Below are 117,084 nucleotides of genomic sequence, written 5' to 3'. Positions count from 1 at the left end.
CTAAATATTAAATCGTCATATTTATATATGCATATATACGAAAGTGAACGTATACATACATAAACAAATACACTATACAAAATGAGAAACAAGAGAAACAAAATTTGACACTTTAGTGATGTTGAAACAATCAAAAAACACCAGGTAAGAAAATAGCTGAGCGGAAGCAGAAGAACTGCAAACAGAAAATAACAAAACAAGGAAGAATCAGGGTATAAATAGTGGTTTAAGTTGATGTTCTTAGTATGGATCAGCTGAGTGCGGTGGAGTAATTTTGGACTGGTAGGATCATGAGTGGAGAAGGTGGTGTTTCAGGTGCTTTCTAAAAGCAACCTGTGAAGATATGGATCGAATATGGATTGGTAGCTCATTCCAGAGTGAGGGCCCTCTAAAATGGATATTGTATTGATGGCGTGATGTTCGACAGGACGGTGGGTGGAGATTGTCCCCCTGTCTTGTAGGATAAGAATGTAATTCCGATACAAATGCGAAGAAATTATGAAAAGTGGCTGGAAGACAGTGTTTCCTGTATATATATTTATGGGTGAGTAGACAGGTTTGATGAATATTTACTTTATCAATTGGCAGTAATGAATAGTTTCTAAACAATGGTGCCGATGGTTCATATCTATTTGAAAAAGAGATCATTTTTAGGAACTTCTTTTGTATGATGAGTAATTTGCTGAGGTATGTTGGATATGTAGCTGCCCAGACTATGTTGCAGTAATTGAGTAAAGGAAAGAGGAAACTATAATACAGAGTGAGATGAGCAGACGGATGGACCAAGGGACAAACTTTTCGTAAGATACCTAGCGTTTTCATGGATCTTTTGCAAACCAAATCAATGTGTTCAGACCAGTTTAAGTGTTTATCTACTATAACTCCTAGGAATTTAGTGCTAGTAACTTGATGGATTTCGTTATTATTTATGTAAATTTTGGCCTGTTCTTTGGGGTAAGATTTATTTATATTGCAGAAGATCATGAAGTTACATTTGTTTATATTGAGTGACAACTTATTTATTTTGAACCATTTTGTAACAGCGTGCAACTCAGTATTCACACGTGCAATGAGGAAATTAAAATCCTCGTGGGTGGCAATGAGATTGGTATCATCCGCAAATAACAAAGGAAGAAAATTTGAACAAGACATGGAAAAATCATTTATGTACACCAAAAATAATAGAGGACCCAATATTGAGCCCTGCGGGACCCCAAATAGTATTTTAGATCTGTTGGAAGAACAACCATTTATATATACATATTGTTCTCTGTTGGCGAGATAGTTTGTGAACCATTTCAGGGCAGAATCGTTCACTCCATATCTCTCTAGCTTAGCGATGAGGATCTTATGGTCGACAGTATCAAATGCTTTGCTTAAATCTAGAAAGACACCAAGAGCGAATTTCTTATTGTCAAGAGCCGTTGAGATGTGGTTGGCAAGCTGAAGCAGTGCATGCTCAGTAGAAAACTTTTTGCGGAAACCGTATTGATGTTTATAGAGAATATTGTTTGTTTCTAGGTGCTTTGCCAATCTTGAGTAAACCAGTTTTTCTAGAATCTTGGAGAAGCAAGGAAGTACGGATATAGGTCGATAATTACCATATTCATTAGTCTCACCAGCTTTGAAGATAGGAATGACTTTAGCAATTTTTAATTCTTGGGGTACAATGCCAAATTTTAAAGATAAGGAGAAAAAGTGTGTTAGTGGAATTATTATTGAATGAATAATTTTCTTAATAAGTATGCTTCTGATCTCATCATGGCCAGGGGCCGAGTTTTTCAAGCTCATGACGATGTTGTAAACTTCCTCAACACTAGGAGGGTCAAGAATGGAGAGTGAAGGAAACTGCCCTTTAATAAGGCAACAGGGGCTTGTATCAGAGGTTGAGAAGCTAGATGCCAAGGTAGCGCCAACATTTACAAAGAAATCATTGAAACCATTAGAAATATCTATTGGGTTTGAATGAGCTCTATTCTTCCCCAGCATCTCATTTGGGGTCGATGTTTTTGATTTCTTGCGATGTAATAAATGGTTGATAAGATTCCACGTTGTTTTGATGTCACCGGAGGCTTGTGTAAATTTATCAGCATAGTAAGTTTGTTTGGTTTTCCTTAGTAAAGCTGTAAATCTGTTTTTATATTTCTTGTATGTTTCTATATTTATAGGGATGGGATTTGCAATAGATTTTCTATATAGTTTATTTTTTTTACGTGAAGATTTTTTTAGTTCATCCGTTATCCATGGTTTCCCCTTAGAGTTATTTTTACGACTAGAAGTTAAAGGAAAGGAGAACTCTAATGCATTTGTGAGTATTGTTAGAAGGGAGTGATAGGCTTTGTTGACATCTTGCAACAGGATAACCTCATCCCATGACACAGAGCTGATGATAGATATAAAAGATACCATGTTTTTCTCAGTAAATTTGCGGAATTTCATTTGATCTCCAATATGATCTTTGATTTCAGGACTACTATCATTGTGGATGAGATGGAAGACAGGTAGATGGTCGGATACATCACAGATCAAAAGGCCAGATGTTATCTTGTAGTCTAGAGAATTAAATAGGATATTGTCTATGAGAGTGGCCGTTGAGCTTGTGATCCTGGAGGGTTTGTTGATAAGAGGGAAAAAGTTTCTGGAATATAATGTATTAAGGAAGTCTGCTGTATGTGACTGCTTAGATTCAAGCAAATTAATATTATAGTCACCAAGTAAGACACATAATTTGTTTTCTTTGTTTATAATTTCTAGAGTAGAGTCGAGGGCTTCATTGAAGGTGATTTTATCAGAGTCTGGTGGTCTATATATACATCCAATTATCACATTTTTGTTGTTTATAAGTGAGCAAGAGGAGAGTTCTATAAACACAGATTCTACTACAGTCATGTCAAAATTGACACTTAAATCCTTTCTGGGAGAGAAATTTAAGTTATCAATCACATACAGTGAGACTCCTCCACCTTGCTTGTTTGGTCTACAGGAATGTATAGGAGTGTAGTGAGAGAGAGGATAGCTAGATGTATTATCAACCATCCAAGTTTCAGTAAGAGCTATTACTGAAAAAGAATGTGTTAAGGTTGATAAATAGGTTTTTAGACCATCATAATTTTTAGAGATACTCCGTACATTGAAGTGGACAGTGGAGAATACATTTGTTTGGCAGTGGCCAGGAGGAGTATTGCACAGTTTGTTAAACATATCTTCAGAAAAATATTCACATGACATTTCAACAGATTTTAAGGGAGTGTAATTTGTATCTGGGTTAAGGAAGGACTCATAGATACCAGCATTAGCATTCTCTAGGTCAAATGAATTAAATAGTAAAGAGTCAAGATTCGGTGGGACAGAAATTCCTGCATTTGTGAGAATGTCACTGGATGGCATGAAAAGTGTAGGGGAACTGTCTACCTGAGATGGATGTCCTCCCTGCCAGTCTCTGTTTGCCTTGTTGTACTTCGCTGTAATCCATTATTTTCGTCCGGAGGGTCCATAGGTACCAGTTAATGGTCATTAGTTCAGCCATTGTAAATGTTTGGTTCCCCCACCACCAGGCCACATTTCTTCAGTTCCTCCAGTTCACTCACAACGAGAGTTTTGACATCTTCTGGTGTTGCTCCGTTTGTTTTAATCCATATTTTACAGTTCCTGACCCACGTTGCGAGAATCTTGTTTTCCTTCTTCAGTTTGCGTGCGTTCCAGGCTATCTCAGCATTCTTCTTAGTGAGGTGCTCATTTAGGTAAACACCCGTTCCTTGTAGCTTCCTCCCTTGCTTCAAAAGATCCACTTTATGTTTCCTATTTGCGAACCGAATGATAATTTTCGGAGGATCCAGTGGTCGTTTTCGGTTTCTTGGGAGTGTGTGACAAGCGGCAATGATTCCTTTCTGGAGTTCCATGTGCTTACTCTCGAAAAACTGTACTACCTGATCTTCGAGCGTTGACAGCTCGTCCGATGGAGAGTCATCTGTCGAGGGATCCGAAGGACCCGCCGCCCTGGCGTAGGAGCGGTGAGATGTTTTTAGACCCGTGATTATGAGGTCTTCTTGTCGGGAGTACTGCTCCAGTGCATCTACTCTCCGTTCAAGCGACAGGATTTTCTCGTCTTTCTCCTTCGATAAGTTCTTAAGCTCCGTTAGCTCAGACGTTAGCTGGAGCAGGGTGGCTTGCTGCTCTAAAAGTGTGGTAATGTCTTGCCGTATCAGGTCAATGGATGATTTAAGTTCATCGTAACCCTCATTTTTTTTGGAGGGCGGCATAGCGTAAAGTTCGAAAAAGTTAGGCTCTATAAAGTTCAGTTATCAAAACAATTCGGTCACCCGAAGTAGTGCAAAAGTTTCCCTCGTTTGCTAACCGTTTGCTAACTTACGGCCCCCTTTTTTCCACTCTGTCAGCAGATGTGTGCAGAAACATCACCACTTGGCGTGTGCCGTGCAATGTAAGCTGAAAAGTGCTGAGCCTCAACTCATGTGGGATGCATCCACACTTGCCACATTTCTTCTCCTGTTTTTCCAGCCAATCTAATTTAACTCCTACTTTGTGTTTGGGACTAAATGAACAGCAGTTTTTTTCCTGTCAATATTTTGATTGCAATTCCCAGTTTTCACATTTTTGATCGACTTTAAGGCAAATGAATACATGTTTAATTCTCTTCATTTGACGTTTGCTTTGACCGTCATGTTTTACATGTGCCAAACTGCTGCTTGAGCTGACTTCACTCGTATCTCAAGGCATCATTGTAGTATTTGACAGAGCATTGTTGTGAGCATATTCTTGGCCCAGGTCAAAAATGAACAGTAGCCTATGTAAATGCAAAAGACGTCAACCAGCTCCTCTCAGTGAAAAGAGCTTGAGGCCCTGGATTTTTATGAAAGCCACTAGGGGGGAGGCTTCGCTGTTTTTACTGCCTGCTACTTGACGGAGCCCATACAGAGAAGGCCGCACTCTCTGCCTCAAAGGTTTTTATCTGGGGGAAAAAAAGTCACCGCTACTGCATTCCAAGCATTGAATACTTTTTATTGTAATTGGAATCATAATTGTTATGTGGCTCGCACAGAGATGTACGATATAGCCAGCAAACTTCCAGGAAGTAGCCGCATGTGTTTTACTGTCGTCTCACTGGGACACGACGAGCTTGCGTCCTCTCCACATTCAGCGGATGGAAGTCATTCAGAGGGATAACAGTGTTGAAGAGCTAAAAGGCTCTGCTAGCTTCATGCTAATTAGCATCTAAGACTAGATTGAATAGATTTAAGATGGAAAAAGCGAGAAGACTCTGCTAGCTAAGACTGGATACATGGATAGATTTAAGATGGAAAGAGTTAAAAGACTCTGCTAGCTTAATACTAATTAGCATCCAAGACTGGATAGATGGATAGATTTGGTTCAAGTTAAAATAGCATTGATTTAGCCCTTCAACATGCTCGAACAAACTGATCGAATGACATAAAGGGGACGATTTTCTCATGAACCAAAAAGCTTTGCAGCGTTCTAATCTTCTGATGTTGCTAACACTTTGTGAGACGACGTGACCTTTCCATAAAACCACCGCAGATTTTCTCATGACCAAGCAAAACAAAAGCATTCCCAGCAGTAAAAGCAGCGCCAATGCCAACTCTGAGAGATCTCTGAGACTTTCCAAAAGCTTCGAGCTTTGCGGTCTAAGAATAGCAAGAGAGATCTTATTCATCGCAACGGCGCCCACCTGCTGTCTCCCTCGAGCCAGGACTTTCCTGTGCACCCACAACAGAAGAACCAGCATCCAATATTAGAATGTCATCATCTGAGCAGCACTGGAGAGTCAAGGTACGCATCAAAGGGGCCAAAAGTCGAGGCGTGGGAATCAGGTGAGAAAAAAAAGGGTTGAATGATTAACTCTGACAGCTGAGTGATGTTATTTTAATGAATTGTCGGCATCATGGCCAGGGCTTTTCCAACATGAAAAGTATTTTAATCAATAAATGATGTTCTCTTTCCAGTACACTCGCTGTGTGTTAAGCCCGTGAATCTGTAATCAGAGCAATATGCTTCAATAAATCCTCACAAAAGTGAATTTCTTTCACGTTCGTCTGCTTTGAACGCACCACGGGATGTTGCTTTCATCCAATAGCAAATCGGATCCATTTGTTCTCCTTTCCCTTGTTCTTTTATTTGGTTGGCATTTGGAAACAGACATTTTCTATACAGGTTTATTCACTTTAGGGGAAGCCGGTTGGTTTTTGCCTCCAGCTGTACTCAACTATGACCGAGCCAAATTGAAATAGGCAATATATGCAAGGCACTTTGATCATTATTGTTTGATTTAATGTTACATAAGGTTCCTACAGGAATATGAAATGTTTCAGCCAAAAAGTAACTGAGCCAGCATGGTGCACGTGTAAATAAATGGTCAGAATGGTAACACCTCAGCTGTCGCAATTTGAGCCAGGAAAAAACCCTGCCCATGGACAATTTAGTCTTCAATGAACCAAACGTATGATTCGAAATGTGGGAGGAAACACGGAGAAACACACATTTTACACAGGGAGGCCGTAGCCGAGATTCATTCTCAGAACCTCAGAACTGTGAGGCGCACGTGGTAACCACGAGAGCTAGCGCGGCAAATGACACCAAACAATAGTGAAGCTTTTTATCAAGGTATCAAAGTAAAATTCTTTCTTCCAAAGTTTCCAGAGAATACTCATATTTACTCTCAGAACTCTTGATTCGATGCCAAATTGTCTTCAAAGCTAATCAAGCTTTATTACTGAGAGCGTACATACAAGAGTCACTACTACATGGAAGTTTGTGTGTTTCTTGACACGTCATTCTCTTGAGAAAATGAAGATCAGCACTGAAATCCTGTCAAAGAAAAAAAGCAGTGAAATCCTGCAAAGAGGTCCCGCAAAGGGGAAACGGTGTCCCGAGAGCGTTCTCGCGGATGGGCTGCAGTGACACTCTGTGGTCAAAAGCTGTAATTGAACCCACCATTGAGGTCTTTGAGGGTCAGAGGGCAGTCAAAAAGACTGGCTGAAAGGTCAAGAGATTAAAAATCATCTATTTTCATTCATCATTCAATTATTAATCATTCAATTAGTAATCATAATTTTCTGAGTGGGGACTTGTATAATTGTTGTAATAGGTGCTAGAATGAGTCCTTTCATTTACCCAAAAATGGCTGCTTCTAACTACAATGGCCTTTGAATCACAATTGTTTTTTTGTTTTTTTTAAATAAGTCAGCCCTTTAAAAGAGAAACCGCTGTGGGGGGAAGTGTCTGTCTGAGTTGTTCCTGTTTCTTGAGCAGAAGTCTAACTGGTCCATTCTCTCTGTGACTCTGCTGTCATCAGGTTCCACAAGCAAAGCTACCACCTGGCTCCTGTCTGTCAAGATGTGGCTAGTGTGCTGCAAATCTCACACAAGCGCTCCACGGTCCTCCACAAGTACCCTTCGACCTATGAACTCTGTGAACGCCCAGCCTTGGTGCTCATATTGCACTTTACCAAAACCACCACACTAAGGTGGGGCCAATGGAAAATCTCGAACCACCTTTGCTCATTTTTAAAGAACAGAAATCACTAGTTAATCCCAGAACATGTTTTTAATCGGATAAAATAGTTTTCTATAATATTGTACTTTAAAAAAAAAAAAACTAAGTATATATATATATATATATATATATATATATATATATATTAGGCCATAGAGGTGAGTTCCAGTTCAAATTGTTTTTCGGTTTTATCATGACTGCTGACTTTTTGGGTAAACGCAACGAGAATGTTACGGCGTCATTTCCGGAGCGACCCGACCGCACATCACGTGACATACGAACGCAGCCTTGAAACTGTCCGGAAATGACGTCACGGCTCCGCCATATTGACGCTACCTGCGGATTCGGACAACACTGGTGTCACTAGTTTGTTATTCACCTTATTTGACTAAATGGGCGCCTATTACTGCGCCATATGTAGGCAAACGGCGTTCAACGGGAAAGGACATATCTTCGGGAAACACCACCAAAGCAGACTTAGGCTTGTGTTAATGAAATTCATTGAAAAGGTGAGTAATTAATGTCGTGGAAATGAACGCCCCTTCAACAAGACCGATTGTAATGGGAAGGGAACAAAACGATGTTTGCATTTTGTCACTATGTTAAGAATGACGGATTTTATGACATTTTAAAGGCTTCGGAAAGACCAAGAGTCAAAATGTGAAATATTCAGTTGTTTCTAACGTTACAAAGGCGCTGTTCCTCATGTCTTCCAGGTAAAAGAAGCACGGCGCACACTTAACAAACCCGAAGTTGACAAATTTGAGAGCGCTCAACACGAGAAAACCTTTTGGTGTTACTGCTGCGGGCGGGAAGTGGAACGAAATGTCACTGACGGCAACATGACCGTCCGACACGGAGGATTGTTGGAGCACATGGCCACGTGAGTGACATTTTTGTCGTAAAGGTTCAAAGTTAGCTGTTAGCTGACCTATTAAATGGATCCGATTTCAGGCCAGAACACAGAAAGAGTACCCACAAGTTCTGGTGGGAAAACAAGGCAGACCCCAAGTTAAAAGACAAAGTCATCATCACGCAGGAAGAGACTCAACGGTGAGCTTGGCCAACTTTGCAGAAACATGAAGACAGATGTTGGACTTTTGCAACCGTTCTCACAGTTACCAGTAAAAATGATCTTTCCTGTAGGTTCAAAGCTGAAGTGGCCAAAGTGTTGGAAACATTTGTGGAGAAGGAGGATGAATTCATCAAACAGGTAATACTACTTTTTATCCGGTCTCACTTGGTCTGAGGCCAGTTCTCAGAAAGTATGGTTCTGCTCAGGGCTGCCATTTGTGTCCCAGTCTGACAGTCAAGACTTTTTTCTTTTTTAAATCAATCACCAGATATGACTGTTTACAATATTGCATATATATATATTTTTTTTTAGCTGGTTTTGGTCACGTCCAGTTCTGGGCTCAGATATTACAAGACTGGACCACGTTGTCCGAGTACCGCCCCTTACTTTTATTGACTAAATCCATATTGATTCAACCACAACTTCCAGATTTCAAATTAGCTGTTCTGTTTGTCGTCCTCAGCAAGCCGAGTTGATCCGGGCCCAGGAGAAAGGGCGCCAAGAGCTCCTCGAGTCTCGTCTAGAGGTTTGTTTCCAAGGATGCAGTGGCGGTATCCATAACCGTGGCCTTGACTGTCAACTGTCGTAGTGTTCAGGCGCGTAGCAGATAAGTAGAGTAGATAATAGCTAGACTGGCAACTACAAAAGAAAGTGAGCAAAAAATCAAGAAAATCGGTCTTTGGAAATAATTGCCAAATCGGAGAACACTTGTTTGTGAGACTTCCTCTGTGAACCACTGTTGGCTTTTCCTGAATCAAAATCAGCATGAAGCAGCGCCAGAGTCAAGCAACGGACCAAACGCAGCAGAAACTGTCACAGGGGCCGGTGTCAGGTAACGGCGTATCCCTCAAATGTCTTCAAGTGTCTTTTAATACGGTTTGGGCTCATCTTCTTACCTGGGGGTGCGAAATAGCTTTCGGGGGATGACGACGTGGGGAGCCCGCCAGCGCACGGCGAGAAGCCTCGTCGATTCGACGCTCAACGCGCAGGAGCGGGGCCTGACTTTTATTGGTCATCAGGTAGATGAAATGCCTTCCGGCCCATCACGCACATACATGCCATTCATTCACTAATGTCGTTTTTTCTGTCATAGGATTCGTCAAACAGTGGAAATGTACACACAGGTACAGAAAAGAACTGCAGCCATAAGGAACGAAGCAAATTTAGACATACTTTGGCTTACAAGTGCTTTGGGTCCGATTTTTCAAGATCAAGATGATCTATTTAAAAAAAAAAAAAAAAAAAAAAGGCGGGGGGGGGGGGGGTTCTTTCTACGTGTTGATGGATGTCATTCTGCCTGTACTTGTAATATCGCTAACTCTCTTTGTGCATTACAGGTGCCGTGCCTCCTTGGCTCCAGAATGATGATCCGCTCGAGGGGACGTCTTCAAACACGGCACCTCCCGAGATTGGCCCGTCGGCCCAGGAGTTCCTCAGGCAGAGTAGCGTGTTTTTTTGGTTTTAATTTGGGGGTTGCCTTCAGCCTTGGCAATGTTTTTGATGCTGCTCGCTGGGAGGACGTTAAGTGTTGGAAGGTCTCACGGGAAATCTATTTTTCTCAGAGGAGCAAGAGAAGCTGAGGAAGCTCCCCCCAAACCGAGTCGGGGCCAACTTTGACCATAGCTCACACACGGACGCCAACTGGTTGCCCTCCTTCGGCCGCGTGTGGAACAGCGGCAGACGTTGGCAGTCCAGGTGAGACTTCGGCACGCTGTGCTTCAGCCAGAGACGAACTTTAGTATCTCTTCTAATGTCCGGGTTGGACGTGTATCATTTTTGAACAGGCACCAGTTCAGACAGGAGGAAGGCCAGAAGAATAAAGCAAAGAGGAAAATGAAGCAAGGTGGGGAAAGGTCTAAGAAAGCAAAGATGACAGCAAATGACTAATATCTGAGTTGGTGGACCGAGGTTGCGTCCTCGGTTTACGACAGAGTTCCAATTCCTGTCGTAATCTGAAAGCAGCATTCAAGTCTATTATGGTGAATATTTGTTTGAGAGAAACACCTACGCGATAAAGTAAAAAAATAAATAAAATTGAAAAACTGTAAATATGAAGATAACCAAGCGTTTTCTTGAGTGAGTGATGGCTGATTATTCTGCCTTTGTACATACAATACTAACCCCCCCCTCAAATATATAGGTATAACATTTCCGACAAGTTAATTCATATTGTAAAATAAGACCCATTCAAACACCCTCTTGAACTCGCCCCTATATGGAATTGTATTCCCACTGAATGGAACGGTTCCACTCCTTGAATCTCATCACATAGCGAGATATGCATCCAATTGTCTTTTATTGGAGAGACGACAATTCAAATGTATCCGCTTAATGTCCTTCAAAATGAGCCAACTAACACATTTAGCTGGCAATCAAGTCTCAAGTGCCTCCTCAAGAGAACTCTGGGCCGCGTGCACTCTCCTCCTGTGGATGCTCAAGTTGCTGTTGGCACGGAACCTTTGCCCGCACACGTGGCACGAGTATGGCTTCTCTCCCGTATGCACCATCACATGCCTTTTCAGCACGGACAGGTCGCTGAAACCTCTTCCGCACGTGTTGCAGAGGAACGGCTTCTCCCCGGTGCGGACCATGATGTGTCTCTTGAGGATGGACAGCTCCGTGAAGCTCTTCCCGCACGTGTCGCAGGGGTACGCCTTCTCGCCCGTGATGACTTTGTGTGTGTTTCTGAGCTGCTTCCCGCACGTTTTACAGTCCGTGTGGATCATCATGTGTCTTTTTAGGTTGGACGTCTAGTTGAATCCTTTGCCGCACGTCTTGCAAAAGAACGGCTTCCCTCCCGTGTGGGTTTGTGCATTGATTATTTGAAGACTTATGTTTTTGGCGAGATAAAATGTCCTCAAATTTACTGTGGCTTCGTATTCGCTGTTTTGTTAACATAACAGCAGATGGCGCCATACACTGCACTTTTAAAGTTAAGAACTCGTTGAGGGCGTTAGTCAAAATGAAATTGATGGTTTTCTGCTCCCTGTGCTCGAACAGGCATAAATCTGGGCTTTATTTTTGTGTTTTCTTTTAGACAAATGTATAATTTTACCTGAAGAAAAAAAATATCTAAAATTGAATTTTATTGCTCGATGTTTTGTATACGTTTGTAAGTACAACTATAAGTGAACCAACAATACCTTACGATGCATCCATCCATTTATTGTACCGCAATACACATAATTAGGCATGCAATTGGACCTCTGCTCTTATCGTTTTGTGTCATTCATTTGAGGTTCTGAAAATAGGAGTGTATCATTATATCTGCACAGTACAAAACAAATAGGTCTTCTACAATAATCAACCAGTCTAGAGTGCACTCGCACGCCCTTATGTTATCTGCACGTCTTTTCCACTGCACCGTTCGTTATCAGCTTGGTAAGGTGCAGTGCACACTACAGCTGCGAATGGGGATATAACGTCTATTTTTAGCTCAGTGACAACATGGCTATGGTCTGCTATTCAGTCCAAAATGAGGAAAGGAAGAGCGTCACCACCTTCCTGTGACGAAGGATTTAATGATGACGTAGGTCTTTTGACCGCATCTTAAAATCAGACCTGTTCAAATGTGACGCTTCACGTTTTACCAAAACGCGGATGATTATTCTTCTGTCATATCTTTTGTTGCTCTTCATGGATTTTATTGACCACCGATACGATGAAGCGAAGACTTGAGGCTGGGACGCGAGAACAAACGCACGTGTACTGGGCGGTTCTTTAGTGAATCAAAGGTCCAATCACAGAGCAGTGTTTCTGAATAAATCTGCATATCTTGAACCAGGCGTGCACCCGAAATCTGATTGGCTACGAGGGCTAGAACTAACCAATCGAGTAAATGACAAGCGCTCAGCTGGCAGTGAAGCCCCGCCTTTTATGTATTAAGTAGTAAACCCCGGAAACGTCGTCGTTTAAAGGCACAGGGGAGAGACAACTCAGAGGGAGGCAAAAGGTTGGAACAACGAAAACAGCTACGAGCGCTCGAAAAGCACACAGCACAAGAGAAGACCAGTATCGTGCTAGAAAAGAGTCGGACACAGACCCGAACATCCTCCCGAGAAAGTGAGAAGACTCATATTTCGGGCATTTGAGGGTCATTTTCTATCTTGTAACTCGATTTTGGCCTTGTACGGTTCTCGAACCTACCTGGATTCCGTCAAAGCGAGCAAAACGACAAAAATCTATCCAAAGGGCCAAACGACACGTCAGTGAAGGTCGCCAGGCTGTGATTTTCCTTTCCGAGTGGACATTTATCTCGGTAAGAACCTTTATGAATTTTTTTCACCAGCTCATTGCCTCATCTTTGTGTGTGTGTGTGCCAACTTTAAGTATAGCATTGTGTGGTGGAAACAGACTGGCGTTCTTGGATGGTTGGGTTTTTTTTGGGGGGGGGGTGTTCTTGACATGCTGCTCATCGGTTTGCCATGTACATGGTCGATGAATTGATATGTTAAGTATAAGAATGCCTGGAATCCAGCCTGAACCAGTTGATGGCCCTGACAGCCGCTTGCTGGGCGGAGGGGGCGTTCCCCTGCTTTGTCTGCCTCACTGTGAGCAGTCTGCGGTGGATTGGGATCATAATCCCACTGTATTCAACATTTGGTTCCAACTGCACATATGGAATTTACATCAAACAGTGCAGGCACCTGCTATTTTTACACATTTTCTTTACTAAGACGGATGGACGGATGGATGGATGGATGGATGGATGGATGGATGGATGGATGGATGGATGGATGGATGGATGGATGGATGGATGGATGGAGCAATGATCCCTGGCATAGACCTCAGTGGGTAGATTGATAGTGATGAGGATATTGCACATGGGGATTACATGCAGTGCTCTGATGCATTGGTGCAATAGAGTCTCGGTGGTGATATAATGCTCACATGCTCTGTGGGGTCATCCCTTGTCCTGACAAGCAGGGCATGATGGCATTGACGGCTCAGCGCCGTGCCACTCACCTCTCTGCATCGAGACATACAATGCACACACATTCACCAAGTGGGCGGATTTCATCTGCGAGTCGACATCTTTTCCACCCTCCCTTCTTTCTTCCTTTAAAGCCCCCTCCCCACCTTTCTGTCTGGCAGAAACCAGTGGGCTTTGTCCTCAGCTGAGTGTGACGTCATGGGCGTCTTAGCCATCAGCCTGAAGGCGAGGTAAATGTTCCTCAGCAGGGTTAAGGGGCTTCTGGCCTGCGGACATATATGTATTTAGTAAGCTTGTTCAAAGAAGAGTCCATTGTTACATCCACTTGTCCTGTCACCTCATTATGCTGGAGGCTGTGGTTAAAAAAAAAAAAAAAAAAAAAGGAGGGGTAGACCCTGGACTGAGACCACATTGACCATCTTTGACTCACATTCACACCTGTGGAAAACTTAGGACCCTTTTGTGGCAGGAGGTGGAGAAAACCCAGAGTAGCACATAAAGACTATGCAACATGAAGATTCAAACCCTCAACCTCAGCTTTGAGGTTGATGCTTACAAAAAAAAAAGTCTTAACCATCAGGATCTCGTTTACGCATTCCCGCACATCGTGAGCCACGTGAAACTGATTACCAGGCAAGCTTGTTCCGGGTCCTCTGGCTCTCTATGAAGGCAAAGGACGCCTTGCCCGCAAAGAAGCTGCGGCGGCACGTTCATCCACGTGCACGTCAGATGCGCTCTCTGCTGAGGGCCGTTATTCGTCAACGGTACAGAACACACTGGTAGCAACGAATGTACAACTTATTGCATGTGTGGAATTCTATTCAATCTCTCTGTGACGATGAGGGTTTGTCGTCGTCCGATTTGATATTCGAGATTATACGGGTCAACGCTGCCGTGGAGATTTATTGATCCCCTCAGAATGTGTATGAAAGAGAGCGATGTGTGCGCATTGTACTTGTGCTGTAATTAGTGTTTTAATACCTCAGACAATAAAGACATATTGATCTCTAAAGGGTCATTGTAACGCTTAGAGAAGGGAATGTCTAGCCTGTGACTTTTCCTCTATCACTCACGAGTCTTTGTTGATCAATGGATTGATTTCACTCCAATGCCATTTTGCCTACCGCTAGAATTGGCTTGCTTGCGTCGACTGTAAAATGGTCAAACCAGCAAAAGCAACCAATGTTAAACATCGGCTGCAATTTCCAGCATATGATATGCATTGAGGGTTTTGAATTTTGGGTCAAAATTTGGAATGGCTGTTCAGCCATTTCATGGCTAGGTGGCTGCCCATGGCTGCCAATGGGCCTGTATTTTTTATTTTTTTTTGATGATGATGATGATAGGAGTAGCATGAATTCTGAAGTGCTTGGGGTAATATTTTCTGCTCATATTCAGCCAAATGCTTTTGGATGGCGCTTCACAGTGCAGATGGACAACGACCCAAAGTAAATGGTACCGGTTCCTTGCTGTTTTCAGTCAGTCCTATTCATTTGGAGCGATGGTTTCCAAGAAGCCTCCACTCAACCGTTTCTCCTCATCAATCATCCTTTACTTTGACTTGATAAATCCTGATACTGATGCCTATGACCTTAAAACTGTGTCACGGTAACAAAATAGCCGCCTAGATCACAGATTAACAACGCCCATCCAATCTCCCTAGATGGATTTTGTTCTCCATTGTCACCCAACGCGAAACGTGTTGGTGGAGATGAAAATCTATGCATTATATAGGTCACCGTGGAGCTTATCGAGCTTCGACCTGTTCGCTCTAGCCCACTCCCACTCATCCTGTGCCTTATTCACAGTCCTCCATCTTGGTTGGATGTCACGAAGCACTTTTTGAGTATTTTCAATCATCTTTTTAAACTGCTCTTAACATGAAAGGGGAAGTTTTACAAGAAGATGTTGTACGTGCCCGCATTAGTCTCAAGCCGGCATTCTGATTACTATTGCATTGGTGGAATATGAGCAATGCAGCTAAATTCACCCAATCGCAGATGGCGGCCATTTTGCCACTTACTGTCTGAAAATGAGATCAGAGTTATCAGGGCTCTGGTTTCAACCAATCACGGTGAGCTGTGATTGGTTGTGACCTGTGACCTGGCAACTGATGTCATTTTCAAAATGGCCGCCCCCCGAGGTGGCTTCAAAACAGGTGGAATTTGCCTGTTGAATTCGTATTGCACAAACGAAACGTGAATGAGAATACCGCCTTTTGACAACATGAAATGCTCTGAAAAAAATTCTTCTTTAGACTAAGATGAGTCCTGCCATTGCTCAATGAATCCTTTTGTCGACAAGGTCTAACCAAAGCTCTTGTCCAAACCAAACGGTGTTGGTGTATGCGGGTTTCTTTTCCACACTTAAAGCCAAAGTGAAGTGAGTTCTGCGTCGAAAAAAAAAAGAAAAGCTCAGCCTCAAAGCTGTTTGTTTATCTTGAGGGAATATCTCCGGCCATTATTTGTAGTCGCTGTATTAGTGTATTTTTGTATAAATGTTTGTATTTGTGTCCTTTGCCGGTCCGTCACCATTTGGATTCTGGAAGCAACTCGGCTGCGACGTTGCTCTCTGAACTGCTGCTATTTATCAGTTCTTGGCAGGTTCCTTTGCATTTTTTGGGAACAACAACCAAGGGACATCTGCATTTTGAATCAAATCTTTTCGTCGGACAATTATGGATTGTCATACATAACCATGACTTTAAAAAACGCATTTGTATTCTTTTTCTTGCAACAGTAAGTTAGAAAAAGGTTTGGGTACTATCTGTTTGTATAAATGTACCTTTTAATGTCCAGTACTGTGAATTCTTATTGAATAGTTGGCTTGATGGCTTTAAGACACCCAGTTTCAGTCACACGAGCGACCAGATGTGCTCTCGCTAACTTGTCCTCGGTTCATTTTCGTAGCTCCAAGGCACAAAACAAAGCTGCAAGTCCAGCAACATTAAATCTTCCAAGTGCTGCTTAAGGACTGTGGTTGTTTTTGTGTGTTGCACTGATCTCAGGATTAACCCTTGCATGGCCTCTCCCTGCACTTCCCCTCCTCCCCCCACCCCCATGTGTCTCCCATTGTTTGTTCGCATTCAGATTACAGAGGCTATGAAGTTGTTTTATCAATAATTCTCTTTGTTTCGTAACCTTCAGTTTTGAGTGATAATCATGTTTGGAAATAATATTTACAAACGTTATCTTCTCACCTGCCACCACCATACAGCACTTGTATCTCAAGTTTGCGTTAGCAAGAGAAAGCAGAAAACAAATGGGCCAACTCTTATCTCGCAAGACTTTCAAATGGGCTTACTCGTATCTCAAGACCCAGCTGGAGTCGCTTGATTCTCCATCTCTGTGAGAAGTGAGTCAACACAACAACTGACACTCTATCGCAACTTTTCTGGTGAATGTGACTCATTTCTCACCCTGTGACCCGTCCGTGTCCACGCCACTGAAGAAAGTTCATTTTTAAACACTTGATTAGTGAGTGAGCCACAAATAAACGTTGGCAGAAGATTTAAGGGCCTAAAAAGGGTGAAGAGGCGGCTTTATTTTCTGTCCTTTATGCATATTTTCCGTGGAACATTCCATCCTCTGAACTGGGCCGGCCTGTCACTAAAAATTCTGGGTGCCACACTCCTTCCTCCCTATCGCAGCGTTTCCTCCCTTGACTGCTGCATATCAGTCATGTGGGTTTGTTTTTCTTCTCCGCTCTTGTTTTTTCTGCCTCACATTTCTTTTGTAATGTGAGCAAGTATTTGAACTATTTGTCTCCTGTGGGTGGAAGAATTTCATTGTGGAACTGGATCTGTTCCGAGGAATAATGGGATTTAATTTGTTTCGGGTCAAACTGTGGGCATCGCTTATTCTTGTCCAGGTTATGGTTTAACGAATGATAAAGATGTGTAAGAACTTATTACTTGGCCCGTCTTTGGCTAGCTAGCTAGCGAGCTAGCCCCCTTCATCGGTTACTAATGAGTGACAGACAACTTGCATAAAGACATCGCTTTTTAACATTCCTATCAAACAAGAAGTTGACAACAGTTTAAAAAAAAAAAACAATAACAATGTGGATGCGGTGACAAAAATACTGATGAGTCTTGTTTTAGATCTCACTGGTGGGCCTACTGTTTAACTGTGTGCACTGCCAATGTTTGTTTGTTGAGAAAGGGCAAGCCCGCTCGCTGTAAAGGACCTTCACCACAGTCCAATTATAAGCGCGTGGTCCAAATAATAGCTTTTGGTTTTCATGTTTGTTTACTAAGGGCTTTCGAATTTCACTCGTTTGCGGTGGGAGTAGATGAACTCATTCACTGCCATTGACTCATATCGACGTCAAAGGTCTATTAACTGGGCTGGCATTTCACGCGATGTTGTTTTTTTTGTTACATGTAGAATCTTTGCTGTGTTCAGCACGAGAAATAAAAGCACTTAAAGATTCAGCCGGGGACGCGACACGGCCATTTTCTGGGACAATACAATCCATGCTAATGCTACGTAAACCTGTGTGGTTCCCACTTTGTGAGCTTCTGCATCCACACCCAGCTGCTCAAACATGCCACAGAGACTTCAAATCACCCAACTGTGACAGAGGACTCAAGAATATGAAAAACAAAACAGTGTGGGTGGGGCACAACCTGGAATTGAACTTGTGGGGGTATCACTCCAAAACAATTGAGCATTGTACCCAAACATATTGCTAACGCTATGACGTAACAATATTGATGCTACACTAGCGCTGGCTCTGTCAAGATAATGACACCTAATCTTACATTTGAGAGCTATTTCTACATAGTTGACCGTAAAACCAAATTGCTTCTGATTCATTAGTCGTGGAAAGGTCCAAACATTGCAGAGTTCCTGCAGTCGACCGGATGCCTTTGGCTGCTTCAACATGCAAACACTCCCAACCTTTAAGCTCATAAATAAGAACACATGCCTGTATACACTTAAAAAGTGAACGGGAGGTCCATGCCTCTTCAACTATAACAACAAGCAACCAGTGCAACTACCCCCTCCCAACCTCTTCACATACACCCTCCCTCGACTTTGCTTCTTCCGCCCCTTGTCTGAGCTTGTCATTCTGCCTTAAATTTCAATGAAATGATCTTTATTAAGAAAAAGAACGATGCTAAGAAAATGAAAACAAATTGCCATGCGCCCTCTGGGCCTTCCATACATGCTTGCAATGGAATGTCGGTGTTGTTTTCAATGCTTGCTGACTTCTCGGCTGCACTCAGCCTGCAGGGGAGGGGTTGGCTTCATGTACATGACGCGCCTCTTTTCACCATATATGGATGGATGGATGGCAACGTGTGCTCTTTAAAGGACACAAGATATGAGCTGGTGGGTGGAAATGCAAATGTGTCTCATGCAACAAATTGCAATTCCTTTTCTTGGCCAGGCAGTTTAGTGACAGTACACGTGACCAACGAAGCAGATTGTTGAAACGGGACGAGAAGGCGAGTCGATGAAGGGAGTTAAAAGTCTGTCAGTCGCACGGCGCTATCAATAGCTTGCGCAGGCTCACATGTCAACACCAGCACGCGTCTGATAACAATCCACAAGTTTGCTAAATAAAGATAAAGCGCAAGCGGGCAATGTCTGTTTGCGTCTGTAACAAAGTCGTGCGGTGCGCCGTTGCTTTTCATGACAGCTTCGGGCATGTTTGTTTCTTAATCTCCACCCACCGGCAGCGCCGTGCGGTTGCTTCGAAATAGTTCTTGCCTCGTCAACAACGTAGCACGCAGATGGCACAATGCGCACGTACGTCCCCTGCCTGCACGCTGCTCCTGGTGCTCAGCTGCTCAACTTTCTCCTTTGCCGCAGCAGATAAGCTCTCAGCTGGTACACGCCGGACGGAGGCAGGCGCCGTGCACCTCACATGCGAAACTCACGTATGTCATGGAGGGGAGAAAGTATTGATTGTGGAATTTGCGCGAAACTGCCTTTTTCATTTTGATTGTCTGTGTGAACGGGGATAAACAATTGGAGACTACATGTAGTTGTTCACTTTAAGGGTGCCCTTTTTCTACTTTAACATAAAACAAGCATGAGCAGGTGGGCGGAGCTTCAGGTGCCCCCCCCCCCCCGACCTGACCTATCAGAATGCCGACTACTCGAGCTGGCCCACCTTTTCTCTGGCCAATCAGCTGATAGCATAGCACCAACCCCCCCCCCCCCCCCCCATAGTCTGCGTATGTCCTCTCTTGCTGAGTGAGCAAAGCAGGCCTCGCTCTGCTAACAGCTGAGAGGAAGGAAGGAAGGAAGGAAGGAAGGAAGGAAGGAAGGAAGGAAGGAAGGAAGGAAGGAAGGAAGGAAGGAAGGAAGGAAGGAAGGAAGGAAGGAAGGAAACAGTCAGAGTGCAATCCTGAGAGACGCTTTTAAAGGAGCTGCTGAGGGCAGTATGCAAGGACGAGATGAGGGGGTGAGGACGAGAGGACCAAGCATGTGAGGGGGCTTTTGTGCGCGAGATGGTGCGCAGAGGCACCAATGAGAGAAAGGCAGAGGCAAGGGGGGGTGAGAGAGAGAGAGAGACTGTGTGGGGGGGGGCTGAGAGTTGTTGATGATGGCTTTAAGTTTTGTGTGTGTGTGTTACTCAGGGAGGAAAACCAAGGCTCAAAACAAGCAAGCAAGGCGACTCTCAACACTTGTGGAGGAAGTTGAGCCAAGAGGGACAAGACGACCTGGAATACAGCCACATCCCACTAAAGAGAGGAAACCGACCAGAAACTTCGAGGGTGAGCGTCACAAGTTCTCCCGACGTCAACATTGCTAAACTGGCAGCCTGTTAATTGGCATCATGTAGCTCGCTCGACTCTCCTAAAATGGCCACACGACAGACAGGGACTGAGCCGGCCGGGTCAAATGGCCTTCTCGGCAACTATTTCCTCACTGAGCCAGTTTCGCCGGCCGGCCAGCTTTTGTTTGCATGTGGGTCGCCGCCGCCGCCGCCGCGTCCCTCAGAGCTTGACAAGTTTTCAGTCACTCTCGCTCCTTTCTTTTTCATCCATAAACACGCGCAGCCAGCTGTCATTCCATCCCCTTGTCCACGAGGTGACGTCAGATTTCCAAACCGTACACGGTTCCTGCAATCTAATCGCCGGCTCGATGGCTAAACTCAGACAACAGTCTCCTCTCGTGTTACGTTTAAAGGTATGCGCAAGTTAAAGATCTATTTGGGAAGCTGACTGTGGACTTGCCCTACTGATGCAATCACACCTCCGCTTGGTGAAACTGTGCAGTGAGGACACCCAAAAAACAAAATGGTGGGACTCCAGTCAAAGTGTGTTTGTTTAGTAGGGATGTAACAAAAAATGACTGTGACCTTTGACCCACTCCTCTCCTCCATACATCTTCCTGGTCACTTAGCATAGCTGCTAAAATCAAGTTTCTCTACCGGAAAGCCTTTTTTTTGCCACAATCAACCAAAACATCTGCACTGGTCGGCGTTTTATCTCATGGGTCTAAAAAGTATTTCTAGGGAGTGCGTCAAGTCCTCTTGTCCAAATCCCCAAGGTGGCTCTTCCAATCATATAATTGTGAAATGACCACCTTTTGGTTTTGTAGCCTTGATTCCTCATGAGAAGCAGAGCGTTGGGATTTTTTTCAGTCGTTTCTGCGTCAACTGTTTTTTAATTTTTTTATTTCAGTCATAATTCACTCCATTTTCAACCACTCCTATTGTGCTTCCCCTTCCTTTGCGGTTGCCAAAAAACAAAGTGAGCCACCACCCGTGTGACTTATTAACAATAAGTCTGCCAGATAGTGTTTTCTAGCTCATGTCCCATCCCATATTCAAAGAGTCCAATTCGATCAGCGTTGCATTTCTGGGGCTATAATGCAAGTTTTATTTAGAATTTGAGTTTTGAACCAAGTGACAATTTTGCCTCCGGTGTTTTGTTTCCTTCTCAGCTGGCGGGCCAAAAGGCGACAGCTGCCCAAGTGGCTTCTTTATCAAGTTTAAAATAGGGTCAGAAATCAAGTGGGACCCAGCACCGACCGAACCTTTGGGTGCTCCGATGAGCTCCGACACAGACCGACGACTATAAATACTCTTGCTTGTCTATCGCTCGCCTTGAACGTGACAAAACGTGGTGATTCACCTGCTACTACTGTATGTTTGCCAGACATTTTCATCCCTTTGAGGAATTCACATTTACACCTTTTGACAGCAAATTGGGATCTATTAACTTCTTCTGTATTGCTCCTATCTTTCATCTTTGTGGCATTTTTTTCCATCAAGATGGTTGGACATCCACAATGTCTGTTGACATATTTGACTACATACCAAATTCATGACAGTTGCTATTTTACTCACGTTTGTAAATATTTTCTTGGCACAGCATCTTTCCAAAACAAAGTCCCAGTCCTGGTCCCAAATGCCCCCCTCCAACACCTCCACTACTCCCTCTGCTTTTCTTCTTCCTCTTTGTGGGCAAGTACAAAGGAACCGTTATCCTTGGGCTACTTGTTGCCAGGGCAACATTTCACTGCGACATCCCCCCAGTACATTCCCAAGTTCTGGTCCAAGTGGGTCAGGCATGCCTCGCTAGGCTTCTATCTCCCTTTAGCAGCACAGATCACTTTTCATCAGATGCTCTTCTTGTTTTGGAACATTCTAATGCAGCAGTTGAAATGTAATCTGACCAAGCAAAATATGATCATTTCTACGTTGGTGCTTTTTGTGTCTTCAGGTATTCCGGGTGTTATGACCCCGTCATGATGTCAGAGTTCTTCTGCAAAGCACGCCCAGGTGACAAAGGCGGCCGCGTGTGGCTGTCGGCCAATCACAGATGGAGTCCCACTAGAGTCACCTCTGGTTCAGAAGGACCTTCGCTCGGGAGCCTGACACAACACTGACGTGTCACTTTGGTAGGTGCGCAAGTCGAGATGATTGAGAAACATCCGGAAAGAAATGTGCACTGTTTGGTGGCAAGGCATTTGTTGCGGTCGATGCTTCTGCTTCTGCTTCTTCTCCTGTAGACTCATTTCTAAACTTGGAAATGTCTTCCCTTGGCAGATGCTTTGGTGGTAGACATGTTGCTTTTGTAGAGCCTTTTCTTTCCCGGACAGACACAACTTCCAGATGCTGTGTGTCTGCGTCGGCCCAATTACAGAAGGACAGGCACAGAGGTGAGTTGAACTTTGAGAGGAGCCAATGTACTCTAAATCCAATCACTTGAGCCCCCAAATATATCGATACTATTTGAGTCGATATTACTACCGTTGATACTATTTTAATCTAAAATGAAAAACAACGACGTATATGCAAAATAACAATGATGGCTGTTTCGTTAGCAAAATCTATGCAGCTTGCATCATCACGTCCTGTATTGTGCTCTTCTTTTGAAGGCCAAGCTTTGAGATCATTCCCAGAATAATGCTTTGCTTTAATATTTATGCCATTTTCTTCAGGGGCTGTGCGACTCATCTCGCTGATTCACGCTGGGTGACAGTCACCAAACAGGAAGTGTAGGAGTTCCCAGTTCTGTGGAACCTCCTTTCCTGGCTTGCGAGGGAGGACCCTTCTGTCATCTTGCAAGCTAGGCAATCATGCGGCACATTCATGTGGAGCTTTCTCACAAAAAAGCTCAACTGGAGCTTCCAGCCCAGGAGGGGGACCTGCCTCCTCCCACGGCACCTGCACTGGGCCCGGACTCTGCCGCCGTCAGACCGGGGGCTGCCCGGCACTTTGACCAAGAGGATTTGCGCCATCAAAAGGTCTATCAACTCTCCATTTTCTCACAGTTAGGTGGTTTTGCTACCTCCACTGAGTCCCACAGTGATAGCCAACCCAGGCCTGTTCGTTTGGGCGTGAAAAGAGGGCTGGAGGAGCCTCCGTTGACTCACAAGCGCCCCCATGTGGCGGATTGCCCTGACATCGATGGACTCGAGGGAGGAGTGCTGTGTGGGCCGGCTCCGATGCCAGCGGTGTTGATGGGGCTAGTGAAGAGCTCCGGTGGTTGTGGTTCGCTCTATTCTTGCGCACAAACGGAGCACAGAGACTCTGAGGGCGGGGGGTTGCCCAGATCCCCCCCGCTGTCCCCGAGCCACAACCCCTCCCGTCGTCCGGCTCAGCACAATCACGACAGGCCCGTTCCCGACGTGTTCTCTCCCCTCTCGCCAAAATCCCCCCCAATGTGCGACCCTTCTCTGGGAAGCTCAGCCAGACCCGAAGCGCCAAACGGGGGCGGGCGCGCACCCGCTTATTCCGTCGGAAGCCCCGCAAATGAGAGTTGTGGCAATGGCGCGGCCGGAGGCCAGCCCAGCCCTCATTTGTACGACACGCCCGCATACGAGCCCGCCAGTCCCGCCAGCCCCCCGGGCCCCTTCTCTCCCCCGCACCACACAGAACTCCAAGAACCAGGAGAGGCCACGCAATGGGACGTGGGGCTGGAATCTTCCCCACCTGAGAGGAGTGCCACCCAGACTGCTGCTTCTTCCTCAAACGGGCTGCTGGCTTCGTGGGAAAAGACCCCCGGCGCCAACGGACACCGTTTGTCAGCGGCGGGCCACTGGCCGGCCAAGAAGAGGTTGCTGTCGCCCAGCGAAACGGCCGAGTCGTGCTCGGAGGACGAGGGCCCGTCCACCTCCAAGAGGAGCAGGCTTTCCTTGCTGGCTCCGGGGCTGGGATCGTGCCGTAGCACTGACGCTAAAGCTGCCCCGTACTGGAACCACCTTCTTCCTTCTAAGGTCAGCGGACACTCCGACACGCACGTTTTGCTAGAGGCGGGATTTGGAATTTCTATATTTTCCATCAAATGGAAATATCTGTCATTCCGTTTCTTATCTGAGAGGTCACTTTTAATCGAGTAGAACTTTATATCACAGGCGTCAAACTCGAGGCCCAGAGGCCAGGTGATTTTAAATGAATTTAGTCCATTAATTATTTTATTGTATTTTCTAGGGGGGGGGGGGGGGACAATAAGCAAACGTGAAAGATTACCACGCCTGTCCGGAACAACACGAGTATCTCCAGAACGAAGCCGAACGGCGGCATGTTGGGCGATCATTGTTCCGGCTCGAGTGGGCGTACAGAAAGACAAACAATGGCACGTGCACATGCATCCTCTCGCGCAACAGTTCTGGAAGTGAACACAAGGAAGACCAGAAAGAGCTTTGAATGGAGGCTGCGGCTAGTGGGGTGATGGGATGACAATAGACTTCTAGAAGTAAAGGCCAGGGGCAAAGCTGCCTGCAGATAGGTTAAAAGTGATGACATCGTCGTCGTCGTCATCGTCGGCCGTTTGGATCTTTGACTTTGAATACTCACGATGCGCTGGCGAAACGAAGTGACGAGGCCACGATGACAAAGAGCGGCCATCGGGAGGAGAAGGAGCCGACGGCTGGCCAGGGGCGGGGTCACCTGACGAGCGGGTGACCTTAACGATGAATGGCCTTGTGGTAAGCCTTTGTTAATGTTACGCGGCCAGTCAGGAAGAGAGCTCAATGACTGTTACAAGGTACTGGCACAGGATAACGTTGTTAACTTTGCATGGACAAGCTTCTGTTCACATGAGGTACACTGAGATTCGATAGTCCTCTTTCTACTAAATGAAGTACAGCAGAGACAAATGGAACAGTCAATTACGCTCATCCCTCTCGCACTTTTTGTTGCTTTGCTGCATTGCTATATATATATCGATTTATTTTTTATTGTATTTATATTGCATTTTGGACTCTGTCATGAGATTTTTGCTGTGATTATTTTTTCCAAGCGGACTGAGCCAGGAACAAAGTGCATATAGGAAGCCAAAGTGCAATGTACCGATTGCCAAAGTATAGCAGCAGGCTTCAGTAACACAAGCGCACGTCTACGGTTAAGTTAGCCAAATTAAGATAGCTGAATTAAGGTGCGAATTAGAAAATGGTTCAAATCTTTATTGAACTAACTGTAACAAAACAGTGAAGAACATTGGCGACTCTCACTCAACGCACAAAGTGACTAACGGTTTAGCCGGCCGGCTAACAGCTAGCCAAATCTACAGTGTCCTGTGAATTTGACATCTGTGATGTACATCCAGTATATTAGGAAGGTTGATGCAATACACCCGTTTCTTTCAAATGTATATTTTCCAAAAAGAGCCCAATTTGGTCAGTTTGTGTTGAGTTGAATTGCCTGAGTAACAGACAATTTTTTAAATTTTTTTATTGATCTTTCGAGCAGTCACACAACGATTGCAACAATTACCAAAACTGTAACCATTTTTGCTTTTAGTGTGCCACAGACTGTACGAGGTCAGGGAGACGACTGAAAAGCAGTCCGCGTGTAAAAAGGTCAGTCCGCGCAAATGTACAAACTCATTGAGAGCCAGCAATTGAATAGGAGTGAAGTGGAGATTGTTTGCGCCGCTACTTAGTGTTTGTGTGCTCGTTTTCAGCCGCCAGTTACGCAGCGGTCGACATGCGGACAGCAGAACCTTGGCCCGTTCCAGCTGGCCCTCTTCTTCCATCAGCAGATCACTTTTAGGAAACTTTGAGGTATTAAGAAGAAGAAGAAAAAAAAATCGGAGCCTTTGATAAGGTCACGGCGGCTGTGACCACGTTCCTTCTCTTGTCTAGGAGTCAATGCTAAAGGGACGCTTCTCGCCATCGGGCCGCATCGAAGGCTTCACGGCGGAGATCGGCGCCAGCGGCTCCTACTGCCCGCAGCACGTCACGTTGCCCGTGCAGGTTACGTACTACGACATCTCCGAGCACAGCGCCCCCTCGCCCTTCCTGGTCAGTGGTTAAGTGTGTTCCTTGTGTGCTCTTATTTATCGCATAAGAAAAAGAATTAGGTGAGATCATGCGAGATGATTCTTTAAGCTTTTATCTGTTCCTAGGATAGATCTTTGGAATTAGAAGCCCACAGCCTCTGTTACTTTTATTTGTTCTGTTTTTTTTGGTGTAATTTTATTTTAGACCACTAGATGGCAGCACACTACTTTTTGTTTTTCCCTTCGGCGTGTTTGTGTAATTGTATTTTAGACCACTAGATGGCAGCAGACTCGTTTATTTGGAAAAAGTATTTTACCCAGTCTATTTTTTGCCAACTGATGTTGGTTCTAAGATGGTAAATTAGGTTTATTAGTTTGAGGAAAACTGGATTTGTTTACCATAAACACACATTCTACTCCTTTTAACTATATTAATGACAAATGGCGCAAAAGTTTGGCATCAACAAAAATAAATAAACAAATTTGTAAAGGAGCAAATTTACTGATTGCACATGTGCGAGTAGATGATAGATTTACTTGCTCTGTCTCAAATTTCACCATTTCGGGGCAGTCTGGAGCCTGTGGACACATGCTGATGTTGGCAGCTAAAATATCTGCGTAGTGCCGCACAGTGGGACATGTGCTGAACATGTTTGCCCTACAGTTGCGATGTTCTGCCTTGCAATCTTGGCCCGGGGCCTTCTGTGTACAATTTGCATGTCACTCCTCGTAGCAAAAGGAGTCCGAAGCGTTGCGGAAAATGAATGCTAAATTGTTTTTGTGTGTCACAATGATCGATGGGCTCGCTGGTTGTGTGTCACAGGGTTTGATATCCCTGGAGAAGCTTGGAAAGAAAGGCTACAGCATACCCAAAGCAGGGACCATTCAAGTGGTAAGATCTTTATCCACACAAAACACATGAAAAAAAACAATTTCAAGTACTTGAATGAATGGACCTAGATCAGTGATTTCCAACTATGCGATTTTTTTTTTTTGGGTCAGTTAGCAGCTTGTGCATTATGATTAATTAAGTTCCTTGGCCATCAGGGGGCAGTATAATAGTCATGCTAACACTAACAAAGACTTTTACTACCACTGTGACTCAGTGGGATGCAGTCATTCATGTTAGTTGTCTCGTTGTGTGTATATTTATATATATATGTCCATGAGTATTGTTAAATTGTCTGTCCACATGATCTGCTGCACCTATTTTGTTCAAATAGCCATTGCTTCAAGCGCGATAACAACCGCCACTTGATGCTATTTCTTAACGCCTTGATGGCAGTTTGCATTTTTGGTTAGCATGAAGCCAACCTATTCTAAGGCAAGGCAGTGTGGTTGTTTTCAAAGCACAGCATGCGTTTCTCTTTGTGTTGTGTTTTATTGGACAGTTAACTTCAGCAGAATTAGGTCGAAGCCTAAAACCTGAACCCGCTGTGTGATTATCTTCCCTCCCCTCCAGACCTTATTTAATCCCAACAAAACTGTGGTAAAGATGTTCCTGGTGACGTACAACTTTGACGACATGCCTACCAATCACATGACCTTCCTGCGCCATCGCATCTTCCTGATGCCCGTCGAGGAGGACGGAGACGGGAAGAAACAGGGCTCGGCAGGGAGCGTGCCGCTAGACTGCAGGAAGATTCTCTGCTACCTGATACATCTCAGGTAGGAGTGGAGCGTTCACCTTAAAAAAATGGACACATTGTTCAATTCAATTCCATCCCATCATTTGGATTGTAAATCTCTTAATACAAAAGGTTTTTTTTTTTTTAGATTCCACAGCTCCAAATCTGGGAAGATCTACTTGCACAACGATATCCGGCTGCTATTCTCCCGCAAGCCCGTGGAAGTGGACACGGGGATCCCTTACGAGCTGAAATCTTTCACCGAGGTGCCAAGTAACCCCAAATACTCCCCCCGCGTGTGACCTGACTGTGCTTCCTAAAGAAGAGGGAGCCAAAGAGACTGCATTTTACAAGGACGGACGGACGGACCGGATGAGGAAAGCCAAAATGCCGACAGGGCTCGCTCTTGATCCAACATGGGTCAAAAGTCTGTACAAAGAAATGCACAAACACTGACACACCGCTGACTGAATACGGACTTCACACATCTGGAGGTGACTCACGTTTAACTTGCATGCCTTGTGACTTCAACACCTGAGTTTTCCTCGAGTGCCGTACGTATCACGCTGTCCTTCACTCTGGCTGCACGCGGAACTTCAAAAGTGTGATTTTATTACAATGGAAACACACGTTGTGGTCGACCGACACGAAAGAAGACCTCAACGTTATTTGACGATTCAAGCCAAGATGGCCGTCCCTTGTGGTGACGACGACAACAAAAAGGTAAAAAACCCAAATCAACTTCCTGTTATGTAGCCAGACTGAGGGACAATGTGCTATTTCTTTTGTAAAGATTTTATTTTTTTAGATTCTGTTCAAAGCAATCTGATGCCAGAGCAGAATGAAAATATGTGTAGTATTTTTTAATTTATGGATTTTTTGTTTTTCGCAAATGTCTTAAGAAGCAATATGCTGCACAAAAGTAGAGTGTGTCCTTTAAGCCAGACGACCTTTCTCTCTCTGAAAGGGGATGGGATTTGAGGGAGGGAGGGAGGGAGGAAGGAAATAGGAGGGGTGGGGGGGTATTTAAATCCAGGGGGGGAAAGTATATGTACATATAAATAAAATTTTCAGCTGGCAAGAAAAACCCGTTCGTTGAGCCTGTTCTTTTTAGAAATGCAGCGGTACCTTAAAAGATTGCTTCCAAGTAGCCCTCAATGGCCTGGCCCGTGGCCGACACGAGGAGATGCGCTTGGGCGCGGGGCCGGGGTGTTCCCGACGACTTGGCTCTGAAGTAGGGGAAGGTCCACGTGGTGATTTTGTGCGGCGGCGCCCAGACGACGTGTCGGTAGCAACCATGAGAATACATTTGAACAATGCTTCACACAAAGTCATGATGTTCTAAATCATCATCTCATTTATGGATGTTTGGGGACCAATGTGCAAATAAACAAAAATATCTGCTTTAGTACTTTTATATAGCACCACATTTCAAAAACAAAAGTAGAGACACTTCCTCACAAATTCCCAAAACATGCATGTTGGGTTCATTGAAAACTCATGAGAAAATCATGGTTCCTTAATAACCAAGTCGCCGCCTTCCTTCTTACCCAAATTTACTGTTCAACAAAACTGCAGGGTTAAAAATTGCACTGACCCAGGAAGTTGGCTCAATTTGACTCAACTTTGGGTTGGATTGCAAAGCACAAGCCTTTTGGATTTTTTTTTTTTTTTTAAACAGAAAACTTGGTCGTTTTAGCAGTTTAGAAAAATCATGTCGGATCTTATTTGACTTTGAGAAAGGATCGCTACTTCCTTATAAATAGAGCAGTGCTTCCCCCTTCTGGCTACTAATGGCGTTGCACAACTAACCAAACCAAACAAACACCCCTTGTACCCAAGGAGCGACACAGTATGGGTTTAAAATAAATAAATATTATATTAGAAAAAACAACATTATACAACTTTAAAGTTTGGTACCCAAGGAGCGACGCTGTATGTAACTTTAAATTTGGGGGCTGCTCTGAGACGAGTTGCGCTGCGCTGCACTGCGCGGTGATATTTGATGAGAAGGGGAGTCGCTGATTGTAGGGTTACACTTGCTTGTTTTGTGTGAGTTCGATTCCCGCATGTGAATGTGGGTGTGTGACGAAACCCAAATATTTGATGAGAAGGAAGTTGCAATCTCCCGGCATGCATTTGCTTTTGCCAGCTTTCACTTGCGCTCCTTCCTCTGTCTGCTGAGCGCGTCCGAATCGAAACGGTAAATACAATTCTTTTGACACTGTATGATTTAAAAATGTAAGCATGTATCGCGACATTATGAGAAATACGGAGTCTGTGTTATAGAACGGCTTTCGTGTATTTTGATAAGGGGACTCAAATTTGCCTCAAGGAAGGAACAGAATTGCACATTCGTAGTTGTCGGTCCAATAACGTAATACCTCAGGATCATTCAAACAAATAATGCTTCTTTCTAACCACGGTAGTGTCGCCAACGAGCTACAAGATGTTATGAGTTGATTTTTAATCCACTTTTCATTGGAGCGAGGAATGAAGGAAGAGCCGACGCGGAGACGGTGCGCAGAGACCGTCAACAAGTAACAACTGTAAAGTTTCGAGACGAAATTAACAAGAATTGACACGGATAAAAACGAGGTTTAATCCTGTCAAGTGATGTACGGTAAATTGTTGTTTCAATAATTATCATTATTATTATTTTAAATAACAACAAATACAAACATTGTTAAATGATACGTATAAACATTTTCTGCGAGCTCCCGATTTCGGATTGTATTTTGTTGACGGTCCCTGCGCACCCACCGTCCTCGCGTCGGCTGATGTCATATTCCTTGCTCCAATGACAAACGTGGATTACAAATCAGCCATAACAGCGTGTAGCTCTTTGGCTACATTAAGGTTATTATTATTATGATTTGACAGAACAAGGTGACCTGAATTCACTGACCGTGAGATTGTCGGGTTGTTCTAAAATTAGCCGCACATTTCTAATTGTTTGATTTAGTGGCTCGAACAATGGGGAAGCGATGTAACAGGGAACAAAAGTGCATTCTTTATATTTATCCATAAACATGGCATTTTTTAATTCCCAGTCGTCCAGATTAAAACCATTGAATGCTTCTTGTTTGGAGAGATCTTTTTCCCCCCGCTAAAACGTTAATAAATGACTTTATGCTATAGCTACAGGTTATTTCGAGGAAATGAAATTGATTTGGATTCATATGATGTTTTGAATCCTATTCATTCTTCTTCGCTAATCCTTTGAAGAACCTACTGCAGGGCGCAGGGTCAACTGTGACAACTATCATTTTGGCCCACTATCATTCCTGAACCCGCCATCCTCGTTTCAAAGTCAGGTAAATCATTTCAAGCTCAGAGCAATTTAAAAAAGCAATACTGTCTGGCACGTGCTCATTTTAAATACCTCGACAATTACCATTGTAAATATAGTTTGTGTGTTTTTTGCGCAGATTTTGATTCCAACAGGTGGTTTCAGTAGCCACCATGTTCGTGGCTGCTCTTCGCTTGGTGGTCTTTCTTCACCTGGGCCAAGCGTTTGGGGCACAGCTCCCACACTTAAGTCTGCATGACGTCACCGGCGCTCAGCCGTTCCCCTGGCATCAGATGAGACTCCCGCAAACCGTCATCCCCGTCCATTACGACCTGACCATTCACCCCAATCTGACCACTCTGACCTTCACCGGCGTGGTTCGCATCCAGTTGGATGTGCAAGAAGACACCAAAGCTATCATTTTGCACGCCAAGCAGTTGAAGACCTTCAACGCCAGGCTCAAGACGCCCGAGGGGATGAAGTCTCTTCAGATTTTGGAGAACTCCATTTACCAGCAGCTTGCTCTGATGTCAGATGAAGTGATCCCTCAAGGGGAGGACTACGAGGTCCATTTGGAATTTTCCGCAAATCTCTCAGACAGCTACCATGGTTTTTATAAGAGCAGCTACCGCACCAGCAGTGGGGAGCGCCGGTAAGTGTTTTTGTATTTTTTTGTTTTATTTTTTGCTATCAAGGGCCGATCCAATCTAAATGAATTGAGGTCAATGCTGATTGTGATATTTGTTACGATAAAACTGGGGGGTGGGATAAAGAAGCTTGCTGTGTATGTGGCAGTTGGCCCCAGCATTGTAGTAGTTGTTACTGCCCCCTGTTGGATTGGAGAGGAATGACATGTGTGACCATGTGTCTTGTGTTCATGTTATTAGGATCATGGCCTGCACGCAGTTTGAAGCCACCTTTGCCCGAGCAGCCTTCCCTTGTTTCGATGAGCCCGCCTTTAAAGCCAACTTCACCATCGCCATCATTCGGGAACCGCAACACATAGCCCTTTCCAATATGCCCAAGGTACTCTACAATATATGCGGACGGACGGACTGCACTTGTTTCTCCAGTTCTGGCGCTATACCGATTGTTGTTGCTCTGTATCTCTTACGTCACAGACAAAATCGGTCGCATTGCCAGGAGATATGTTTGAGGATCACTTTGCCACCACAGTGAAGATGAGCACATACTTGGTAGCCTTCATCGTGTCTGACTTTCACTCTGTGAGCAAGACGAGCCAACATGGCGTCAAGGTGAGGGAGAGCCTCACTCCCAGATTCATTCACGTGTGTCACATATCTTGATTATCTTGATTTTTTTTTTTTTTGGCATCGCAATCCGAGTCTTTCATTTGAATTTCAAACTGTAAAACTGTTCTGTGAAAAAGGTTGGAGGTTTTTTCTGACGCAAAATGTTTTCACGGAAAAATGATTTGAGTCTTTGGATTTTATTCGCGCAAAATAAAATTGGATCCATGAATGGACAGAATGTTCGATTCTAAAAATATTCCATTTGATTGAAACCTAAATCGCAAGGCACCACACGTTAGCGTTATGGAGGAGCACATAAATGATGCATTCTTAATCGCCGTCAGATTTCCGTCTACGCCGTCGCTGAGAAAATCAACCAGACGGACTTCGCGCTGGACGCCGCTGTGAAGCTGCTCGACTTTTACGACGACTACTTCGATATTCCTTACCCGCTCCCCAAACAGGGTGAGCATGTTTTGAGGCATTTGACGGCAGCCAGAATGCGAGATGTCGCAACAGTTACCACTGGGGTGGAAACCAACCTGACTTCTTCAAACCTTTTCAGTCAAATACATTTAGCTTCTTTGCAATCAACAAAAGTTTTCACTAACAAAAACACAGGCAATCTTTGTCTCTCTTTCTTTGGACTCTGGATTAGTCTAGGCAAGGTTGTGGTTATCATGAATTACAGGTAACCCCAGTTAACCAGCTCAGTGACCTTGTGGTATGAGTGTCCGCCCTGAGACTGGCAAGTCGTGGCTCCGATCCCCGGCCGAGTCATACCAAAAAAGTCTGTGCAAGCAGAGGCGTAGCCAAGCCGGGGCGAGCCAGGGCGGCGCCCCGGTTGAAAAAAAAGAAGAAAAAAAAAATCGAGCTTTTTCGAATCTTCATTTTCATGCCGTTTTTTTCTTTCGGTCTTGCGCGAATGTGCTTGCGCTATTCTATGTGCGCGATGTTATCCATTCACCGTTTGCCTCCCGGACGTTGTTTTAGCGATCAGCGAACGGCGTGGGTGATGTTCGATTTTTTTTTCCTGTGGGCGTGCGCCCCTACTGGAAAAATTCCTGGCTACGCCTCTGTGTGAAAGGTTGTGCTTATCATGAATAACAGGGAACCCCAGTTGCACACTGGTACATTGCATTGCAGGTGTGCATATGACCTCGGGTGCTGTGCCCATTCTTATATACAAGGTGCCAGTCAGCATGAATAAGGGGGACAGTAGTTGAATGACATGTCTCCGTTTCACATTTCACCTGACGGGTGATAAATGATGTTGACTGGCAGTGATGAAGCCTTATGTGTGTTCTCACGCGTCTCAACAAGTCAGTAAACACACGGGCGGAAGGAAATACAAGCACACCGATATTTTTTTCCGAGTCTTATTTATGACTGGCTGTTTGGTCTTTCCTTTTGGTTCCCGCAGACCTGGCCGCCATCCCCGATTTCCAGTCGGGGGCGATGGAGAACTGGGGTCTGACCACCTACAGAGAGGCCGCCCTTCTCTTCCACCCGGAAAAATCCTCCATTTCGGACAAAGTGCAAATCGCCAAGATTATCGCTCACGAGCTTGCGCACCAGGCAAGAGCACCGCAATGCATCATCGGGAAGGATTTCGCAGTGGCTGTAAAAAGTCTACACGCCCCTATTTAAATGCCAGGTATTTGTAAGAATAAAAGAAAACCAAGATAAATCAATCCGAAAAAGAAATTCGCAATATGATCTGGTAAGCCCCAAGGGACACCATGGGCTCCGTTCTAAAAATAGCTCACCAGCGATGGGACACTGTGACTTACTAAGAATTCAAACAAAAGAGGAACGAGACAAACACAAAAGGAAGTGAACACAATCTCACAAAAAGGGTGTGTGGACTTTTGCTACGCACTATATTCGAATATTTGTCCATTGTCTTGTCTGTTGCAGTGGTTTGGCAACTTGGTGACGATGGAGTGGTGGAATGACCTGTGGCTCAACGAGGGTTTTGCCAAGTTTATGGAGTTGATCGCCGTGGACGTCACCTACCCGGAGCTCCAAGCGGTGAGAGCTTCAGCCGCCGTGCGCGAGGGATTCATTCAGCACGTACAAAAGCCACCTACAAGTCTCTTACCTCTTAGAGTGACTTATTCTTGGGGAAGTGCTACAACGCCATGGAGGTGGACAGTCTCACCTCATCACACCCCGTTTCCACCCGGGTGGAAAACCCCACTGAGATCCAGGAAATGTTTGATGAAATGTCTTACGATAAGGTCTGGTTTTTGTTTTGTCAATGTTTCCTTGTTCAGGGTGTGTCTTTCTTTGTTTGACACTTTCTATTTTTCAGGGAGCGTGCGTTCTGAATATGCTGAAAGGCTTCCTGACACCTGAAGTGTTCGAGGTGGGGATCGTTCGCTACTTGAAGCGCTACAGCTACAGAAACACCGTCAACAGCCACCTGTGGGAGAGCTTGACCAACGTGAGTGATTGATGTGCATAAGCAAAAGGCTATTGGACCAAATCATTTTTGCAATCTTCTTTATCCTCTGTGGAAAACAAATATTATGACTGCAGCTCACTGAGGAGTTGTGATTATCTCTTATTATGGTGGCAAAGGCGACGTTCCATTTAATGATGTCTTTGCCACATGTTTCGCCATATTGTTTACAATATGATAGTGATTTTTTTTCCATGAAAAAAATAAGCACCTATTAAATCACAATTACCATATTGAGCTCAAATCAATCACTATTACTCTATATTATTTTTCCAAAATCATTTCACAGTATTTGTAAAGTGCACAAAAAACAATACATTTAATAAACAAAACAAATACAATTTTACAATAAAATAAATAAATAAAATTGAACAAGACAGAAACATTTTCTATGTAGCATGCCACTTCTTATATTCTATTTAGCAATAAATAAATATATAAACCAATAACCTTTAACAAGACAGAAACAATTTCTATGTAGCATGCCACTTCTTATATTCTATATAGCAATCAATCAATCAAATTAAACAAGACAGAAACATTTTCTATATAGCATGCCACTCTTTCTGTCTCGTTTCATATCTTGAACAGGTTTGCGATCTGAATGATCTACCAGGCGCGCCATCAAAGCAAAAACAATTCTGCTCCAAGCTCACCCTGCCATCTGGAGCATTAGTAAGTTTCTATGCATGAAAATATCACCAAATGTTTTGGACATGTTGAGGTTGATTTGTGTGGTCACAAAACAGTACGATGGGGAGAAGTTTGACATCAAGAGCATCATGGAAACGTGGACGCTACAGACGGGATTTCCGCTAGTCAACATTGAATTAAAATCTCGCAAGCTCCTGCTCACCCAGCAGCGTTACCTGAAGATGGAGCCTCCGCCCGCCTCCTCCTCTACCTCCACCGACGACACCGACGACCCCACCCATGACGAGAAGTAAAAAAAAAAAAATGCCGCTTGTCCTCATTAGACGGAAGACTCAAATTTGAAAACAAAGTGCACATTTTAACCCATGGTATGCTACGTGCTACGTGGTGTTGGCGAAATAGCTCCAAATCCATGAAGACTCTCCTAAAAGCCATGCTTATGACGAGGCCCACTTGCAATGTTTTGTTTTTTTCTTTCTATAAATGCAATTTTAATAGCGCTGATGTGTTCAGGTCCATTTGGAAAATTCCACTGACATACAAGACAAGCGACTCTGCCACAACATACCATCACCTGATGAAATCCCCAGTAGGTAAGAAGTTGATTTAAAAAAAAAAAAAAAAAAAATCTTGACTTTCTCATGTTTTGCATGCAGTATTTATTTATTTATTTATTTAACATAATGAAACATTTTTGCCGTTTTATGCCTGTTCAGTACTTTAATTGCATGTAGTGTAACTTCCTTCCTTGTCCACAGATCTCCTGCGCCTCCCAAACAATGTGGACTGGGTTAAGTTCAACGTGGACATGAACGGCTACTACATCGTTCACTACGGCAAAGACGGGTGGAAGAATCTGATTAAACTGCTGCACTACAACCACACGGCGCTCAGCAGCAAGGACCGTGTCAGCCTCATGCATGACGTCTTCCGGCTAGCCAGGTCAGGATTAGCATTTCTTTCAGTCAAAAGTTCGGAACGTATCGAGCTATCGACCTATATTCTGTGTGCGTTGTGTGTATATTCTATGTCTGTCTGTCCGTATTATATATATGTATATATCATGTGTATATGTAATGTGTGTGTTGCAGCATCAAGAAGGTTAGCTTGGAAACAGCCCTGGAGCTCGCCTCATATCTGCCCAAAGAGACCGACATCATGACCGTGACTCAGGGCTTCCAAGAGCTCATCCCGATCTATAAACTGATAGAAAGAAGGGAAATTGGACCTCTGGAAGACGGCATGAAGGTTGGCAAAGTCTGCCTGTTGTTTTTGTGGTTTGGAGACAGACACTGGTGTGACAGAGCATATCAAACGATAATGAAGTCCCCAAAAATTGCAGTTGAAATGCTGTCTGTAAGAGTGGTGCTCACTCTAACTTAGCTTGCAAGAACCACACGGGAGACAGTATGCCCTTTTTAAGCATTTGCAAATGGAGAGCCATTCGTCGCCGTGCGTACAGCGATGATCCAATGAGGTCTGACTCTGGCCTCTTGCAAGAGCATTTTTATTAATAAGAAACAGGGTGGACTGGATGGAGTTGAAGCCCTTGACTTCTAGTCAAAGCATAGCAGGGGGTGTTTTACGACGTTGTGTAGGATGGGACAAGCGAGGTTATTTATTACAGGTTACATTCCAACATAATCATACGATCAAGATCATCTGGAAAACCCTGACACTGTCTGACTGGTTTCATTTGGCGTATGAATGAGATGCGTGTGAAGGCTTTTGTCACATGACTTGCTTACCGAATTTGTTATGTCACAGCCTGATGTCGAGTCAGATATTTGGCAAGTCAAATACAGATTAATTAGAAAGAAGTGATCATAAAATCACTTTTTTGGCTTACACAAAGATGCAGAGACAGAACATTTTTGACAGTTTCGTATTTTTTTAAACTTGACTAAATTGACGGGCCCCAGTTGAAAGCCCTGGCAACAAAAGTGAGCACACCACTAAAAGAAATGTAGCTTTGGGTCCATTCGACTGAATGTGAGATTGAATCAAAAGAGAGCATAGCAACTCTGCTCAATAAGTGAAAATGGATGAATTAATTGAACAATGAATTCCACCCGACGATCATGTTTTGCGCACAGACTTTTATGCTGGACCTGTTCAAGAATTTGATCGACACTCAGAAGTGGGACGACTCCGGTTCGTCGTCCGAGCGGACGATGCGTAGCTACCTGCTGCTGTTTGCCTGTGTCAGGAACTACACTCCTTGCGTGACCAAAGCCAAGCACATATTCAACCTTTGGAAGGACTCGGACGGCCAAATAAGGTCAGAGGCGCCATTCCCTCAGGACCTTTGAGTCACCACGATGACCAATGAAGACATCTGCTTTCAGCCTCCCCGTCGACATCACCTTGGCCGTGTACGTTGTCGGGGCTCAAACAGAGGAAGGCTGGGACTTCCTCTTTGACTTCTACCGCCGGACTTTGCAAATGTCCGTCCAGGACCGCATCAGGATTGCCTTGACCATCAGCCCGTTGTATAAAAAGCTCAAGTGGTACGTATTCATTTGGCATTTTTGCCATGATTTTGGAACGATTATCAACATTGGACTCGGGACACCCCTGATTATTATCATCATTTTTTGGGGCCCATACATAAACGAGAACTCACCAAATTGGTTGAGAGAAAAAAAATGCAATCATCTAAACATACTACGCAAGTATAAAAAGATGGGTCTGTAGCGCCCCCTGCAGCACACTGCTCTCGTTATTCTCTATCGATCTTTGAGTATTCATATTTCATTTTGGATTGATTGAATCATTTTTCAAACAGTGGGTCTCTTCTTTCATCTGCAGGCTTCTGGAGCAGAGTCTTCTGGGTGAAGTGGTGAAAACTCAAGAGCTCCCACATGTGGTGGTCTCGATCAGCAGGAACCCCCGAGGCCACAGACTAGCGTGGGACTTCCTCCGAGCGAACTGGGCGACCCTGATCAAAAAGTCAGTCGTAAGCCGCACCGCAAATTATTTTTATGGCTCAAGATACTACTTATTATGACAAAATGGGACAACATGTGGACTACTTTCTTACCTGTGCCTGTCTGATTTCCAAAGTCTCAGCCAGGGTCTATTAGGTAAGAAGTGTTATCATTTTTGGAATGATAGCCAACCCTAGATTGCAGAGTGAACTGAAATGGGGTCAGGTCTTGAGGCATCAAATCGCATAATCCTTGGTGGTCGTAACAATTTGAACCGTTTCGAAAAATAATCGAATCGAAACCGATGTTTGGATTGAAATCTCTTTTGCAGGTTTGAAGTTGGCTCCTCCTCCATAGCGCACATGGTGACGGGAGTGACCAGCCTGTATTCCACAAAAACGATGCTCATATCGGTGAGCGCGCATAGCGTCGCCGTTTTATTCATCTCCATACGTCACATTGTGAATTGTTCATCTCTTGATCTTTCTCATCTACCCACTGGTTTCCGTTCTTGTGCTCAGGTGGGAAAATTCTTCAGCTCTCTGGAGGTGGAGACGGGCTCAGAGATGCGATGTATCCAGCAGGCCTACGACACCATCACCGATAACATACAATGGGCCGAGACCAACTTGCCCTTACTGCAGTCCTGGCTGAGAAAACGCCAGAGAGTTACTCACGAGGACTTGTGATAGGCACACAGACGCTTTTTCAATTTCTTACCCAAATTGTCCTATTTTGGGGGTGACAGGTAGGTCGTACTTTTCGAGGAACTTCTCAAGTGGACACAGTTTCACTGAAACATCTTTTTAATGTCAAATTGTTGTTTTAGGGCTTTTGTGTTGACCCCAGAAGTTTGTCATTATGAAGTTCATGTTGGAACTTGAAATGTTTCATGGGCGGAACATTGAACCTTGGGGTTCTCCCCAACCCCCCCCCCCCCCTTTTTTCATTGTACTCTGTTGTTGCCCTACCCCCAAATCTTGACAGTGAGGTTAATTACAGATTCCAAATTGTCCATAGGCGTGAATATGATTTTCGACTCCTTTTTTCCATCGTCATCCAAAATCATCTGGAATACGCCTTCCGATACTGCACAGGAAACGTAGTTGTGGACTTCACCTGTTGTACCTGTTGACAATGCATTTCTTTGTGTAACTTTCCAACTATCCCTTTAATATTATGATTTGAATGAAGACTGACACTGTTTTGTGCCAATGTTTTGCTAATGCACTGAGATTGTTGTTCATCGCTAGAGATGCTGCGATACGAGACGTCACTTTTTGAAGCTGTCGCCTTGCTTTCAAGGTTTTATTGAAGCTGAACATTATTGTCCATTGCTGCTGACTTGCTTCATGTATGGTATTGCAACCGTGACTTTATAAATTTGGAGTGAACGTCCCATGACAGCAACTCTCTTCTAAATGAAACGTTGATCTGCTTGAATATTGCAATGCCTGAAGAAACACGGATGTCCTTGCCATGAGTGTACCACATGCTGACTTGATATACGGTGTCAATGCAGAGTGGCATCGGATTAAAACAAGTGATGATACAGTTCCTCCAAATTGTTTCTGCACATAATTACAGTGAAGCAATTTAGACAATGGGGTGGGACTTGCCCCTCGAGTAAAATGGCTCTAAAAGCGCCCCGGCCGGCTTTGTGTGGACTTTTTACATCCACTGTAACATACACTGTGAAGCTTCTCCCTCAGATCTGCCCATTGTAGAAATCATTTGAAATGTAACAATTTGTTGTCGACAGGATCTTAACCACCTCACCTGTGTCCAAAGTGGGCTCAGGTGAGGGGGCGTGGCCTGGCCTGCCGGCAGTAGCGTTTACTTTAAAACCTCTGCAGCCACCATAAATTCTTGAGGTGGACCTTTGGCACATACCAATAAAAGGCAGCATGTACTATCATAGAAAACAGCTTGGGCTCGCATGAGAAACTCCTTTGTATTCATTCTTTTTCCGTGCTTAACACAGACCGGGCGGGCCGCGGTCCGCTCCCTGGCAGCAGCACACCGTCATCTGAACGCAACCTTGGTTCTGCTGAGCCCATACCTCAGAAGAGCCGTCACTGCGACTCAAGGTAAGAATCTTTACATCTCCTTTTGGCTCACATGGAAGAATATGAGCATGGAACTGAAAGAGTTGGCATGGAGACGCTGGGACTCACTCCTGAACATAAAGAGTTAACACTTATTGAAACACGAGTAGCCATATTTAACATTATTGTGCCTCACATATTAAAAGGAAATTAACACACGAGATTTCTCCCAGCCACTGTGTAAAGAAAGTTAATTAAAAACCAAAGGTAAAGATAATAAAAAAGATTTTTTATTGACGTTGCTGCTGCTTTATCACTTCGTATTCCTCATCCCTCTATAAAGTGTAAGAAATGAAGTCCCTTGTGATATTTCCAACACTTTATGGCTCATAGTATTGTGCATGGTCAACTTTTAGGCAATTTGAAGAACACAGCAACTGACTAAATAGTGAGCCAACACCCACTATTGAAATTTACAACGGTTTATGAATGATTTACAAAGCACATACCGTCAATCATTACTTTACAAAGGTGCGTTAAATTGTCAAATAGTACCAAAGCTTTTACATACTGACAACATTTCCTACGGGATCTATAGATTGTCTTCCTCCTTATTTAGCGACCAACTGCAGCTCTGTTGACATTGGGTGGGTGCCTTTCCAGGATGCAGTAGTACAGTCCAGTCAGTAATCGATGCGATGATTCAGACGCTTGTGAGTGTCATGTGTCTTACCTAAGCATTACGTCGTGCTCTATTTTCATTTCTTTATGACTGACAAAATAGTTTGTTAAATGATCAGAAACGTCACTGAAATAACTTGAAAGTAGAGTTGATTTGAGATTTTTTTAAAAATATTTATTTATTGAAATGAATTGTCAAATGATCAAGACAAATTAAAATCCTGAGAATATGATGTCATCAGAAATCTGATCATGGTTTGGGTCGAAAAAAAAAAAAATCCTTTTGTTTTTTGTCTTTTTCTGTTGTGTTCTGGAAGCGATGCGCCTGTAACATAAGTCAAAATTAAAAACACAGAAGACATTTAAACCAAGGCTAAAAATCTCATGCTGTGTCACATACCTACCGAGGAATAAAAAAATGACCCAAGGCATCGAGCAGTAGGGATGGAATGAACTCTAAAGGGACTCGGTGTCTTGACAATAATCGAGTTCTACATGACATCATTACGCAACAAATCTGAACCAGCAACAACCAGTGTGGTTGGACTGTAAAAGCAGACCGTAAAGCAAATTGTGTGACATGTTGCATGCTAGGGACACTTATCTCGACACGTATTGGTTGTAAAAAAAACTCAGATCATGGTGACTGACAAATTATTGTGGTTCAAAGTGTACCGTGCAGTGGTTGCATGGTTTCGTCCAGTATATATTGTGAAATCGCAATGATGTCATCTAAAATAGCGATTTGACTTGAAATAAAATCTACCGCAAATGACTCTTCCAGGTCTGACTGTTCTTCTCTTTTGATCCTCATTCGTTCACGCTCCCCAAAAGGATGTCTTTAGGCGACATCCCCGCCCTGGAGTAAGTACATTTGCACGTAATGATTGAAGAAGTGTCAAGCTCCAAATACAACACGTGAGTGACACCACATTGGTTTTCCTCCCAAGGATCTTCCTGGCCGTCCTGGGCTTCGGCCTCCTCATCATGTTCTGCGCCACATTCTGCAGGGCGTGCAGCCGCCTGAGGGAGGAAGAGATCGAGAGGGAGGCGTGGAGGCGGACTGAGCACGACGGTCGCCCGCCACCCATATATTTCATCCCCTTTCATGGGAGACTAGCGCAGCAGGAGCAACAGCTGCAGGAGCAACAGCTGCAGGAGCAACAGCTGCAGGAGCAAGACGAACACCACGGAGTGCCTCCCTACAGCCAAGAAGCCTTTACGCTGCCCCAGTACAACACTGCCGGAGGCCACAGTGGACCCCCACCTTCCTATACTGAGGTGATTTTGGGCTAAATTGATGTCCCTATTTAAATCTTTCCCAGGCACATCTTTAAACACACTTAAAATGTTACAACCACATTTAAAAAACATTGAGTCAACAAATCTCCAACAATCCTGCCCAAAGAGGTACATATATAATACATATGGAAATATTCCCTGTTTTCACTCTTCATAAATGTGTCGCCGTATAACAGCCAAAATAAACAAGCAGCAGAAGACGCAGTACTTTCCCTGATTTTCAAACCGTACGGTTTATGCGTCACGATTGCAACCTGCCTGTAGATCAGAGATTGCGTCTTTCTGTGTGGAGTGACTGTGGTCTTGTCCTTCTATCGTGTTCCAGCTGGATTTTAAGCCCGACGACCTGCCGCCAGCGTACACGGAATACAACGTGAGCACCGTCACAGCGTCAGCTCGCACGGACACGGCCCAATCTTGAACGCAGTCATAAAAAAGAGACTGCAGCCGTGACAAGCTAATGGACATACTTGCCGTCTGATTACTGCACTGAGGCCACTGGACTTTATCTTGAACATGTGTGATCATGAAGATAATGGATGCTGGTGAGTTGGCATCATCAATGACCCGGAAAATTAACACACTTTGCTGAAACCCACCTTTTTTCAGAGCACATGATGGTATGAATATATATTAATATCATTTCAAGTCAAGTAGCTGGTCTACTTACTTACAGAGTGTATAGCAATCATTTTTTATGCTCCAAACCAAAAATGCCTTTATATTTGGTTTGAGAAGTATTGTCATACGTGCATGGTATACAATAAAATATTGTTAAGATCACTTGTAAATGTATGATTAATCAGTTTTTAACATTACACCCCCCCATGGAAAAAAATAAATAATAAAAATACATAGATGAGCAATTCTAGAGGAATGTTTGAAGGGAACATTTAGGTCAAATATAATCAGACAAAGTAGCAGTGAGTTCATACTGGCTGGCTGGACTGAACTGGACTGGAATTGCTTGACAGTTTGTAGTGGAAAACTGATAGTAGTCCTTTATCGGGCGAGGAACCATAATTGGTTGCTTAAGAGGGTGTTCATTCCAAATGAACCCTGCACGTCACACATCCCCAACACTTGAATTTGCGCTGCTTCTTCTCCTGCATCTTCTTCGTCATCTTCTTTTTCCTGACTGGATTAGGCCCATCAAGTACATTGTTGTTCTTCGCTGGGCAGATGATGACCACTTAGAGCAGGGGTGTCAAAGTCATTTTTTTCGCGGGCCGCATTGTAGTCATAGCTTCTTTCGGAGGGCCATTATGACTGTCAACCCAAATATCTGTATGAGCACCTCATATTATATACAGTAAAAGCTACAAACTAAACTGACAAATAAATCGTTTTCAAATCAAACTGGTCAAATATTTAAAAAAAAAAAAAATTAATATTAAAAGTATTAAAAGTGAAGACAATTTGCAATTCTAGTAATGTCACACGAATTTGATGCACAATTTGTCTTCGCGGGCCACATCAAATGATGTGGCGGGCCGTATCTGGCCCCGGGCCTTGAGTTTGACACCTGACTTAGAGCAAACAAACCCTAATACGGGGTCTCTTAAAATTGCAAAACCACTCAGCATTCCACATTGTTACCATCAGCATTGATAAAAAATCAGTGCAATTCAAAACATTTGAACAATTAATTTTTTACCCCCCAGCGTGCCAAAAGAATCCCAATCAACTACGCCGTAAAGATACAAACGGCAACAGGAAGTCATAATAACATAATTCAAGGCCAATTGTTATGAAAGGACATACCTTGTTTTTCTCGAGCAGAGTAGAGATTGCTGTACGTATTTTGAAAATACAAAAAGAGTTTCAAGATTAAAGTCGTATTATTATGACAATAAATCCTCATGTATTATTTGTTCTCTTATCATTGCAACAACAACAGCAACAACATAACAACAATAACAACGATACCAACAATAACAACAATAATAACAACAATAATAATAGAGTGGAATCATTTATTGCCTCACGTGCACCATCGGAACCGAGCAGCAAAACACAACTACCGGAAGTTAAACAACCCGAAGCCTAAAGGTAGGTTAGCATCTTCTCGTTCTTGAGGCTAAACAACATGTCGGTGACGCAATCGAGCTCGTCCAAATTCCATCACTTGAGGACGTTCGTCAACGAGCGACTCACTGCCGCGGCTGAAGAAATATTTGGTGTCTTTGAGAAAACCATCGCCGCCTACGAAGAAGAGATGGACCGTCAGCGCAGACTTCTGGACGTCGTCTGCAAACCTAGCGGACCTTCACACATTACAGGTTTGTTCTACATTGACATGTATCAACGTAAGCTTTTATACACATTTACTAGCAATCTGCTATTCATTGCTAGCTAATGAATTGATTTGCATTTCGCATTTTTGCCCATTTGTTTCCCTTCTGTTGTAAAGTTGAATAGGAAAAGACCAGGATGGGCATAACCCAAAAAATGTTTGAGGCGTAGCCACGAAATGAAGCTTTTGAGTCAAGGCCTTCCTTACTAAAATGGTCATTTATTCCTTTATAGACTTCATTGTTTCTCCCCCAATATATTGTCATTGACGACGTCGAACTATGTTCCTCAGAGTCCCCAGAGAGGGGTTTGTGTTCCCAAGACAGCATCACCAGTGTGGAGCAGGAGCTCCTTGAACCTTCGCACATTAAAGTGGAACAAGAGGAACACTTTTCCAACTGTGCAGTTTGGCCGCTGGCTTTGACAGGTGACCACAACGAAGGCCAAGCGGACAAAGAAGCCATCGACTTCACGGAACACGACGACTTTGACGTCTCCGAACCGAGCAGCGATAATCAAATCGTCTTCCGTGACTTTTATCCAGATAATACCAAAGATTATCTAATTAGCGACAACCTGGCTTCTACATCCACCTGCAGTATCAAAATGGAACGTCGCAACCAGGAGGACAGGACGTCGAACTTGGAGAACGCCTCGTCAGCCGTCAACAATCAGGCGGCGATGTTTGAGCAGCCTTTTCACGGCGGCGGCGGCGGCCTCCACATGGATTCGGACGCGTATGCGCAGGCCAAGCCTTTCGTTTGCGACATCTGCGGGAAGGGCTTCGGATTCAAGCGCTACCTGGCGCAGCACATGATCACCCACTCGACGGAGAAGCCGTACTCGTGCGGCAGGTGTCGCAAGACCTTCCGGCGGATGCAGGGCTTGCAGATACACATGCGGTGTCACACGGGTGAGAAGCCGTATTTCTGCAAAACCTGCGGCAAGAGATTCTGCCAGAGCTCCTCGCTCAGGGTTCACCTGAGAGTCCACACGGGGGAGAAGCCGTACTCGTGCACCACGTGCGGGACCGGGTTCAGTAGCCTGCCGGTGTTGAGGAACCACATGGTGAGGGTCCACGACGGCAACATGCTGTACGTTGCCTCGTCTGGGGAGAGGAACTCGGTTCTGTGGCCCAACTGAAGTGTTGGAACGCTTGATGTGACCTTTGAGTGTTTTGCTGTATTTTTAGGGAGGTGAATTTGTTGCAGAAGTAACCTTTGCTTGTAGAAAACACATTTGCAGTTGTAGCTACTGTGAAATAAAACAAGCTCCAAATGATCCTGCGTAGGGCCAACAAACAACTTGTAACTACTAATGACAGTTTGTACGCTAAGTTCTTTTTGTTAAAACTCCAAATTTGTTATTGCACAAGTTACTTTTGTACCAAATTTAGCGCAATAGTCTCAAATCAGAAATTGTCTGTGCCCACACTAGTCTAAACTTTGTGGAATAAGAATGGAGCTGAAAAAAGATGAGCTCCAGTTTACCTGTCAACCAACCGGACATGGATAGTAGGAATTATTGGAAGACTTTCAGCACATTTTCACCACATGAACCAAACTACATCTCTGTAAATAGTTGAATTGTAAATATATTTATTATTGAGTACCAACTACTGTTGTCTGATTGTTTTTGGTTCTGGCTTTATTTTTTCTGTTTGAATAAACTACCTCAGTGATTTTTTTTTTTTTTTTAAACTTTCTGTGATTAAATTGCAAGTGACTGAAGTATCCAAGCCACTAGGCTTCTGTGTCTGATGTCTACTGGTTAATCTGGATTTAAATAGAAATAAACACAATTAATTTAGTTCTAATCAATACCTGAAGATGTCAAAGTTAGAAGAAATAAAATACAGAATCAAAATAGTATGTTCTTGTTTGGACATGTTAAACCAATAGAGTTAAATAAATGACTTTAATTCATTTAATGGATTTCAAAACAATACCTGGTTTTGATAAAACATTTTCTCCTCCAGTTTTTGTACTATAGTAATGAATTCCCAATTTGTGACTGTTTTATTTGAATAATAGTTGGAATTGTTGAAATAGGGGCTTCTTTTTCTAATCTGAAGTTCAACAGAGGTCTAGAAGTAATTACGCTATTTATTTATATCGCATTATTACAACTGTCGAATTGTCAATGATGAAAGCATCGCTCTTAACTGTTCTCGTGCTTCGCTTCAAATTCAGATTAAATGTCTCCATCTAGCGGACATTCAAAACCGTTACAACCATTTGTGTTTATATTTAATGATCAACATTTTATGTGACATGAAACTTGCTTTGAAAAATATATCTCAGGCGTGCGTAACAGTTTTTGAATCAAATCTGCTCGAAGCTCTTTCACCTGTGGCCGCTAATTAGACACATGATTAAACCTCGAGGTGTAATTGGTCCAGATGTCCTTTTCGTTGATGGCACCTTTCAACTCGGAAATGTTATTTACGCGACCCCGTGTGCCAAGTTAGAAGTTTAACATTTAACAAGTGATCAACTAAACTTGAGTTGATCTCTTGAACGTCTTAGGTGAACGTTTTGCGCGGTGGTCATCGATGATTGACGTCATGTTTGAGGCTCCGTTCTGCTGTAAGGTAAGGAATTTGCTAGTATCGTTGATTTGCATTGGCTGCCATTTTGTCAGCTCGACAACGTGTTTGTGCTCTGTTCAATTCTCTCGTTCGTTGTCTTCCGTTTATGAGTTGTATTTTGTCCCTCTTGTTTTAATGATTGCCCCAGAGTATTATGTGACTGAATTTGGGATGATTTTACGAATGTCGATCATTCTGACCCATTAGGTTGGCCAACAGTTGCACAATCTAATGCAGTAAACATTTAGCATATAATAGTAATAGGAAAAAATACTCAGGACTCTAAATACCATCAAATTACAGTAGTCTTCGTGGAAAAACGAGGTAGACATTTTAGTAGCAAACAAAACCACCGCACGTCTTAACGGTTTGCATCATTTTCAGCAGTTTTTGCACCAATGATTGCTAACCTTAGATGTAAAATCTCAGCAGGAAGTCTGACCCCAATAGCCCGGGCACGTCAACGTTTTTTAGATGCAAACATTTTACAATGGTAATAGATCACAACACTGAAGATGTTGGAATTAGTGCAGTTCATTATGTGAGTTTAAGGGTTCCCAGTGACACCACCGCTGACATGAATATCTGAGGTAGCAGGTGAGTGGCCCCGCCCCGATTGCTTTAATCTGCCGCCCTGTGCATGTTAACCACATTTGGCATGAAGACCGTCAACAGTAATGTGTTTACAAGTTGTCCAAAAAATGGAGCTGGCCATATGTGCCCCATCTCATTTTTTAGACTCTAATAACGTTTGTAATAGTACATTGTTTTCTTTGTGTGACCTTTAACCCCCTCAATGCAAAAGGTTTGTAAAAAATGTTTGCTTTTCTGTCATTTTTTTCTCTACCTTCTATCTAAATGATTAACAGTACAGTTTAAAAGAATTCAAATGTCAGTTGAGAGGAATTTTCTTAATAGAATGCAAGCAGTGATTAATGCGTTTACCTCAAGGTCATCGCTTGAATTTACAATTGAAAAGATGAGTTTTGTGGCCGAAGCTGATCAAGGTGAGACAGGCTGTAGAACTTAATGGCTCTTCCAGCTCCCTTGACGGACAAAGATGGATGTTGTGCTCTCGGCAGAGCAGCAGAAATGTGGCAATAATTGACTTGGCCTGCAGTGAGAATATGTCTCCAGGAGGGAACGGTGGCTGGCTGGCTGGCCTTAAAGCTGCGACGGCCCGGGGAGGAAGCATTCATCAGCTAGCTGTTAATGTGAAATATTGACCAGAAAGAAAGGATCCGTTTATGGTTTTAAAAAATCTTACTTAGCAGGGAGGGGAAAATAGCGTGATGAAGCATTTCTTCCCTTTTATTTCTCTTGCAAAAAATACACCACTGGTGTACAGATTTGACTGATTTTCTTTTTTCCCCTGGAGCTCATTTGATAATGGATGGATGGTTCAATTCTATGTGGTAACAAAAGTGGAAAACAATGTGTGGTGTCACATTTACTCGTTTAACCATTTTTAAAAAATCACTTGTTTCATTTATCTTATTAAATAGTTTAATCGATTGACTTGAAATAATAAAATGAAAATCAAATTTCAATCAATCCATCATGAACTCAAACTCATTTTGACATCTTGTCTCTGCCATCTTGTGGTCGTTGATGCGTAAGTAGCTGCTTTAGCCAGCAGGGGGCGCCAAGTATCTGAAACTGTAACTATGTCTCAATTTCAACATGAAGCAGTTGTCTCCTCTCCTACGGTGCAGAGGCAGGCAGCTGCGAGGAAGATGAGCTCAGCTCGTCAGTCTTCCTCCGCCAGTTGCGCCGTTGCCTCACTGCCACCGCTTCAAAAGAGACCCCCCCCCCCCCGCCCCCTTCCAGCCCTCCCCAATCCCCTCTACCTCACCCCTAACCCCTCCCCTCCCTGTCTTCAAATGAACTTTACAGAGACAATCCCAGCTGGGCCAAATGCACGTGTGCTTTTCACCAAAAATAGGTCCATTATATGAGAAAAAGGTGCCGCGGTGTCACTGTGACGTTAGCGCGTGTGTTTTTGTTTCACGGTAGTTTTCTCAATACGAACTCGAATAATAGGTATTGTTACAACCCTTTGTAGCTTGGGAAAACCCGATCCAAGCCATTAACCAGAATGAGTACGTTTCAGCCCACTTCCATCTCTTCTTCCGGTGGCTTTCCGTGTCACAGACTAAGCAAACAGAGTCGTGTGCGCGAGTAACCTCGTAACTTTGAGTCAAGAGACGTACTTGGGCCAATCCCACAGCGGAGGAGGCGGCCATTTTGCAGCCTCCGTTCCCATCGTTGTCTTTAGCCGCCGTCTCCTTGAACCCCGCGCTCCCTCACCTTGCAGCCGTCAACGTGTCTGTCTTTATCCACGTTCCTCCCCCACTCATTGCTTTTCCAGTTGTCTCCTCGCGGTTAGAATTCAGGATGTCTCATAAGTGTGTGTGTGTGTGTGTGTGTGTACATTTGGCCTACATGAGGCGTGCAAAGACAACAGACAAGTAATGGGAGAAGTGTGTAGGCGTGTGGGGGCCGTGCACATGAACGTGCACGTGCGCAGACGACAAAGGCAGCTGGATGCCTTCGTCAGCTAAATCCCATCTGAATGCATTTTCATCTGAACTTTTGCTTCTCAGCCACAAAAACCACACGCGTCTCCAAGCCGTCTGGAAAAAAAGGCTGCTGAAATAATGTAGCAATAACTTTATGACATAAGAATTAGGGTTGCTATTCTAAGATCTGTGTTTGATAGATGCTTGGGACAATTATTTTATGCTAGGGCGTAACCGACTAATGGGCCAAATTTGACTCTTAAAATCTTCAGAATCGGTCAAAATAATAACAAATTCTTTTTTAAACCCAAAACAATTTGGAGTCCAAAAAACATTTGAATCAGTCGGTAAGTAACTACGTATCGTTTGCCGCTGCGCAACCTCACCTGTAAGCACCAAATGGCGTGCAGTGAGAGACGGACGACACGTATTGTTATCTTGACTTCTACTCTTGCAAAACTTGTTAGCCGAAGCATCTGTCGGACCATATTGCGTCTCCGCGCATAGTAATCTCCTCACTGCAGACGCTGCAAGGTGGAGCTAAAATACATGTAAGCATCTGTCCGCCTCTCGTTTGAAGTACGAGCGGCGGACGAAGGTCGCTCGGGTTCTTCTCGGAAGCATTTTGGCGGTTGCCTGAGGTTTCCTCCTCATTACCTTTGCTTGCACCTTGCAAGCCGCAAAACACCAAGCGACTTGGGCAAGTGACAAATTGAGGGCTTTTGGCACTCAGCTGGCGGTAAAACATGCCTGTTTACATGGGAGGATCCCGCAGAACCGCATGAGGTGCCGCTGGCAGCCAATAAAAGGCCAGCACGGGAGGAGGAGGAGGAGGAAGGCGCACAGTCGAAGGAGGCAGGAAATGAATGGCAAGGAATGCGCAGACGTTGCGGGCGAGGCGGCCTCTTCTATATGGATTTCTCAAATACGCAACACTCTATGATAATAATTTGGCGCCTGGACTCCCTTCTCGTGCATTCTTGAGTAGACGTTGGAAGCCTCAAATGATGGTGGGGGGGGACTAAATGCCAGTATCATCATACTTAAAGCATTTTATGGATTTTACACTACCTCATTAAATCACCAAAGGAGCCATCAGTCAGTGTGCTGGGCCTCATGTTAAGGGCCCAGAGCAAACGCTTTAAGACTCTCTGACAGAAAGGTCTGAAAGGGGAAACCCTATCCTGCACTTGTCATTGTGATTCGGGAATATTCCATGATTCAGAGGGCGGGAGAGCGCAGAAATGTGGCCACAGAATTCAATGGGAGAGCACACAAAGGATATCTGTTTTTTTTTTCTCTCACAATGAAAACCTTGTTGGCCCTTTGCTTTAGTGCCCTGGAGAAAAGTAAAGGCAGGAATAAATCAGTAAATACATGTAAATAAATAAATTATATAAATTATAAATACATTTTTTATATATATATATATATATATATATATATATATATATATATATATATATATATACATACATATATATATATATATATATATACATACATATATATATATATATATATATATATACATATATATATATATATATATACATATATATACACACCCCCGGCGAGCCGCAGAAGATTTATGACCTCTTGCTGCCACCTCTGCAGATGATGTGACACATTTGTGTTAATCGGTCTTTTTGCAGCTTAAGTGAGAAATGAGCTCATGGCATCAAGGTCTGTCGTAAAATAAACGGTTGATTCTTCTAGGAAAAGTCACGTGACTTCGCTGTGGTATATTTCATAAGGCATTATTTGAGAAATTGTCGCACTCTTCTGAATTAACAGACAGGTTTTTTTTTATCGTATTCATTTGAGTTGCCCGGGACGATAACTCCATACCTGAAGAGGCTTAACATGACTTACCATGTTCACTCAATCATCTTTTGGTCATTCTTTTCCATTTGGATAAGTCTGCAAAAAAGTTTTAGATGTTATAAGTGTAAAGCATTGAAGCTATTTTGACAATCTTTTATTGATACGAGTCGAATTATTTCTGCCATTCGTCAGGCTTTGTTCAAGTTTTTTGCCGAAGGTCAGAAGGTGTCCACTTGCTCGAATCGCCACCCGGTTTTGATCGCGCGTGACGTTTGACCTATTAGTTTGCTTTTTCGTTCCAAAGGCAAATACATGATTCAAGTTTGTGATTGACTCTCGACTGCTATCTCGTCTTCTATGTAGTGAGGCCAAAAATGTTCACAGATGGGAGAGGACTAATGGTCCAGATGGCTGCGGTGGGGAAAAAAAAAAAAAAAAAAAATCGTTTTCAAGTGAGAACATCCGACGATTACGCTCTCCTGCTTTGACAAAATCAAACATGTTTCCGAGCGAACAATAGAGAGACGGCGCAATTTCATATCGTCATTATCTTCCGACATGAGAATTGCGTACAAAAGTTGACTGTTGTGTTAAAACGCTGTCGTCAAAAAACAAGGATGAGGTCACTACAATTTCAAGCAGTTGCCTTTTCATAATGACACAAAATATTAGCGAGTTACTCAACCCGATTTTTGCAAGTCAACGAAAACATCATGTTCCAATCAAGTTTTGGTGCGGTCCGTTTCCTGTATGGATTTAGCCTGAACATATTTACTTGGAGTGATTTTTCTGCAGCGACCTCAACACTAAAATCCATATGGATAATAAATCTAGCGGTGTTGAGTCAAAATTCTAAAAAGAAAATCGCTCGGTGTCATAAAATGTCAGTGGGTAAAATTCCAAATTTGAGTTAAAAAACAAAATGTCGCGTAAAAAAAAAAAGAAAGAAAATAAATCTAACCTTTAGAAAGGAATCCATGGCTCCAATCTAGTGAATCACTGTACTTCACATTCTGCTCACATGGACCTCGCGACAGATGAACCCAAAGATAGAACGACAGATTTATTGCCCCCCAGATGCTCCTGATTTACAAGCATTGTTTAATCTCCAAATTCCAGCCACATGAAGGCTTCTCCCCCCCCCCCTTCTGTATTTTCGAGCACTAATTTATAGAACCCCAAAGAATGCACGTTTAATGTGTTTTGTCTTTGTGGAAGAGCAGCCAAAGAAGCCATTTCGGTGCTCGCAGTATCCTGAAACCAGATGTGGAGGATGGTTTGTCTTTGAAACTGGTTTTTTTGTTTGTGTGTGTGTGTAAAATAGAGAAACCTTCACATTGCTTCGACAGGTTTTTATTAAGAGCTTACTGTTGTTGGAAGATGCCATGCAAAATATAGAGAGTGAGTGCAGCCTTTGGTGTCTTTTAGGCAAGTTCTGCTTGAGTTGAGAATCCCAAGTGGCGTTTTTCTCCCCCCCCCCCCCCCCCCCCCCCCCCCCCCCCCCCGGCTCTTTCCAGCTCCCGGCAAGTGTTCCTGTGTTGTGGTGGGAGGGTCGACGTGGGCCAGTGTTGCTGTTTATTTCCATTCTGTCATGTGAGTGAATCTGATTACAGGTCGTTAAGTCAATATTTAGCTTCTGCGGACAGCATCATCTTGGCCCAGTTTATTTATTCTGCAACCCGGCACACATCTGCTGCCAGTGTCGTGCGCGGTAGCAGACGTGTGCCGCCGCTAGCAGGAAGCAGACGTGTGCCGCTGGCAGGAAGCAAAGCAAACAATGAGCGTGCGATCTCACTTGAGGAACCAAAAATTGGGGCGGCGAGAGGTCAGCCGTATTTAGGATGCTCTTTTTGTATTTTGAGGGAGCGTCAATTCATGCTAATTGCGTCTTTTATTAGCATAAAATGAAAACCGAGTGCACGCTAGCTCACACGAGCAGGACGATTTGCAAAATCTTTCAGCATCTTTCCACACTGGGGAGGCAGTCAGGAAATAATTGCGTCTCGTGCATTTTTGCGTTTGATTCCCCTCGTGCGAGTATCTGGAGGGTGGGACTGCCGCTTCATTGGCCGCCAAGAGGAACGAGGCCTCTTTTCATCTGGCCCTCGAGCAAGGAGGATTTGATATTTATTAAAAATAGAGATCAGTGTATTTCCTGCAGTCGTGGCTCCAAATCCTCGGGTTGTGTCAGCGAGGCGGACCTCACACGGCGACTGGATGTGAAACGCCTCCGCAGAATGTTTACCTGACCTACTATTTGAATTTTTGCTTCCTAAGATGTGCAAGTTGGGACTTCATCAGTCTCGGAATCCGTCCGCTTGGTCTTTGTCACGAGCATTTGAACTGTATATATATTTGCTTTTCATCTGTTGGGCTTCGGCCCACCACTAATGGCTTTAAGAGTATTTCCATGCGATCCTGGACAGCCGCCATTCTTTCAAGCATGCATGCATACATACATGAAACATACACGCCATAGAAAAAGAACAACTGCCAGCAACCCTCCCCCTAAAATTCACTTTCGTCTGCAAAACATCTGGAATTCATTGGGAGGAGAAGGTTTTCGGAGGAGGGGGGGGAAATGAACTCCAAAAGCAGTCTGTAGATTTGGGCCCAGCCCCTGACTTTAGGTTCCCTCGAAAGGATTGGTTAGCCTTACAATCAAAAGAGTTTTACTCACTCCCTTGGTGGAACAAACCTGCTTTTGTCCAACACAGACTCCAAATGTATTATTTATCATTTCTCTAAGATGAATAAAACATTTTGGGGACTGGTTTGAACCACCTGCAATCTGCCCACAACATGGCTCAAAGCCTTCAGATAGCTAGATAGATAGATAGATTCCACATGATTCCTTGACTGTAGTTTTTTAGTCACTTTGCATCAGTGCATCAGCGTATTTTTACTGGCAAAGTATGAGAGAAACATGAATGCAGAGGCGCTCGTTAAAGGAAATCAAAAAGTGCAGCGCTGCCTAAAGCAAATAGTTGTGCAGTAATACCTGGATGCACGCTGCTGCATGGTGGCCTCCATGAAGAGAATTACATCTGGTTTTTGTTGGTCTGAGACATTAATTATAAGCTGCCGCAATGATCTTTACAGTCTGCATGTGTAACTACAAAGACAATACTCACTTTGTCTTGTTTTTTTTTTTTTGTTTTTTTTAAACGCAAACGTGTTATATGTAGGTGTCACTTTTGTCTGTAATTATGACTAAAAACACCACAAAGCAATGTTTCATTGCCATACTGAGCCAAAGAATGCTGCCCTGAGGAATTGTGCTGTATAACTTACGCCATTTAAACATCCAAAGTATGACAAAACAGTCAAGTCACGGATTCGATTAAAGTTGTTCTTTTATTTGAAACGTGAAGAGCATGAAAGTTGAAATTTGTTTCTGTCTCTAGAAGAAGCTTCCCAACGTTAATGAGCGCTCTCCAGTAGCTTGGAGGGCGAAACTTTTCGGATTATCATCTAAAGCCTCAAACAAAGTTGATAGCTGCGTAAATAAACTCCCTGTTCGTTCTATCTGCTACACATTTTGGCAACGAAAACAAAAATAAACACCTCGGCGACGGCCGTTTCTTTGCCGCGGATTTGCGATTTATCCATCCATAAACGTTTGGCTGGCCCGACTCGAAAATAGTAAACACGAAGCAATTTTCGGTTGGTTGTCTGCCAAGGCAAGGCGCATGGCTGTATTATGATAACAGGCCTATTTCCTGTACTTAAGATTTTTGTTGAACATTAGGCCTCATTCTCAGGCTGCGAATGGCAGAGATCCGTGGCCCAGTTTCAATCATCTCAACCTCTCTTGCCTCAGACGTCCGACCAGATGTGTGTTGCAATTTATTTCTGGTTCCTAGTACAGGTTCTTCGCTAAATGCTTCCAGCTCAGCTTTGGCAGTACACAACGGAGGCATTCCGATCTTGCAACATCACATTTTCCCTCCTATCGCAAATAATTATTCATCCTGAACAAACTTCATCTTGAAACCCGATGTGTCCGCTCTTTGTCTTGAAGGTCAGACTGGAGTAAGTGAATGATGTTAAAAACAACCTTTGCTTCCATCGTTTCATTTCTCGTTCTTTCCATACAGCATCGTCCACGGTTGATAGTCATGGTAAAAACGTTACCTAAAAAAGCGGAAATGCTGAATAGCATTGTTGTACCAGGCCAACATGCTAAACGAGCTAGCTAGCTAGCAGCGCTACGAGCATTTGTAAACCCATTCGTTCACATTCAGAATCAAATAGACGAAACTAAAGTAGGTCTACATCAAACGTTACTCAGCAGTGAAAAGCGGAAGAAAAAATATCTTACATTAGCTGCATCGCTATTTTAGCCCCCGCTGTCTTGCCGAAGCTAACGTGAGTACAACGCTAAGGAATTCACCATAGCTGTCTTTGTCAACATGTCATGTTTTCTAGACATCAATTGCAGCTGTCTAAGTGGTGTCCAAATTCGCACCTTCTTAAAAGGCCGCCCGACAAATGCCCAGCTGAGAAAATATTTACAGTAAGGGTCACACTCGTGTGTGTGTGTGTGTGTGTGGGGTGGTTGTCTCTCTCTGGCTGAAGCTGACGTCGCTCGAAGGAGGTCCCCGAAATGAGAATAAACAATGCGCTCTCTCTCTCTCTCTCGCAGGAGCCCACCTGGCCCTGATGTGCAAACGGCGCTTTGCCTGGTGGCCCTTACGTAACAATTGTCCCCACACACCAGGACGTCCATAAATCGAACATTTGTTGTTTATGCACAATTCACCTCGGCACTCGGCTGAACTCTGTTTTCCAACGCAAGGTCACACGAGTGTCCTCGCCAATGCATCCCTGAAGCTTCTGGTCCAAGGCGTCATTGAAGAACACCCACACTGACAGCGCGGAGTTAACACAGACACGGTAAAGCAAGATAAACAGAGCGGACCACCCCTCGCTCGCTCGGTGGGTGCTCACTGTTTGCAAACAGCATCTCTGTCATTCCTCCAACGGAACTCTATTTAGACGTTGCAGGTGGATTTATGAGTAGAACGGTGGAACAACCAGTGTGTTCCAACTACTTCAATCGTAATCATGTCAAGTAGATTTTAAAAAAGTAGATACATCCCTGTTTAAATGCGATTTCTAAAAGAAACTGAAACAAAAACTAGATGCTTTTTTTTTAAATGCACTATTAATGTGACTCAGCAGCTCAAGTGAATTCAAAAAAATCAACTGAAGTATTGTGCTTGCACAAGTGTGCACACCCTTTTCTAAGTGGGTGTTGAATGAGTTCAGAATTAGCCAATCGCATTCAAAGTCGTGTTAAGTGGGAGCCAGCCTCGAATGCACCCCAGATAAAGTTCAGATGTTCTAGTAGGCTTTTCCTGACACTTGATTTTTTGCAGCTTTAAGGTTTTGTGTCAACATTGATTATTATTTGGAACTGTTCAAAACATCACGAAAGGCTTACTAGACCATATCCGTCACCATCTTTTGCGCTTCCTTGTCAGCCTGGAATTCATTTTCTGTTTTAAGGCTGAGCAATGATATCCGTATAAAAGGCCCAACTCTGACTTTTTGTTAGTGGGGGGGGGGCACCATGCGTCTATGAATCCACGCTGGGTCTGTAAGTCGTTGAGGTGTCGAAGCTTCTTATTTATCTGACCTCTCTCGCTCGGCCCGTTTTTTTTCCCCGCTTTGACATTGCGAAGACACCAAAAGAAGCCCGGACCACCCGAGTCCTGACTCCCCCTCGCAGGTGGGACTCCGGACTTGGATCGCAAGTTAAAAGTGATTATTGTGTCTTGAAACAAGCCTGTCTCCACGCCAGCATGTCCAATCAAGAGGGTGAAAATAGCCAGTCACGTACCGTAGCCGTGGCGCGGATCCCGAGGCCGCAGCAGATCCACGCTTGATGTTTAACAAGCCGGCCTTTTAAACAGCGCTAATAAAACATCTCCTGGTGGGGGGGATGGCTCTTCATGGACCTTTTTCACTTCTCAATGCCAAGTGCACGTTATTCCGTCTCTCCCCCTTTGGCCGTTTAAACGGGCTCTATGCGGGCGTCGTATTTTTAACTATAATTGGAGTGATAAAATGGTAACAGCCTCCGCATTAGAGCTGCCCGAACTCGTGCCCGGGGTTGGAGATCATAGGTGCTTGGACACGCTCTTGTGTAGGAGAGTTATGTGTGTGACTTGGCCACCAGGTGGCAGTATAATGTTCATGCCAATGAAGTATTGTTAAATTGTTTGTCTACATCTGTTGCTGCGCCGTTTGTGTTCAAATATCTGGTGCTAAAAGTTTTATGACTGACACATCGATGCTAGTTGTTAGCCCATCTATGGCGTTTTCCATTATGTGTTAGCAGTAAGCTAATGGACTAAAGGCACATGTGGTGGTGGTTTTCAATACACAAGCAATTACTCAATAGTAGTCTTTGTTTTGTGTTTTGTTTCCACAATGTCAACCGAGTAAAACTCTTATCTTAAATGTTTTACTTGCAAGTCAAAGCAAAAAATCGTCGGCTCATTTTGCAAAACTTGGGTCACTCTTATCTGTAGGCACTGCTCTAAGTCTCTGATTTCTCTGCAATTGAAGTGTTAGTTTAATCAACATTATTAATGGGAAGCAAATGATGTTGGTGCTTGGCGTCATGATCAGTCATCTGGCTGCTGAATAATGTCATCCTGGCTTTTGGCGGAGTCTGGGTTATTTTTATTTTTCCCAGAGCTGTCACGCGAGATAAACATGAGAGAGAGCTAGGAGCAATCTCAGAGATTCTGGCAGAAGACTGATGACATTCCAGTGAGCTTCTGGGGCCTCGGCCTCATGGGCTCCAAGTCCTCTTTACTGGGACTTTTACGATCCATTATTAGGATCAGCGAGGTCTTGCTAGAACTGCTCAGTTGTTGAAATTGGACTCGGGGAAAGATTCAATCAGTGTTTATTTTTACGGCCAATCTACCATTTCTATGACATTGACAGTCAAACCGTCACTACCGTCAAGCGAGCCATGTTTCATACGGGTGGGAGCACTCAATGCCAGGTGGATGAATTTAGTACGTACTATTTTCCGACCAAACAGTTCTATGAAAACCAGGACAACATTTCTCAGAATAAATTGAAACCCAAATCTCGGGGCATACAAAAACGAGTTCTAGCGTATCTATTTTGTGCAATCACGGTTTGCTAGCCATTCCACCTTTGAAATATAAATGATCTCTGACTCTATTTGACTCACCAGTTGACTCCCAGTTTACAATTTTCCCCTCCTCCTTCTTCTCACAATGTCCCCATGCACATTTCATACATTGTTGTGAAGCTAATTTACCGGCATCATTAGCCCATGTACTTAGAGGTTACAAACTGAAAGCCACAATTGCAGAGCGGGGGGGGGGGGAGCATTCCGAATATTAGGTTTCCATTAGTTCAGATGCCAAAGCGCATGAGTCATTTCAAGCCTGTTGTCTTTGGACTAAAATCTGAATTCCAAACCTCGAGCTGCTTCATAATCAGCTGGCGCCTTGAGCCACGTGAACTGTGCTGATGTGGCATAAATCCTCGTGATTGGAAATGTTACCAGCTTGTCAAGACTACTTTTGCCGTGATATGAAAGAGAAGACATTTCCAATCATGTAAAAACATGACGGTGGAATTTTTGTTCTTGAATATACCTTATGTGGGTCATTCCTAATGGCTATCAAGTTGCTGTGCACTGCGAAGGCCTCGACTGGTGGCACCATCATGTCGCCTGGCTGCAGCTGCATTCTCAAACACACACACACACACACACACACACACTGCACATTAGCTCTCTGACCAGCTGTCACCATTAGATGAAAAGGGATCTCCTTTCACTTCAACTATAGTCACTTTAAAACAATATAACAAAATGCAAAAAAAACCCCAACAATTTCAAAACATTTCTTCCCAAACTCGACGATAAGTGATGTGTTCCAGGTTCTACTCTTTGGAATCATGAAACTTTGAGCTAACTTTTTTTGGTGAACCTTTTGTGCTAGTTAGCACATAAAGCTAGCTAGCTAGCAATATAGTATTGAAATGATCAAGTAGTGTTTGCGGCGTGTTTTAAGTGTCAGTATCTGTTGTCTCCTTGCCATGTGAAGATGAAACCTAAGCTGTCTCTTCATTCTGCGGCGGATGCAGGCGGCGGGCCGTCTCATCGAGGTAGCTTGCTGCGGGTGCGCAGCTGCTGCTGGTGTACTGAACTTAGCGCTTGAAAGATTTCAGACCTGCTTCACATTTCAAAGAGTACGACTTGTTGAACCGATGGAGACCCTTGACCCTCTCACACTCTGCTCTGGTCTGATACACTCCACAATACAAACATGATGTAACCTTTAATCTCATTTCATCTTCTGTATTATTTTTTTCCCTAACTTGCAAATAAGCGACGCTTTTCCTCGGCAATGGGCAAAAACTGCCGCTTGCTCAACAAATCCCAGCATTCAGGCTCAGGTTTCCAGCGAAAAGCACAAGATTTCGCTCAGTTTGCCAAGAAAGCACTTAAGGTAGCTCTGACCGGCTGAGGTTCCGCTTTCAGCTGGGGGGGGGGGACCCAAAAACTGCACTGTAACGTTGACTGTTGAGTTTCCCCGATTACTACCCGAAAACGACAGAATGCAAGGAGTGTTCTGAGTCAATGCTAGCAAATGAGGTCGCTTTGGCATCACGCATCTGCGTTTGACTGTAGCGCGTGTGTTTGGTGAGAGCAAAGCCAACCAACGGTGTTGTCAGATTGGAATCACAGCGCTGAATTGATTGCCGTCGTCAAGGAGCAGCATTATGTGAACGGTTACCCAAACGACCAGCCATCTATCGTAATTACTTTTGCCCTTGCTTTTTGGGTATTTATTTGTGGGGGGAATTAACATTTATAGGTTTACTCTTAAAGTCAGTTGCACTTGTAAGCATTGCGGTGCTTAAAGTCCTCCCTGGAAAGGTCCGTTTTCATCTAAACTGGACTGAAACGCCAATTGCCTGTTAAACATTTCACAGAAAAACTGCAATTTTACAGGCACAAATATTCAGTTACTGGCTGTATTCTTGTTTTGTTTTTTTACAAAACAGATTGGACTAGAGGTGCAGAATTTTCCTCACCATTATGGCGACAGGGCCACAATTATCTCGGAGCAGTTTTGATGGCAGCCGTGCCTATCAGGAACATCAAAACCATGCCTGGAATCGATGCCAGACGTTCCCTTGCAAATGAGTCCCATATGGTTTCAAGCAAAACAACTCGCCTGAATTTATACAGCACGGCCGCATCGTTGCTCACCGCACAGTAGTCTGACTCGATGCTTGTGTTGTTTGTCTTAGCGTTTAACGCATCCTAACAAAGCCGTCAGTCACTGCAATTTTTTTTCTCAACTTGCTGTAATGCTCACGTAAGTTGTTTGTGTCAAGGGAGGAAAAAAATGTTTCATTCAAGGATGGCCTTTTACTGTAACACAGTTGAGTAGTAAAATAATGCAATGCAGAACCAGAAGAAAAACGAGAACTTTATCGGTTGCCCAAGACGTGCAACCTATTCCATTTGTAGGCCACGAAACCATGGCAAACATTTAACCTCCGTTGACATTTGTGCTGTGTAAAACCGGCTAGCTGCATTTCATAGGAGTTGACACTAACACGGGCGACGTAATAGCAAGCTACTTTAGCGTCCGTGCGGTTTACCGAGCTCTCGTTTAGCCCAACGTATGATTACATGTCCAAGTTATAATTGACTCAGTTGAGCAAACGTTCTCAGGCTCATGTTTTACGCATCAGTGCTCGCTCGCTCGCTCGCCGTCTCTCCCTGCTTTTGTCATCCGTACGGCCGGCCAACGGAGCTACTACTGCTGTTGCGGCATTTTGCCCGGAATGCCGAGACGGCTCGGGTTTCCCCTCAGCGCATCCCCACACCGTTACCCAGAAGGCTGTGCTGCTCATTCGACGCCTTAACAAAACCTCGTCAAGCTCGTACGCGATTACGGATGCTCATTTAAGTGAGATCAAATGTCACATTTGCCAGGTGAATCATTTTGTTTTCATGACTTCATCGGTTTTGGTTTGCTTATTCTCACTTGTGATTAGAGATTATTGACTTAATGCATGTGTGTGCGTGCGCGTGCGCACAGGGCTCTCGGCCTTAGTAAAATTAGAACATCACTCCGAGTGCTGACAGGAAAAAAAATGTAGAGGAGGGCAGCGCTGGTGGAATTTTTGGAGATGACATGGCCTATCTGTCATGAGGTGCAGCTGCTCCTGTCAGGTAAGGGTGGGGGAAGCAGCGGAGCAACTCAATGATGTGTATATCAGACTTGAGGGAAGCCGATGGTGAAATCCGACCACTGATGGAATTCTTTTTTTTTTTTTATTAGAAAACTTTGACATCTTGATGCTTTAAATCACTTACCTGCGCCCGTCTGTCTTTAATGACTCCTCCAAAGCTTTAGTTTGGGCCAATTAAAATCTGTGATATGATTAGAACGTATCATCATATAAATCTGCATGTATAGTTTAGGGTTTTACCCCTCTTCTTTGACTTTGATTTCAGAAAGGCAAATGGGCACACACAAACACACACACACACACACACACACACACACACACACACACACACACACACACACACACACACACACACATTGGCACAAACCCATTTCCCTAACACAGTTTGTGCTGAGACTTATCTGGAGTTCAAAGCCAAGCCCGGGTGTCTTGCTTCTTCAGTGAAGAGGCTTAGCCAACCCTTGGAAAATGCTTTAATGATAAGAGCTAATTGTCTTGGTGTGATTGATATCAGACATTTAAGAGCTAATCACACTGACCTTTTCCCGTTGCCGGGAAGCGTAGCTCTATTTTTAAGAGCTGAATCGTCTGGGCTTCCAGTTATCGAGACAATAACAAATGAGGATCTTTCTGATCGTCTTCTAATAATAAAGAAGAAACAAAGGGCAGAAAATGTCACGTTTACTTGCGACATAATGGAGCAGAAAGTATGAATGGATGCAACTAAAACACAACCACCCAACATGCCATCGAAATATGAATGAGATGCCGCGACTTGAGTAGGTGTGAAAAGCAAACAAAAATAGTGATATGAAATTCTGGCAGCAGACTTTCGAACAAGAGCACAACAAATCTGAAACGTTTGTTTTGAAAGATTTCAAAGTGGCTCATTATAACACCTCCACACAAAAGAGAGCGCCGGTTAGCGCTCAAGGTTTTCATCACCTCTTTGGAATGAGATTCGTTGACAGAGGCGTCAAGTGATGAAGCTTAATGTGGTCAACTGCACTTCAAGTTGGTGTTTATCCTTGAATTAGAGTCTTAGCTTTTTAATAGGTCATGTTTGACGACACAAAAACCTTGTCAAAACACTCAAGTCCGTGTGGGATATTTTGAATTGAGTCGATGGAATAAGTTAGGCTTAACTATTGGGTTAAGGCTAGGCGCTAAGCTAATTTGCGCTACAAGCTGCACCTGGCTGGCTTAAAAACTACCCTTCTTGTTATCTAGCTTTGTTGAGGGACTACCTAACCAATCCAGAACCTTGATTTGACCGACTCCAGCGGTCAAAGGACGGCAAATACTAAAAAGTGCATCAATGTGGCGGCCATGTTGGCGTGAATCTTTCCCATCCAAACAATGTGGAAGAGGAGAGAGTCTGTTTCAAAGTCATGGAGGAGTTGATTGATCAAAAGCTACATTCAAATTGCTAAACATAAAAAAGTCCACTAAATCCCACCTTTTTGACATTTATGATCTTACCTTTTACTAGCTGCTGTAATGCTAAACTAGCACCAGACAAACGCATAGCATAAACTTCTGCGATTAGCGTCATTGGCTGTGACAAGCTGCCTTTGAAACGATCGCGTTGACAAAAGCCAGACTTGCACGCCACAGCGCACGTGACTTTACGACGTAAAGGCCAAGGCAGCAGCTGTCGCCTTCTCCATCCTTTCCTAATTTTCTCAGCTCCACTTTGTGAGGGGGGCGGCCATTTTAAATCCAAACGTCACCACAGGCTTCTAATGAGAGGAAACTGCCCGCTTACTTTAACGGCTACTCTCGCGACTTCTTGTCTCTGCCAGTTGTGTCCATTTGCGGCTGCAGTCAGATGCAGAAGGCCTTTTTCTTAATCCCTGACATCGAAGTTTGAAGCTAAAAGTGTAGCAGTAGGGCTCTCGAGTATTCTGTCTGGAGGAGCTTGATGGAGGGAATCGTCAGGGGAGGAGAAAGGTCTTTGAGTTGATATTATCCGGCCATCTTTGTATTTCGGGTAGCCCCGTGCTGACTGATGGCCTGCTCCTTTATCTTCATTCACGGTGGGACAGGTTTTGACACAAAGTATGTCTGGACAGAAGAAGGGCTAGATTGTTGGCTCGTAGACGGATCAGAGGTCTGCCTTGTGCTGGATGGATGGATGGATGGATGGATGGATGGATGGATGGATGAGTGTGTTTGCTGGGAGTTTGTCCAGACCGCTGGGCTCCATACATGCATAGACAACCCGAGTCCAGGCAATTACTGCCATTATGCCCAGATGTCCACTTTTTTTTTTTTTTTTTTCCACCACCCTGCTGATTGATACGGTATCAAGTCGAGGCTTAAGCCGCCATTTTGTTGTAACGTGAGGGGGGCCACCGCTATTAACTGAAACCAAATATATGGCATGCCATCATTTGAAATGTGAATATCCAAATTAAATAGGCTGTTAAAAAAAGTAAATAATCATTTCTTAGTGTTCCACAATAGATGGCTGTCGTGCAACACACATTTTCTTTTTGGCCTTTATTTTTTTTTTTGCCATCTCCAAACCAGATTCACTAGTCTGTGTTTGAACAGGATTCAAAATGGCATTTTTGTTTTTATTTTTTTGCAAGTAATTCTTAAACATTGGACAAAAAAAAACATTAAAACTTAATTTTACCATTAAACTTGATTACCCGTCTCCCTAAAAACGATTGTCTACCTAGATATTTCTCTTCTCTTAAAAACTGTTTTTGATGCGAGTGTAGTCTAAAGTATTCACAAAAGCCAAAAAGGAAGTCAAATAATTTTGTCACTGAGCTGAGGTCTCACAAATAGTGCTGACAAAGTTTTATTCTACTTTCGAACCATATTTTCAAATTGTCCCAGAGGCGTTTGACTTTCCGTATGTTGATTTCGGTGGATCAGTACTGGAATTCAGTTGAGTACTGCCAAAAGGCTTCAAGTCAAGTTTGGGAAGGTGAACGAGTTAGCAGGCCCTTGAAGCATCATAAAAAGAAAATCTCAAAGCAAGCCAGTGCACATCCGCACCTGCATTCCTATCAGCTGAGACGACGGCCAGAGGGTGAGCCATCGGAAGTAACCAGAAAACTGGGAATGAACTCAACATTTGGCCATGGACCTCACAAGCTCACCGTGTCATCCCAGAGTCCCGACTATTAAAATCCACTATTATCCAAGAATTAGTCCTGAATTCCGCTTGACCCATTCCGACATAAAGTTGAGAAATAGAAGTCAACTTGTTTCCTCAGAGTCCCTGCAAGCTGTTGCGACCGTCCGACACGGCGTCATCCTCGCCGAGTCCCGCTGCCATGTTAGGAGTGGAACAGGCCGAGTCGGCCGCGGCGAGGGAGTCCACTTGTTTATTTTTGGCGCTTGTTCCTGCGTTCTGAGCATCACGTCATTTAAGGCACAGTGAGAACTTTTCCTGCCGGGGGTTTACAGAAGAATGGCTCACTCCTAATCAAATCGCTATCTTTACGAAGCGAGGGATATCATCTTCTCATTTTGTTTACACAGTGTGCTGGGGCTCAAACTTAGCGATGTGGCAACCCGCTGGGAAGAAGCTATAAATTCCAGCCCAGGAGTCGTAACCTCGTGACTGCAAGTGACTTCTTTTGCTCCTACCTGACATTGCTGAGTTAGCTCGGCGCCCTGATGGATTACCTGCGTTTGACCTCGGGTGCTAACCGCCATGAATCTGTCCAAAGTCATCTGGGGCCCCAGCAGAATTATTGGCCGGGTTGAAAACAAGTTGTCGTGGGCAAAACTTTAGCATTTAACTTTGCCAAGCTGACAGAAAAGAAAAAAATGGAAACGTTTTTGAGAGACACATCAAGCACAGCCGTGGTACCGTATCGGATTGTTACGTTCCTCGCAAAAATGATTTGTGTCTGGAGTGTGTAACATGTGGATTGGTCACAGTCATCCACCTCAAGGAGATGATGCATCTCTGTTATGTTAGACATGTGCTTTTGATTTAGTCGCCAGGCAGTCTTATCAGCACTTCTGGGAACGCAAAAAGTCTGCCCCCGGGACTTTGGTGACGTGCGGCTGACTTTTAAAGGCATTCTCTCTCTCTCTTATCGTAACAAATGCTCGCGTTTAGCTTCAGTAACAATAGATTCTCCAACTTTCTCAGACGATTGTGATCGGTGACCGATTGATCGGCGCGCGCGCGCGCACAGAACGGAAAGTTCTCAATCCAAGTGAGTGAGATTTTTTGCAAAATCGAGCTAACTGACAAACAGACTTGCGAAACAACACCTTCGCATTTCCACACTTTGTGGCGCTACGCAAACAATGCAACAGTGTTTGGATCGCAAGCTTGTGTGCCATTCCCGACGCCTCGGATACAATTCGCCTCTTTTGAATATAAGGGACGCCCTATGATTCATGAATAGCTGGCCCCCCGGGGAAGGGGGGTCACCGCCTTATGATATGGCGGATCCAAGCCAACCATTGTGAAACGCTTTTCCGACTTTAAGACTTCCTAATCCAATGCTTATACCAACCTCATTTCCGCCGTAAGACAGCGTTTTTAACAACAGAGGCCATGAGCAGTTGGTGTGTGTGGGTGTCTGTAAATGGACAGTGGTCTTGGAAGATGGGAAAAAAAATCATTTAATGGGCCTGAGAAGATGACTGGAATTGGTGCGCTAGGGAGGCTGGAATAGACGTCTGTCCGTCTGTCTGTTCGGAACAGCTGCGGGAAGAAGAGCGGCCCTTTGCCTTTCTTAGACATGTCGACAGAGGCTGGAAGCAAGCAAGTGTGTGTGTGTGTGTGCGTGTGTGTGTGCACGAGGCCACTTACAGATGGGATGGAGGAGGGGAGAAGGAACCAAGGGGAAACTGATGCTTTGAACAGCCTACCCACATCTGTTTATTTAGAAAAGCAAGCATTGTGTCATTGAGTTATTCCAACAAGCTCCTCGAGGGCCAGTGTTAGTCCCACAATGACGGCTTTTTAAATACACAGTTTACACTCGGATGAAGTGCTCTCATAACCGCATCCAACGTGCCAAATGGGGGGACGTGCTTGAGTTTCACATTCCCCGCCCGCCCGCACTACTTGACGTCTCTATAATCGACCGGCATGCCAAAGGTTGGCAGGGGGGGGGTTCTACTGGGGGTTGTTTTGGGCCCATTTGTTTTGCACTTCTGATGTCTTCCACTGGTACTTTTGCTGCGCCCATAAGGACGCATGCACGCACGCCTGTGGGATTTATTGTGTTGAATTCCTTTCAAGTGAATGTATGGTGGTTGCATTGCATCATGGAAAGATTGGAGATTCTTGAGTCCAGTCCAAGATTCGATGTTGTCGAATTGAAGCTTTTCCAGCATTCTCATCGTTTTGATAGCCAGAGTTTCTTTTTGCAAGCGCTCACGTGTGCATTGAGGTCACAGAGGCTAATAGTCACGACAGCCGGTCGGCCCGAAAGCAGATCGGAGAGGTCTTTAGGTGTGGACGTTACCTGGATCGGAAAGTCGTCCTTCTATTCTTTTGTACACCTGGCACTCAAACAGTGGAAAGAAATCCACGAGCCAAAACATTTCAGCCTCGAGTTTAAAAAAACAACAAAAAAAACCGTTATGACGTTTTGTTGGATGTTTGCTCGGACGCTCACCAGGATGCTCAACTCGTGGAAAGACGATCAAGCGTTTCCAAGAAACGTTAAACACAATTTCAGAGATAGATAAAGATAAAACTTTTCCAAACTTTTTTTTTTTCCAACCATTATGGTGGCCTATAACCTATGCACTTAAAAAAAAGGTACATATGTTCAATGGACTGTATTAATAAGGGTCAGCAGGATTGAGGCCTATTTGACATGATGGATGACTTTAATCATACTGATTAAAGACAACACACACACACACACACGCACACAGTCCTTATAACACTTGATTTAACACTCCCCTCATTTAGTAGGATTATGAAGAAAGGACACTTTAAATTTAAGGTTCGTAATAGCCTCAGGAAATAATCACAGATGGCATCATGCCTATTCTGTTACATGCAAAAAGTCCAGTAACCAAGGTTTAGGATCATGATTGGGACTCTCCCTCTGTCACTTGTAGCCTCTCCGGCGTCATCCACCACGTCCAAACGTTTAATCTCTCGGGCAGAGTTATGCAGTTCCGAGCCGAGCAGATCGGCCAAAATCCCAGGAAGAGGACGGAACACGCAGGGGCAAATGAACAGGCAGACACGAGGAAGGAAATGAATGTTTAATCTCGCTTGGTTCTGTTCCAAATCACTTATCACTTGCCATTATCGCTGCTTTGAAATCCCTTCGAGGAAGCAATTTGAATGGATGATTCCTGCAAAGTCATTTCCTGTATTTGTATATTTCCGCATGGTGATACGCCGCCGTTCCATGATAGATAAGCTCCTCACGACACGGGCGATCCTTGAAGTGAAGCGGTCAAGTGTACTTATTTGAAAGGTTTCATCCGAATCGGAATACATGAAAACCCTGCTGTTGCTATTGCTTAGCTTTAGCATTTAGCTAGCAGACTGAAAGGCTAAGCTCTTGCGTTCATGGTTGTTTCCTAATCGGAATACATGAAAACCCTGCTGTTGCTATTACTTAGCATTAGCATTTAGCTAGTGCACTGAAAGGCTAAGCTACTGCGTTCGTGGTTGTTTCCTAATCGGAATACTTGAAAACCCTGCTGTTGCTAGCTTTAGCATTTAGCGAGCAGACTGATAGGCTGAGCTATTGCGTTTGTGGTTGTTTCAAATAATATTTGTGGTTTGAAACTGACGCCATCTCTTTTTGTACTGGCCATTGTGTACCCCTTCCAATCGATTTTCACAATATGCTCCATAAAGTCGCCTGGACCGTTAAAGGAAAATAACAATAAGAAATGATCGGATGCTTTAAGTTCATTTGACCGGCGCCTTGAAACGGCCACCGTGTTGATGTTTGGAAATCTTCTTCCTTCCGAGGTTGCGTTCTTTGCGCTGGAGGGACTGGCGAGGTATTGGGTTCCCGGTATCCATCATTTCGGCCGAGTGGGGACCTGGGAGGAGCGCCAGCGGCGTCTCCGCTAGCCAGCCGTAACTGACATTGAGTGCATTGTTTGCGGCGGGAAGCTCGGCGCTGTGGCCTAAAGGTACATTCCAGAGATCAGAAACACAAACAGTCTTTGTGCCCTCGCTGCTCTCTTTGCCCGACTCCCTCATCCACATCAAGCCACGGCGGCTAAACGGCCTCCTCCGGTTCGTGTGTCAACATGTGGGCTATCGTTTTACTCGCATCCCAGAGACACACACACACACGCACACATGCTTACGCAGCGCACGCTCGTTTGTCATGTGGATGGTGACAATGGCGGCCTCTTTGAGAGAGACTGTGAAATCAAGGCAGTTTCTAAAACAAATAGCATTTGGCTTTTATTGATGTTTTGTCAAGGGGAAGGAACATAGACAGACTCCTTTGAATTGAAAGTCATCACTCGTTAAGGTTGGGAAAGTTGCCGGTTAATTCCACTCAATCATTTCTATTTCGATGAAATGATGACGATTCAAAATGCATGCCCCTCGGGGGAATGTTATTGGGATTAGCAAGGGGACGAAAGGCTGATTTGTGGTTTTGAAGTACTGAGAAACCAAACTGTCTTTGCTCGTCTCCCTCGACTTATTCGTTCATCTTCTGTACCGCTTATCCTGATGAGGGTCGATGGATACTGAAGATTTTAAGAATAGAGCAATAAGTCATGAAAGGCAGAGGGCGCTATGCAAAACAAACAAAAGGGAACTTAGATTCGCGTTTGGCAGTTTTAATAGTCGACATAGTGTGAAATGAAAAATGTATCGAATGTGCAAAGATGTCGGGATTCTGCTATTCAAGTGAGCAAGATTACAAATGAAATATGACATTGAATGGAATAATGAATTGTTTTTACAATTATTTTGGGGATCCCCAAGTGAGGAAACACTGGCAAAGACAATCAGTTTATAGAGTAGTAACCTCGCGCCCGAAGTTGTGTTGTTCTTCACCCTCACTCCTCCCCCTGGGCCGAACTCCCGCCCTCCACACGTCAAAGCCACAACAAGAGGGGGGTGGCGGGGGGCAACCAATGAGCTGCTGAGGGCTCCAGAGTCGAGTGGGACCGGGGAACTCTCGCACAAAATGCGCTGGACCACTTTGCGACCTACAAGTCTTGTTGTTTTCACCTCCTCCTTTGCACAAGTTTGTTTGCGCGCACGGACTCGCAAAGGACCCACTTGGAAGACTTTTGGGGGGGACTTGAGCCGTTCTTTTTCCGTGTTGCTGTTTGCCGAGATCCGGGCGGGGGTGGTGGAAAGGAAAGGAGAGGAAAGCAAAGCAAAGGGGGTGCAATGGAGCGCTGAGATGGAATGATTTGTCCATGAAAAGTACCGCTAACAACTTTGGTGCTTTGGATAAATGGGCACGCGGAGTGTTGACGGAGCCGGGATTCCACGGCAGCCTGTTGAACGGACTCAACGTTTCGGATTAATGTCCTTGGAAGTGGCGTTGAAGTTTGCCTTATGACTCCGCTGTGAGTTTTGCCGTCCACCACCGCAGCAACCGCCAGCACCATGGCAAGCTTTGGCGCGCTGGCACGGAGCCTCTGCGGCTCACTCGGCCCACTAACCTGCGTGCTTTTGCTCGCGGCGCTGTCCGCAGCCTCGCCACCCCACGGCCGGAGACTTATCTGCTGGCAGGCCATCCTCAACTGCCAAAGGGAGCCCGAGTGCAATTACGCGTACGATCACTACATGCGCGCCTGCGCGCCGGTGTTGAACGGGGACAGGAAGAAGTGTCCCAGCCATTGCATCTCGTCGCTGGTGCAGCTCAATCTCACCCGAAACGGACCGGCGCTGGAGGACTGCAGCTGCGGCCACGACTCCTTTTGCACGCGCACCAAAGTGGCCATCGAGCCCTGCTTGCCTCGGACTACCAGCTCGGGCTGCACGGCGGCACGGATGCAATGCTTGGACGACCAGCAGTGCAGCTCGACCTTGAGCGACTATATGAAACACTGCGGCAAACTTTTCAGCAGCTCCGTGTGCACCGACGCGTGTCGCAACGTGATCGCCGCCATGCGGAGGATCCCCAAGGGCCAGCAGCTGGACACTTGCATGTGCGACGGTGACGAAAGGCCCATCTGCGAGTTTGTCAAGAGCAACATGAAGCTCCGCTGCTTCGGCGCACCGGTGACGGAAGAGAGCAGCGGCTTCCGCGAGGACTACGACGCGGAGGACGACGAGGACTACGCGGACTCGGACTACAGGGATGCCCCGTTGAATGGAGCCTCTTTCCCGTCGCTCCACTCGCTTTTGACCCTGCTGCTGCTGCTGCCGCCGCCATTCATTTTGGCTCTATCGCCCCTCTTTTGATCGCCGACCGGACGTTTGAACTCAGACTTTAGTGGATTATATTTTCTATGCAAATGCCACCAGAGGGAAACTTTAGTAGCTCCAAACTCACCAGATGCTCAGCTCATACATTGAAATTGTTTGATTTTTCAGCAGCAGTGTTTAAATCTTCATATCCACTGTGAACTGTCTTTTTACAGTTTTTTTTTTTTTTTCTCTCAAGAAGATATGAGCTATTTTTTATACGACCGTTGTCTTATTGGGCATCTGATCGACAAGTATTTAATGCTGGAATCGTGGAAATAAGAAAGTGTAAATAGCAGAAGGGTTAAATGAAATAATTTATTAAATGCCAACCAATCACATCCAAATGTTCGTCGTGTGAATGAAAGACTGAGCATTCCAGCTTTAAAGGGAAGTCATTATTGTCCACATTCTCTTGTACATTGTATATATGTGTATAGCTGATATAGATTTGGTACCCCAAGAGTGGTACAGGCTATGTGCTGATTTATTGACTGTCTGTAGCCTATAGAAAGAAATGTCTAAATCCACTGTATGGTTGCCTTAATGATATACTTTTATAGAAGGCATAAAGGAAAACTTGAATACATCATCCTTGACTGTGACTTGTTTTGATTTCGCCTCCTATTTCAGAAGTTGAAATGGTGAAAGTTCAAATTAAACAGCGGCAAACTACAGTTGAAACGAAAGGCTGGTTGAAAAATGTCAGCGAGGTGACCCAATGTCAAACGTTTTGTATATTTGCTTGACGTGTGACCGTGGTGTGTTCCGGAGCCTCCCTTTTTCTTGAGGAAGATTCTAACGAGCCGTTATGTCTTGATTTAGCCAACTGTTGTCAAACACAACTGCCAGCGTAAATCAACAAAATGCCCCTCAAGCCTTGTCAAACTTTTACATTGTATTTGATTTCACAAGGAAAGTCAGGATTTATTCATCCTTGTGGGACATGGACTGGAATTCCACCCATCCGTTTTTCTACAGCGCTTGTCCTCGGTCAGGTCACGGCTGAGCTTGATCTTAAGCCAGCTGATTTTGGCGGGGGGGGGGGGTACACGCTGGACTGGCTGACAGCCAATCACAGGGCACGTCAAGACAGACGAGCATTCACACTGTCGTTGAGTTTCAACAAAACCCGTGCTGCTGGCCGGCAAAGTCAAACACGACAGCATCATCCTAAAAGTCATCTAAATATTCCAAAAAAGAAAAACGTAGATAGACAAACAACCATTCACACAGAACATGAAAACTTGGCAGGAGTAAAAATGACACTGACAGCAGTGCTATTGGCAGGCGCATGGATTTGCATTTGTTTTGTTAAATGTTTGTTCTTGTCTTTTCCATTCCACTGGTGTAACTCTGCTTCATTGGAAAATATACGTATCTCGAAATATTGTGTGATATTTATGTATGTTCAACGGTTAGCCCAGTAGACAAGAATTACGTAGCTTTCAACTTCACACAAGTTGCTGACCTCAGATCTAAAGTTAGCCGTTTGATTCTTCTTCCAATTCAAAATCTCTGGCGCATCTGTACAAATGTTTGTTGATGTCCCCGGTCAATGATTTGTAGTTTTTATTTCGAGGGGCGGCGGCGGTGGCGGTGGTGGTTGAGGGCCGTCTAGCTGAATGGATGGAGGAGAAGTCGAGTGGCATCTTTGTCATGGAAATGTTAAGCACATAATAGTTGAGCGGGACAATGGCGAGCCACTTCATTCTTTCAGGCCGGCTTGACACCTCTGGAGAGGCGAGCGAGCGGCAGGGAAGCATGTGGGAACGATCTGGCCTCGGCCGCCGCTGCCGCCACCGGGCTTCTCCAAATCCTGGCAAGAGATGCTTTCGTCAAATGATCTTTTCCATGAGTAGTTGCTGCAACAAAAACTCAGTGGAAAAAGAAAAGGGCCTGTTTTCATCACCAACGGGTTCTTTATTGACCGCCAACGTGTCCCCTCAAAAAGTCCCCTTGCAAAAAAAAAAGAAAAAGAAAAGTTTCCCCGGTGTCGTGCAGTATCAGCGTGTAGAGTTCCAGCGGGAGAAAGGCTCTGGAGCCCAGCGTGTCTTTGGCTCCTCCTCCTCCTCCTCCTCGTCTTTCTTTTGGCTCTCACACTTGCACAGGCTGATTCGATTCTCTTGGGGGGCTGGGGGGGGGGTCACAGCATGCACATAATAATGTGTAGGGTGTAAATGGATGAATGTAGAAAACCTCTCGCCATTGGTGCAACCACATTATTTCAAGTGTTTGTTGAGTTGTACATGTTGTAGGTCACACCATGGTTTTGAAATGTTTTTTTTTTTTTAAATTGCCTTTGAACAGGGGTGTGTAGACTTTTCATATCCACTGTATGTTATGATGGTTGGTATGAGTTGAGGAAAGCCGCAGCAAATATGATTTTAAAACCCAACAAACACAATGTTGTGGGTGCTCGTTCTGGATTTCATTTATCATCGCTCTTTGTGTTCCGTATGTTGTAGTTTTTTTTCTCCTCTTGTGTCAAATATCTTTGACATCAGCCCCCCCCCACCTCTAGCGCAGGACAATGTTTACAAAACGCCAGCGGTCTCTCTCTCACCGCCGATACTGCGGTTGGAAGCCACATGCGGCCTGCTTCTAATAAAGAACTCCAATAATCCTCACGACCATTTTGTCGAGCGAGTCCGAGCTGAAATTCATGTTTTGGGTTTGGATCCCCGGCTCAATACGTTAGCCTGAGGACAAGGCAAAAATAATTACAACGACTTTATTACTCCTTGGGATACTCTACCACATGGAATGTTTAACCTTAGCCCCACTTTTCCTTGCAGTGTTTTCACTTAAGTCTTGGCATCTGTTTGGGGTGACGTTTTTTTCCCCCTCTTGTTGAGGTAAATGAAAAACTGACATGGAATGTGATCTCAGCAGGAGCTTTTGACCCCCCCCCCCGTTCCCCATACTCCAAAGTGTTCCAGTTTGTTCTCTTAAAATGATTCCTACGTCCATAGTGTAGCTTGCATATTTCCTTTTAGGAGCACTCTGCTATAATCCATCAAAAGGTCAGAGCTCGCCAACTCCAGTCCTTCCTTACCTTTCTGTTTTTCCATTCTTGTAAATCTTTATTGGAAGGTCAGCGTGAAGTTAAAAAAAAACCAAAACAATGTTCACGTGCAAGCATGATGTCAGGATGAGAGCAGAAGTCAAGTCATTGTAGTTTGTCCTCGGAGGTTCGGCGGCCATATTACCCCCCCCCCCCCCCCCCCCCCCCCCCCCCACCCGGTGATGTTTTTGGGTCGTGAAGGCTCATGTACAGAACGTGATGTCGAAAAGGTTGGACAGTTGGAATGGCTGAGACGTCGGCGCAAAAGGAGGAGGAGGCTCTGCACTGAGATGGAAAGGATTTGGAAATAATCCCCCCAAGTTACCACATTGTAGGCTGGAATGGGCTCCAACTTGACCCCCTTGTGTGCTTCCCGCGCTAAGAACTGTTTTCTTGTTTGCTGAGCGTTTCAATGGGACGCTCTGGTTCCACCATTACTCTCGGAGTTCAAAGGCAATCCGGGGAAAGAGCAGCCCGTTCTGGCTGGCTCTCGTGAGCGGACCCTTGTTGTTTTTCTCCCTTCTATTTCAGCTGCCACTTTGATTCCATCATGCAAGACCACTGCTGGGTTGGCAACCCTTTGAAATGAGCAAAAGGCCTGTAATCCAGTTACCCAAGCTGCAGGCCCACTCCTCGGGTCCTGAGACAAAACCTGCAGCACTAATCCCACTGTCACTCGGAGGAACGCTTTGCTACCTGACTGGCGCTGGCAGCCATTTCGAACATTCCCTGTTTGGAAATGTCACTGTGGAGCGTTGGACAAAAGGGAGGGCTAAAAGGCTAGCATGCTGCTTCTTTTTCAAGATGGGCCCCCATTTTTTTTATCAGTGGGAAAAATCAAGAATTGGACGTGATAGAGAAGCTACTGTACCAAAATCAGCAGATTATATAGCATGTTCTAGTAAACACCAGAATGAATGAAGTCGATTCGACATGCTACTTTTGAGCTGCGTAGCTATGCTGATGCTAAGCTAACGGTCATGCTTACCAATGCCTTTGATGGGAACATGGCCGCCCCACGTTAGCCTGTTAGTCCTTGTGGACTGCACTTCTCAAGCAGTAACTAACTAACTAGCTAGCTAACGAGCTAACCCACCAACAGAATTAACTGAAAGGGGAATTTTTCCCCAATAGCTGCTTTTGCAATTTGAAAATTGCATTCGACAACACCGCAATGTCGATTAGAATTCAATTAGTTCTTCAGTCTTGGAGTTCGCCCCAGAGATGTTTTGATGAACTTTTTCCACACCAAACTCACCCAAGCACGCATACTTTGACCTCACTTTGAGCACTTGAAGATCATGTTGGAACAGAAAAGGGCCTTCCTGAAACTGTTCCACTTGCCCTCCAATACATTTGCCTATCTAGTGTAAATGAGCTTTTGTTTGGTGACAGGGGCTTTTGGAGTTCAGGGGGCCATTTCCAGCATACGTCACTATAGAGGAGCCAGAGTGTTTTCCTTTGACTTTGACCACAAGGCAAACAACTCCACCCGCAGATAAACAAAACATGAGGCAGGGGCCCGGCCACACGCCGAGCAACAAGACGCACACGCAACAAGTCGCGGCTGACTTTGCGTGTGCGAGTCACCACAACTTTCTGACTGCTTCAAGAAAAACAAATGTCACGGGAGTCAGATGCCTTGCATTGGCGGGGGTGTTTTTTCCTCCAAACCCGGCAGGCTCAAGCCTAGCCTAACCTTAACCCCTTTGCGAGAGGCCCCCACTTTTCAAGGAGGGGGTCGTAGATAATGGCAGTGGGGGTGCGCGGATGAGAGAAAGAGACAGAGAGAGGAAAACACAAAACTTGCTGACACGGGGCATAACTTAATTTCCACGGTAGGGGGACAGCTGTGTGGTGTAATCTGCCATGGCAGCCCATTCACACTTCAATAGCAGGCTTGACCCACCAAGGAAAACTGGAAGCGCAGCCAGCTCATTCCCACTGAAGGAGGTGCTGACCGGGCCACCATTTATGGGCTTGTCTTAAAGAAACATACCCCACTCGCTTGTTATTGATGACCCACCCCCCCCCCCCCCCCCCAACAATGCACTGACAAGCATGCATGGTTGTGGAATTTCTTAACTCTGTTATGTGTGTGTATATATATATGTATCCATATATATTATGTATTCTCACATCATTTCTGCAGCCTTTTGTTCTTAACTGCTCGGCAGATCTCAGTGCTGCCTGGCATGTTTCAACACAACGAGGTACGACACTACGAGGGCAACTCTAAATTTGGACTTGTCTGTGTTGCCTGTAAAAATTTTTTTTAAAAAAACATAACCCGACTGAAAAAAAAATACAAATTTAAAAAAAAAAAAAAAAAAAAACAACCCATAACTCAACTGAACTAAATTCTGCTTTCTCTGCCAAGAAAACAGATCAGTACTTTTTGCAATGATTCGATCAGCCTTGGCTCACAATGTTGTGCGTGTTGCGTCAGTGATGGCACGACTGCGTGTTTCAATGGTCGTTTGTCTGAAACGTGCTCTGTTTTTGACTGGCGACCAGTTCATGAGTCAGCTGGGATGGGCTCCAGCTCTAATGAGGACAAGCGCTATAGAAGATGGACGGACGGACGGACGGACGGATGGCATTCTTGATATGCCTTTATATGCTAATCTAATTCGTATGGCCCCGAAGCGCAAGGACAGCCTCGCTCTCCTCAGTCTTACAAAAGTTGGCCAATTAGAGGAAAGTTTAGGGAGGGGGAAGATAGGGGATTTAAAGCAACATGTTTTTTCCCCTCTCCTTTCTTTCCCCAACCCTGAATAGGCACTCCAGCACAATCAAGATCCACTTTTGTACTGCAAAGATAATGCTTGGATTTGATTGACGCTGTTTATTATTGCGGTTGGAATCAGGGCCCGACATTTTTGGTGAACAATGACATTTGCGTGAATTTTGCGATACAACAAAGAGAAAAAAAAGAAAAATCATCAAATTTTGACAAAAATGTATTGACATATTAAAAATGACTGATTTGTATCCATTTCTAAAATCCAATGAAATGGGCTGTACAATGAATGGGCTGTGCGCGAGTTGGAATTTGAATGTAAAGGCGGGCTTACATCATTATATTATGGATGAAGTTCTTGAATCGGATTTCCAAAGGCACCGCACTTGTCACAGCATCACTCCGACAAGTCCCCAAACTTTAAATATGTAAATGGCAATGCGCTTTGGCCCTCAAATGAATAATGAGGCCCTAGCTTGGGAGTTGCGGGGAGTTAATAGTTTGAGTGTGGAAGTCAATAGGCTCCGGGGTCTCACTCCATTAAGCTGACCCCCCGGGCCACGCATTCATCCCTCACACATTCATTTCCTCCTTTTATGCCGCCTGTGTGAGCGCAGGCAGGCAGGCAGCCACGCAGGCAGCCACGCAGGCAGGCAGGCAGCCACGCAGGCAGGCAGGCAGGCAGGCAGGCAGGCAGGCAGCCACGCAGGCAGGCAGCCACGCAGGCAGGCAGGCAGGCAGGCAGGCAGGCAGGCAGCCACGCAGCCAGGCAGGCAGCCACGCAGGCAGCCACGCACGCAGGCAGGCCGGCAGCTTGGCCTCTTGCGTGCACTGTAGGTCATAAATATGTTGGCTATGCCGCGTGAGCTCGACCCGGCTTTGTTAAGCCCAACACAAGCGGGAGCCTTCAAAGTAATTAATGAAGAGGCAGGCGTGGGACAGGAGACGCCTTGAATGCCCACGCACGCACGCACGCACGCACGGCTGAGTTAAGTCTCTTTGGAGTGTCGGTGTGTGGCTTGCTCGGACCCGCCGTACTTTTGTAATGTTTAATAACAGACCTGATCTGTCGGCTCAGCGCTTTGGTCTTGCCTGACACCACACGCGAAAGCAGCATCTTTCTGAAAAGTCACTCCTTTTCCATTGCTTTTGGATGTTATTAAATGCTTCCCTTATTTTTGATTTCTTGGAGAATAGACGTGTGCGTTAGCAGCCGTAGAGTGTTACTTTCCGCATTTCCCTTGTTCGAAAAAAGTTGAATCCAAAAAAAAAAAAAATCTGTGTGAAAGTGGTAGTAAGTGATCTGTTTATTCATCAGATTATCCCCTGAGCTGTGTAAGCGCGAGTCCATTCACCACCGCTGCTCCAGGTCATTTTCTTTCCCCTTGTGTTCTCCTGCGGTGGCTTTTGTAAACATCTTCAAGTGAAATCCCAAGAGCAAACACGTCCCGCCTGCGTCTGTGTCTGACGAGAAGGGAAACGTGTGCTTTTTGGAAACGGACACGTTTTACGTGGCTCCCGAAAACCACATTTGTGTGCCCGGAAAGACAAACTATACAATTGTTTAAGAATAATTCTGAGGTCTGCAATTTTTGTGAGAAAACAAAACAAAACAAAACATGATGCATCAGACTTGAGCTAAGCAGATGATGAATAATCCCCACTTTTGGTGGCACAATGGTGCAGTTTAGTGAAGCAGGCCAGAGCAAGGCCGCTGATTGAGGGTCATCAATAAAGCCCTCTTTGTGCAGGCGCTCACAATGGAGCAGCAAGGTTTTCACATGTCTCTGCCTCTCCCGTCTTCTTTTTGGGAAGGAGCTTCCATGAATTTAACGCAGGCTCTAAAATTTGTTGGGGTCGTGGCGCCAGTGGGTCTTTACACTCATAAATATGGGCAAATATATATATTTTTTAAATTGCACGGTATACAAAAATAGATTAGAACAGTTGATATTTATTGTTTGTGATTGCTGCTAACAGTGAAGAAAACTATGGTAATGTTCAGTTTTTTTCAATTAAAATGAAGAGAAAGAAAAAACATAAATTGGACACTTCATTTGCTTTCGTGGATCACCAAAAAATGGTGTTGGCCTAGATACGGCCCCCGGGCCTTATGTTTGAAAGAAGCAATCCCTCCAATGCCCAGATATGAATGAGTCAAAAATATTTCATTTTATTCTTGTAATATTCATCTTTTCAACTCTGATGTGGAAAATGAATGTACAACTTCATTCTCGTACAATTAGTATCGTGTCACTCCCCCCCCCCCACCCATGTTCTATAATACTACTTGTATGAATTGGGTCATTCCAATCCTCAGTATAAAAAAAACAATTAAAAGAAACTGATTACAATCATGGCCTACTGAGTGAAAAGTTTTTTTTTTTTTTTTAGCAATGTGTTTCAAAACATATAGAAATGAGCATTTTAGGTTGAAATAGATTTAAAATAGATGTGAACTTCTTTGCAGGACCGAGGCGCCATTTTGTGGATGAGCCAAACTGTTCAGGATCAGCCGTAGCTGCGCACCTCAACAAACAGCTGTTCCTTCTCACAAAGCCAAAATGAATCCACGGATGCAACACAAAACAGGTGACGACAAACACGCATCTTTGTACATGATCAATTTGGTTACGAGAACACACACAGTCAGCTCGAGAGTCAAACACAAAGTGTGTAAATATTTCCAAGCGTGTGTGAACCTCCAGCTGCACCCGTGGCAAAGGGATAACATCATTCATGCTATAAAAGCGCCTTTTCACTCATTCAACTGAATAATCGGCGGCAGTCGGGTCAGGTCATGGTTGCGGGATGTGGCCCTCTCAACAATCTCTCCTGGTTCTTTTTTTTTTTTTTTTAATATTTCACCACGAGAGGGTTGATTGACCAGGAAATCGGTGACGGATATTCAAAGTCAAAAACTGAACGTAGGCTTTATGTTTTGATAACGCAAGAGAAGATATACGACTTCTTTCATAGCCCGAAAAGTGTCGACAAAACCCAAAAGGAGATCTCTGCGGTCCATTTGGGGGACGGCAAAAGCATTCACGGCCGCGATCGGCTCTTCTCTTGTCTTTGCTGAAAAGGAGTTCTTCTCGTCAGACTATCTGCGCCCGAGGCGACAAATTGTCACAGGCTTAGAGACCGAGTGTCTCACTCATTCCTCTACGGGCCCGGCCCGGCCCGGCTCGTTTTACAAGCGGTGGAGTATTGCCTTCCAGTGGGTCCTTGGCCTTTGTTTGGCGGGGAAAGGAAACAACAGCTGTTGCTTTCACAGCATTTCTGAACCCTTGTGTGGAGAGAAAAAAAAAGCCCTCTTTTTTTTTTTTTTTCCCCCCTTCTCTTTAAAACAAAAAGCTCTTCTTTTGGCCAAAGGACCAGCGCTGCCAGCGGAGCTTTTTGCCCCACATTGCTCTCTCACTTTTTTTTTTTTAACCCCCAAGTTGTTCACCTGTTTCATTACAAGCGGCGATGAAGGACACAGTCCGGATTGGCTTCCAATTATTGTGCCATCCAGCCTCCCGCTTCCCTCTGTCCACCTGCTGACAGATTTGCTTAATGAGTCCCGGCCCGGAATGTTAATCGGAGAATCGGACATGTTGCTGGAGATTTGCCCTCTCGGTGGGCCCCTTCAACAGGTGGCCGGCCTCGTCTTTGCCGAGCAGATCTCATATCACCGCTGTGCTACATGTTAAAGCCCCTGGAAATGAGATTTGGGGGCGGGGCAACAAATTCTTGACATTATTTTCAAACGTACGTACGTGACAATGTATTGAAATACGTCATTTTTTGACTCCCAAATGTTTCCTCCACATTGGCAGTTAAATACACCAAAGCTAATGCTACTTAGCAACTTTCGTGACACTGTTTTCCATTTTTGTGTTATGACCAGGGATGCTAACACGCTAACAATAGAGCATTACGACTCATAGATCCAGTTTCTCTCATGTCTTTATGAAGAAGAAAATGGATGTCCAATTTAACCTCAGACTGATTTAGGACTCTAGTAGACAGACAGTAAATCCCATTTAAAATGAAAGTCACATCTTTAAATCCTGAATTGGATTTAAAACCAGGGGAGAAAGAAATAGCAAGATGTGGATTACGAATTTGCTAACCATACAATTAGAACCAAATTTCTTGACAATGAACTCGTCATAACTCACATTTTTCTCCAGATTGATGTATAAACAGGATTTCGAGCAAATCAAAGCATCCATTAGCCGTTTTGATTTGACCTGAAGCCCTTCAAATATTTGGTCCATCGAGCGGTTGAGGCGATGGAAGCCGCAAGCCACGGAAGCCGTCCGGCGCTGTTCGTCTGTCGTTTCTTGTCAAAGTCATAAATCGGCGCAGACAAAAGAAGCCGAGAAGAGAGATGCCTCCGTATTTAATTGCGCCAGACTGTGGTGACGGCGCTGTAAGTGCCAAATGTGATGTTTTTGTTTGTGGTTTGGCTGCGACAGGAGATGCTGCGAACGATCGGACGCTGCCTTTCTCCAACAGTAGATGAGCCTGACAATGTTTTGTTTTTCATGTGGTTAGAAGGGGTACATTTGTCTCGTAGTTGACGGGGCCCTCCGGCATCAATTATCATTATTATGATGACGCAATAGCGACTCGTTGCGCGCAGGTTCTGTCTTTTGCCGAGAAAACCGCAATGTTTAGTGTTCACGTCGACACACTTGTAGCACTTGTTTCTTAGCTAACACTTTTACTTGACGAGCAAACGTTGGTTTCAAAGATAAGTCATTATCCAAAGCTGGCTTATAAAGAAAGGAAAGATTACGCTGCAGGTCGCCCTGGCGGGGCAATTGGAAGCAGGTGTGTTTGACTTTGGTGCTGGACAATTACATTTGAAAACAAGAGCGAGGAAACTTCTTGACGCAACTGTATTAGATTTGCATCAACGTTTCATCGGAGAAAGTCCAACGCAAAGCCACACGGCCACTTTGCCGTCACAAGCTTCCATTTCAGACGGAGGTGGATGCGGAGAACATACTGAAGTGAAAACAGAGGACATGGCCCAGGCGGCCCGATTCAGAACGGCGATTCTCGGAGGGGAGAGTCTCGCGAAAGCCAATAGCGTCGTCGCATGATGCTGCACCGCAGGAAATGGACTCCCTGTCCGCCTGAAGCCTTTTTAATGACAGAGTCTGGGACCCGAGCCAACGAGAGCCACAAAGTTATATTGAGAAAGGTGGAAAAGATTGGAACATGTTTCGTTCACACAAACGGTGGAGCAGCACATTGAGACACATCATGTCATATTACCAAAAGGTAGATTCTTTATCTTCGATGAAAAATATTACCGAGTTACAGTCATAGTAGAAGAAACTTATTCTTCCTCTTGACCAGACTATCATAGTGCCAACTACTGGCCCGACATGCATACGACAGCTTTGCAGTTTCGCGTCCTCCTTGTTAGCCGCACCTTCTACAGCAAACATGCGAGATTCAGTCGCTGATGGGAGGCTTTAGAACACAGACAATTTGAGCAAATGCCCTAAAAAAAAAAAGGAAAAAAAAGACTCCCCTTGTTCACCTTCACCAACGAGCAGTCCCGCCTTATTCCAGATGGAAAACGGCCAGGCCCAAAAAGATTAGCTCACCGCTGACGCACTGGCCAAGGCAAACTCGCACTCGTGTTTAAGGACATTTTTCCTCTTGCAGACCACAGACTTTCCGGCAGTGGCTTTGAAAGAGGCCGTCCGTCCGTCCGTCCGTGTGCGTGCGTGCGTGCGTGCGTGCGTGTGTGTGTGTGTGTGTGTGTGAGAGAGAGAGATTAAATGTGCCTGTACAACACACACACACACACTAAAACTTGCTCTAATACGTGTTTTAATTCTAATTGCATGTTGAGATGTTTTTCGGCGGGCTTTGATGTGTTGCTATGTCCTGCTTTGGAAGTATAAGCTAATTACAAATTTACGATTCGCGGGTACTCAAAGTGATTTTTTTCTTTTCTTTTTTTTATGTGGGATTACCGCGCGTGTTCGAAAATCACCTGCAGGCACAAAACTCAATACAGCGTTGAAACTACAGCCGCTTTTTTATTTGTTACTTAGCGGCCTATTGTCCACAAAACCCTGTCCTGGTCCCACAATCATTTTGGGACGGAATTCTATTTTAAAAAATGGCTTCAAATGGGTTAGGGTTAGGTACCAGGTTTTTTTTTTTTTTAGAGAGAGAATAGTGGTTAAAATGTCGACGATTGTATATTTTGCAAATAAATACAACTTTTCATTTGTGGAGTTGGTGCACCAATGTAACTTGCACAATTGTATTTATTTGTTGATATCCTTGTCTCACTTTTTTTAACTGTTTTTAAAGCATCTTCTATCAAATTTTCTTAAAACAGGAATTTATCAAATGCTAACAAAACTGAACTCATGTTTGACATGAATGAACTTAATTTGCAACAATTGATTTTGGCCTTTTTAAAGTCCACCACTAAATTACTAAACTGAAATCATACTGAAAATCAATGTAAATACATATTTGACCATTTCCATAATATATGAATTTTTGTCCTTTTCAATACAAATATTTAATAATCTATTGCACAAAAAATCGGATCCATTTTTTCTGTTTTCCACCTCAACCAAAGCCAAAATATAATCTAAGAATTGTGAACGTGGTGCTCTCAAAGCATGTTAGGAATATCCTTTTTTTTTTTTAGACGGCCAGCTGTGAGTAGTTTGGTCAGCCATGGGAAATCTCTCTCCCATTAACTTGTCTCCTGCTTTTGCTCGCCTCTCTTATCTTGCGGCCGGCCGGCCGGCTCCAGTGAACAATCAGTCCTCCAATAAATACACCCAAATATTTCCGGATGATTCCAATCTGCCCTTGTGATCTCTGAGAACACGCGCCTTCTTCGCCATGTCGGTTTGCGTCGATGCGTTCTTAGTTGACGTTTGAGCAGCAAGTTAAATAAGCAAGACGGCGGAGTTCTTACGCAACGATTGGCCTCTGACTTGTCAGCTCTTTTGCTGAGCGCTATAAAAGAAATGATAGTTGAGAGGCAGCATGCTGGCTCTTTATGTGTGGTTATAAAGACTTTATGTGACCGAGGCAGGTCCGCCATCTTGGACTTGTTGCTTTGCTCCGCGTGACGTCAGACTGTCGCCAGCCAACTTAAATTTAGTACAACCAGCTGGCGTAACTGTGGCTTTTATGCGGGCCAAAGAAAAATGTTGCGCAATACTCTGTCGCAATGGCATGTCCATTGTACAGCTGCCATTTATTTATTTATTTATTTCGGAAACCCATTCAAACTTAGTGTGAAAGTGTGAACATCGAAATAACCGAGTCTGTTTTTTCTCGGCCGTCTGCTTGCTCATCCCGCTTCTTCCCTGACGCAGCAACAGACATTCTTTGCCACAAGTGGAAGATAGCGGCAGCGTGAGATGGCCAGATAAGACCAGACTGTCATGACATGCACGATGCCCCCTCTTCGCAGTTCATCATTCAGAGACAGAGCGCAAAACTAAACGCTTGTGTTTGTTTTGCGTTTGTGTACTCGCCAAAACCAAAGTGGACATTGTCGCGCCACATGTGCTATTTTATTGTGATAAAAACAGATGTTGGGAAACCAAATGCGAGGTCAAAGTCAAAAGTGAGATGTAGAAAGCTGACACGGCCCGTTTCAAACATGTTCTGCCTCGGGGAGCGTTTGCCAGCTGCTTTTCATAACGCATCCCCCAGCCGAGCGTGTACAGTAGGTTATTAAAAAAGAAAGAAAGAAAAGTCTGAGCAAAAGACCTTCCTTCAGGTCCTGAATGCGGGCTTGTAAAAATCCTGACTTGGTTATTTTAATTTCCTCTGTCTGCAAATTTTTCAATTTCCTTTAGCGGATGAAGTCCCCATTTGCTCAGCATGATGCAGGCGGGAGATGTGCCACGTTGTCGCTTCGTTCACATGTGGCCTTAAAGTCCGTTCATATTCTATCATTATTTATTAGGCCCATTTTGACCACAACGGAGTGCAGCTGTCTAGCTCGCTCGCTAGCTAGCTAGTTAGCTTTGGCTACACCCTAAAAATGTATCTTACAATTCACAGAAGAGCTTGTTGTCGTTTTCTTTATACATGTTTTGAATCCAAGCGAGAAAGTCATTTTGAAGCCTCATTTTTATGTATACTCAGCATTTTTCCCATTTAAATTTGGCAGAGTTGTTAACAGCACTCTTCTTTGTGGTGTACCCAATTGGGAAAACATTTATTTTAACTTTACAGCGGTTGGCTTCGGGGCACCTTCATAAACGGTCAAATGAACATTTTGAGCGGCATTGTAATTCTTCCCGGTGTCAGTTTTTCCCTCGACGCACCGCAACTGCTCATTATGTCGACGGCGCTAAATACAACTTGTGTTGAGTCGGTTCAAAGTGGTGTCACCGGGCTCGCTCAGACGTTCGATTCCATGCGAGCGGAGGATCATCAATTCAAACGAATTTGCCAAATACAGCAGCAGGCTGACATGCCGCACCACGTTCTCATTCAACCCATTTCACAGCTAGCATTGAAGTGGGAGCTTCGCTGTCAACGTGACGATCCGACTTTATTAGTAGTTTGTTCTTGAAGACCGCAGTTATTTATGCCAGCTGTTTTAGTGACAACATTTTGGCCCTCGCATTGTTCTTTTAAATCTCATTTTTAATAGTGGCTGCATAAAAGCCACATAAAACCTTTTTTGACAAAGAATCTTTTGTCCATTTATGAATATTTTTTTTTTTTTTTAGAATCCGAGCTGAACAAGTCTGAGAAGAAAAAATCGAATGAGAGAAACAATAAGAATCTCATCTCCATTTATTCACAAATCTTCTGATTTGAACGCTATAATTGTATTTATTCTCCAGGTTAATGATACTGTCTGCCATCTATTGCTCCCGTGTCAAACCTAAGGCCCCGGGGCCATATCCGGCTCACCACATCATTCAATGTGGCCCGTGAGAGCAAATCATGTCAGCTTTTATGATCCTTGCTAAAACCTGTACTAAAATCACACGTTTTAATTTTGCGAGCTCTCCGTGTAAAAGCGTTTTTTGTTAACCCCCGTCCGCCCTCCTCCAAGATGTCAGTGATGTCATGTAGATTCCAATCTGCAGTGTATCATTTACTCGTGTCAGTTGTCATCATTCGGCAACCCGCCTATCACAAGTGACGACCTGTCCATGTATTTGCACGATACATCCCGGCTCACTTTAATTTTTCTCTCTCTCTCTCTCTCTCTCTCTCTCTCTCTCTCTGTCTCTCTCTCTCGCTCTCGCTCTCTCTCGCTCGTCCAAGCCACCGGTGGGCGTGACCACGCTCCACATGGCTCGGAGGGTTTGACAGCCAGCCAAGATGGAGAACGAAGCCTTCAGCTGACTTTATTTTTATGAGAGGCAAACCGCAGTAAACAAACAAAAAGCACATAAATGGTTCATGAACTAGCCTCAAAAACCAAAAGCCTAAAAGCGGTTCTGCAGGAAGTCTTTTGGATCACACGATTATAATGAGCCCTATTTCTTTTTAGCTTGTTTTATAAAATGTAGCTCGTATTTGGTAACCAAAGCAATCGGACTTGACATATAGCTCCACGAGTACATCATGCTGGACAATTTTGCTTCGTTATTTGTAGCCAGTAGCTCATTGAGTGGGTGGCCTTCAAGAACAAAATGTACTGGAGAATTTGCTTGGAAGAGACAGTATGCGCAAATTGCAAGAATTTTACAAAATGACAAAAGCAATCAGTGGATTTTGAAGCAATACTGTGGCAATGTTAAGAATGCTAAAAACAAGCTGAAAAGCTCATTAAATTAGCACCTGTTTTGCTGCACCGATTTTGTTCAAATGTTTTTTTTCTTTGTACACTGCATCTATGTTGAATGCAAGCACGTCAATGCCGTTTTGCATCATTAGCATTCGACAGAATTGTACCTTCGGCTAGCTAACCGAAAAGTATTTTATTGTTCTTCCTGTCATGATGTTACAAGTTTAGAAAGACAGACACCACAAGGCTCGCGGGGATTTTCGAAGGCTGTCTTAAAAGAAGAAATTTTCCAAGCACTGGCTGTAATGTAAAGCTTTGCTTCACTTCTAAATTGGCAACATATGATCCCTATAAAGTTTTTTTTTTCCTCGCACAATACTTGTACTATGCGCTGTGGCTGACACGTACTTAGTAACGGCACCAAATAATTACCATACAATAACATGTTTATGTTCACATGGCGTAAAGTTGTGCCACAGGACATGCACATTCAATTAGGTGCGTTTTGGTGCAACAAACACGTACATGCCTTTTTCTCGCCAGCCGCTCTGAGCGGACAGATTGTCTTTGTTTTTTAAAGTCATTTATTATGAGGACTAAAGCTAACAACATCTGGAGTCACTAAAGCACTATTAGCGGCGAGCTTATAATTGGCCTTGACCTCTTATTCGGTCGGAGAGGTCATTGGTTAGAAGAGGTTGGCTAGTTTAGCAACAGGAAAATTCGTTTCCTGTTATTCAACGAAAATGAGCGTAAAGTTAACGAAGGGTCATTAGGAAGCGTCCACGCAGCTGCTTTTGTAAGCAGAACGGGATTAAACCCAAATATTAAAAGCAGCCTGCCATCTTTCTTTGATACACGCTCTCACTAAGGTTTTTGTTCTGGGCTCCAAACGAAATCAGAAACTTTGAGTGAAATCTTTGAAGCTCTCGACGCGGCCTGCAGCGAATGGAAAATGTCTGACTGAGACGACGGCTCGCTGCTGCTCGCGTACGTATGCACGTGAGACAAAAAAGGCCCGAGGGCCGCTTGCTCAGATACTAACCGAGTCCATATGCATGGGCTACGGACGTCCGACTGACTTCGAAGACTGAAGCCGAGCGGGGCTGCTTAAACTAAATCTGGATAGACGTAGAGATCTCCTCAAATGTTTGTAGGCATCGCTTTTGTTGTTTTTTTGTGGAATCTAATTTGCTAGCAAAAGTACATTTTTTAGCAGACAAGGATAAAGAAGATCTAAAACATTTTAAGATACATTTTCAAGATAAAACCCTTTTATTCATGTTTTAGTGACATATCCAATCCAAATGAGGAGCACTTGGCCTTCTGCTGTCTCCTGAGTGCCATTCTCGATTCTTCTATTTTTGACGCCATCAAAATTGTAGATTGTGTGTGTTTTTTTTTTTCTTTATTTTTCTTCCAATGAATTCTTGTTTAGGAGCTTTTGGAGAGCAGGGTGGTGAAAAGCTCTGTTGGCACTGAGATGGGCTGTGTGTGAATGAGCCCGCTAAGAAAGCCGACAACAGGTAACAAGGACCCACTGCTGAGAGACAGATGGCTGAGCTCCACAATAAGAGGCCCGTGGGCATCCGTGTGTGTGCGTGTGTGTGCGTGTGTGTGTGCGTGTGTGTGTGCGTGCGTGTGTGTGTGCGTGTGTGTGCATGCGTGCGTGCGTGCGTGCGTGCGTGCGTGCGTGCGCGCGTGCGTGCAGGACTTGCTTGTATTCTTTGCATATAAATTTGTCCAGTGAGTAATCAAAGGATGGGCTGTGAATGAGTGTTTCATTGAATCTCTTTGCAGGGTTACTCACTCTTTGCTCTCCAATGAAGGACGGCCGGCCGCTCAATTAAAAGAAGAGCTACACAGCATGGCTGAAGGGTTTCACAGAATCGCAAAATAGAAACATCACAAATTGCACTGAAACTTTAACCACGGGATGGAACTTGATTGTTGGAGTAACTTTTTAGTTGGCTTTTTATTTGAGGTTTAGTTTTATTAGTTTCGTTTTTTTTTTTTGGAAAGGTTAGATGCATCACAGCCCTCAAGTCTTAAAGCTCGCTTGGTCTGATTTTACATCCCTCCTCTCTCTAAAATAATCTTGATCTCAACTGCTCATCAGTACGGCACTAATATGGTCTGTTCTTCACAGAGGATGAATAAGATACGACTGCTATTCTAAATGCTATTCCAATGTGTGTTGTTGTTTATAGTAATGCAACAATGATGCTAATTAGCATTAAGCTAGCAGACTGAAATGCTAAGCTCTGTGTATTACATGCACGTGGAAATTCTGTTTTTGTACTTTTCAAGTTTGGTTTCGGTAAAATCTATGGACATGCCGGTTTTCGCCCCTCGTCGGAAAGTGGACTGGACATCATGGCATTGTTTTTAATGGCTGGGAAAAGTACCGCCGTACCGTGGAAAAGCACTGCAAAGTATATTGCACACAGCTGCGTCTGAACAAGAGAGGATACATATCGGCAATTTGGAGGGCTTCCTAAAATTTCACGGCCGATCAGCGAAGCTGTAAACAACACGGACGGAAGAGTTGACAGCACGCAGGCGGCGGAAGGCACCGTTTTTTGGGTTAGGGTTATAAATGTTCTTCTCTCCCATCTGCGATTACGGCAAGGGAGCATGAATAGCAGTGGAGCATGCAGGCGTAGCACGGATGATGAGTGAGGAGCTCAGATTGGAGGGCTCGGCTCTCTGTAATTGATACTTGCACCGCCATGCACCCCCAATTCACCGCCCCTCTTTTTGAGAGAAAATGGCCAGTAAAGTCAAACCTCATCCATTCTGGAACACTGCCAGCGAATTAGTCATCGCCGCGGCTATCTGGGCCGACATGGAATCATAAGGAATACGCACACACACGCACACGGCTATTTTCTGGAAGTGAGTTAGCCGACTGCGGTGGCTCTCCACGCAAGATTTTCGAGGCTAACCAGTGTTTGCTTTGTGGAAATCCCTTTGGCGCTTTGGATGGACGACCTGCGCGAGGCCCCGGTCACGTGTTTCCTCCGTGTTTTCAGTTCGACATGTACTGTGACAGGCCGAGACACAATTCTGCCTTTCTTAAATAGGCCTGGCGGTGTCAGAAATAATCTTTCTTCTTTTTTTTTTTTTGCGCTGCTACTTTTTTTTTTTAAGGGGGGCTGAAATACATATTGAGGAATCAATAACGTCTTTCAAGAGTTTGTACGTGGCAACTTCAAGCACTCAGAAGTCAACCCGGCAACCTGCGGGTTTAAAGTGAAAGCTCGGCCAGAGTCTCATCTGTTTTCCATTCCGCCTGCCCCGTCCAATGAAACCTGAGCGCCTGTAGAGGAGAACTGAATTATGGCTCCATCAATAAATGGCGTATTTCCCCTCTTTGAAGCTGCATGCGTGATGGAAAGTGGGACATTGTCACGTGTTCCAAGTTATTACCCAATTCCCGGCCGCAAATCTGGCTGGCTGCTCCCGACGTCTGGGGATGTCGGCCGCTGACTTGATCTAGTCTGACAGCAAGCAGAGCCGGTGTCAGAACAGTTTTCGTTCCAACGAAAGAAAAATCGGACAAAGGTGAAGCGGTGCGAAAGGAGACGAGAGATGATAGAAAGATTTTGTGACGGTGGTGGATATCTCTACCAGCTGGTGAATAGTCAGCTCTTGAGTCATTTGGAGGAGCTTATAAAGCATGTGTCTCATTTGCCTGCCTCCCCTTCTTTAATTGTGCCTCTCACGGAACACGTTGGGGGGGGGGGGGGGGATTGGCCCTTTTGTCTTATTTGACAGTAGAGGAAAACAGAGGAAGGTAGGATCAGAATCAGAATCTGCTTTATTGGCCAAGTTTGTGCATGCCAAACGAGGAATTTGACTCCGCAATAAAAACAAGTTGGACACCCCAAGTTAGATCCATGTGAAAGATTATTTATATGTTTATATATCATTTATATAAAATAATATAATATCTCATTTATATGATAGGTCCATCCAGCACACGAGCGAGACAAATAACTTTGCTTGTGTTGTTACAATGCATCATATTCTAGAAAGGAAGTCAAAGTTAGTACGCTTAAGATTTGGATGAAGTTCCACCCTGAGAAGGTTCCACCCTTCGGGGGAACCAGCAGCAGCCTTGTCTCGGACTCATTGCGGCAACGCGACTCCCCTCCTTTCCTTCCAGGTCAATTCTGGAGCCACGCACTCGCAAAGTGCCCAATGGCAGGCTTCAGCTTGTTGAGTTGGGCCGTTGAAACGCGACGTGATCCAGAAACAAAGACGTCCGTCAAAAAAACAACATTTTTGGACTCAGTAAATGGATTCAGATCATTTACAGGAAGTCTGAGTGATGCGGTGGTGCAAGGCAATCATTGCTGCACCGTGAAAGCCTTTTCTTTTTATATATATCAAATCATCTTTTCTCAGCTTTCAAAAAAAGGAGACATCGTAAAGTCGTCGCCTTCCTCTTCTCTGTGTCTATCCATCTCTATCTGTCTCCTTGTCCGCCCACACTCTCGCCGCCTGTCATTTTCTGGGGAAAGTATAGAAGGCTGCGGACAGATCCGTCTGAGCTAAAAGACGGCAGACACCTGCCTCCTGCTCATTTAGAACTTTTACTCGCTGTCCAAGGCAGCCGTCTCGCAGACAGGCGGCGGCGCGTACTTTTATCTTCTCGGCGCTGAAAACCGAGAAGATTGATTCCAGTCTGTTCCCGTCCCCCGCGCGCCATTTGGAAGATTGCCACTAATCAGATAGTTGAGTTTTTCACCACAGATGTTCAAATTTGGATTTGCATATTTGCAAGATTTCATTTCAACATCAGAAATGGATTTTTTTTTTATGATGATAATGAACTTTAGTCGTCTCTCTAATTGAATGGACGTGCCACTTTATCAGCAAGCAGAGACAATGAAAAACATGCGGATGCTTGAACACAACACACAGGTGTTGAAAGGATACAAGGGAGCAGAAAAGCTGAAAATGAGCCCCATAAATACCACGACGTGCTTTGACAAGCGAGACACGAGGGCACCGGGCTGTTTTGCCAAAGGATATCGGAAAGACGCATTCCAAAGTCTGTTGATTACACTTTGGCTTCTCGTTTAACTGAAGCCGGCATTTACCAGATGCTTGTACTTTTTGCTTTCTTTCGTGACGTTGATGGAAAATAATGCATGTTATGTAATTGGGCAAGTCTGACTTTTTCCACTCATAATTGGAGTGTTTTTTTGTTTTTTTTTGCTTAACTCATCAGGGTTCGTGGGAGAAGGGGAGGGGGAGTCTCTTGTATTGAACAGCTTACTGCAATTACAATTTATTTAAGGCTCACAAGGAATCCTTTCACTCTCGAATAAATCCCAGTGAATTCCTCCGACTCTGACGAGGTTTTTCCCTCCCTGTAATTATCCTCCAGCGCAGCGACATCAGCCCCCCTTTAACCCCTCGCAGCTTTGCACTTGTAATTAAATCATAAAACAAGTACTGCAAGAAAAAAAACCATTCAATCACATGAGAAAACTGACTTGGGCATTACAGTGGTTATTTTAATGGGTACAGAGCTAGCTAATAACATTCACAGAAGGGAAATGTTTGTTCTTGGCTAAAACCCTGAATTCTTTCTCCAAAATTGGCATCATGAACAATAAAATAATATGATCAACTTTGTTACCCAAGTTTGTATACTTCTTCATCAATTCAGTCCTGTAATATTTTGACTTTCTTCTTGATTCTAGAATTGTGTTTTTGTTTTTTCAGGGTGATTCTTGGTCGAGAACACCGTACGTAAATGGCGATAGTCCTTATTTGAGTCCGCATCAAAGTGTACACCGTGGAAAGCCAGCTCTTGCATCGGTCTGTGAGTAGGATTTGATGGATTAGTCACTGAAAACTGAAGGAAAACATACAATAGAAATCTTTCCATATCTCATTCAAATGATCATTTGTTTTGGGGGCGGGCAACTTACTGCCAAACAACAATGTTAAAATGGGCTTGGAACCTTTCATAGTCGAGCGTGAGTGAGTGCTTTTGTCTGTGTAGTAGTCAAAGAGTGCAACTTTAGCCTAGCTGTTAGCACTGTCGAATCCTCTTAATGCCAAAGATATTTAGGTAAACATGTGCAACATGTCTTTTGTTGGTGCGGCCTTCAAACCGCCAGCTAGAAACACTCACAGGTAAATTGTGTTTTTTCAGTTGCTATTGTTAAATTAGCATTTATTTGGTCACACAGCTATCTTGTTGCTATGCTATTGTTTTGATAGCATAAAAGCCTACATCAGCGTTAGCTAGCTCTCAGTTGAGTCAATATGTTTTTTTTTTCAAACACAATGACTTGTATTTGAGTACATAGTATGAGTACGGATATATATTATATACGAAGCGTTTGCGTGAAGCTCTTTGTCGTTGCTCGACGGAGCCTCGCTAGCCCGCTTCCCATTGGCTACCATTGCAGTTGATACCTTTTTATGATTTCTTCTGGCCCTTGTGGCCCGAATGCCTAATTTAACATGGCCTCTTTTGTGTGCTGCTCTTTTGTGGCGAGCCCTTTGGAAGCGGGGGCCACGCTGTCGTTGGGGACCAGGGGCCGCTCGCTCGTCTCCCATTGTGCCCCCGTGACACGGCGTCCTTGGGCAAGGCATCCGAGCTGTCAGGTCTCTGTGTCACACTTCTCGGCGGGCGAGACGCGGCCAAGCCACAGCGCAGCGAGGGGTCGGAAAGATCGCTCATCTCCAAACATGCCTACCTCGGTTGTTTAGCAACCGCCGACACTGGCCGTCGGCGGCGTTTGCCGGTTTGCGCTTGGCCGCTGTGTGACGCTTTGGCGGCGCTAACCAAACAACACGAGAGGAGGGAGGAGCGACCGTGAGACCACACCGCGTGTTCTTTCACGGCGGCTCGTCATGGCACCATCAAGTGCGGAATGGGCACTCGTGTCATGTCGCTGGGATCGGCTTGAATTCTCATCGATCGTCATACAGTCCGTTCAAGAGCGATGGAGCCCCATTTCCCACCAGCCATCTTTGCTCACATTATATGAGCCTCTACTGAGCATGAATATTTTATTTTTGGAATCAAAGCGAGAGTAGGCTGCTGAGAAAAGCCCATGAAAGTGCTTTGTCACTTTCTTACGCATGGCATCAAGGAACTATTTTGAAGTGTCTTTGAGGAGCTTTCTTAGTTGTGTTTTGCCACCGTTTTGCGGCCAGCGCTGTGATGCCAAATTGGTGTCTTACGTAACACTGTGCTTTGCGAAAATAAAAAGGGCATGACCAGATCGAATTCTTATGTTGATGTCATTCAATGAGGTGAGCTTGCGAACGCCAGTCGCAGAAAAGCACGTGAGCGCCGGCCGGCCGGCCGGCAGCCGAGCGGGCTTCCTCTTCCTTTCATCTCCTCTCTAATCTTGTGTTTGCACAGCTCTCCCTCCGTCTTGTCAGCGTAGTTTGTTTCGGTTTCTTAGCCGTCAATAGCGTCGCCTCGCTCCCTCTCGAGGTATCAGCCGCATCTCAAAAGGTTGCCGCTGAGAGATCCCCAGCCTTCGGAACACTTCCGCAGCCGCCATCCAAAATAATTAAGGCCAACCTGGACGGCTGCAAAGAAAACCTTCTTTTGTCACTGCAAATTTGCTCTCCTTTCAACACTTGCTGAGCTCAAGAGAAGGCAGCAAAGATTTGTATGTTTTACCATACCAAATTTGACCATAATAAATACCGGAAATAAATCATTAGGCTCAAAATTCTCACGTTTTTTTCTGTGCGTTTGCATTCCGTTCGTCTCCCACGGTTTTCGTAAACTTCAAATTGCCGTGTCCATGATATTAATTCAAGTGGTGACCGATCGCATTCACGCGTTCTATTTCCAATCACTGGTGAACGAAAGGTACAATAAACCCCAAAATTAAGAAGAAAAAAAATTCAATAAAAACTCCCATAAGTGCTAGAAATGATGGGTACAAAATGATAGCAAAGCGAATGAGAAAAGGCCAAACACGGAGGTGTTCACGTCCGAGCGCAGCAGCGGCAGCAGCAGCAGCAGACAGCCTTGTTTTTCTTCCAGCTCAACGGTCCATGAGTCATGTTGGAGCGTGTCGCCGTGGCGCAGACATTTGACAGTTTTTTGACAATTCTTAAGACTAACTCAGGCAATTAGAGGAGGCCATTCCGGACAGATGTTGGCTGAAGTTGCCGGCTACAAAAGCCTCTCTTATTCGGCTGGAGTCAGTCGGGTCGGGTCGGGTCGTCTCTCCGGTAAAAGTAGCAGCCAAGCGAGCTCGACTTACAGTGAGCTCACGTTTATTCAAGGCATGATGTCACTTCAGGGTGTGACATCACGTCAGGGTGCGTTTAGGCGGGAGGCGGCGAGCGATGAGCCACACTGCCTTCATTCCCAAACACCAGATTACTCAAAGTCTCTCCGTTCAGCGTAGCAACTGAATATTTTGCCAACGGCCGGAATGTAAACATGAACAGGCGTGCCGTGCCGTGCCGTGTCGCTCGCTTCCACGGGCCCGTGTTCTTCAGTCTGAGGCCTGCTGGTTGGGGAACCTCTTGTCATTCCTATCAAGCCTCTTTTGAATTCTTAGTAACCCAAATGTGCAAGCTAAGCAATAGAAAGTACTCAAAATTTCAAATGCCGGTCGGCCCACCTGGTTGCCATAGGTTGGTGCCGGTAGCCGCCATTAACACTCGGACCAATACAGGCACGAGGGATTTTGTTACACTCCAATTTAACGAGAGATGACCTGGGGCTATTTATAGGCTGTAAAAACCCCGTCGAGACTTGAGCGCTTCGGCGCAAAAGGTTGCCGACGCGGGTCAGCACTGGCTCAAGAATGTGACCCGAATCGTGTTGACCTGCTGAGACGTGCTCAAATGCTTAATCGTGAAAATGCTCCGATATCATGTTTAGTTATTTATCTTCATCAAACGTCTCGGTGGTGGGGCGGCGCCATATCGCCCTCTATTGATCAAATCTGATGGCGGTAGCGGTGGAGCCCAAAATCTTCAACCTGGATGTCCAAGTGTTGTTATTGAACAAATCGCCGGGCATTGTGGTGATGACCCCCCCCCCCCCCCCCCCTTCAGTCCTCTTGTATGTGCGTTTCGACAAAGAAGGAGGCCCCGCGAACAGCCACTTTCACACCTCTCTTTGCAGCAGGACTCGCTCAACTCCAGCACTTTCCTTTCAGGCCAGGAAAATATACCACACACGCTCCAAAACAGATTCATGGCTCTTTCTTGAGCGCTTCATCTGAAAGAGGAGAAAGCACAGGCTCACTTGAAATGTTTATGGGGCTTTTTTTTTTTTCTTTTTCTTCAATAGGGCAAAAAGTGCGACCAAAAAAGTGCCCCCAAACAAGTCAAACAGCTTGGAAGCGTCACGAAAGTGGCAAATATGAATCACTGCACGGTGGATGCCAGAAAGGCCTTTCCCGTGTTGCTAAGCGAGCCCCCTCGCGCAGGAACTGGCCGGGTGGCAACGTTGGAGCACTTCAGCTAGCCTCCCAGCAGCACCGCACGCTAGATATGACTCGATGCTGCCGTTCCCTCCCCGGCCGGCAGCTTGGGTGGTCCGCGCTTGATTTTATACTGCCCCCCATTAGCGCCGTGAGCCGGTGATTTATGCAGCTGTCGGCTTCGACTTCATCAGCCCCGTCAGCCGGCGGTGAATTGCGGGTACGCTGGCGAGGTCTTCTCGCCAAGCGCCTCCCACTTGAAGGTCAAAGAAAGCCACCCCTGAGAGGCTGGGGAAGGTTGCAGAGCTGAGACCAATACAATTTGGATAAATCACAAGCGCTGCTCTGTGGAGAGCGTCCAGTCTAAACAGCTGGCTAGCTAAACGTTGAAAGTGAAAAAGGAGTCATTCATGAAGACTGCACAGTGCACTGATGGAAGATCCTCCGTTCGTCCCGTGCACGTCGTTTTGCCTTGACATGATGCAGCTGTGTTGTGATTGTCGCTCGTCCAGACCTACATGGTCGTCCGCCTTACCGGGAAATGTTGCCGTTGGCCTCACGCGGGGAGCGAGCGAGCGACTGCTGGAGAAAAGCCGCCTCTCGGTGCAAAGTGGTTTGCCTCATTTCTGCTGCCGCACAAGCACACGTCATATTTTGAAGATGCGAGCTGAAAAAAAAACACACCCTTCAATACGCTAGAAGGTCTGATCAAAAGGGTCCCAATTAGAAGCGTATCATTTAGCCACAAAATGATATTCAAGATGGCAGCTCGCTTGGCCCAAGCTAAACTAACTCGACTGGCGGCTGACCATAATTTAGGGTTCGGTCTCATTGGCGCGCTCGGGTGTAGGTGTCGGAGACTGTGCGGGCGGCTGGGCGGGCGGGCGGGCGGGCATTCACGTCTTGTGAATTGCAAATGGTTGGTAACCATTCAAAAATGCATTTCTGGAGTCCAGAAGCAACACGAGTCTGGCATGAACAAGGCGGAGTCGCGGCAGTTTGTCACAGTGGAGGCTTTTGCTTGCCAGTGTGTGTGTGTGTTTTAAAATACAGTATTTGGCCTGCACTATACACACAGAGACTATCCGAGCGGTTGCGATGGTGACAAAGAAAACAGAGGCGCAACAACCGTCCTTAACCACAAGGAAAAATGAAGGCGGACAAATTTCAACTCTTGCTCGGGAGATATACAGGAATAGTTTGCGTGTGGGAAAATGCAATTATCTTTTCTCTCCGGTAGGTCGTTACGGGAGAAGACTCACATTTGTGTGTGACAAGCGCATGCTAATTGGCTAATAGCAATAAAGTGAGCATTGAAGCGCTTGTATGAAATGCGGTGAAGCAATGGCATCCCGGTGGAGGGACCACTTGAGCGTGTGCTACTTTGCAAATAAATGCACGCGTGTGAGGAGAAAGAGAGGTTTGCTCAGCTCACTGAAGCGTTGTGACCCTTGGAGTTCCATTGAAGCATTCAGCACCGATCCAACAGGGACTCCCGACTCCGCATATGCCGTGCTGCCTCGCTCCGTCTGTTGACACTCTCCTACTCCATTGACTCTTTCATTAACCCCTTGTCTAAATGTTTTTTTTGGTTTGGTCTTTTCAACTCACACACTTCACTCCCTGCTATGATCTCTGGTTCTGATGTTCCCTCTTGTGGTGGGATTTGATACAGTATGGGGGCCGCATTCCTACATGTTTTCCAAGTTTCCTTCGTTCAACACACCTGATTCAAATGATCAGTTCATCCTCACGTTCTGCAGGAAGGAGCCTGATCATTGAATCAGGTGTGGGAAACTTGGAAAACATGTAGGAATGCGGCCCCCTTCCCCCCCAGGACTGGACTTTGAGACCCCTGCTTTAAATGAATCGCGCAAAAAGGCTGCGGCTACATTTTGGTTTCGGCTTTGCTTTGCTTTGCATGTTGTTGTTTTTCCTCTTGCACCTGAGAAGCAAGTCTGTCGTGTGGAGGGTCACTTCCCCCACAAGTTCACGACAAAAGCTCTTCTTATGCGCTCCAGCTGCAGAGGTGGATTTAAAGAGCGCCCACTAGTGGTCAGAGCAAGTAATAACGACAGGAATCGGTGGATCAATATAATAATAAAGTGAGGGAAAAGAAATGAATTTCTAAGGATAACCATCCATATTTTTATACCTCGTGTAGGGCTTAACTGGAAATGGTTGTAAATTGATTTTTCTGTCTCAGTTTGTGACTTTGTGTGCCTCCAGCTCATGCACAACCTATGAGGATTAGATGATGGTACAAATATCAACTTAGTGTTTGTTCAAATCTTTTCATTCTGATCAAGCTTTATCTTTATGCTACATTTTGATGAAGCAGTGATAAGAAATGTTGATGATCTAATTGGACTTTTTCATTAAATGCATTTTATTCTCTCTACTCTAGATGCTGTCCTGTGAGCAAATGTTGAAGACTATTTTGCAGAGATACTCGCACAAGGTAATGCAAATACACACAAGTCAAGAATAGACTGTTTAATTACCAAAATTGCAACTCATGTACAATTCCCTGAAAACATGAAGACAGCATGAGAAGAACAAAACCACCAATCGACCGTTAAAGCCAAAAGACCAAAGTCAAGTCAAGAGCAAATACAGTTGGAATAGGAGACCAGGCACCAAGTTACACATGATTATTGACACATTGTTTATTGAAAAAAATTTAGTTGACCAATTTGGCTTCTTTAAAAAAAAAAAAAAAAAAAAGTCCGAGCCCTTTTACCGATAATTGACTCAGGTGCTGAGATGAAACAAAACGTCTCAGAAATCCTCTTCTGCGTTCCGGCTCTTAGACAATTTGAGCTCTTTGAGACGCCGGATGCAGTCGTCCACGCCGCGCTCGCCGTGAACTTTGTTGTCCCGAGTGCGCACGTTCACTGTGTTACTCGTCTTCTCTTTTTCACCCACCACTGTTTCGTGAGGGCAAATAGTAGGAAAAAGACATTAGCAAAGTAGAACATGAAAAGAAGAGGGAGGGATGAAGTCACTCACCCAGGATAAAGTTGTACTGTGACAGTTGGGCGTTTCGAATCTTCTTGTTTAGAGTGCATCCGGGATCTAGATCCACGTCGCTCATGAAGCCGGCGTTGTGAAAGTCTTGTTGAACCTGGACAGTTAAAAAAAAAAAAAAAAAAGGATTGTTTAGTCTTCAAATGGACATCTTGTGGATTGTAATTTCACATTGCTGCTTGCAACAAGTCTCCAGTCCACTTGGTGGCAGTAATGCGCCGCCAAGCGAATGGGGCTGAGCAGGCGCCCACAATAAGAACTCATCCAGTTCTCCTACTTAGAGAACGCAATTTGTATACATGCTGAATTCAGTGGCATGTGTATTTTTCACTGCATTTATTCTCACCAAATCTTTAGAAAAGAACGTGAAACAGCTAGATAAGATACTGTAATCGGTGACTGAAGCTTTTTGATATAATTGAATGCATCTTATATTCAATATTACAGAACTACTTCATTAATCGTGAGTCAAGCGTGTTACACTGTATATTCATTATTCTTTCGGTGATTACATTTTTTTTTTTTTTCTATCGTGGGGCATCATGTAGAAAAGTATCATTTCTAAGATTTTCTTTCTTCTTTACCTTTTGCGCATAGTCCTCACAGGTTGGTCCCACGGGGACGACCATAACTTGGCGAGGTGATAACCACAGCGGCCTGTGGGGGGACATTTTATCAGTGCTCGTCTCTTACGATATAAATCAATACATCACGGATGGTAAACCAACCATTTGCCTCCGTAGTTTTCGGTCAGGATGGCGATCATCCGCTCGACCGATCCCAGGATGGCTCTGTGGATGATCACTGGTCTCTTCTTGTCATCTCCATCATGGCTGGTTGAAAGATGGAAACTTTCCATTGATTTCCCAAACTGAAGGTTAATACGGAATTTAAATCTAGATGACTGAAGATGTCTGCTTATAACAAAACCAAACTTTTGAATACGATACACTTCTATTCCATTTCCTCCCAAACGCTCTTTGCAACCTTGGCTGGTTGAACATTACAGCACTACAAAGCAGACTTGTAGAGGTTTCCTGAATTTTAGCTAACGAGCTGGATAAGCACCTAACAAAAGAGAGATTGAAGCGGATGGGTAGCTGGAAGTCCAGCTGGATGGTGGCGCACTGATGGTATCGGCCGATGGCGTCCTTGATCTGGATGTCGATCTGCGCGCAAACGAGACGAGAGGTTAACGAAAGCCGCGCTGATGGCCGGTTATCGGTCGGCCTTGTTAGCCGCTTCACCTTTGGCCCGTAGAAAGCTCCGTCACCCGGGTTGAGAATCCATTTCTCCCCAAAGTCATTCAAGCTGTTCTCCAGTTGCTGCCAAATAAGCACAGAATCGTTAGATCCTGGATTGTTAGTTAGGATAAAAAAAGATTGCCTTAATTCAGCGGCCATTGTACATTCAATGCAATATACATATGGTGCGAAAGAATGACTGAAGCCATTGTATTCTTTCAATCAATCAAGGACAGTGTCGACAAGTGAGACAGAGCTGCCCCCTGTTGTACCTTCTTCACCTGTATGTGAAGAGTAAAAAAATAGTACGAAAAAAGATCTTCTTCAACGTAATTCATGACGCACTTTCTTATTAAATAGCCATGTGATATTTTAGAGCATTTCAGAAAGAAGAAAAAAATGCTACTTTTTTTTGCCCAATGACTGAGGCAAGTTTTTATCGGGAATAAAATGTTAATTTGTCAAAAGTGAATCACAAATATGAGGGGATTGCTCACGTGTAAGCTTTAATTGTGTTCAAAGGGCTACAATCGTATCTCTGTCATCTCTCTTGGTGAGCTGACAAATGTTGGAAAATCTCTGCGGCGAGGTAAATCCTCGGGAGAACCGAGCACATTTTTAGCTGACAGCAGATGTGCAGAGCGCCGCCCGTTCTTTTTAAATATAGATGTTCTTTGTCTTTGGAGAAGCACCTTCCATTTGCGGCGAGTTCTATCTTGATAACATCGCGGCTCGGCCATCGTCGCTCTCCCGAGACTTTGTGCGAGCGCTTGACATTTTCAGCGAAGCGAGAAAAACAAAGAGGTGCTTTGATTACCTTCTCTGCTTGCTCCCAAACGGCAGGCTCTCCCAGGAATTTCTCAGGTCTCGTGGAGAGGTTTAGCTTGAACGTGAAGCCGAACACGTCGTAGACGGTGCGCAGGAAGTCCAGGCAGCCCTTGATCTCGTCCTCGATCTGAGCGCAAAAAAAAAGAAAATGACAATCGCGCGGTTCGAAAATAGCATTCAAAGCAGACTCGGCAGACAGGTATTGACAAATGATTGGTGCCTTTGACTACTTGGGGTTGTGCTGTGCTGACCTGATCCATGGAGCAGAAGATGTGAGCGTCATCCTGCTGGAAGCGGCGGACGCGGGTGAGGCCGGTGAGGGCCCCCGATAGCTCGTTGCGGTGCAGGACGCCAAAGTCAGCCATGCGCAGCGGCAGCTCTCTCCACGAGCGTGGCCGGTGGTCGAACATCAGACTGAAATTCCATCAGGGGAAAAAATAAAGAAATAGTGCAAGAGAGGAAGAAGAAGAAGAGGCCTCACCAATGGCCGGGGCAGTTCATAGGTTTGAGGGCAAATGTTTCCTTCTCCACCTCGAAGGAGAACATATTTTCGCTGTAATGCTCCCAGTGGCCGGAGGTCTGCCACAGTTTGCTGTTGTAGATGTTGGGCGTCACCACCTCCTGGAAGCCCCTTTTCCTGTACTCACTCTGGAGCAAAACAAAAGAAAACCAAATCAACCTTTTCCTATATTTGTCTGATTATGACTCTGACTTACTCTGATGAACTCAATCAGCGTGTTGTAGATGAAGGCGCCTTTGGGCAGAAAGAAGCAGCTCCCTGGACTCAGGTCGTGAAAGAAGAACAGATCCTGCTCCTGAGGACGACACGTTTGCATTTAGGCCAATCCAGTTTCCGACTCATAACGAGCTGGAATGAGGATTTGCCTTGACGACATGTCCTCTTTTTCACCACTTGGCTCAAATGAACTAAATCTGCCTGAGAGTCATTTTTCCTGGGCAAAAGTCTACTTTATGAAGTTCATACCCGGCCCAGTTTGCGATGATCTCTGTTCTTGGCCTCTTCCTGAAACTTCTCCCACTCTTTCAGCATTTTGGGGTCCGGGAAAGAGATTCCATATATCCGCTGGAGGGTCTCCATGTCCGCTTTTCCCTCCCAGTACGTGGAGGAGTTCTGTTCAAAACGCCTTTCTCAATCCAATGCCCTGCGTGGGTGGGGATTGATGATATTCAGAAAGGCAGCTCACCTTGTGGATCTTAAGTGCCTTGATTTTTCCCGTGTGCCTCACGTGCGGACCCCGACACAAATCGATTAAAGGGCCGCACCTGAAACGTTTGAGATCGAAGGACGTTTGAGACGCACAACAAAGACGCAGGAAATAGTCAAGGCTCGCTCACCTGTAAACTGTTGTGGTGGGAGTGGTGACCTTCTCGTTCAATATGCGGCACTTGAACTTGTTGTACTGTCAAGAGGAAGAGCGTCGGTTAGACATGAAACCCTTACCATTTTTCGGGGCATCTCCTTAAGTGCGTTGCTGCCACCTTGTGGCACCTATGAGCAATTACAACCCCTTATCTTCAAATGGCAGCTTTTCGCCGCACAGCGCGGTCGCTCTCCGCGAGGGTTAACTGTCTAGTTAGTCACGTGATGTTCCTTCTGCGAAATACCTTGAACATCTCCAGCAGAGTTTCCTTTTTAATCTCCAGCCTCTCAAATGGCTGCTTCTCCTTGATGATTTTCTTGCACAAACCCTCCAGACAGGGGAAGTCATTGCTCGACACCCCCCTGCGCACAAAGAGAAATATTGCATCTCGCGTCTCTATTCAAAAACGCAGCTAACTTTAACGCGTGCACTCGTGTTTAAAGGGCATCTTAAGTGTCAGCGCTGTTGTGATTAGCGGGGAACCTTTGAGAAATCTGGACTAATGGTCGAGAGTAATTGGCTGGAAGGGTCCTGCAATGTCAAAATCTCCTTGGTAAGAATCAGTCAGTGAGAAAGGCCATTAGCATAACATGACTTCATTAGGAGGCTTATGGAATTAATTAGACAGCATTTTTCTGCAGCATGGTGGAAATGCATATGGGGAAGTGGAAAAGCTGTTGTTGCAACTCCAGTCGACATAATAAAAAAAGCCAAGCTCATTAACGATTGTTTGGAGAAACGTGAGGCCGCTCACTCGTTGCCGTCGAGAAACATGTCGTAGTAGAAGCCGTTCTCGATGGGCGGACCGTAGCACAGGCAGCCCCCGTAGACTCGCTCCATGGCTTCACCCAGGATGTGAGCGCTGGAATGCCAGTAAACCTTGGAGGATAAAGATATTCAGGTTCTTTTGTAGCAGCAAATGTTTGTTTTCTCCTCCATAATAGCGGTATCAAAGGGTCTTTTTTCATAAGCAGCCATTGATTTGTTTTTGTTTTTCCCAGCTCCTATAACATGTGCCAAGGTTTTTTTTTTTTTGTAGCTGCATTGGTTGGAATTGATTTTGTTTTCCCTTCACGTGGCAACTTTTCAATCTTAACCATAAAGTGCCTTGTGACTGACTAGCACAATGTAAATTCGTTGCAGTACGATTTATAAACAGTACATACTTTAATGGATTCCTCACAATATATCATTGGTGCACCTCAATTTTAGATATCATGGGCAATTGACTTCACAAACAAAATGAAACTCATTAAATAGATTCACTATAACGAGATTAAAACGTGTCAATATTATACAGCATCTATATTTTGGGGATATTCTCCTTCAGTGGTCAGAGTTTCTATTTGTAAACAATGATTGACGCCGGCGGACTCACAGCTTGAGCCTCGTCATCGTCAAACTTGAGCAACTCCAGACTGCAGTGGTCCTCCAGAGGCCGGTCCAGATCCCACACGCCTTTGTTCACCTTGGCGATCACCGTGTTGTCAGCCAGACCTTGACTGGATGCCAGAGCGGGACATATTCATCAAATTCACCCCCAGACGTTGAGTTATGCTGACAAGTCTGCTTTCAAGAGACGAGTGCAGTTCAAAAGTGCTCTGACGTGCAAAATAGAGTTGAGCAAAGCGCAGCATAATAAGAATAATAAGGGAGTTTCACAGCCATGATAATCCATGGAGAGTAGCAAAGGTAGAATTACAAAATAATAATCATAATTAGACTGAGCGGCAGCCAAGCATCTAACTGACCTGATTCCACAAGCCACTTGGTAAGGGGTGGTCTTCCACGACTCTGCGTCCACCACTTTCCCGTCGGGTAAAGTGACTTTAATGGGGTGAGACTCTTTGGCCGCTCTCTCTGCCATGAGGGCATCGTGCTCAGCTTTGAGCTTGGCGTATAACGTCAGGCGCTCATCAATGTACTCCGGCGCTGGTGAAAGCTGCAGGGGGGAGAAAAAAAAAAACCTGTATCGACTACCGGACGCAGGATTGAAACGTGTTTTCATTGCTCACCTCAGCTCTGCCACCAGCATCTCCTGCAATATTTTTCACCTTCTTCTTTCCTCCATCTTTACCATTCCGTGCTCCTCCCTGTTCAACCATCACACAGTAGCTACTGTATATTCATTTAAGACACATTATACTCAATTATTACAGTGCTGACATCACTAAAGATTAGAGGACATACTTGTTGAAACATTACAAATTTGTGGGGGGGAATCATTTTTATTTTGTTTGGGGGGGGTTTGTGCGAGAGGAAACAAATATAGCTTGCACAACAATGGTACTTTGGCTATTTCCAGTTCAAGATTACTAGCAGATGGTAAAAAAAAAAAAAAGTTTGAAAGTTGTTGTAAGAGGCTGCCATGATCATACGTGGAGCATTTCAGTTCATTTCAATGCGGGGTCTTCCCGAAAGCCGACACTTACGTGGAACAAGCACATTGCTAGTTGTCAACGTGAACCGAACGACGGCTAGGCTAAGCTAACCGGCGAAATTGAATTAGCGTTGCTAGAAATGAAGGCAAAACGTTACCTTTTGACCTTCGGCAACGTTGAGTTCACTCATTTTCTCCACGACGGTCTGTTGGGCCATAACAAATGAGCAGCTGGCCCACTTTAAGCGACTTGTTCACGGGTTAGCGAGCTCTGAACTGCCAAGCGGCCGGCGGTGACGATTGTTGACGTCACCAGGAAATCTGATGCAATCTTTTTTTCCTTCTATGAGGAAAGTCCATCTACTTTGGTATTACACATATTTCAGTGGTAACGTGTGTTTTTCAAAAGTTCTATTTTCCCTTTTGTAAATTTTCCATTAATCGTGTTTTCCCCCCCATCTTTTTATGTTTCTATGTCCTTTCTTATTTTCTGCAACTGATCTATGACATATTTATTTCCATTTCAGTTCATTTTGAATCATAAACTCGCTGTTTACTGCCTATATTAAGAGATTCAATGCAAGCCCTCGAAAAAGGTCGTAGTGGTCATTTTGCTGTGACCGGCAACTCGCAACCTATCGTTCATTTATGGTGAATCGTAACTTTATGTAGCTAAAGGAACATTTAGTGTTTGGGGCGTCAAAAAACAAAAGAAAACAAAAAAAGTCAAAACGCAACTCATAGCAATAAGTCACAAATGATAATGGACTTTGCTGACCTTGCACCTCCCATGAAGTTATCCACAGAAGAGTTTCTTAATTGCTTTTAATTAATCGTTTAAGCCCTCCAACGAAAATGAATGTGATGGAATGAGATGCAACCATGTCCTCTGGGCAGGCATCTCCCGGCCGGCCGGACAAGGCATGCCTAAAGTAAAAGCAACAAGGGGCAGATGATTGCAATCATCCCGCTTATAGCTGTGCTGCTCCGTTAGCAGCTAAGGTGATATTCGTCCTACATTTTCCTTTTTCTCGGCTCCAGATGATGTGCACAATGCAATTAATGTTCAACAGCAGTTTTTAAACTCCTGACACTCTCTGTGGGAATTAGAGAAAAGGAAGAGGCGCACTGTGAGTTTCCATGCTGTTTTGGGGAGGCGGGGAGGGGAATGAGGAAGAGAGGGAAGTGTTGAATAATTCACCTTCAAAAGCTGGGGAGGAAAAAAATCAAACACGCACACACAGACCATGTTGATGCTCTGTCAAATTCTCGCCTGTTTTGGCCTTTAAACTTTGTTTCAAAGCCTAGTCAGGCACGTAGTGCTTCTGACACAAATATGGCAAAGAATGAAACGAGTGGTCTACTTTCATTTACAATCATTCGACACAACATTTCTAAAAATAAAATAAGAGCAGCGTGACCCTGATGTTTTTGAAGCAGATGCTTATAATTTATAGTGAGAACACACGCACGCACAACTTTTTTTATTTATTATTTAGGGGAGCCCTGCTGTTGAGAATGCCACGAAAGTGAGCTTTAATAATTTGGAGTGACTTTGAATGTTTAATATAACTCGTCCTGTAGGGGTCAGTAGAGAGGTTATCTCGTTATTGTTTGTTTTGTTTTATTGCCTGCACTTTGCACTCTCCGTCACGTGCGTGTCACATCAATCACCAAAGTTTGGTGTTTGTCTACAGGCGTCTCTTGGGCGACCAACGTCGAGCGCCCGCCTCTTTCACTCTCTGCGAGGAAATTGCACAGACGAATACATGATGGGATTCGCTTCCTCCAAACACTTCATGAATATTTGATCCTTCCTTTTTCTACATTTGTGTCGCCGCTCTGGCACGTTATTAGGCCATCCTTCACTTCTATTGTCTCTCACAAATCATTCTCCTAAATAACGCAGGACATTCACCTAATTTATGCAACAATTGTTATGACTCTCCCTCAAAAGAAAGCAGTACCTTCATGACGCAATAATCATGACGCAATAAAGAGCGCGGACGGATTAAAGTGAAGTGCAGAGCCGGCCGCCCGCCCGACCGGCCGGGTTGTGTTTTGAAGGGATTTGAAAGGCTCAAACACAACCTGGCTGCAATAAAGCACAACTGAAAGAAAGCATTCCTTACAAGCGAGTCCAAGGGCATGCGCCGCCATGAAAAATCACTGGCCTTCAGCCGCCCTCCACGCCGGGCGGGAGAGGATGAAGGATGACATGGGTTCAGCGAGGGGGGCGCGCGACCGCGAGCATGCAGGCGACCATCTGCTGAGAAGTGCCTCACATCCCGTCCGCTCGCTCGTGACAGCCGTAATATTATGGCCCCCCTTGGATGGCCAATAATGGCTAATAGGCGCTGCATAATGCATGCGCGTTCTCCGAGTGTACATTTTCACGTTTGAACCGCCACTGATCTATTTTGTAATGAATTGCAGTATAGTGCCAAGGAGGACTTCATGTTAGATTTGTTTGGTATTAAGTATCAGTGGCTGGTATCGGCGGTCTCCATGGCTACTTGACAGTTTGAAAACGAGGCCAGGAGTTGCCTGTAACCGACACCTGCTATCAGTACTCACCCAGGCCTGCTTTTAATGGTGGTTTTAGTGGAAGGATTAAATCTCGTAGGTCCAGGTGCCAAATGAATGGCCTGCCACTAGCTTTATTGCCATCCCTTGGGAAAATAATCTTTCTGGGTCGCTCCATGCAGTTTGAGGTTCAGACAGAAGTGCTCCGTCACAGTTGAAGCTTCTGCCGCCGCCGCCGATGGTGGTGGTGATGCACATGAAACGACTCCCGACAGCCGTCAAACGTAGCCCCGACAAACAAAAGTAGAAAATGTTCACAGGAGAGCCCCCCCCCCCCCTCCCCGGAAAAAAGAAAAAACAACAGAAGGAGTGTTGTTGTTGTTGTTGTAGCACAGAGCGCCTTGTGCCTTGTTTGGTGACAGGGCGCCCAAAGAGTTTAGGATGACATACTGGCGCGGAACGTGAGAGCTTCTCTGCATGCCTCCAAGTATATGTAGAAGCGGGAAGAACAATTCACTAAGGCGTTCGTTCCATGTGCTGCGAATAGACGCTGTCGTGGATCGAAACTGCTTCGAAACCATAAATACATGCTCAATAGTTCAGTTTCACCTCACATGCGTGTTTTTGAAAGCTTTGCTTTCAAGCTACAGGGACTGTACCAGGTTTGAGTGACCTTTTTAAACTTACAATAAACATAGAATCAGTATATTAAAAAGTCAAACTAATATTAAACCTAATAAAGAACTAAAGTAAAACAAATTATCGTTGACAAAACACAAATACGTAAAACTGAACAAGCCCGCTCTAAAGATGAATTAAAACTGAATTAAAAGATAAAAGTCCAACTGAAATAAAAACCAACTAGTTTGTGAGAAATCACAAACAATTGTTCCCCCGCTGTAATTGCTGTTTTTTTGTTGTTTTTTTATTCGTGAAAGTTCCAGTGCATATCTAATCATCTGTTACAACTGCTCCGTTCACCGGTATTTTGAATCACAACAAATGGTCAGGTGGTTTTAAAGTAGATGACGCACAGGTGACTCAACGGCGTCCATTTTGCTCCCACATCTTTAAGCCGGGCCATCCCTGCGCAGAATGTCACACACCCAGCAAGGGAAGGCTCGGTAAAGGTCAACATGTCTGCCGGCGGCCGAGCTGTTTTTCCTTTGTGGGCGTGGCCACGTGGGCAAATCCCGTGACATGATGCCCGCAAGAAGGTTTCATTGGCATGATAGCAGTTCGGGGAGTCGGATGGAGGGATTAGGCTCCATTGTGGCCCCTTATCATTCAGTTCAGTGTGCTGGCTCAGCAGCAGGAAGAAAATTGAAACTAACAGGATCTGCTGTCGCTACTACCTCTTCATAGTAATATGGCAGCCATTAAAGGATTAGCCTTCAGGCTGCCAAAAGAAGTGCCATCCCCTAAACAAAAATCACTTTCAGCATTTGTTAATATGGGAATCCATCTCCTGGAAGCGCAAGCCAGGAATAGGGATTGTACGAGGAAGCTCTTCCGCTCTACCCACGTTGGTCATTCATTAGGATAGTGCTGTGTGTGCGCTTTGGAATGTTAACGCGCTGGGGGGGGGGGGGGGATGCTACGTTTATTGACTCATTGCGTCACAGCACATTTTTGATTTACACTTCATTTCAATAACTGGCATGACATGTCACATTTACTAATACTTGCTACAATAAATAATTTGTCACCCCTCCACACACACACACACGATAACAAAGGCCAACTAATTAGACCCGAGAAGCCCATGCGAGTTCGGCTTCTTTTAAAGTCCAAACGTACGCTAAGTTCGCCAGCGTCTTCCAAAGTGGAATAAGACCCTGGAGAAGAAGCGCCTCATTAACAGCTAAAAACCTTAATTGACCCTAGCATGACTTTTCTTTTTTTTTGAATTCCCATATCTTCGGAGAAGCTCCACTGATCCACCGTTAAGCTGTATTAATCTCGCCACTGCTCGAAATGTTACACGTTGAAATGCAAGGCTCATATATTCAGTAGGCACGAGAATGTTTTATTCAATGACTAGTAAACAGAAAAAGTCCTTCCTGAATATTTGAATTCAAACTCAAGCGTTGTCTGTATAGATGAATAATATGAAGCAGTGGGTGTTAGCAGTAATGCAAAAATGACTTCATCAATTTTCCACACAACTTTCTTTCTTTTTTTTAGATAAATTTGATTGAGGAGAATCAGATGTGGAGCAGATCAAAAAGGCTCTCCTTCATTTGTATGTATGTCAAAAATAGTATCAACAATAATGTAATGTAAAATAAATAAATAAGCCAAGGTTAAATCAATAAATCAATAAATCAAGGGCTCCTGAATACCCGTCTACTGTAAGCTCTGTTTTATTCATAATTAATCACAGCCCAATCAAATATTTTCATCTAACAGTGTGCACAATAAAACCGCATCATCATTTTCCCCTCAGCCACACTTCAATGAATAATCTTATTTTGATTATTCCAAAAGTAAGATTTTGCGATTAGATGATGCTGATATTCTTCCAAGGGGAAATCATACGCACATAAAAGCGCAGCGAGAAGATGCGAGCGTGCAATGAGATGTGCACAATTCACCGGTGCCTCTTGGGGAATTGGAATCTTGCAGAGGGGACTTGAGGAAAAAGCAGCAGAGCGCATGAATAAAACAGAAGGAAGGAAGGGAGATAGATGGATGGATGGATGGATGGATGGATGGATGGATGGATGGATGGATGGATGGATGGATGGATGGATGGATGCGGCCGGCCGGACCGGGGCTCCTCCTCTCCCGCCTCTAATCGGAGCGGGTCGGGAGGCATCCTCGGTTTTAATCAGGCTCACCTCAGTGTACCTCGGCGCCTCCGCGCCACGATGATGGATGACCCGGCGCGTTCTGCGCAGCGGCCGGCCGGCAAGGTCCCCCCAGCATTGGCCAACCGGAAACGCGAGGACAAGCGGGGCTCGCGCTCCGAGCACTTTGCAACAATTTGCCTTTCTTAATTACGACGCGTCCCCGCTGGGCCTGCTTTGCGTCAACGTGAGGGCATAACACGCTTCTGGGGGCTTTCCTGACATTTTGCCTTAATAGCACGGAGCGGGAAGCAGCGGGAAGCAGCGGGTAGCAGCGGGTTGCAGCGGGAAGCAGCGGGAAGGCGCACGTGTCATTTCGTTTCGCCTGCGGGCTGACATCATGTTGGGTTGGGCTGATTGAACGATAATGTACATTTTGTTTTGGGCCCCGGTGGTTCTTTGTGAGGCGGCTCACTTAAATCTATTCACGCCCTGGAGGGCTACTGCTGCACACGTGACACTCCTTGTAATTGCAATAAATCATGGAGGAGCTGATTGAAGAGTGTGGGAATTCGCATGCGACTTGTGGCTGAATAGCCAAGTTTACCTCGGAGCTTTTTGCGCTCTTGTCACGCCGTTGTCTTATCGGGAGTTCGACAGCTGCTGCGGATCAAAGAGCGCTCGCTCGCTCGCCTGCTCGCTCGCTGTTTGAAAGTCTGCTCGTGGTGCTATCACGATGCGTCCCGACGTTTCAAGTTGGCTGCGAGGAAAGAAAAGCGCACCTAATTTTGTCTCCCAGAATAAGTCACCTGCCGAGTGTCAGTGTGAGTACAGAACGCGAGTGCCAAACGGATTGAATTAGCTGCTCCCAGCAAATTTTGCGACGCTTTAGAGAGGTCGGAGAGAGATGTTCTTCTCCTTTCAGTTTGACGGGAAAAGGCCAAAGTTGATTGAAATTTTTTTTTTTGGGGTCAAATTCTCCAATGGAAAGGCTGGTTGCAAACAGCCTCGCTGTTAAATTCAAAGATTTGGAAAACTATTGAAAGTGGTTTTTGCGATGACCTTGGCATATTTGATTTCGTTCACATTTTGTCTTTCCAATGACAGCAATGAATCTCTTTTTAATGCATTTAATGTGGCAAAATGGGATTTTCAATATTTGGACAATAATATGTTTACTTTCATTTTACCAACAGTTAGCGACTTTACGATTGCAATGTCAACCGACCATAGCATTCTTTAGATGAACGATTAATCGAGTATCAAATGAATTGATGATAATGATTGAATTGTGCAGATCCCCCGATTAATCGACATAGTAATCGATGATTAAAACAATTGCCGGTTGCGTGCTTGAAAACCGGGTCCCGTGATCAGTCGATGGCGCTACAAAGAAAAAAGGCCGCTCGCTTGTATGGAAGAATCGAAGGAATATGTGGAATATTCCTGATGGTTCTACCATGAGCAGTCAAGCAGAAAAGCGGATTTCCAATTCAACCGCCAGTATCTTTGACCTCCTCTGACCTTTCGCAAGACAGAAAGGCGGCGCTTTTTTTTCCAGGTTTTTGTGGAAATGGAAGTCGTTGAAGCTAACGCCTGGCTGAGGCACTCACCAAATCCAATAAAGCGAGAGGTTATAAAGTGTCCGTTCAAGTCTCCCAAAGAGCCACTGAGCCGCCGTGGTTGTCCGGTTGGGATTCCCACCAAAGTCGACGTGAGCGGACGGGTTCAAAAGCGCAATTGCCACACTTTCTGTGCCTGAATTGAACATTTGTATGACGCAATTCAACTTTGATTGTTTTTACATACGTATGTATACCCACCGAGGTTAGCGGCAATAACCAACACATTTATCATCACCTCATCCCACGAGAATGATTCGACTTCAACTTGAGTGGTAATTTTGCCCATGCAATCTCCTAATAGGCATTGATGGCTGATTACTTGCGGGGGGGCCCCTTTAGGAAAGAAATCACTTATTCCCGGTTCATTCTGAGCAAGGCAACGCTGACACGAGCCACTTTTAAAGGCTGTCATTGACAGATAGCTCTCTTTGGGTCCAAAATGTTCCCCCTCGTTGCAGACGGAGAGCAGCGACACAGCTCGGCGAGGTCCATTACCTTTTAGGAGCCCGCCTCTGCCTTCATTCTTTATATCCCCTTCCATTAAGGACAAAATCGCCCCAGTGACTAGCAGACACTTTCAATGCAGGACAAGTGGCGTCCATTTCTCGTTAAATAGCCCAAATATTGAAATGCGTTGACTTGAAATGACTGTCAAAGGCTTGCAGTGTTGCACATGTACCGTAACCACCGCCATTGTGAGCCACCCTTAATGGGACCAGACAAATCCTCAGATTTACTTCACGCCACACAATGAGTCAACTCTTAGGTAAGCTACGTGCCTGAGGTGATTTGACGGCGTGATTGTTTGCCAACCCCAACTTGACCACAAATTGTCTGCAGGCAAAAGGAAAAACCTCGCTGAAATGGAAACTGTGCACTCAGTCTAATGAAAGCGTGTAGGAGGCACTTTGGGATCCGTCCCAATTTGATGTCTGCGGGAGAGCGTGAAGGCAGAAATCCTGCGGACCTTTCATAACAATCCAATGTGACAAATGACACTGGAAATAAAGAATTGGATTACGGTCATTTGCTTGCCATGCAGTAAATGTCTCAATCCAGACACCATTTAATTGAATGGAAGAGCAAATATCATTGGTTGGTAATTACATTTATCATACGGTATTATTCCTTGTATGGCAAATGCTTCCAAAAAAAAGTTTTCCAATAAAAAAAGAAGAAAAAAAAAAGGCATAGGGCGTGATTTACCATGTCCCCTTACTAATTCCATATGCAACCACATGAAGCCGTGCCATGTAAACCTCCCAAAAGAAGGACGGCCACAAGGTTAATAGCATAGCAAGGCGCGCTTCATGACTGAGGAGGATGATTACTTTTGCTGGTAATTTGCTGTTTATAAGAATAGAAAAATAGATATATATAAATAGCGGAAGCTGTGCAGAGTGACAATGTGATTACGGCTTTGGCGACTCCAGATAAGCAAATCGTGTTGCTCCAAGTAAAAATCCTCCCCGGGATTCACTTTGCGTGACCTAGAAAGTCCCGCCGCTCCCACTCAGCCACATTCTTATTTGCCCCCTCAAGATGTTTGAACAAGTCCGTTACGCTCCAAAAGAAGCGGGTCCTCTGCTGGTCCTCGTTCAAATGTTTACTGATATGGGAAGAAAAGTGGGACTGCTCACTTCAAGATGTCGTTGGAATGTCAACCGCCGGTTGATTTGGCTTGAAAGGAATTCGCTCAGACTTAAACGGAGCTTAAAGCATTAGGATAATCATGACTCGGCTATAAATTCACTATTACTATCTCACTCTGATTAAGATGATTAGGAAGGCTTAAAACTGCAAAAAGGTGGCGGCACAGAGGAATCGCCAAAAGTCAACACAACTCAAGTCGTGTCAAATTTGTCACGAATCTTTGAGAAAAAAAATGTCGTCCAAATCTTTTTTCCCCCATTTCCATATTTTTCTGCTTACTCTCATTGAAAAGGCGGTCATTTTGTATCTAGGATGTCAAGTATTGCGCTGTTCAAACGTCAAGATATCACTGAATTTCTATTTCCATTATTTCCAAATGAAAACAAAATGTGTGCCCACCCTTAAAAGAAGTCCTGCCTGTTGTCAAGTCTAAATAATAAATGCATACATACAGTGTGTGCAGATTCAAGAGGAACACTTACTGTGGCACGAGCGCGCCCGCCAAGATGGTGCGTTTACGCTTTTACCGAGCAGCTTTTTCCAGGTTGCGATCGTGCGATTGGACTCAATGGCGCTATGTGTCGCGGCACCCAGTGAGGCGTGCGACATTTCTCCCTTCGGAATAGCAACGTTAACTGGAGGGAGGCCGCCTCCATATCTGACACATGCTTTGTGAGTGTGAATTTTGCTATAGCTTATTATGTACGTATGCATCAAACACCTTTGATGCTAGCATCCTAGTTTGTCCAATGCAGCCATAAGGGAAATGTGCATCGTTTTAAATATCACTGGGGTTTAGTTACCACCACTAAAAAGACTCAATATTTTGTTGATATATTTTGTACAGAATAAAAAAATAAAATAAAAAAAACGCCGCCTGCGAGCTAACACTCGGTCTACTTAACAACAACAAGCAGCATTTAGCAGATTGTCAAGAATTTTCATGGCTTCAAGCTGTTTAATGACACTCACGGTTGAGGTTGATTTCCAAGTTAAACTAAAACAAAGAGAATTAATGACACGTTGTATATTTGTACCAACTACGTAGCTATGCCCTAGGAAAGTTAGCATCATGCTAACAAAACAAAACAGTACAGTTAACAGTAAGCAGGCCACTAAATTGGGTCGTCCCTACGCAAAGAATGCGATTGATTCTTTTGTGTCTTTCGTTGTTATTCATTTCGTTTTCATTTTCATGTAATAACCTTAATCGTTCCCCTAATCAAAAGCCAGTTAACAATAAAAAATATGATTCTTGCTTGTGGAGCCAATGATTGAATATTGATGCTTTAAAAGATCATTACTTCCTACTGACGTGAATTTGTGAAACTAAACCAAGGCACCACAAAAGCTTCCCCTTGGAGAGCCAGCCGCCAGTCCTTTACATGCTCTTAAAGTAATATCGTCGAGTCCTGATTGAAGAGGCTGAAGATTTTGTATGTAAAAGACGACAATCACACAACTCCGCAGGAAAGGAGCTGCAGGCATGCTGCCCCCCCCCCCCGCCGCGTGCTAGCCGCGTGCTACGATATCCCGACAGCAACGCAGGCATACTGATCAGAGTTTACAGCGTCTTACGGACATAATGCGAAATATGTTGGCTTGTCAATTTCTTAGCACAGTAAAATATCCGTCCTTTGTCTAAAGCCGTTATCCTGTTCAGGGCCACAGCAGGCAATGGAGCCTAGCCCAACTGTCACCAGTAAATCACAAGGCTAATGTGAATGGGGCATGGAGCGCCAATGGATTGCACAGCAGCTGAAACTTGCTCCAATCACACTTCCTCACCTTTTCTCCAAACGGAAAGTCAAAGATAATGACCGAGCGAAAGCCACGAGTCGATTGGATGATTTCAATCGGCGGCGGTGTTGCTAGCTTAGGGTTCGTCAAAGTTTTAGCATAGCAACTGCTTGATTGAGGAAGAGGGTATTCAGATAACCTAATGGAATTCCAGAAGATTTTGTTTTTTTAATCCAGGTGGCTCAGTGGTTAGCTTGTCTGCTTCCACCCAAAGTAATGGAGAGATTGTCGGCACCAAAAATCCATCCTTCTTTACCAAACCGATTGTTGTGTTTGACAAAAGAGTTACAGTGCTTCTTTTGCCACACTCCATGAGTGAGACGGACTAGTTAGCGTGCTAGCGAGCTAATATTTGCCTGTCAGTGTGACAGACTGATGGGAAATGCGGCTGCTTGCTTGGACTGAGGTGCGCGCGCGCCAAATGACTCCAACGTGGGGGTCGTCAAAGTCAGCGGTGTTCCAGAATATTGGACCAAAGTTCACGTCAATGCATCCAACCTTTGAGTTATTTTGGATGCAAAGGACCGCCTCATCCATGACCCTGAACAGTAGATGATGGATGGCTGCATTATTATTTGACATGGAGTGTGACAAACTCATCAGGTGCAAGTCTGTTGAAGAACGTAATCTATGTTTTCACGTTTATTATCTCATCTAAAGTGATTTTTTAGATACATTTTTGCTGAAGTCAGCAGTTGGCACAAGACCTCATGCGGCGTGTGGAAAAAGATTTTGCATAATTCTCAAGGCTCCTGACGGCAGCACAAAGGCCAGATGTCTCTTGTTGAGGCCGATAATCGGTTCTCGTGTTTAGGAATAAAATACGTCATGTTAGACCAGCTGGCGAGCCTGCACCGCAGAAGTAGTCTGAGCAAGCGTAAGGTTTAGATCCGGTCCTCCAGGGCCTGAGGACCTGATTCAAATCATCATGTATGTTGAAGGAGGGAGATATAGAAAACATGCGGGACCGGGTTTGGATACTCCTGCTCTAGATTCTCATCTTTCTTTCTGTTTTTTTTTTTTTTTTTACTTTACTATTGATGTATTGCTTGATCTATTGATTTATTTGTATTTATTGGGGGTAAATTGTGTTTATTTAAAAAAAAATATACATATATATATATTTTTATATTTATTTTTTAATAATTATTTTATTTGCATTTATTTTATTTTGTATTTATATTTGTATTGTATTTAGTATATATGGACCAAGGAGTTAACGGCAAGGACAACGTGCGGTTAGCATCGTTAGCGCACGGCATGAAAGACAAGTCGTCGACGGGCGCCGTGACAGACGGCGTTCAAACGTGTAAGCACCGCCGCACGCCGTCTGAATTCCAGCGTGACCTATTTGGTGTCATCCTGCCTGCCTGCCTGCCTGCCTGTCGCCTTGACGCATCTGAGTCCACTTTGCGCTGACAGCAAGGCCGGCCGGGATGTGAAGCTTCGTATTCACGGCTGCTTCGTTT

At 44.5% G+C, this 117,084-nt stretch overlaps 6 protein-coding genes and 1 long non-coding RNA gene across 19 annotated transcripts; 6 read left to right on the top strand and 1 right to left on the bottom strand.

Annotated features, from left to right (window-relative positions):
• Nucleotides 1–5,331: 5,331 nt before the first annotated feature.
• LOC119126717 lies at nucleotides 5,332–7,497 on the top strand. The gene is made up of 2 exons (XR_005098690.1): nucleotides 5,332–5,846; nucleotides 7,328–7,497. It is a non-coding gene; the product is annotated as an uncharacterized LOC119126717 (long non-coding RNA).
• Nucleotides 7,498–7,675: 178 nt separating this feature from the next.
• Nucleotides 7,676–10,657, top strand: cenatac (centrosomal AT-AC splicing factor). Its single transcript, XM_037258007.1, has 11 exons — nucleotides 7,676–8,036; nucleotides 8,244–8,410; nucleotides 8,482–8,580; nucleotides 8,674–8,740; nucleotides 9,066–9,128; nucleotides 9,367–9,434; nucleotides 9,516–9,621; nucleotides 9,696–9,726; nucleotides 9,940–10,044; nucleotides 10,165–10,297; nucleotides 10,387–10,657. Exons 1-11 carry the CDS (start codon nucleotides 7,920–7,922, stop codon nucleotides 10,487–10,489), a joined length of 1,059 nt encoding a protein of 352 aa, XP_037113902.1. The 5' UTR covers nucleotides 7,676–7,919; the 3' UTR covers nucleotides 10,490–10,657.
• A 1,858-nt stretch (nucleotides 10,658–12,515) lies between these two features.
• On the top strand, nucleotides 12,516–28,684 carry LOC119126664 (protein FAM214B). 10 transcript variants are annotated; one of them, XM_037257948.1, is made up of 12 exons: nucleotides 12,516–12,664; nucleotides 12,765–12,860; nucleotides 20,131–20,268; nucleotides 22,225–22,402; nucleotides 22,551–22,663; nucleotides 22,946–24,223; nucleotides 25,749–25,807; nucleotides 25,912–26,011; nucleotides 26,093–26,251; nucleotides 27,053–27,121; nucleotides 27,692–27,897; nucleotides 28,006–28,684. In XM_037257948.1, the coding sequence occupies exons 6-12, from the start codon at nucleotides 23,084–23,086 to the stop codon at nucleotides 28,157–28,159; spliced, it is 1,887 nt and encodes a 628-aa protein (XP_037113843.1). In that variant the 5' UTR covers nucleotides 12,516–12,664; nucleotides 12,765–12,860; nucleotides 20,131–20,268; nucleotides 22,225–22,402; nucleotides 22,551–22,663; nucleotides 22,946–23,083; the 3' UTR covers nucleotides 28,160–28,684. The 10 variants fall into 10 exon arrangements, with proteins under 10 accessions (XP_037113843.1, XP_037113841.1, XP_037113848.1 ...); XM_037257946.1 differs by adding an exon at nucleotides 19,005–19,007 and having other exon boundaries at nucleotides 12,516–12,860; XM_037257953.1 differs by lacking the exon at nucleotides 20,131–20,268.
• Nucleotides 28,685–29,916: 1,232 nt separating this feature from the next.
• Nucleotides 29,917–39,544, top strand: erap1b (endoplasmic reticulum aminopeptidase 1b). 3 transcript variants are annotated; one of them, XM_037257924.1, is made up of 20 exons: nucleotides 29,917–30,060; nucleotides 31,086–31,174; nucleotides 31,305–31,801; nucleotides 32,037–32,175; nucleotides 32,271–32,405; nucleotides 32,747–32,867; nucleotides 33,826–33,980; nucleotides 34,323–34,436; nucleotides 34,514–34,645; nucleotides 34,720–34,851; nucleotides 35,461–35,544; nucleotides 35,619–35,812; nucleotides 36,037–36,116; nucleotides 36,282–36,465; nucleotides 36,615–36,771; nucleotides 37,620–37,804; nucleotides 37,872–38,033; nucleotides 38,335–38,475; nucleotides 38,785–38,866; nucleotides 38,975–39,544. In XM_037257924.1, exons 3-20 carry the CDS (start codon nucleotides 31,323–31,325, stop codon nucleotides 39,140–39,142), a joined length of 2,844 nt encoding a protein of 947 aa, XP_037113819.1. In that variant the 5' UTR covers nucleotides 29,917–30,060; nucleotides 31,086–31,174; nucleotides 31,305–31,322; the 3' UTR covers nucleotides 39,143–39,544. The 3 variants fall into 3 exon arrangements, 1 of the variants encoding a protein (XP_037113819.1); XR_005098675.1 differs by lacking the exon at nucleotides 31,086–31,174 and having other exon boundaries at nucleotides 29,957–30,060; nucleotides 38,975–39,205; nucleotides 39,445–39,544; XR_005098676.1 differs by lacking the exons at nucleotides 29,917–30,060; nucleotides 31,086–31,174 and adding an exon at nucleotides 30,728–30,746 and having other exon boundaries at nucleotides 38,975–39,205; nucleotides 39,445–39,544.
• A 4,945-nt stretch (nucleotides 39,545–44,489) lies between these two features.
• LOC119126693 (zinc finger protein 554-like) lies at nucleotides 44,490–46,512 on the top strand. Of its 2 annotated transcripts, XM_037258014.1 has the most exons (3): nucleotides 44,490–44,766; nucleotides 45,072–45,206; nucleotides 45,324–46,512. In XM_037258014.1, exons 1-3 carry the CDS (start codon nucleotides 44,574–44,576, stop codon nucleotides 45,920–45,922), a joined length of 927 nt encoding a protein of 308 aa, XP_037113909.1. In that variant the 5' UTR covers nucleotides 44,490–44,573; the 3' UTR covers nucleotides 45,923–46,512. The 2 variants fall into 2 exon arrangements, with proteins under 2 accessions (XP_037113909.1, XP_037113908.1); XM_037258013.1 differs by having other exon boundaries at nucleotides 44,491–44,766; nucleotides 45,072–46,512.
• A 23,552-nt stretch (nucleotides 46,513–70,064) lies between these two features.
• gas1a (growth arrest-specific 1a) lies at nucleotides 70,065–71,946 on the top strand. The gene has a single exon (XM_037258029.1). The coding sequence runs from the start codon at nucleotides 70,551–70,553 to the stop codon at nucleotides 71,349–71,351; it is 801 nt and encodes a 266-aa protein (XP_037113924.1). The 5' UTR covers nucleotides 70,065–70,550; the 3' UTR covers nucleotides 71,352–71,946.
• Nucleotides 71,947–98,836: 26,890 nt separating this feature from the next.
• tars1 (threonyl-tRNA synthetase 1) lies at nucleotides 98,837–105,549 on the bottom strand. The gene is made up of 19 exons (XM_037257938.1): nucleotides 105,378–105,549; nucleotides 104,855–104,932; nucleotides 104,591–104,781; nucleotides 104,218–104,341; nucleotides 103,594–103,718; nucleotides 103,084–103,201; nucleotides 102,814–102,878; nucleotides 102,663–102,741; nucleotides 102,443–102,589; nucleotides 102,174–102,272; nucleotides 101,939–102,105; nucleotides 101,709–101,871; nucleotides 101,447–101,584; nucleotides 100,633–100,710; nucleotides 100,454–100,554; nucleotides 100,114–100,218; nucleotides 99,970–100,042; nucleotides 99,368–99,482; nucleotides 98,837–99,285 (listed from the first exon to the last, which is right to left on the bottom strand). Exons 1-19 carry the CDS (start codon nucleotides 105,435–105,437, stop codon nucleotides 99,137–99,139), a joined length of 2,175 nt encoding a protein of 724 aa, XP_037113833.1. The 5' UTR covers nucleotides 105,438–105,549; the 3' UTR covers nucleotides 98,837–99,136.
• Nucleotides 105,550–117,084: the final 11,535 nt, after the last annotated feature.

The sequence above is a fragment of the Syngnathus acus genome, chromosome 9, assembly GCF_901709675.1.
Source record: "Syngnathus acus chromosome 9, fSynAcu1.2, whole genome shotgun sequence".
NCBI classification, from domain to species: domain Eukaryota; kingdom Metazoa; phylum Chordata; class Actinopteri; order Syngnathiformes; family Syngnathidae; genus Syngnathus; species Syngnathus acus.
This window is presented reverse-complemented; position numbering and strand designations above follow the sequence as displayed.

Bases quoted from the DNA above. Each gene is read 5' to 3' on its own strand.
- erap1b (XM_037257924.1), top strand. From the start codon at position 31,323: ATGTTCGTGGCTGCTCTTCGCTTGGTGGTCTTTCTTCACCTGGGCCAA. The intron at 31,802-32,036 runs GTAAGTGTTTTT...TCATGTTATTAG, and splicing joins ACCAGCAGTGGGGAGCGCCG to GATCATGGCCTGCACGCAGT. The intron at 34,646-34,719 runs GTCTGGTTTTTG...TCTATTTTTCAG, and splicing joins ATGAAATGTCTTACGATAAG to GGAGCGTGCGTTCTGAATAT.
- gas1a (XM_037258029.1), top strand. From the start codon at position 70,551: ATGGCAAGCTTTGGCGCGCTGGCACGGAGCCTCTGCGGCTCACTCGGC.
- cenatac (XM_037258007.1), top strand. From the start codon at position 7,920: ATGGGCGCCTATTACTGCGCCATATGTAGGCAAACGGCGTTCAACGGG. The intron at 8,581-8,673 runs GTGAGCTTGGCC...TCTTTCCTGTAG, and splicing joins ACGCAGGAAGAGACTCAACG to GTTCAAAGCTGAAGTGGCCA. The intron at 8,741-9,065 runs GTAATACTACTT...TGTCGTCCTCAG, and splicing joins AGGATGAATTCATCAAACAG to CAAGCCGAGTTGATCCGGGC.
- tars1 (XM_037257938.1), bottom strand. From the start codon at position 105,437: ATGGCCCAACAGACCGTCGTGGAGAAAATGAGTGAACTCAACGTTGCC. The intron at 104,342-104,590 runs GTCAGTTAGATG...TCTGGCATCCAG, and splicing joins CAAGTGGCTTGTGGAATCAG to TCAAGGTCTGGCTGACAACA. The intron at 101,872-101,938 runs GTGAGGCCTCTT...ATGGAATTTCAG, and splicing joins ATGAACTGCCCCGGCCATTG to TCTGATGTTCGACCACCGGC.
- LOC119126664 (XM_037257953.1), top strand. From the start codon at position 23,084: ATGCGGCACATTCATGTGGAGCTTTCTCACAAAAAAGCTCAACTGGAG. The intron at 24,224-25,748 runs GTCAGCGGACAC...TTTTGCTTTTAG, and splicing joins ACCACCTTCTTCCTTCTAAG to TGTGCCACAGACTGTACGAG. The intron at 27,898-28,005 runs GTAGGAGTGGAG...TTTTTTTTTTAG, and splicing joins TGCTACCTGATACATCTCAG to ATTCCACAGCTCCAAATCTG.
- LOC119126693 (XM_037258013.1), top strand. From the start codon at position 44,574: ATGTCGGTGACGCAATCGAGCTCGTCCAAATTCCATCACTTGAGGACG. The intron at 44,767-45,071 runs GTTTGTTCTACA...TATGTTCCTCAG, and splicing joins CGGACCTTCACACATTACAG to AGTCCCCAGAGAGGGGTTTG.